The 141,058-nt window shown below is 46.1% G+C and overlaps 1 protein-coding gene and 1 pseudogene across 1 annotated transcript; one reads left to right on the top strand and one right to left on the bottom strand.

Moving 5' to 3' along the window:
* Positions 1 to 8,609: 8,609 nt before the first annotated feature.
* LOC134395448 (SH3 domain-binding glutamic acid-rich-like protein 3) lies at positions 8,610 to 13,660 on the top strand (annotated as a pseudogene).
* A 9,095-nt stretch (positions 13,661 to 22,755) lies between these two features.
* On the bottom strand, positions 22,756 to 128,699 carry CELSR3 (cadherin EGF LAG seven-pass G-type receptor 3). The gene is made up of 36 exons (XM_063121362.1): positions 125,651 to 128,699; positions 89,056 to 89,688; positions 81,896 to 82,118; positions 81,157 to 81,272; positions 76,252 to 76,340; positions 70,955 to 71,112; positions 68,499 to 68,662; positions 67,207 to 67,332; positions 65,244 to 65,413; positions 64,292 to 64,477; positions 63,847 to 63,957; positions 63,268 to 63,436; positions 61,148 to 61,289; positions 58,931 to 59,051; positions 57,953 to 58,136; positions 56,533 to 56,634; positions 55,389 to 55,403; positions 50,292 to 50,386; positions 48,047 to 48,256; positions 45,537 to 45,720; positions 43,510 to 43,659; positions 42,777 to 42,957; positions 42,397 to 42,564; positions 41,882 to 42,008; positions 40,290 to 40,496; positions 39,281 to 39,455; positions 38,020 to 38,132; positions 37,248 to 37,327; positions 36,595 to 36,721; positions 34,201 to 34,314; positions 33,761 to 33,897; positions 32,896 to 33,002; positions 31,465 to 31,638; positions 29,887 to 30,087; positions 26,547 to 27,669; positions 22,756 to 23,530 (listed from the first exon to the last, which is right to left on the bottom strand). The coding sequence occupies exons 1-36, from the start codon at positions 128,535 to 128,537 to the stop codon at positions 23,503 to 23,505; spliced, it is 9,297 nt and encodes a 3,098-aa protein (XP_062977432.1). The 5' UTR covers positions 128,538 to 128,699; the 3' UTR covers positions 22,756 to 23,502.
* Between the last annotated feature and the right edge of the window lie 12,359 nt (positions 128,700 to 141,058).

The following is a 141,058-nucleotide window of genomic DNA, read 5'->3' as shown; positions in this document are numbered from 1 at the left end:
CCACAGTGGTGGACCTTCCTCTATACCAGCGGTATTATCTGAGTAGGATATTGAAAAATGGTCTTGGGAGAATCATTAAACAAGTCTTGAAAATGAGCCTCCCATACAAGCGAAGGAATATTTGGTCCCATCAATAAATGACCATTGAAACTCAGTTTGTTGATAAGTTTCCAGAACCTCTGTGAATCTTTACTTTGAACAGCTGTTAGGAGCTCCTTCCATTGGGTCTTAGCATTTCCATTGGGTCTTTTTATGTCTTAATCACATCTTGTAGTTACATCATAAGTGTTTAAAATTTGTTTTAAATGTTAACTGTTTTTTATGTCTGTATGTTTTTAAATTTTGTATATTGATTTTTAATGTTTAGTCTTTTTGATCCAATCATTTTAATCTTTGTAAACTGTCCAGAGAGCTTCGACTGTGGTATATAAATGTAATTAAATAAATAAATAAATAAATAAATAAATAAATAAATAAATGACTGTAATAAGAAATTAGTCTAGGGCCTTGAACCTTACAAGTTATTCTTGCAAATAAATGCTTAAAGATTTGATTTAGCCAACTTGCATTCTCTATCATACCACCCAGAAGAAAAGGTGGAATTGGAAGGGTTTAAGGACCCTTCCTTAGAAAATAGAGGCTTCAGTATCTGTAGAACGTTAGGAAACCACAAAACCAAATCCTTGCACTCTGGGTTAAGGATAAAATTACTATGTAGCCCAAGGCATTTCTTATCATACAGAATCTCAAGCAATTGATGTTCCACTTGAGTTGAACATCTAATTCTTTTGGAAGGGTTATTCCTAATATTGTCCCCTTGTGATTTCAAGCATCTCATTGCCAACCAGGAAGGAGTGGAACATGCCTGGTGGCTCTTTGGAAATGGAAAATGGAATCGAACTAGATCCATTTGATAGGAACCCTGCTTGGCAGCTCCTGCTAGTGAATTAATTCCCACTGGAATCACTACTTGAGAGCTACCTTTCTAAGACTGGATGGATGGTATTAGACTATAAGTTTTAACTCCCTCCTCAGAATTGGTAATATTGATTTGCCCAGAGTCATCCTCCACTTGATCCAATATTGTTGCCCTCCCTTGTTCTACCCTACCTACCTCACTTCTTCTCTGATTGTGTGATAGAGTTCCTAACTCCCTTTGATTTATCTGCCTGAACCTGGTTAGGCAAAATGCAGAGGTTCCCCAAAGGGTTGTTGGGGAAAGGTGCTGGGAGAGAGTTTGTGGAGGAGGAACTGCACCAGTTGGGCCTTGAGCCCCATGTATTTGTTTCTGTCCCTGCCCACCAGGTACTTAAGGGTTAGGGTTGCCAGGATCTGTTGGGAAAGGTGCTGGGAGAGAATTTGTGGAGGAGGAGTTGCGCCAATTGTTACTTAAGGTAGAGTTGCCAGGAACTGTTGGGAAAGGTGCTGGGAGAGAAGGTCAATTAGATCTTCTGTATTGCCAACTGAACTTAATTTGCTTCTATCTGTGCTGTCTAGGCATACTTTTAATAGTGGTGAGGGATGTTCCATATTCTTGAAGTATCTAGCTACCACTATGCCCAACCCCAGTAGATCCTCCCTCTTATCATATATTCTATATATTCATATAGTCTACTAGCTGTTAAGGTGTCCTTAAATGTGCCTACTGCATTATGAAACCAATATTCCACTTTTGGAATATTAGCTGGGTTAAGTATACTGATTACAGGTTGCAATATATTGAGTGTCATCACACAGGGAACAAAATCACATTTCCCTACCATCGCTTCTCTGTCCCCACGCCTGTACCTCATTGCTTCCTCTTCTTCCCCAATGGGAAAGAGGAAGTAAACAAAGACCATGTATAGGTTGACCAACTATCGGGATTTCCCAGGATTTGTCATGGTTTTGTTCTATCTTGGATGCCAGGGGGGATTTTCTGTCATTTTCTATAATGTCCTGGAATGACATGCTTTCCCTTTAAGAACACCATTAATGTGGCAGGGTGAGGGATGACACACTTTCCAGAAGCACATCATTTCCCCCCCTCCCACTGCTCCAATCAGGGCCATAAAGAGGAAAGTATATCATTTCCGGACATTATAGAAAATGCCCTGATTGGAGGAGTTGCTGTGGGATGATACATTTCCCCCTCCTTCCCTCCTTTAAGGCCCTGATTGGAGTGGAGGAGGGGAAAGGACGCTTTCTGGGGCCTCCAGAAAGCATGCCAATCCTGCCCCCCATCATGGCAGGGAGAATGATGTGCTTCTGGAAGCCCCAGAAAGTGTGCTTTCCTGCCACTCCCACTGGGTGTCCTTTTTCCCAACTATGGTCACCCTACCATTCAGGGGCTGTTTCTTCTATTGCACCCCTTTTCCTACACACAGCAAGAGATTATGGCACATTCCGTTTTTGTTTTTTGTTTTTTAAAAGGTGGATTTTTAGGCCTATTTTGTGATGGAAAAACGAGTGGAAGAAGCAGGAGGCGCATGGGAGGAGGATGTTGTAGTCTAAAGGATGCGCACACATCCGTAAGTGGGCAGTAGCAAGCATGCAATAAAGCACTTGTCTGATGCACCTCATTGATTAGATGAGTTTTGCATTCATTCTGGGAAAGCATCTCCTCTGTTTTGGGTAACTGCAAAACACCAGAGTGTTGCGTATTAATTGTAAATCCCAATTGCCACTATAGTTTGAATCTACTGTGGCAGTGGGTTTTTTTTTAATTCCCTAATACTATTTTCTTTTAGGACATTGGACCATGGGTCCTGCACCATCATTTCCTTGTTACCCATTACACTGGGGGATTTGGAGAGATACTGAGCTTATGTGAGGGCCTTATGCCCTCTCAGAGTTCTGCCCTTCCCTTTGCACCTGGGGGCTTTTGTTACTCTTCTTGAGTTCCCCTCTAGTAATCTAAATAGGTTATAATAATTCATTTACTGATATGCTGTCTTTTTGACCTAGCTTAAATTCTTGATATTCTTACTCTTCTTTGCCTTAACTGGCTTGTTTTTCCTTTTATCTTTAGAGATAAAAGCAGTTTCCTTTTTAAGAGAGATTGTATTCTTAGTGAGCACATCTTGAGTATTTGTAGTTCCTATGCTAGATCAACCACTGATATTTCTGATTAATTTGACAACTCAATTAGTGTGGTTAGCTCAATTAGTGTGGTTAGCTCATGGGATTCATAAAGGAATGATTTTATCAGTTTCATGTCTTCTAGAATATCTTTAACTCACTGAAACAGTGAGTTAACTATCTTTCTGCTCTCCCTTCTCAGCTTTAGAAAAAGAGACTTCATTCTCTGGTTGGGTAGGGTGCTGTGCCAACTCCTTCACCTGTTTTAGCATAAAGTCATCCAGTATTTTTCCTCTCTCAGCAAGTTCCAGCCTACTGGGAGCAGATTAATTTTCTGTAAGGGCTATTTGCACAGCCAAATTAATAGCACCTTCCTGCAAATTGATTTCTTGTGTAATGCACCTATGATCAACAGATCAATCCAGGCTAGGGACAGAAGAAGATGGAAGTTTATGACGAGCTGCTCCTTTCTTAGAGGAGGAGAAGTTGGTAATTTCCTTTTGTCCCCTTTCTCTCTCAAGCAGCATTTTTCTGGGTGTAGATAAGATTCTTTGCTTTTTCTATCCATGTCTAGTGAGAACCATTATGCCCCCTCCCTTGGCATGTTGCCCCTGGTGACCACAGAGGTGCTGCCTCTGGCAATCTCGCCTTAAGCACTTAGTGGGCAGGGACAGAAACAAAAACAGGTTCAGGATCCACAGGTGCAGCTAGGCTGTAAGTTCCTTCCCCCCCTTCTGGGTTGGGGGTTGATGGGAGTTGTAACCCAGCAGATCCGGAGGGGACCAGGTTGGGGAAAGCTGCACTAGGAGGTCCTGCTGGATTGTAGCATATTGTACATCTTGAGAGTTTACAGATGTTACCCTCGTTGGAAAATGGCAACACTGGGTATATCAGCTAGTTTAAATTAAATCCTCTGTTAGACTTGGAGCTCAAATACCGAAAATCTCCATTCACAGCAGGAGTGGGGCAACATGTGACCTTCCAGATGTTTTGGCCTACAACTCCTATCAGCCATAGCCTGCATAACCAAAGGTGAGGCATGATGGAAGTTGTAGTGAAATCAACAAGTTGCCCACCTGGGATTTACAGTTTGTTTATTTTTCAACATTCTGGACCACCACGGCAGTCTTGTTTTTTGCTCTGTGACCTACCTGGGAACTAAGCTGCGGAAAAGCAGGATGCTTATGACATCAATTTGTAAATCCAGATGTTAATTAACAAAAGATTTGAATATAAATCACTACCATCTTAATTGAGTAATTTGCTATTGGCCCTGCTGTGGTTTAAGACAACTTCTCAACAGGGCTATTGCTACTGTTAGTTTAACTATGTTTTGGAATGGAGACATATATAATATACCTTCTAAACATTTTGGATGTCCCCCAAGCAGAAATAGAAAAGATTTTAAATTATTCCTTCTCCTCAGGGAACAAGGTGAACTGTACTTCTGTGTCAGGGCTGGGTGTATCTAACAGAATTCTCAGCTACCCTCATGAAACCACAATTACCGGAAGTCTTTGTGGAAGCCATGACAGTTAAAATGGCATCTTTATGCATGTACCATAGATGTATCCTTGTCTACATATACTGTTAATATACTGTTGTGGAAAACAACCTTCTCTTTGGGGAACAGCCGTGCTAACGGGGATTTCTCTAAGGAGCTGCCCTTACACACTGGTTACATATGCCTTCTTTCTCACACTGGGTGGTTACTCATTTATGCTGATGTAGTTGACAGTTAACAACTAACTTCAGTTATTTACTATCTCATTGCTTTCAGAATTGGAGTAATTACATTGCAACCACACAACAAGAATAGTAATGTACTTGTTGCAGTGCCATCTTCTTACCTTGCCAACAAGTTGCTCAGAGATGTATTTTACTCAACCCTTTTGTGAAAGTTGGCTGAGTGATTCCCTGAGGCACTTTGATTCCTAGCCATCTGGAGATTTGAACTTCAATTTCCCACATCCATACTCAGTGTGCAACCTTTCCTTTGGGGCCAACAGGATCTTATTCAGGCAGGCCTTTTCGCAGGTAAGCTGGTCTGTTGCAAAAGGGCTTTTTAATTGGCTGCTGTTTATTGCCCTTTCTGCTGCGTTTTAAATATATTTGCTTTTATGCTATATTTTAATTAAGATTTTGTTCATTTGGGTTTTATTGTTAGCTGCCTTGAGCATTTTTATTTTGGGGTTGGCAGGCTGCATAGCAATTAAATCCATCCATCATCATCCATCCTCACCTTCTCTAGCTTCTTCATTTTGAGTGATACCTCTGACCATAGTGAAGGATAACCCTGCTCCCTGCTTAGGTGAGGCTGGGCTCAGGAAGCTGTTTTCAGATGAACAGCTTCCAGTGCTACCAGCCCAAAGACATTGTACAGCTATTCCATCTTTTTATTCTTTAATGGATTTTGTTTCGTGAAAAGAAGACTTGGAAGAAATGGTGGGAAAACATGGGAGGGTTACAAGTTAGGGTGACCATATGAAAAGGAGAACAGGGTTCCTGCATCTTTAAGAGTTGCATAGAGAAGGGAATTTCAGCAGGTGTCATTTGTACATATGGGGAACCTGGTGGAATTTCCTCTTCATCACAACAGTTAAAGCTGCAGGAGCTATACTAGAGTGACCAGATTTAAAAGAGGGCAGGGCACCTGCAGCTTTAACTGGTGTGATGAAGAGGAAATTTCACCAGGTTCTCCATACATACAAATGACACCTGCTGAAATTCTCTTTTCAATACAACTGTTAAATATACAGGAGCCCTGTCCTCCATTTCATGTGGTCACCCTATTGCAAGTAGATGACGAGGACATCTGGACCCCCTAATTAAGTTCTGTGAATGAGGCCAGGAGATTGCAAGATAAAAGCCTCATCTGGAAGCACCCCTGTTTCTTGCTCTTAGTACCTGGGCTGCAGGGGTGTTTCCGGGTACAGAAAAGATTCGGGGGTCTACACCCATAGGACTAAATTTTTCATCTACTAATTTATATCTATATATACAAATGTGGAAATCATTGCGAGGATTTATTTAAATTTCATGGGAGGCACAGACAGCCAATGAATTTCTCATCCAAATCATCTTAAATAAAACAAGTGCTTCAGGTCATTTGCATCTTGAGCCTGATCTGCCCAAACCAGTGGGAAACGTTTTGTCTAATTGCTATGTAGGGGGCGATTTGGTGGGGGCGGTGGGGAGGGGGTTTGCTGTACGTGGGAAAGGGAGAGTTCACCCTTCCTTCCCCAGCAGCACTCACACCCCTTGGAAATTGCCCCCTGCATGCCAATTAGGTTGAGGGAGGGGGGGACGTTCACCAAAGGACACTCAGAGCTCCATGGAATAGATCCACAACCCAGGGAAATTGATTTTGGGCTGGGGCTGAGGCCTAGCAATGGCCCTGCGGGGCTGCTAGCCTAGGCAGAGAAATGCTTGAAATGGTCCCCTTGCACTTTCCCAAGAGGAATTCAGGGCTACCCTCTATACGGACATGTCATATACCTTCTAAACATTGTTTAGCGTTTATAAGGAGCTCTGCACTGTCTGTGCAGAAGAGGGAGGAATCAGCTGGCGTGGGGGCAAAACAAAATACAAGCCAAATATTTGAGAGGGGGATACTATTGGGGCAACTTAGCGGTGACCCTCAGATGACAGCTAATCTCCCCCTAGCTGCCCAGCCACTCACACCTCACTGCCCCTATTCTCTCTGTACCTGACTCTAGGCTGTAGCTCTTCCTTCTCCTGATGGCATTTAAGCCCCGCAGGGGAATGCGAGGAAGGGAAAGGTGAGGCAACCCGCCTCTCTTACCTGATGCACCACACAGGGCAGCTGAGTTGGCAACGTGGGCTGCTACTCCTGCTGCAGCAGCTGGACTGCTTTGAAGCTGTGGGCTCCGCTTTGCTCCTCTATTAATACCTGACTGAAGTCTCAGAGATGCCACTCCCTCCTCGCCTGCCTTGCCATTAACCTGCCCTTCTGCTTCTTGGCTCACTGGATCTTTCAAAAGAGAATAGCCAGAAGTCTGGCTGTTGGGCATCTTGGACCGGAGCCCTCGGCTGACTTAGCTAGTGGGCGGATTAGGAATGTACTAAATGAAGAAATAATTATTAATAATTGGTTTGGCTTAACCTTGAGATAATGAGCATAGCAGGACCAAGAGTGTCATCACACGAGGGGAAATCACATTTCCTTACTGCCACTTCTCCGCCCACGCTTTTGTGCCTCATTACTTCCTCTTCCTCAGGGGAGGAAAGAGAAAGTAAACAATGTGCCCGTGGCCCAATTATCACGCTGCTTCTCCTGCACCCAGCAGGAGATAGAGACAAGTTTCATTATAGTATAAAAAAAGGGGGAAAATTTTTTGGGTTTTATTTTTTGACAGAAAAAAGAGCAGAAGGAGTCGGAGACACGTGGGAGGGGGGCAGCGTCGTCAAAAGGACCCGCGAACGTCTGTGAGTGGCCAGTAACGGGTGTGCTATAAAACACTTGCCTGATGATGCTGAGAGACTCTCCACGCAACGTGGACCATCGATGTGGTGAGCAGCCCTCGTGTTAGAAGTCTGAAGAATCTTTTTTATTCTGAAGTGTTTTCTAATCTTCGCCACTCGACTGATCGCAAGCAGTGCCAACTCCAGGTTTTCAACAGCCCGTAGCCCTCCTCTTCTTTCAATGGCAGCGAGTCTATTTTCTCACTGCCATTGTCAGCAGCGGCTATTGCTCCTTATTCTTTCTTATCACTTATTTACTTGACAGGCAGAGAGAGCCAGTGAGCAAGTAGGCTGTGATGTCTTCTGCTCCTCCTTCTCACCAACACCATGGTCTGGACCAGAGAAAGAGGCAGGTGAACAAGCAGGTTGCCATGGTGAAGAAGAGGAGCAACTCTAGAGGGCTCTTGCCAGTGGGCCTCTGTGGCCCTGGGCAGGTGTCTGACCGTGCCTACCTTGGACACCAGCCCTGATCTCAATGGACAGAATTATGCCTTTTCTAAGTGTACAGTCTTCTTTCATTTTATAAAACATAGCCACAAAAATGACAGTGTGTCAGTAAAAGTTGAAGCCCTTAAATTAGCTTTGTTTTTGGGGTTAAAGGTGATATTTAAACAGGCTTCTGAATTTATACTCACTGCAGTTGAGGAAATGGGCTCTATATCTCTTGGAAACAAAATATTTTATTATCACTGGGTTATGATGGAACAAAGTCAGCACTGTTGCAACATCTTAAAGATATTGAAATGCAGTCTCAAATGGCTGAAATTACAAGTTGCGCATCAAATAAGCTATATGTGCTTATTTCTTTCCTTTCCCCTTCTTTCCTTAACCTTCTGAAATATCTGGTTGATTTACCCTCTGTTAAGATGAGAACAGCCTTTTCCTGGGCAAGGTTAAACGTACTCCCCTTGGCAGACTGTATGGGGCACCTCCAGGGTATCCCCAAGGAAGCCAGAGGTTGTCCTTGCAACCTTTTTACTTTAGAAGATGTCACTCATTTTATTTTAGAATGCAAAGTCTATTCAGACATTAGGGAAATTTATATCCTTCCTTTGCTAGTTCAGATGAAGGTAAGATCATCCCTTGAAAAGCTGTGTTTTTTTATTGAATGATTTTAATAAATATGTAACTTTTAGAACTGCTAAATTTCTTGTGCTGGCCTTGCTCTTGCGCACAAAGGCCAAGGGGATGAATGAATGAATCTAAGACATCGATGTGAAACTGTATAATGGCTGGTTGCTAAATACAATAAACTTGACTTGGACATGGACACTGTCTTCCCATACTGCTGTCAATACAAGGTTCACCCAAATAGGCAATCATGTTGATTAACAGTGCTCAATGACGTCTGAACAAGGGTTATGCAAAGTCAATATGTTTGTGTATTTTTTAATCTCGGTTTTGCATGGTCCCTTCCTGCTTTGTGAAATGAAGCTATCCAGGAAAGGACGGAACAGCTAGGCATAGGTGTAGAGGAAATTTACCAGAAGATATTGTATATCAAGGAGGCAGATGTGACATGCTATGACTGCTTCTTTCATGCCTGGACCTTCAGAACCAGGTCTCTCTAAGGGTTAAAGGCCTTTAAGCTTCTTGGCTTGATCTTCTGTTTTTCAAAGTTAGCTTTCAACTCAGGATGGTACGAATTTGGAATGCGGGAGGGTCTCTTAATTCATTAAGTTGGCTGTTGTCCACTCACTCTAGCTAATCTTTTGGGAGGGATAAAGAATGTCTAATCATCTTGATGCTGAGATTTTGACCATCACAACAGGTGTGATTAATTAAGGCGCTGTGGAGAACAGCATGCAGTGACAGGAGAACCCGAATAGAAAAGTCCCTCCAAAAGTGCCACTTGGTTGGAGCTTCAGCACAAACTGGGACCACGGAGGTGCTGTGCAATTGGTCAACCGGAGTCTCTCCGTTGTCGTCTTCCTGGGGCTCCCGACAACAGAACGGGGACGTAAGCTATCTTGCTCAGCTTTGCTTGATAACATCTTATATTTAGTTGTCATAGTTTGCCTGCTAGTTAATAAAATCTTTAAACTTCTACCCACCTGTGTGGTTATTTCTTCTGAAGCTGAACCTCTTTACCACTGGCAAAAGAGTAGGGCACAGTGGTGCGCGAGGCAGCTGCCGCTATCTCCCTAACGGTAGGGCCAGGGCAGACTTTAGGCTTTGTTCTTCCACTCCTCCTATCTGGCTACCCTGGAGCGGTTGTTGGATTCACATTAAGCTCTTTACCTGCTCATTTGAACATTGAAGGCTGAGGTTGCCACTTTAGCAAGGGAGATTCAACCCCTCAATTAAGCTATAAAAGAAGCTGTTACAGGGAGGAACTCAAGTGACCTTAACTCTTATCTTGACCCTGACTCTTTTGCTCTCTCCTTTGTCTTCCTATTTTCTTTGCTCCAATCTTTGCTTCGCTCTCTCCTTTGTCTTCTTATTTTCTTTGCTCCATTGTTTGCTTTAATCTTTAGAGTAGGAGGAAGAAAGTGATTATGCATGGGGTGGAGTGAAGGGTGGAATGGGAACATAAAAAGAGCCCTGCAGGATCAGAACAAAGTGTTTCTTCCATTCTGTTCCCACAGTAGCCACCCAGATGCCTACGGAAAGCGAACAAGCAAGACACAAGTGCAATGGCATTCTCCACACGTGTTCTCCAACATCTGGCGTTGAGAGGAACACTGCCTCTGATACTGCATGCAGCCTTCATGACTAGTAGCAATTGATCGCCATATCCTCCATGAATTTGTCTAACAACTTCCCTTTCTTCAAGCCATCCAAGTTGGTGGCCATCATGACATCTTCTTCCTTGCTTGTGGTATGTCTTGTGCAGCCAGGGGTTGCTCACTATATTTATCTCTTTCTGGCTATCAGTGGAAAACAAAATTCCGATCTCCCAACAGTACAATCCTATGCATGTTGACTGAGAAGTGAGCTCCATTAAATTCAATGGGACTTGCTCCCAGGAAAGTGTGTAGGATTGCTCTGTAAAGAGAGCACTAACTAATCCCTTGAAAATTCCAAAGCTGGGCAAAGCTGTTTTTTTAAAAATATTTTAAAAACAAAATATGTTTTGCCACCAATCATACTTTGCCCAGAGAACTTAAAATATATAATGAATAAATATATATTTAAAATATAATGAATACATAAATAAATTCATTTTTAAAATTCGTAATTGAGGCTGCAATTACATGCACACTTACCTGAGAGTAAGTCCCATCAAACTATAGCAATGAATGCTAAGCAGACATGCATAGGATTGCACTGCAGTCCTATATACACTTACTTGGGAGTAAGCTCCACTGAATAAAAATGGGGCCTGATAGAACCAGACCGCAAATTATGTAGAGTAGTCACGATGCTCCAGCTGTTCTCGTGATTCTTGTTTGGCTAGCAGCTGTTTCACATTTCAAGATATTTCATATGGATCCAGAACATTTTAACTTACCTTTGCCATGTGGCTTTCATTGATATCCTTGTATAAATGTGGCCAAAAAGTGTCCTTCTGCCTCTTCTGTGCCATACTTCCAACATGTGCTTAGGGATATCTTCTGATTTGGATCCTAGGGATGTGTTCTCACAATCCCCATTGTTGACTTCTATTCCAGGCTACTTTCCCCCAGGATAGCCACTGAATTCACAGGCAGGATCTACACTACTGCTTTAAAGCACTTTCTAACAGTTTTGACAACTGTTGGGGCCCAGGACACACACTCCATATACCGTTGTAAAAACTGTTATAAAACACTTTAAAGCTGTAGTGTAGATCATCACCAGAAACAAACTGTAGCTTCATCTTATTAGCTAACTCTACTGCTGTGGATTTATATATCAGCCATTACCATCATCCTATGTATCAGCACGAATGTTGCCAAATATGCTTTTCTTCAAGGTATACACTTATTTTAAGGGCCTGCTCCTAATATAGTACCATAGTACACAGCTAATTGTCCTTGCTTCAGAGCACTGTGCTGCCTTTGCTTTCAACGCCTTTAGCAATCTCTCACTCATAACACCCAGTTCCACATCCACCTACCAAGCCTTGATCACACAAGACTGCACACATATGTGCGTGGCCACACCCAATCACCAACCCACACACCAAGGGTTTCTAGGGGCTCTTGGTCAAGACACCCCCAATGCCCCCTCCCTCATTGAGTCTACCTCCAGAGTCTCTAACGTGCTTACAGACACCCCTCTTTTGGAGGGCAGGTCCCCCACCTTACCCTTGTACTCAGGTTCTTGAATAAGTTACTTTCCTTTTAGGCGGGATCTGTGCACTACTGCTTTATAATGGTTTATATCATCCAGCAACCGTTGGGGCCCAGGACATACTTCATATACTGTTTTCAAACCACTTCTATAGTGTTATATCCAGCTTGGTGTAGATCTGGCCGTAGTCTCACTGGCTTGCCTTCAGGCAAGTGAGTGTTCTGTGATCCACCATGCTCACCAGGGCAGCCATTTTGTGAAAGTGCCTATGACACTCTCAAAATTCCAAATGTGTCCACTGACCCCCAAAAGTTGGATAGCCTGGTCTACTTTCTTACCACTATGATCACCATCTGTTAATGCTCCACTTCCTTTTTCTTATTGCTACTACAACTTGCTTGCCAGTGAGCAAGTAGGTAGTGGCAACCACTGTTACTTCTTCTCACCACCACCACCATTACCTGGATCAAAGTAAAGAGGCAGGTGAACAAACAGGTTTCAATGGTGAAGAGGAGGAGCAACTCCTGGGGGGCTAATGTCAGTGAGCCCCTTCCTTGTGAGTGGGCCCTCAGCAGGTGGCCAGCCATGACTTCCTTTGACAATGGCCCTGAGGAAGAGCAACTCCAAGAGGCTCTTGATAGAGGGTCCCTGCACACACCCAAGTCCCATATCTACATTTTGACAGTGATGGCTCAAACAACATCAGCTTTGTCCAACTTTGGACTAATCAAGGGATCAGTCAGGGCTCTATTTACAGTGCAACCCTATCCTGGTCAGAATCCTATCCTGTATCCTGGGATACAGGATAGTATAGGGTCCTTTACAATCCTATACTAGTAAAAACGAAGACTGAGCCTTCAGGCTCTTCAAGATGATTTGTTATCATCCCAAGATACAGATTCATGAGATGAGAACTTGCTTATATTTCTCCCCTATCCTATCTCAAGGCAAGCTACAATACACCCATCCCTCAAAGCCATGTAAGATGGACCATTTGGTCTTTTGGCTTAAGGCTTGTTGAGATTAATGACTGAGAACCTGGTTCTCCCATTCCCAAAACCAATACTCGGTTGGTTGGATGGCCCATGCCCCTAAATTGTAGGGTGCCCATATGAAAAGGAGGACAGGGCTCCTGTATCTTTTACACTTGTATAGAAAAGGAAATTTCAGTAGGTGTTATTTGTACGCATGCAGCACCTGGTGAAATTCCCTCTTCATCACAAAAGTTAAAGCTGCAGGAGCTAAACTAGAGTGACCAGATATATAAGAGGGCAGGTCTGCTGCAGCTTTAACTGTTATGATGAAGAGGGAATTTCACCAGGTGCTGCACGCATACCAACGACACCTGCTAAAATTCCCCTTTCAATACCACTGTTAATGATACAGGAGCCCTGTCCTCCTTTCCATATGGTCACCCTTCCTAATCTTCTTTGAAGGGATGATGCGCACATTATCTTCTTTTAGGAGATACTCCTCCCCTGCATCCCTTTGGTGGTAGCAGAAGAGAGGGAGTGGCTGGTATAGGGCACCAGGGCCTGCTTCACAATACATTGTACCTCAGTGACCGGCTTGAGGGAGATCAAATCCCAGCAGAGTGAAGTGATCAGGATCTTGGATGGAAAACGCCTTGAATACAACCTAGTGGAAATCTCCCAGGATAATGACCTGCAAGAAGAAATGAGGGCTAGGTCCGGCAACCCCAAAGCCATCCCTCCCCAGATTTTCAACAGGGACTACGGTTGCAGGGACTACAAACTTTGTGGAAGCAGTGGAACAGAAACTGCTGCTGGAATTCCTGAAGTTAGCCTGTGCGTGCTTCTTCCTCAACTTCAACCACCCCACAAAAGCCCTGACTCCAGGACTTTGGATTCTGCATTCCAAATGGATCACCTCCTAACCTCCTCTTGAGTCCTCATCACCCTGCGCAAGCAAACCTCTCTCCAGCTGCCTCTGTATTTTGCTGCCTGCTTCACTCTCCGTGTGAGCTCAAGAGACTTTGCACATTCTTTGGAAGGCAGCTGGGCCTCGCTCCTCATGCCTCTGCGATAGAGAACTTTTCCCGACGTCCTTGACTGAAAAGCAGAGCTTTCCCCAATCTTTTTAACCCCTTTCTCGAGCTGAACCTGCCCTTGGGAAGAAAAGGCCAGCTGGCTGGCTCCTAGCTTATCACCAGTTGCCCTTCAGTGCGCCAGTGCCAGCTTCCGTGCTACTTTCACTCTGACCCGGGAAGCAAGTGCATCAGGCATCTGCTATGGTGATTTTTGTTGTAGCAATGCCATAGCATTGCACAAGGTTGCATGCTGAAATTCCCTTCTCTGGTGTGTGTGTGTGTGTATGTGTATCTTAAAACTATTTCAATGCTCTACAAGGGGCTACCTTTAAAGAGTGTTTGGAAACTTCAACTGGTTCAAAGAGATGCAGCCAGAACGTTGACTAGGTCTAGTTACAGGCAGCACACAACTCCCCTGTTAAAACAGCTCCACTAAATTCTGGTCTGTTTCTGGGCGCAATTAAAAGTGCTGGTTATGACCTATAAAGCCTTACACAGCTCAAGTCCAGGTTATCTGAGGATATCATCACACTAGGGAAAATCGTGTTTCCTTACTGTTGCTTCTCCACCCATGTTTCCCCCTCATTAGTTCCTCATTCTCAAGGGAAAGGAAGTACTAAACAACATGCATGTGGCCTATTCAGTGGCCCATTTTTTGATCGCATTGCTTCTCCTGCGCACAGCAGGAGATAGCAGCAAGTTCTGTCTCAAAAAAATAAGTTGTACTGGGGTGTTTTTCTGTCGCATGAAGAAGGCTAGAAGTGGCAGGAGACACAGAGGAGGCAGACAACTACATGAGAGGGAGCCACGAAAATTCGTGAGTGCCCGGTAACAAGTGTGCAATAAAACACTCATCTGATGGAGCTCCAAAAGACCGTATTCTCCCTTACAAGCCTGCCCGTGTTCTGAGATCTTCAGGGGAAATCCTTCTTTCAGTCCCACCACCATCAGAAGAATGCTGGTGGGAATTCAGGAGGGCCTTCTCAGTGTCTGCTCCAGGAACACCCTTCCCAGGGAAGCTATGTAATGCCTGTCTCTGAGGGCCTTATAATGTTGGCTGAATTAAGTGGGAGGGGCAAAGACTGGAGTGAGGGAAGAGCAAAAATGGCTGTTGAAAAAGGGTGGTTGAGTTGGGGGAGAGAAGGAGGAGGAGAAGAGAGGAATTAACAACGTCATGAGGAGAAGAAGGCGGCGACAGGCTGTAGTTCACTGAAGAGAGCACCTACGCAAGAGAGACAAGTGAATAGGGATACACCTCTGTTGCTGGTCCAGTAAACCTGACACTGGCACCTGAAAGAGAACTGTGGGTTGAAGAAAAGCATTGAATAGAGCTGATCCATAGTGCTGTTAATTGTTTTGTTCATGTTAGTATTTCTTTAATCTTAAAGTAAATTCTGTTAATTATATTCCATTGGTCTCTGGAGTGATTGCAATCTGCCTCTCCTCATCCTGGCTATAGAAACCTGAGACATTAAATTTGGCACCACAAACAAGCAGAGGAGTCTAAAGCAAAGAACAATCTGTTCAGAGGCATCATGAACCTAACTGATGACAGTGGGGGTGAGGATGCAGCCAGGGTGCGTATCCAGTCATCTGGGGTGCAAACCCTATTAACTCTACCATATTTGGGGGGCAACCTGGTTACCTAAGTTTTCTGGGGAAAATATGCAGTGGAATGGTATACTGTTTGGGGAATTTTAAGCTACTCTACAGTCTATGTTTCGATTGCATGAGTTGCCTGAAAGACAGAAAGTAGAAACACTGATTGGCCAACTGGAGGGAGTGGCAAAGAGAGAGGTGCTGGCTTTACCACCAAATCAGAAAGAGACAGTAGAACAATTCTTTAAGAACCTGGAGTGGATGTTTGCACCCTGTCTGAATTAAAGCGAAGGTTTCACTCAAGAGTCCAGGGGCCCACGGAAAGCCTGAGAGAATATGCCCTAGGGCTTCAGGAGGATTTAGCAGCAATTCAACAATTAGAGGCAAATAGGTGCCAAGACACAGATCAGCTTCTTAAAGAGATATTTGTGGAAGGCATATATGCTGCTGCTATGCATAAGCAATGAAATGTGCCTTTAGCAAATGGGGGAAACACCTTTCTTGGATTTTAAGGAAGATGCCATAAGGCTTCTGAGTAGGCAAGGACAAAATGGGTGTCTAGTGGAACAGATCAATCCAGGAATGATTGCATATGTGCTGTACAGTCAAGAGTGGGTGGCACAAATCCAGCACAAGTGGGAAGAGGGATGGAAACTAACATCTCAAAGGAGGAAGTAGTTAGACAGAAGGAGTCAAAAGAAATGTTGGAAGACATCAATGAGAGGATATGGGAAACAATGCAGAGGGAGCTGCAAAAGGTGAAAATGGACCTGAAGCAAGACTGGAGAGTGGAGTAACAGGCCATCATGTAGTATGAGGGACCATTGGCCGCAGGATAAATTTGATGTAGATGGCCGATTTGCCAAAGATGTGGGAAAGCTGGGCACATTGCCAGAAGATGTGAGGTAGAGAAAAAGGTTGCTGTGCCTTTAAACAGGGAGCCTTCGGAGTCAATGGCAGGATTCCGGAGGGCTCAGAAGTAGGTCCACATGAACCTGCAAACTGGTCTAGAGCTGTAGGAATTTTTCCTATACCACAGATTAAAATGAATGGAATTGAGATGTGTGCTTTATTGGATACAGGGTCACAAGACACTACCATGCAATATGAACATTTTGTTAAACACTAGTCTCAAGATTGTTTATTAAGCCCTGAATGTAAGATTCGAGTGGTTGCAGGAAATGGCTGGCAATCCTTTATGTGAGTTATATCGTGGCTGAAATTCAAATTGGGAAAGTTGCATCTCCTGGCCAGATTATATTGATTAGCGATGTGTGGAGCAAGAGTTTACCATCAGAGAACTTGGGGAAGGACTTATTGCAACATTGTCATGGGGAATTATTATATGCACTGAAGGAGCAAGAGAGGCATTCCCCTTTTCAAAGGAAAGCCTGGCAGAACACTATGCAAAATATTGAAAGTTAGCAGGCTTTTGCTAACCATAAAGGGGAGATTGGAAAAGGGAGGATAAAAGATAGGCATGTCTTCAGCTTGTTGCCTAATACAGAAACAATACCGATATGTAAAGCCAAGGTAGGATTACATGGGAAAGACTGTGATGCCTTGCTGGAACCCTGTTGGGTCCGGGATGGCGATCCTACCATGGTGGCTAAGAGCATTGTGGCTGTGAAACAAGGATTCTTGCATCAGCCATTCTGTGCTTTCCTTTTCGGAACTCGTTTTTTTCAAATGTGGACCAAGTGCATTTTTGTATTCCCCCCCCCCCCCCCGCTAAAACCAGTTTGCTAATGGGTATCTCTTCTGAGATGCTATTAAACGTTGTTTAGGAGATACCATTTTGCCCACTGAAAACAGCCAGACTTTAAATTTGCCTTTCACCATCATGAAGCATTCCAACTTTCTTTCCTATAATGTGGGTCATTGTACAAGAACCTTCAGCATATTTTACAGTATTGACAAAAGCAGAAAGAAATGAGGGTGAGGAAGAAAGGGGCAGATATACACACGAGGGAGCCACACTGTATTTTATATTTTATTTCCAAAACTGTCGCTTTCATGGTACAATTTTACACGGCTAGGGAGGAAGCCCATGGACCTTTCTGCCACATCATCCCTTCCCACCGCCAACAAACCAGAAGGGGGTGGAAGGGATGAAAAATATAATGAACCAACCAAAACAAACACTCTCCAGAGCCTAGGCCACCACATGTACAATCAAAGAACTGCTTTGCAAATTTAGCAAGTTAAATACAACTCCCAAGAACATTCTGAGCTTCAAGGCAGTGCTAAGAGCAACACAGCGAACACCAGGAAGGCATGAGAGACACCGACACTTCAGCCCACTGCTCGGTGCCTTTCTCCTTTTTTTGGCACACGTCCCCAGCTGAGTGTTGGGGAGTTCTGTGAATCTGTTCCTCATCCAAGAGGCAGGGCAAACCTGCCTGTGAGGAGCTGTGCCTCTGGGCGTGGCATCTACCTTCTTCCCCAAATGTACAAGTGTTATTAAAGGATAAGTGTTATTAAAGGACTTGTCCACGCTGACATCATTGACCAGGAAAATCTGCCCACACGTTTTGCTGTTGTTTTGAGGGACGGGAAATCAGCAGTATTCAGCAATCTGGGAAGGACAGTGCCAGTTTTAAATGGTAAGAAGTTCTAGCAACCTCCTTTTGTTAAATGTCCTGTCTGCAGCAATACTGATGCAGGAGTGTGTGTGTGCGCACAGGTGTGTGTGTTTGTGACAGGGCTTTCATTTGGTTGAACAAGAAAACAAGCCACTCACGCAATCAAGCCCTTCCAGGAAGAAGGAATAAATCAGTTTAAAAACAAACAACAGAAAATCCCAACCCCAACCAAGAAACGAGCTCTCTTATTTTGGTGAATAATAAATACCATAGACATCCATTGAATCACAAAGGTGGTAGAAAGTATAAACAGTATTCAATGAAAGGAAGAGACAGTCTTTCTAGAAATCAACGTGTAACAAATATTTTCAAAAATCTGGATCCTAGACTGAGGGGGGTGGGGAAATAGTGTAAACAAGCTCTTTGGAGCCCAATAGATCACATTCAGGGAATGATGAGCACACAAACAACTTTTGCATTCGCCACATTTGGAATGATCGGTACTTTCACAAGAAAATGATCTGTACTTCCATTATTATTTTTTGTATACATATATATTTTCTTTGCACATAATCATGCCTTTGCTTGCTTCTCACCCTCGTTACTTTCTAGCTTGCTTTACAGGTTGGATCCAGATTTAACATGGCTCGGCTGTGCTGACGGAAATGGCAGCTCTTCCAGACCCTGCTGCGTAGAATGAGCTGTGGTATGGGGGAAGGGGGGGGAGAGGAGGGGAGAACCCTCCAAAACCAGGTAGAGGGACCTTCTGCAAGTGGAACACTTCTTCTGGAAGGCGGATCCTGGGTCCAAGCCCTTAAGAACGTAAGAGCATAAGCAGAACCCTGCTGGATCAGATTGAGGGTCCATCTAGTCCAACACCCTCTTCCAACCAGCTGTCGACCAGGGACCCTTGTAAACAAATAACCCCTACTGACGATTTCTTCCAGGTTCCCGTCTTCTGCCCCTGTGAAGGATATCAGTACTGTGTCCTCCACCAGGCAGCAGAGGTGTTAGTTGGCCTGGCCACCTGTCCTGGGCTCGGCACATAATGGTTTCTTCCATTCCTATGAGAGAGGATGCAGGCCAAAGGCAGCTATGACCAATGGCTGTAGCAACCCCACCTTTGTTCAGGCCTCAAGTGTGAAAGGTCAGGAGGCTTAACAGGCCTCTTCCCTCCCAGAGCTACAGACTATGGAATGTACTGGAGAATAATTAAAATCTTTCCTCTTTCTTCCTTGCAATGAGACCAATTGAAAGGCTTCTGGTCCAAGCAGCAGAAGGGGTGTCTGCAAGGCAGCTGCCCCCAACGCTTTGACAATCAAATGAAAAAGTTTCCCAGTGTAAACATTAAGTCAGGCTTGTTTAACAATTAAGCTACAGTGTTCTGTGCTAATAAGGCAGTCAATGGAACATTGTTACCACTGAAAATGAACAAGACACATGGATCCATGCCTGAGCCTGGAGGCAGCACCACAAGACCACTCACTTCGGTGGCAAGTTCCTGGTCGAACATTCAGGCAGGCATGTGGTACAGTCCTCTGCAGGACTGTGCCACCATGGAATGCATGTGTGTGTGGGGTTGTTTGTTTGAAAGCAACCCTATCAAAAAAATCTCTGCTGTCTCCCAGACATGGAGATTTTAATGAGAGAGGCAGTACTTTCAAACAGACAATTCCTGGTGAGATAATGCACTGCCTTGGAAGGAGAGTACCGTGTCTCCTTGAGCTTTTCTACTCTAGGCTGTTAATTGGCTGTATCTACTTTTGGCTTTGTTGCAGATTCAGTTCCGTACACTATGCGAGGAACATTTCCTTTCCTGCTTTTCTGCTACATAACCTCTAGGTGGCACTATGGTATAGCAGAATAGTGCAAATACGCAAGAGGAAATAACACTTTCTTTCACCTCCCAATTAAATGCCACATCTTCCTGTTCTTAAAAAGGTCGCTGAAGTGCAGGTTAGACATAGAAGCTAAACAGGAGGGTCTCATAATTGTCTAAAGAACCCATAAACAATGCTGAATAAGGAAAGATGCGTGCATAATAAATACCTCACGTAGAAAAGCCCCTTAGGATGATTTGAACCCACTCTCTGAATGAAGGTAAGGGCAGGAGAAGATTTCAAGCGCAAATAGCAATGCTTTATTATCAAGTGCCATCCCCACAAAGAAACACTACCGGTGTAATGGAACAGAACCAGTGGTATCTTGTCATCCTGGACACCTTTACACTTCCAGCAGTAGAAATCAGAGGAGTTGATTCCACAATGATAAGATTACCATCAGTGGTATGCACCCCTGTGATGATCTGATTGCTAGAGATGGCAATCACACCTGTGGTTTCTGACTGTCAACACGGTGTTACTCCCTTGCTGGCTGTGATACAATTATCTCCCACATTCCACAGTAACTACTAGAGCAATTAACTTTGATTATGTGTTGATGTGTCTACACTCCTAAGAAGGGTTAAACATCACGTAATAATTTTAAAAACTAGTTATGCAACGAGGCCCAAAAAAACAATTTAGTTCATTTGAGAGTTGATTAGACTTAGCACTCCCTTGATGATGAATGAATACATGGGCATCCAAAGGTAGTGGTCTGGAAACAACAAACCAAGTGGAAAATGCAACTTTAAAATGGTAGGTTGTTTCTGGATTATTTTGTACATCTTGCACTTTGATTTCAGTTTTAATGAACCCAACTGTCAAGAGTGCAGTGACGGAAGTTATTCCTTCTATATCCTGAATTCAGGGAGATGACATTCAAGAGGCAGCTGGACAACCATCTGTCAGGTATGCTTTAGGGTGGATTCCTGCACTGGACTCGAAGGCCTTGCAGGCCCCTTCCAACTCTGCTATTCTATGATTCTATGACATGAACAAGTTGGGAGGATTTTGGTTGCAAAACGAACTTTCTGCCTATGTTAAAATATTTAGTTGGTAAATATTTTGTAAATGGTAAATATTTAGTTTGTCTCAGGTAGGAGAGAAACTGTGTATAGTTTCACAGAAACAGTGAAACTGTACACAGAGGGCGTGTTTGTGTTGTGTTGCGTTCTTATATCTAGCCTGCATCACTGCAGCTACATGTTGCTCACAGGTTACTCTTGGCACATACTTGCTTGGCAATGGCCACCACAGTTATGAGCATCAGGGGAGTCAGAGGAAGCCCTGGGCTTGTGGGAGAGGTGGTGGCGGTGGATCAGATGCTTTTCCTGCAGGAGCATGGGATGCAGGCCCCTATTGGGGTAAGCACTAGGTGGACATAGACCGAGGTGGGCAACTTGTGAACTTGGACTGCATCTCACCTCAGCCCTAGCCAATAGTGAGGGATAGAATGGGAGTTGCAGTCCAACAACTTCTGAGTTGCTGAGGGGGCACATGTTGCCCAGCTCTGACATAGACACCTCCTGAATAATCAAGAGAGAGGACACATGTGGATTACATCAGCGGTACACCACAGCAATCATGTCAAGCAATACCATACTATGGGGAGTGTGGAAGCCACTTGAAGACCCATTAAAAATAATGTATGGTAAGTCCTAGGAATGAATCCTCCTTTCTTTGTTGAAGAGAAGGAGCATGCAGTGGTTTGGTAGGAGGAAGGCAGACAGAGGTTTTCCACTGAGTGGGCTTTCAAAAGAAAGTCCCATTCCAAAAAGCCAAGGAAGGAGCTTTCTGCATTCACTCTTTCAGCTTTAGTGAGGGGTACTGACCTCCTCTTCGCTGCTCTGGCAGGGCTCCTGAACCTTTCCAAGCTGTGTAAGATGCAAAAATGCAACATGTTAATGTTGCAAGGGATGAATTCCTGACCTGCTTTCTGCTGGCCATGCAGCTGTAAAAACACAAGAGCCCCAGGAAAAAAAGGGCAACCCTAGCATGAAAGATGTGAGAGCCAGTGGGGTGCAGTGGTTAGAGTGTATGACTGGGAAGACCCAGGTTCAAGACCCCTCTGGCCAATGAAAGTTCACTGGGTGATTGTGGGGCATTTGCAGACTCTCAGCCTAACCTCCCTCACAGGGTTGTTATGAGGATAAAGTGGAGAAGGGGAGGAGGATCGTGTATGCTGCCTTAGGCTTCTTGGAGGAAAGATGAGTTATAAATGTAACAGACAAACAAGCAAGCAAGCAAATAGTGTGTCTCATACATTGTATAAATCGTTACACTCTTACCCATCCCCAAAGCCAGGAATCAGCAGGGCTGAGGACAAAGCTCAGGGTACTTTGGAAGGAAGGAAATGGGCTTGAAGGGAAAAAAGGAGAAACCAAGATGCTCAAGTGGGCCAAAGGCAGCAACCAGCGCAAAGACCCAGCAAAGAAAGAGGGGTCTCAGTTGCTCATGTTAAAACTCTTCAAATTTCAGCCCAGCGTAGCATAACAGAGTCTGTCTGCCCAAAGTCAGAATAATATTTATGCAATGTATAGAAGAGTACAGAAATATGTGAGGCCCCCAAATTGAAACAGTAAAGATGTGTTGGCATGAAGAACCATCAGGGGTCTGGGCTAGATTCATGTGAGATTACTGGCAAAGCACACTGGGATCCATGGCTCAATTATGGGGCCATTGGCTCAGGAACAGGCTTGATATACAGAGTCAGACCAACCGTCTAGCTCGGTATTATCGACATGGCCTGGCAGCACCTCTCCAAGGCTTCAAGCAGGATCTTTTCATTAGCCCTGCCAGAGAAGCCAGGGATGGAAGCCGGGACCTCCTGCATGCTAAGCAGGGCCTCTGCTACTGAGCTACGGCCTGTCCCAAAGTCAAAGTAGCCCATACCCCCTCCCCGGTCAGTGGCGGCTTGAGTGAGTGGCGGGTTCTGCCCCTTCCCCAGCAAGATGGTTGCATGGATGTAAGACAGGCACACAACAGGACCTGCCCAAAGGGCAGCCTGAAAGAGGGCCTGCAAAGGACCTGCCGCCCCATTTTCCTGCCCCGAACCCTGTCGGGGAGAAGCCTGCATAGCGTCGTGCCACAGTTCAGACATATTCACTGCCAAGACCAACAAGATCACAGCAACGGGAACAGAAGAACCGTAAAAATAACCATAGAAATTTCTCTTCTCTCTGATTACAAAGATACAAAAAGGTATAAAAACCCTGCCCTGCCCCTCCCGCTGCAGCCACCCCACTCGTTCACGTTTGCGCAGAGCACAGACATGTTTTGGAAAGGAAGATTTCAATTGGTCTGTGTTTTTGTAACGTGTGGGGTTTGCTCGTGGTGTGGCTGCTCCCCCCTCCCTCCACCATTCGGGGTGCCCCTCTGAGCAGGGAGAGCGGTCAGTGCGGCCCAGAGGTACCCCAGGCACCTTCCTTCCACAGCCAGGTCTGTGTGCTTTGCCTGACTCTCACCCCACGGGTTCTCCACGCGGAGGATGGGGGGCAGGGGGAGGGTAGCTTCAGGCCTCCAATCAGCCTCAGTTCTTTTCTTGTAGGCAATCCTCTTCTGGAAGTGTCCGGCCCAGCAATCATCCCAGCTTCTTCCTTGGTCCTCGCAGCAGCTGGTCCCTTCAGGAATGCCCCTCGCTTCTTGTTACTCTTCTCGGGGGGGGGGGAAGAAAGGCATGATTAAGATGAAGCCAAGCCCCTCTCACACTATTCCCCCGCTCGTGCTCTCCGCTCCTCTGATGCCATGCTTCTCGCCTGCCCAAGGACCTCCACTTCCCTTACTCGGCTTCGTCCTTTTTCTTCTGCTGCCCCTTACGCCTGGAATGCTCTTCCAGAACACTTGAGAACTACCAATCACAGCTTTTAAAACTCAGCTAAAAACTTTTCTGTTCCCTATAGCTTTTAAATATTGAGTTTGTTCTGACTCTATACTGTTAGCCTCACCCTACCCGGTGCCTGTTTACACTTCCCTGTGCCTGTTTGCATTCTCTTCCCTCCTTATTGTTAACTGCAACTTTATTAGATTGTAAGCCTATGTGGCAGGGTCTTGCTATTTACTGTGTATAATCTGTACAGCACCATGTACATTGATGGTGCTATATAAATAAATAAATAATAATAATAATAATAATAATAATAATAATAATAATAATAATAATAATTAAGAAGCCTAAAAACAGAGACTCTGCACTCAGAATCAACTCTATGCAGTAGCTCAGGGGCAAGGAACCTCCTTCAGCTTGAGGGGCAGATTCCATTTCAGAGAAGCTCCGGGGGTGGGGGGTGGGGGACGGGATGGGACATTCCAGTGGTGGGAGGAGTCTGAAGGCAAAGGGAGCAGGGGCCAAAGACACTGAAGTCATCCGCATATTGTAGCCTGGCACTCTTATTGCCAGGACCTAAGCCTTGGGAGCAGCATTTCCACGAGGGATGTGCTTCGCTTCTCTTCGGTTCAGAGAAGCAGGAGCGAGGTGGCCTAATTCGCCTCCGGAAAAGGCGGAGGCGAAGAGAGTCAGGGGGGCTGCGGATCGAGGCGAAGAGGATCGCCTCAATCCGGAGCTTCGCCTGAAGGTAAGTGGGGGGGAGGGGGACTAATCTGGCACTGCCGCCGCCACCAGGTAAGGGAGCAGGGAGGAGGGACGCTTACCTTCCTCCGTCGCGGGCTTCCGGCTTCAACCGGGGCCTCAATTGAATCCCGCAACGGAGGATGCGTCGCCACCACCGCCGTCCATATAGTGATGGCGGCGAAGCCGGATCTCGCTCCGCAGAGCGGAGCGGGAGACAGGCGGAGCAGCGCGAAGAGGATCAGGCCCGATCCGGATTTTCCGGATCGGGCCACGAAGCGGATTGGGGGGTCCGTGCACACCCCTAATTTCCACCTTTCAAAATAGGGTGGGTGGGGACTGCACTTCCACTCAGTAAAACATGAATGGATCAGAATAGTCTCCCAGGGCAGTCTAGCTACAAAGGATGCAACACCCCCCCCCCCCGGGTTTGAATCTATCCTTGTGTCTCTTAAGAACTCAGTGTAAGGCAAGCATGCTGACTGAAGCTGCTTCCATCCCATGCTGCCAAGCTAAGTTATAGTCTTGGGCATAACTGTACTACAGACTTAAGGTGTTTCTAGACCAGGGGTGGGCAGCACACAACCCCTGGTCTTGTTCAGCACGCCCCTCCCCCCTGCGCACTCCCCACCTGCTGCAGCAAACAAACCTTGGTGATTTTTTCTGTAAAACAGTGAAATTGCCTGGAGGGTTGCTGCTACCATGCCACTGTATCCCAGCGGCGCAGCAGCAGGGGGCATGCTGGTTTCTTGAGGGGAGGAATTCACCCCTGGAAGGTGCCTGCCCCTTTTCTAGATTGTGCTGCTGTTTCCATCTATTTTTACTGAATGGATTTTTCCCGGTAAGAAAAAAGAGAAGAAAAAGTGGGGGAAACACAGGAAGGTTATGAGAGTGGGAGACGCTACCGCCTGGATCCTCCGTAAAAAACTTTGAATGAGGCAGGGAGATAATACCACAAAAGCCTCGTCTGGAGGCACCCTTAAATTAGTTTAAGTTCTATTCCTTCTTTGAGGAAACCTTAGGAATTGTAGTCAGGATGCATGAAGATGGAGAGACCAGGGAGGCTAACAGAATTCTTAGCATCTCATCAAACTACAATTGCCAGAATTCTTTGGAGGAAACCATGACAAAAATAGTCATATTACACTGACAAATGTTTGCAGTACAGTTCGTGCCAAGTTGCAATGGCTTCCTATTTTTGTTGGCCCTTTCGCAGCAACCGTTGAATGTATTTGGGTGATTTTTCAGGGACACTTCGTAGCGGTGGTGGCAGCAGCCCCTATTTATTTCTTTACTTCTTTTTTACTGCAGCCTCATTATGAGGTAACAGCAGAGCTACTTCCTCTTGATGGACACTGGCCATTTCCTCACTCCGGCCCCTAAGAATCTCCCTGAAACGATGGTACTTCATAATGCAGCATCTTCTAAGCTGGCTGCTGGGAGAGAAATGCTGGCTTCGCTTTTCCCTTCAGAAGACCCCTGAGAATCACATAGGTCAGATCTACACCAAGAGGCTATAGCACAATGAAAGCAATACCTACTTTATTGCGGTATTGAAGTGCCCATTGACACACACCACAGACCACTTTCATAGTGAAATATCCTGCTTGGTGTAGATCTGGCCATAGTCTCATTTCAGGGGCATTCAGGAGGGAAAATGGTGGCTGACATTTGTCAAGAGGAGCTCTACTACTGAAAGCAATGGTGGCAAAAACAAATAATGAAGGGGGGAAAGACCAGTGCTTCCATCAAGAAGACTTCCCCCAAACCATTTGCACAATTTCTCAGTCTCCACAATGTCCGTCCCCCCACCAATTTTTGAGTACTTGTATAAATAGGGCATTAGACCACACTGGGTGGTGATCGTTAACCCTGAGTACTGCCACCATCCCAAATACAGAACCAAGTATGAGCTATGAGAAAACTGCAACCCGCCCCCCGAAGTGTCCCTCCAACCATGAATTAAAACTCTCCAGTTCAGCTTGTTTCTCTTCATCAAAGCTGTTCACATTTCTACAGATGTCCACCCCTTACCTGATAGATCACAGCCTGAATTGGACCAAGAAAAGAGAAAATGCTCTCTCAGAAGAGGAGCCACTTACTCTGAGTCTGGCGACAGCTCGGAAATACTGTGGGACGTAGCGGAGCGAGGTGGCGATGGGCATGGCACGGAGGGCGTGGAGGACGTCTGCGCCACAGAAGGCGTGGGTGTGGTCTGTGGGCCTGAGGGAGTACTGGATGATTGCACAGAGGACAAGACAGAGGAGTTAAAGGAGGCTAGGATGGAAGAAAGGATGTCTAATTGCTCTGTGGAGGGGTGACGGCTGGGGATCGCTTCTAGATTTTCTCTAGAAGGGAGCCTTCTGGAGAGGAGTTCAAGGTTTTCTCTAGAAGGCTGTTGTCTAGAAAGAGGCTCCAGATTTTCCCGAGGAGCCTGCCTGCTAGGCACTAGGTCCAGAGGCTCTCTGGAAGTAGATCTTCTGGCTAAAAAGTCCAGCTGCTCTCTGGATGTTTGTCGAGCTGATGGGAGGGGGTCCCTCGAAGGCTGCCGTCTAGAAAGGAGATCCAGCTGCTCTCGAGAAGTGTCTCGACTTGGCAACGGGTCCATTCGATCTCGAGAGGCTGGCCTAGCGGGCATAGTATTGAGCCATTCCCGAGAGAACTCCCTTACTGGCCCACCGCAGTCTAGTGGTTCCCGTGACCCAAATCTGCAGGGGAAAATATCTAGATGGTCTCTAGAGCCCTGTCTCCTGGGCAGAGTGTTCCCATGATCTCTTTGATCATATCCAGTAGCTGTTTCCCCTAAGTCCTCTCTAGACCCATGCCTGCTGGGTATGCTTGCAAGGTGCTCTCTAGACCCATGGCGACTGAGGATGGTGTCCAGGTGCTCCCTCGAGCCTGGCCTGTTCAGGATGGTGTCCAGGTGCTCCCGAGACCCGTGCCTGCTGGACACAGCTTCGAGGCAGTCGCCAGAGTTGTTCCGACTCAGCTGCTCCCTGGACATCTGTCTTCTCATCAGCATGTCAAGCTGCTCCCGAGAAGAGTAACGGCTGGCTGGCTGGGAGAGGCTGCCTGCCCCGGAATAGATCCTGCCATAAGAAGCCGCAGGAACGGCCCTGTGACCCAGGGTGGAGGTTTTGTACCAGGAAAGGTCATTGGTCATTCTGCCCACGGACGCCAGGCCTTGCAGGGCGGGAGGGTACTGGAGGCGATTCTTCAGGATGCCTGCACGACAGGAACAGAGGAGAAGGAAGAGAGAAGAATGAGGCACTCTCCGGTTGGAATAATTTCTGGGTGTCTCCTGTGGGAAACACCCATCCTTGCCAAACTCATGGTTCCATCCCATTACTGTGATGGTGTCAATCCTAATATTTGCAGGCGAGAGGCTTTCTGTCCCACTCTGGGTCAACTTCATACTCATAATCCTAGATTTATCCATCTCTAACCACACCTCGACCACCTCTTCTGTCTAGGGTTCATCATGCTCTCTCTGCTCAGGCTGGTCCGATCCTGGGCCATCAGTCCACTTCTCCGCTCCCCATTCAAGTCCCTCCTCGAGATCTCCTTCTTTAGCAATGCTCTTCTCAAAACAACGCAGCCTTCCCTCAAGTGCTCCCTCAGCCTCACCTCCCTTTTCCTCTTGCAAAGCCCAGACCTCAGATCCAGCCCTACCATCAGACAATGTGAAGCAACGGGCTCAGGCAGCAAACACTGGGGGATGGTAGCAGTGGCAGCCCCCCAGCTATTCCTCTGGAGTCCTCTGGCTGTTCCCTTTCGTTGGAGGACAAACCTGCATGTGTCACGCGGCCTGTCTTGCACCCCCTAAACTAGACCACTGCCTTCAGTTGTTGTTGGGAGTGCAACTCCCATCATTCCTCACCATTGACTATGATGGTTAAGGCTGGTGGGAATTGCTGTCCAACAACTTCTGGAGGGCCACACGTCCCCCACACCTGCAGTGGAGGAGGCCATCACATGGTCAGAGTTCATGTAAAATTCAGCTCCCCGTCCAGTCGGTTTCTGTATAGGGAGCGTTTATGGAGGTCAGCCTGGCCAGAGTCCCCCCTCCCCATTTCTGTCTTGTTCATCTACTGAGGCTGTGAGCTCTCTCCTCAGGGACTGACGTCTATGTTTGTAGATGTTGTAGTCCCCCTCCTACTGTATCAATCAATCTTAGTAGCAGCTCCCAAAAACACACAAGTTGCCCGCGGGCAGTGGAGCAGCATAGTAATTTTTGACCCTGGACTTAATGGTCTTCTGGGCGGGTCTCTTCTCCCTGCACCCCACCGCCCACCGCTCCTGCACCACTGCCATTCTAGGCTTTACAACTGCTTCTACCATCCTGATGCTAGAACAAAACAACAACAACAACATCTTGTTTGTCAACTCTGATTATAAAACCAAGACAGAAATAATCTGACTAGCTTTGCATTTTAAAAGCAATTAGTTTTTCCATGACTATGGGAATTGAAACTGAGTTTTCTTCCCCTGCCCCAATTCTAAACATATTCACAAAATGTTATAGGCAACATTTTGTTGTAGAGAAGGGTGATGTACTTTAAAAGTAAATGTAATAAATTGAGCATCTGTAAGCATGTCCCAGCTAGTGCCCCCATGACTATAAAATCTTTAAAAGTTGTTGTTGATGAGGATGATGGAGGAGAAAGAGGAGAAATAGAAGGAAGAGAGGGAGAAGAAAGGATGCTACAATGGCCACCCTCAGCCCATAGCCTCCATCACCTGCCATCCTCTGGGTGTCCTGAGACAAAATGTGGATCTGTCTGGCCTACTACTATGGGGTACTCCAAGTGGCGGCAGCTATGCACAGTCACAGGCAGTGTGTCAGGATGCAGCCTTGCCCAGATATGGAACCTGGGGTCTTCCCTGGGATGAGAAGATGGTTCCCGACGTTCTAAGGTGGCTTCGAATGTCCACATAAGGGTCTGGCTCCAGATTTAAGCTGGATCAACTGCACTGTCAGGAGTGGGCGTCCTCACCCCTTCCTTCCCACGGCACCCTTCCAGCCTCCTGAAAATGCTACACAGAAAGTCAGGAAAACCTGCTGAATGGGGTGAACTGTGGAGTGGGATCCCCAAAAATCAAGCAATGGAAAGCAGACCCTGGATCCGAGCCAAAATGTTGTTTTTAAAATCCTCTGGAAAGGCTGTGCTTTAGAAACAGAGATTCATTTTTGCCTAATCATCTATCTACCACATTTGTACCCAGTCATTTCTCCACAGGAGCTCAGGTGGGGTACAAGTACCCCCACCCCTCCAGGGCATCCTTGTAACAAGCCCATAAGGTAGATTGCGCTGAGAGAGGGTGACTGATCCAAGCTTACCCAGGGAGCTTCGTGGCTGAGTAGAGATTTGATTGGTTACTCGATCCAATCCCAATGCTCTTGCCACCGCACCATGCTGGCACTGCTGTGATTCTCCTTACCTTTCCTCTGTCGCTGGGTCTGGGTGAGGGAGTTCTCGTCCCCACTGGTCAAGGCCAAGTCTGGCTGGTTATTGTTGGCCGCATCCTTATTAACATCAAATCCAAGTTTCCGCTCTGAGCCCCATTTCTGGAGGGAGCAGGGGTGAACTTCGCATTCACCCAGTGCTGGCCAATAGGACATCAGGTCATTGCCATCTACATCTGGGGAAGGACATTGCAGAATTCCAGGTATAGATTACAGGGTGAACAAGGGACACCCCATCAAATAATGCAAGGGGACAGTTGATCAGATTATCATCTTCTTCAGTGGATGGCGTAAAACTACTGGCCCTGTGGCACAGTGCTGAGCTCCATGGGAAGCCAACAGGAAGTGCACCATTGCCTGAACTGCATCTGCACTAAAGGTGACATATCGACCACCAGTTGACACCACCCCATTGGCACGTCTACAACAACCTCAAAGCACCATCATGAGTTGGAAGAGGAAATGCGGTTGCACAGAAGGTTAAACCAGCCATTAATTAATTAGCTTCATTTGCATCCACAATTGCATTTCTTCTTGGAAGCAAAAGGGAAGCTTCCTGACCTCAAAAGGATCCACCCATGAGTATATCCTATTTCAGCCTTTCTCAATCTGATCTCAATCCAGATGTGTTGGACTATAACTCCCATAATTCCAGGCCTACATGGCCATGCTTCATTCTTCACACTGCACATTGTTAAACTATGGGATTCGCTACTGCAATATGTAGTGATGGCCACCAGTTTGGATGGCTTTAAAAGGGGGTTGGATAAATTCCTGGAGGAGGCTATCCATAGCTACTAGTCCTGATGGCTATGTACTACCTCCAGTATCAAAGGCAGTAAGCCTATGTATACTAACTGCTGGGGAGCATGGGTGGGACGGTGCTGTTGCTTGTGGGTTTCCATCGACAGCTGGTTGGCCACCACGTGAATAGAATGCTAGACTAGATGGATCCTTGGTCTGATCCAGCAGGGCTCTTCTTATGGTGGCACCAAATTAGGGGAGAGTGCCACATTATATGTATATCTGTTCTTAGCTTTGCAAACTATTTGGTGGGGCGGGCGGGGTGGGGGGGGGTAAGCCATCTTATTCTTAAGATATTTGCTTCATGTTTTGCAGTGTGTCCTGAAGTGTGATCTAGTGCATAGTGCAGCCTTTGCTTCAGGCTATGCTGCCAAGTCTGGCCCACTGTAGCCACCCTCCAGGCAGTGGCACAGCTAGGTAATTTTAGACCTTAGACTTAATGGTCTTACGGGGGAGCTCCCTTCAGATGGCCATGTGTATTACAACAGTTGAGAAGCGCACGACTAACATTTCTGTCAACCCCTGACCACCACAGCCATTCCATTCTTTACAACTGCTTCTACATCCCCGATACGTCAGAACAACAACAGCAGCAAAACTATTTGGCAATCACGATTTTAACAAAATATACAGAGCATGAGCGGTTTTGCGTTATAACCTCGCTTGAATCGTAGCACCTTCACGAAGTCCAGCCCTAGCTGCACCACTGCCCCTTGGGTTTGAGAAGTTCTCGGCCCAGCGGTACTTGCCTTTGGGTGTGGTGTTGGAAGGATTGGTGAGGAGTCTCTCACTGTGCGCTGCCCTTTTGAACTGGCGCTGGAATCTGCCCCGGAGGTGCACATTCTCCTCGCTCTCTGATGAGGGAATGGAGAGGCTGCGCTCTTCATCGAGGGAGAGGTCACTGTCCGAGTCAGAGTCTTGATCTGAGCAAGATATGGCACGTTTGAAAGAGGGAATGGTGGAAAAGAGAGAGGGCCACTCCTCCGTTGAAGGACTTAATGGCTAATTGATTTCAAATATATAAATTTCCCTCCCACAAACAACCTGAATGGTTAAAGAGACTGGGAAACGGAAAGAATGGACTGGTCCAGTAAAGAATATTGTTTCAGTTGTTCCAAATTTCTAAAACATAAAACCTTAAAATATTTCCTAGTTACTTGTTCAGTTAAATTTTATTGTTTATATTACTAGGTTGTCCCAATATAACACAGAGAGAAAAATATGCAATGTATTACAAAAGTTAAAGTTGACAAATTAAAGATAGATCAGAGACCATGACTAATAATCTAGATCTAACCAACTTAACTGATATAGCACTGAGTAACATATAGTAATGTTGCATGTTTTTCCTGGAAAACCCATCGCACTATCTTATACTATTGGCTTTGCAATTGAGTTCGCTTACACTAGTGCTATGTGAGTTGCATAAGTGGAACAGCAATGTTGGATTCTCCCCATTGATTTCCACTTCATATTAAAGTGTCTGCTTACCAAAGAAGGATAAAACATACGATAATAATAATAATAATAATAATAATAATAATAATAATAATAATGAAACTTCTCTGGTGCAACCTTTTACGTCTGCCATATTAAATCCAACAAAGACCTTAGCTAATGTCATTAGGAAAGTAGTAACTCTTCTCAAAATCTTTATGCCTTTATTGAAAAGGAAAGAAGTCTAACCTTTGACCAACTAACCAATTTGCAAGTCAACGGGATATTTTTCTCTATTACCTTCCATCAAAGAACAAAGAACAACTGATCCTCAATGGCGAAAGTGTAAATGGTAAGGTATTTTAGCATCAACTGACAGCTGTCAAGGAATAGTTTTTCAGATTGAACTTCTCTATTTTAAATAATCCTCGGGCCTGGGATTCATATATAACATTTTTCACCAATCTCATTCACCAAAGTCCTGCTGATTCCAGATATATTATGTAAGAAAGGAAGCCTCTGTTGGATGAGACTAGCTATTGCTTCCCTCTCTAGTAAAGTCTGAGTATGCTCACAGAGTCTTACAGCAGGACCAGTAAGCACTCAGTATACAGAAACATGGAGCAAGATACCAAACAGCATCAGGAAGCTGTTCTGTTAAGGTGGCCTCCTCTCCTTTGGATCCAGGAGCATCACACTGTCTTTCATACCCCACAGATTGCTCCGCTAGAAGGCTGCCTCACCTGGCCCAGCGTCACGATGGAACATGGCTACGTCAAGGTCGGTGGGACCAGCATGATTGAGCAAGTTGTGTTCCAGAGCTGAGCCTTGATGTGCCATCATGTTCTCCCTGAAACTCACAACAGAGGAAATACTCAGAACATGCATCCCTTGCATCAAGTGAGAGTCTGCAGATCAGCGGTGAAGAATGAGCTGCCAGAGCATCAGTAAATTCCGTAAATTAAAAAGCAAAAATGCTCTGCAAGTCCGTGTGGCTTGGGAAGAGTCGTTCTGCTGCGGAATCCACAGGTCAGATTCATAGAAATCCGAAGTTATTTTGATTCCATTGTGGATTTCTCTGACATCCCTAGCAGAGGCCCAAGAGGTCTGCTTGGACCTCCAAAAGGGTGCCTTCTCCACAGCTGTTATGTCAGTGTCTATGTTAGATTGATGGGCACATCTGGAATTTTGAGAGACGGGTGCATTCACAAAGTAGCTGTGGGGGTTTGTCATAGACCCCCCCTTTACCCAGAAGGAAACTGGTGAGGCTAAAAGAAAATTAAACTGCCCAGGAACTTGAATTCAAGGTGGGGGTGGGGTGGGGGCTGAGCTCCAAAACATAAAACTGCTCTTTTGAACCCAAATAAAGGTAATGCTGGAGAGCAACGCTTTGCTTTGCGGCAAGCTGGCTACCCAGTTAAAGGGAGGGGGGAAATCTTCAGAAATAAAATAAAGAGTGGGAGGGGCAGGGAGACTGGCAGGTGCCAAGAGAGGGGTCCATGGGATGCCCATGGTCACCACAACAGAGCCCCCTCCCCCAATGGCCTGTCCTCAGGCCTGCTCAGGAGGAGGAGGAGAAGGTGGTGGCCCATTGCTCCTGCTTCTTACCTGAGGTAGCCCCGCTGGCTGGAATGGGTGCGGGCTGAGCGCACGCTGCTGACAGAGGAGATGGTGGAGGCGCCCAGGGTGATACGGATGAGACCGCTCTCCTCAAAGAGGGCTGTGTTGTTGTAGGCATTGGGGCCCTGGGGTGGAAGAGTAAAACATACACATGGGGCCTGAGTAAAAGCACACAGGGCCTTGTTTGGGATCCTGCCATGTATGGAGAGGACTATTCCCTTAAGAAGTACCTAGGGCTGGAGGAAGAAGGCCTCTTCAAGAATACACAGAACACTGCTACACCAAGGTGACAAGGAGGCAGGACTCCCTTATGTTGTGAGCAGAGTGCTACACCTCCTGGGAAGAGGGCAGTGTTACGGCTGAAGCCTGGAGCAGGCTACCCTCTCTTCACCTTCCTGCCAAGGAGCAAGATAACGTATCTCTCTCACCTGACCACTTCTGGTGGCTTCCTCGCCCTGACCCTTCTTACCAAGGCAGGCCAGTTTCCAGGCTTCCTGTACCTCTTTGTTCAGCACACAGAACAGAACCAGCACCGCCAAGCCCTGTGGAAAAGAGGAAGAGAGACTGTGAATCTTGAACACAGGAAGCATCCTCATTCTGAGTCAGACTGTGGGTCTACTTAGCTCAGTACTGTTGACCCAGACTGGCAGCAACTCTCCGGGGTTTCAAGCAAAAGTCTTTCAGCTGGAAATGACAGGGACTGAAAGTGCTCTTCCACTGAGATATAGGCATAATGAAAATCTGAGCAGCCAAGCAATTTACGTGTCTCTGGAAATGCACTAGGAAAGTTGGATGCCTATAATCCTGTCTTATTCATCATCATCTTCATCATCATCATCATCATCTTTATTTCTATAGCATCCCATAGCCACAGCTCTCTGGGAGGTTTACAACAATTGATAAAAATACAAAATACTGCATAATAAAAATATTCTAAAATTTTAATGTAGAAAAATTAAAACAACGTAAACAACTAAAACAAATATACAATGCTTTTTTCTTAATATAGGATGTAATGATCCAGATTCTTCCTCCTTGTTACAGAACACACACAAAACGTGCACTTCATTAAAAAAAAAATAGTGCCAAGTTTTCTTGTTCAGTCTTTATAATCACAACGGTCAGAACGAACACTTCCACAAAGGGGAGCAATTGATCTATGTATGAGCTCAAGGCTAAGGCACAGCTTCGGGATGGCAACACGCCAATATGTATCATCAGCACTCTCAAGGCTAGTTAAAGGAAGCCCCATGAGTAAAGAGACCTAACAAGACTAGCAAGTTAGCAGCACTGAAACACATATCCAACCACCACCAGAGAGTTCGAAATGTTTGCAAACCTATATCAAGCAAATTTGCTTTTCAATAATGTTTTGAAAGAGTCTTCACAAGTGATTTCTATGCCGGTGGAAAGTGTAATTCCTGTTTTCTTCCCCACCCATTATACTTCATTTCTTGCCTCTCCATTTTTAATTTTTTTGTTCCTTAAATGCTCCCTGTAAAACTTCTAATGCATTGAAATAGATCTGACAATCTCGCTTCTGACTGATAGGCTTCCATCATGCACCGCTTGGTATGCCATTTCACCACATGCTTGGCGTCTGTGTGTATTGATGATTATGCAGACTTGAAAGGTTTACAGCAAGATACTCCTTGTGGGCTTCTGCAAATATGCAGAACTGGCTTGCACATCCGTAACACAAAGTAGTGGGACAATTGTACCAGGCAGGCATGCAAGGCTGTGTCTGAGGGACCATGTGGGAGTGTCTGTAGAGACAGTAGCTTGGATCCAAAAATGCTGCGCCTAGTTCTGTATCTGTGAAGACAGCATGGATTTAGGTTTCCCAAAGAGCAGCAGGGTGTTGCTAGGCCTGGGCCCGGGGAGGTGGGGAGCTTTGGCTCTGGTTCAAATGGTTCAAGATCTATTCCACAGAGCCCTGAGTGTCCACTGAGGCCAATAGAATGGGCTCCTCACCACACACAGTTAAATTCATATGCGCGCGGGGGGGGGGGGGAGGGGAGAGTTTCGAAGGATATTGCAGTTGGGGAGGAAAGGGTTAACTTTCTTCTTCCTATATTCTGCAACACACACACCTCCCCCCATCCCTGCACGGCTATTAAATTTAGCAAAAAACAAACAATAAAAGCACCCTTTTCCATAGGTTGGAGATGATCTGGTACAAGGTGCAAATGAACTGAAGCATTTGTTTTATTTGAGATGGTTTTGATGAGAAATTAATTGGCTGTCCTTGCCTCCTGTGAAATTTAAATAAATCCTCATAATGATTTCTGCATTTGCATATATATATATATATATATATATATATATACACACACACACACACACACACACACACACACACACACACACACACAAATTTTAGTCAGATGGGCATAGGCCCCGAATCTTTTCAGTGCCTAGTAATGCCCCTGCAGTTCAGGTATGAAGAGCAAGAACCAGGGGTGCTTCCACATGAAGCTTTTATTGTGCAATCGTCCTGCCTCATTCACAGAATTTAACAGGGGTCTGGACATCATTGTCATCCACTTGTAACCCTCCTGTGTTTACACAGTGGCCAACCAGCCATCTGCCAGGGACCCACAAAGCAGGACATGGTGCTATTGTTAACCGACCCTATACAGATTTTATGAAGATTTTGCAGATTGATGCAGACCCTACTGGCCTGGGTCTCAAGAACCTAGCAACACCCCTGAGCAGCACCCAAGATTGGCTAGTTCTGCAGAACAGCTCCCAACAGAAGCCTCTCTGCCTGCTCCATTGTATTCTGCCTGACCCATCTTTATCCTAGTGCAGAGAGTTACCTGAAGACTGCAGAGGATAGTGTAGAGGTAGTGGAAAGCCAGGACACTGTTGTTGACAGCCAAGAGGCCAAAGAGCCAAGCAGTGCTAATAACTAGAAGCAGAACGAAGGAGCTTCGCAGTGTCAAGCTGGAGTGAGACAGAGACAGAGAGAAAAAGCCACCCAGAGGGACAGACATAGAGGTTAGATCCTGTGGTTAAGCTACAGCTCAAGAGACACGAACGCAAGTGGAGGAAGAAGAGCAGCATGATCCCATTCTCCACAATGCAGCCAGGTCCCATCAATGAGACTCTTTACTGAGGATGTGTTTAAAAAAAGGCCTTTGTTAACTCCTCACTCAAGCAGTACAAATCAGTACTGGCTGCATGGCGACAAAACTCACTGTTCCTGCCTCGAGCAACATTAAGTTGCGGAGGAAGCAGACAAACTAGCTGGCAGTAGAAAGGCCAAATGGGGGTGGGGTGGGGGGACATCCCAGGTCTAATTGAGAGAAAACACAGTGGGATTTTAAAAATGTATTTTTGTTCTTGTGATGGAAGTGGAAAGACACATATGGAGGGGGCAAACAGAGGCTCAGAAACTTGCAAAAAGAAAAAGCTTAGCTACAGAGCAAGTTTCGGCCGGAGCAGGGGATCATAAATAGTCAGTACTCACAGAACGGATTTCTTCTTGGCTTCTTTCTGGCCTGGTGAGCACAGCATCTTTGCCACCAGCAGAAACATCACCCCATTCATCTGGAAGCAGATTGGCTGGTTAGGAATGTTCCAAGTTTTGCCATGGACCAAGCACTGCTCCCTTGGCAGCTCTGCGTTTCCCACTCTGTTCCCCCCGGAGGAAGGGCTCCATCTCTGATGCAAGTTGCACAAAAGCCTTCCTCTCTGCACTTCTAACTCCTGCTCAGACGCACGGTAAGAGAGCAAGAAGGAGAGAAGTGTGGCAACAAGGAGGTTGCAAAGATCAAAGGCTCACAAATCCATGGAAGAATATGTTGCAATGTGGTTCACAAACTCCCAGGGAGATGAGAGAAGAGAGACATGAAAAAAGCTTCTGCTATTGGGCAGTATAAAAATGCAATAAATAAATAAAAAGGAGAATGAGGGCCGAAAGGGCGGGGAGGGTGGGGCGGTGGTAGGAGAAAGAGAGCAAAGACATCAGCATCTTAAACCAGCCTTCGCCAACATCAGCCTCCCGATGTTTTGAACCTCAATTCCCAGCAGCTCCAGACAGCATTTCCACAAATCAGGAATGTTGGGAGTTGTAGTCCAAAACATCCAGAAGGTACCAGGTTGGGGAAGGCTGATCTAAACTTCCATGACAGGAAATGGAAGCAGAGAAAAGCAGAAGAGGGACCAGATATGCTGAGCAAGGAAAAGGAAAGGCGATAGTATCCTACCAAAGAGAGGGAATACACAAAAGAAGCACTTACCACAATGACAACAGCAATGGGCCCTGCAAAGCTCCAGATCAGCTTATCGTAGATGGAAATCCAACAGAAATCTGGGTTCCCATAGCCCTCTGGATCCAAGCCAACAGACAACCCTGACCAAAAGGAAGGGGGAAGTTGCACAGCATATTTTCCACATCTCCGGACAAGATGCTTTCCCCATTCCCCTGGGTCAATGTAAATCTGCTTCCTGCTTTGTACCTCCTTTGTACCTTTGATCTCCTTGCTTCTAATGTGAGGATTGCTTCTAATGTGCTTCTAATGTGAGGATATGAGCCAAAACTCCAGGCTGAATTCTTCCATCATCCTTCTCTTGAGATGGCATTTATTATTATTATTATTATTATTATTATTATTATTATTATTTTATTTATTTATTTATTTATTTATTTATTTATATAGCACCATCAGTGTACATGGTGCTGTACAGAGTAAAACAGTAAATAGCAAGACTCTGCCGCATAGGCTTACAATCTAATAATTTATACTCACGGAGGTCTACCATGGCACAGTTTCAGAACCCCTGTTCTATGGGAATGGTCCTGACGACCCCACAAAAGAGACCCAAACCCTCGGATACCCAAAGACGGAGGATTCTAACGTTCAGAAGAACGACTGTGTCAGTTGGATGCATCAAAAAACAACAAAGGGCAAAATCCATTATAAGTCCTACTTAGAGTAGACCCATTAATATACCGGTTATGGGGCGGTATATAAATGTAACAAATAAATATTAAAATGAATGGTATTTAGGTTAGTCATGACTAACTTAAATCCCATTCATTTTAATGGCTCTACTTTAAGTAGGACTTCTGTTGGATCTTATCCAATGAGTTCTGTGAGATCTTAAAGACCAGCCTTCCCCAACCTGGTGCTGTCTAGATTTTTTGGACTACAATCCCCAGGCATTTCTGTCCATTGACCATGTTTGCTGGGGCTGCTTGGAGTTGACGTCCAAAACTTGAGGAGGTTGTCCAGTTGGGGAAGGCTGTTAAAGACTAACAATTTACAGAAGGTGATTTGGAGGGCAGATGCCTCTATAGCAGCCTTCCCCAATCAGATGATCTCCAAGCCATGCTGGCTGGGGAGGAGGGGCGCTGAAGACAGAGACATCAGGAGGGTTGGGAAAGGCTGCTCTCTAGCCCTGGTTCTTATCTAAGCAGACTCTGCGGGCCAATCGGCAGAACACATCTCCTTCCGCTGGGAGGGGAAATCCTGTCTTTCCAAACACATTGGCACTGACCTGTGATGATGGCAGGGACCCCCCAGCCAATGGCGTAGTAGAACCTCATAGCTCCATAGTTGACGTTGCGGGCTTCTGTCTGCATACGGTAGATGTGGAGGCCTTGCACAAAGAGCCAAGCAAACGTAGAGAGGAAGAAGTAGTGCAGCAAGATGGCGATCACCGTGCAGAGGAACTGAAAAGAGCACGGTCGTCATTGCCATCACAAAAGAGCTCCTCTAAAACAGCCAGTTCTAATTTTAAAACATTTCCCATATGATCTCCACCGGCGCTGGGAGCTCCTACACTAAAATCTGCATAACCGCAGCAGTGCCACAGAGTGTGGTGTGTGGCAAGGAACCTGGCAAGTCCGTGGGGGGATTTCAAGGCACAGGAATGCTTCACTTAGAGCCAAACTACACGTCACTCTGATCATATACGCGTGTAGCTGAAAGTGAGCTTTTCCTTTACTCTAGATCCAGTCCTCGATTCGGACTGCAATTACCACACACCAGGAGGGGAGGATTTCCCGCACCATCCTAAAGTCCCTCCTCCCAGAGTCAGGGGTGGGGAGAAAAAAGGCTCCATTTATCCCAATAGAGTTTTTCTTTTTTCTTTTAAACTGGGGGTGGGTGGGGGAACACGTATGTGCGTTAATCCTCCCCTCCCAGTGTCTTGTGGTCCTGATTCGAATTGGGCCACACGTGCTTACACTACAGTAACAACAACAACAACAAAAAGAGTTAACCTTCAGCAACATACTATGAGATTAGCATACGTGTCGCAATATAGGCCCCAGACCTGGTTTCCCTTGTTTTACAACCCTATTCCCCCCTTCTTCACACTCTAGTATTTCACTGGCTAGGGCTGATGGGAGATGCAACATCTGGAGGGCCCATGTTCCTCACCCTTACTTTAGCAGGTGCTTTCCTCCTGGGCCCCTGGCTTCCCACTGGGGGAGTTGCCTTTCTGGCCTCCAATCATGCTGCCCCCAGGACTTGATCCTTGCTGCTGCTGCTGCTGCTCTCACCTGGTTTTCAGTGCGGTTGATACCCAAGAGGAAGAGCAGCTCGGAGAAGAAGAGGGTGACGGAGACATTGCAGTGGATGCCCCGGGTGTTGGACTTGAGACCTTTTAGGCATATCAGGAAGGAGAAGGTCAGCAGCAAACACAGAAGGGAGAGGGACACTAAGGAATAGGTCACAATGGCCAAGGTCTCCAGGTCACCTTCCAGCTGCTGCAGGGAGAAAGCAAAAGGAAAAGCAGAAGTCAGACAGAAAACAAGCAGCAGGTGTATTGTACTCATACTTGCAGGACACTACTGCACGCTTATGCCAAAAACCAAAGAACAAAAAAACCAACCTTCAAGGCAGCAGACACAGTCACAAAAGCATCAAAATAAAAGAATCCAGCAACAATACCAGACATACAAGTCAATATATATTTGTTGGCTTAAACAATTTATAACCCTGCCTTTCTGCTTAACTACAGGCCTCCAAGGTGGCTGCTGAGAAGTGAAAGATGAAGACTTAGCAGATAACAGGATCTTTTTAAAAGGGCAGCGGTGACTTATGGGGGCTCCGTGGGGTCAATGGTGGCACTCCCAAGACCTTTGATCAGCCTTTCCCTCCAGAAATGTTGGACTACAACTCCCATCACTCCATTGGCCCTGCTGGCTGGGGAAGATGGGAGCTGGAGGGCACCAGGTTGGGGAAGCCTACCTTAGATGTTGCAAACGGAATAAAATGGTATGCTGCGGCATTGCTACGGGTCACCCTAGATGTGAGTGAAGCAGCCAGGTATTTGCACTGTTCATATATAAAGAATGGCCCATATAGAGACAGAACAGAATAAGCAAGAATTTGAGCAGCAAAAAAAGCAACACACACACACACACGCACACACACACACACCATACCACAACAACTGAAATTTCAAAAGAGCAAAACCAGAGAATTACTTCAAATCACAGGCCTGACAAAACAAAACAGTTTTCAGTGTGCATGTTAAGAATCTCTTCCTCCGGCACAACATTGCGAGGGAGAAGCAGCACGGAGTTCTTCTCACGGTCTTGTAAGGGTCCTGCTTGCTCAGCATCAATGATCGGGTGATGAGCTGAACCATCTGCATGGCTTTAATTTGCCATCTGTCTGTGTCCTGTTCATCACGGCCCATGCTTCTGCTAATTGCCACGGCCAAACTCAATGTGGCGGGGCTGCCAAGGTGGTTATTCACCGTCAGCTCCAATCCCATACGAAGTGGGGAGGGGGTAGAGGGCGGGAGTTTCTAATTTTGGCCACAAAAGGTGTGCGTAAGTGAGGGGAGCTGAACCCTGCTCCGGCCCCACTGTGCTACATCACAGCAAGGGCTTTTCTCCCAGCCCAGTTCCAAGACAAGATGTGAATGGGCTGGGATGAAATGTTCCTGATGTACAAAGCCTGGTAAAGGCAGGTCATTGAATGGGGGAGCAGGATTCAACTCCTTTTAGCTTTTGTTGCAGAGATTAGTCCTCCCCCCTCCCCTGATGGGGCACCTGAGTAAACAAACATGGCTGCCTCTGTCATGCCCAGTTTGTCCTCCAGCGATACCACGGCCACTGTTTTGCTCAAGAGTTAGCGTTACCTCTCGGTGGGAGCTGTCCATCAGGACTCCAAAAGTGCCAAACTGGGAGCAGTGGCAGCGGACATGTGTAGCGTTTCGGTACACAAGGTCACAATCCCGTGCTGTCCAGAAGCCAGCAGGCTCAATCCTGCAGTCACAAAGAAATCCAAAAAAAAAGAGGCCTCAAAGGAAAGGGTTTTCAGGGCAACATTTCCTTTTAGAGGCAGACATGAAGGAACTCATAGAGGAGCTATGAAAGAGGCTACTGGGGCTAGGCAATCCGTTGCCTTCCAGATGTTGTGGACGGTTCCCTGGGCCCTCATGACTCTATCAGTTATTCTTTCAAGAGCCTCAAGGTACATGGAAATGGTGGACAGCTTATGGCCCACTAGATGTTTTGGGCTACAACTCCCATCAGCCCTAGCCAGCATAGCCAATGGTGAGGGATCATGTGAACTGCAGGCCCAAACCTCTGGAGGGCCACAGGTTGCCCACTCCTGCCCTGGGATGAGGGTGTAGGCAGCAAAGCAACTTACTGGCTGGAGTGATTCCACTGGACACAAAGGGGCTTGCTGCGGTTGGCGGTCTCGAGCAGGCGGAATTCCAGCACCAGCGGCGTCTCCAAAGTGCTCTGGAGAAAAGTGTGGTTGCTGAACACAGATACGCTCATGATGGGAGAATTCATAACGGGGTTTTTGGGCAGCCTGTAAAGAACAAAGAAGCCGTTTCACTTGGCGCCACCGGGCAACACCACTGAGCTTGGATCGTTATGAAGGGGCAGGACATTGCTGCCACCTCCAACTGAACTGCTTCTTATCCATTCTAAATAGCAGGCATCCTCGGGGGGCTCAACTGGACTGGCCATGCGTGGCAGACCAGCAAAGAGCCCAGTGGAGGGATGAGCAATGGGCAGTACCTGAGGTTGCGCCGATCCACCTGGTAGCGGGCAGGCAGAAGCCCTCCAATGGTGCGGTAGATGATGAGGATGAGGATAGTGACAGCGGGCTCTGGTTCCGGCAGGGAGTGCTTTGGAGGGGAGCTTTCCACAGTGTCATTGGTTTCACTGTTGACCGGGGTAAGTGTTGCTGTGGTTGGAGCTGGAGTCAAGACAGCAAAACAGGAAGGAACCAATTGCATGGTTGCCTTGAGCCATTTTGAGGCCGGACAAAGTGGAGAGAGAGGTCCCATGGGTCTTATGTTTTGATCTCAACTGTTCCAATCCTTCTGAAGCAGAAAGATGTTCCTTTTCCTCAAAGTCTAAGAGGACAGCTGTCTTCTTATGAAATGGATGCTACCTTGAAGAGAAAGGGGTGCCTCCCAACCAAGGATCAAAAGTTCTCCCAGGTCCTTCTCCCAGGGGAAGCACAGGGCTCCTTCTCCCACAGAAGCTTCCTACTAATAAACATCTAACAACCATTGAAGGAAATTAAACAACCACACTCCGAGGCTCCAAAGAGAAAGAATCAGAAGCGCTCAGTTGGGATTTCTGTCCATCTCAGCCCTGCCCTTTCTTCATGGCACTGCCCACAGAACAATCAATGGGTAGAGCTACCCATGGGACCTGAACCAAGCGTGCTGGGAAATGACATCTAGTTCCTCTGGATTGGGCCTGGTGGGCCTGATGGAGTTCAGAAGAGGCAGTCACTTACCTTCGACTTTATGGGGTGCAAGAATGGAGAGGGGGAGCACTATGTGGGTATGTGGGTCCCACATGGCCTGGCCACGGAAGAGGGTACTGTGATAGCGAGGATAGCGCCTCCTGAGGTGGGTGTGGTTCTCCATGCGGTCAATGCTGAGCACTATGGGGGGGAAGGTGAAAGGAACAAGAATGAGACTGAGTTCTCAGAGTTGGCCTTTCAGTGTGAATACAGAGAAACAAGCACTATCCCCAGGCCCGCTTCTGGCTGAAAAACATATACGAGTAAAAGCTCAGAAGAGCCAGGAGCCACAGGCCCAAATGTGCCAATTTATGTTCAGCTGTGAAGCATGTTTCATGCTCTAAGAGCTTCCCACTTTGTGCCCTGACAACATAGGGAATGGAGTTGTAGTAATACAGCCAAATTCCACAGCTGGGCAATATCTTTATTAGGAACAGCCAAAACTCCGCAAAATCAGCAAACTTTTCATGAGGCTAGGCGGTACAAAAAACAAAACAAAAAAAAGCAAGAGATGGGGAAGAAAGTGAAAAGTCCAAACATTTGGCCAGATCTTATGGCCATGAGATCTGCAGTTTAGATAGACCCACTTAACTCAATGAAGAGTTCTGGAAAACATGAAAGCTTGCACATTTTTTTGGAGTTTGGTTGATCCAAATAAAGGTATTGCCCAGCTGCAGATTTTGGATTTCCCCCCGCCCTGTCTTCTAGACTAGTATGGCTACTTTAATTTTTAAAATAGCAATATGTGCATCTAATTGTAAGAGAAGACATGCATTCTGTGGTCCACTTCAAGAGGTTTCCTGTTCAACTGCAGTAAATGTACTTGTGTCACTTCTGCATGTGTTAGGCATGAGGGTGTGAATCTCTGCAACTCCAGAAGTGGTCCTTCGTTTGTAGATATTGGCCCAAAAAACGGAGGAGGAACAAAGTGAAGATCACATGGTTCAAGAAACTGGTCTCCAGCAGCTGTCCTTTACACAGAATGACATGCTTTTAAGAATATATAGGCCAGCCCTCTTCAAGCTGGTGCCCTCCAGATGTGTTGGACTGCAACTCCCATCATTCCCAGCCAGCATGCCCAATGGGAGTTGCAGTCCAACACCTCTGGAGGGCACCCAGATAGGAGAAGGCTGATATAGTGCTATCCCATTGTACAGATGTTCTCCATGATGGATTCTTCTGCACTGGAGCTTCTGGGACCAACATTTTGGCATTCTAGCACTAAGCTGTAAGTGTGGGGGAAAGTCCTTAAAATGCGAGCAATGCACTGTGGGAGACACCTGCACCAGCATCCCCTGGTGGGTCATCCAGACTGGGCCCCCAGCTCTAGTCACATGTGATCGTGGCCCAATTGCTGTTGGCACGGTCACAGACTGTAAGGTGGCAGCCCTGTTCTTGGTCACTCAGTCAGAGCTTCCACAACGTGGGGTCCTTGCACCTAACGCAGGAAAGGTGGCCATCACTATGCCCTTACCTAGAAGCCATCAGTCATCCTGAACCTCTCTCTGCCCTCCAAAGCAGTGCTGGACAGAGAGTGAGCCATGGCATCTACACTAACTTCCAGAAATGCTTCTCTTGTCCAGTCCCACTAACACTGTAAGACAGTCTGGGGAGTCTTCACCAACTGGATGAATGACAACTCCCACCATTTTTGACCATCAATCATGATTTGAAATCCAAATCACCTGGAAGGCATCAGGTTAAGGAAGACTAGAATGGAGTAGAGTAAGAGAATGTCTCTTAGGCTTTCATAAAAACATAAAGCAAGGGGAGGAGACCCTTCAAGAGAATGGAGAAGCCCGTTGTTTCCTTTAGCCCCAAACCCAACAAACCCTTAGCTGCTTAGCAAGCCCATGACTGTCTGTCTGCCAGCCAGAAGTTCACCCACCTAAACTGAATCCAACCTTGGGCTGTAAGAGAACCTTCACCAGATCAATGAGACCTTTGGGGTGGTCCATGGGCTCCCATTTTGAAGCAACCAGTCAATGCTTTCCAGCCCTAGCAATGCTCCAACTTACCAATATTGGGGGTCACCACACCAACAGGGTTGAGGTAGGTGAGTTTCATGTTGCTGGCCAGGGTGCCTGTGTATTTTCTCAGCTGCTCCATCAGGCCTGCGCTGCTGTGGTCATTCTGCAGCAACGTGTCCCAGTGCTCCTGGTTCTCTAATGCGAGCACTGAACTGCCAGCCCGCAAGAGATTCTGTAGTGATTAGAGGTGGAACTTTAGAGGATTCAAAGCTATATAGGGAAATAAGACGCATGGGGAGTGTCTGTCTTGTTTGCAAGCAGAACTGCATTCCTAGAAGCCTTCCAGAAGCATTCCCTGTTTGCCTTGTTTCCTTGCAAAATCACTGCACATTTTGCCACTGCCATGGTGGTGGGGTGTAACTCCTGGTGTATTCTGGAGCGGGGTGTGTGGGGTGTAAAATGTCTTTCTTAATCCCCCCTTGGAAGTTGCCCACCCGGCCCTAAAGGTTTGGTGTAAATGGAAGGAAACTATATCTCCAAAAACATCACTAATTTTGTCCTCGTGCATTTACTCCTTTTGTTTGTTTGTTTGAAAAAAAGCCATGCATTTACTGCCATGCATCACCTTATACTGGATAGATATATAGATCTTTTAGAAAGCGAGAACCTAGTCACATAGGAAAGGCTGAATCAGAAGATACAGGATAATAAAGTCCCATTTCACCTGTACCTTCATACCAGGCATTTCTTGATGTCTAGACAGCTCTCTCAAAAAGCTACTAGAGAGATAATTTGTTCTAAGGCTTTGTAAGTTATGGAAACAATAAGTGCAAGAGGCTTTATTTCAGAATTATATGTGTTTGTAAGATGCAGTATAGACTCTTCTCTATGCAAAATTGGTAGTGATGGTAAGTTCTTGGCAAAGACATGGGAGAGGTGTTGGGTAAAGAGATGACCTGGTATTTGGAGACCATCGACTCCTGTTAAGAGACATTTCTAATAAAACTGTTAGCGAGTGCTATACCAATTAAGCCTATATGTAAACACTGCAGTGGGAAATGCTAGAAAAGTTGTGATGAACATGAAAATTATGTTCATCTGTGCCAGACTTGTAAATATATAAAACAGTACTGGAAAATATATTTGGGAATGGGGGAGGGAAGATAAAATGAAACAGGTCAAAGGAAATATTGTGCTCCTTGACTCAACACTTATGCAAAGTGCTGCTACTAACCTTTAGAGAGACTACCTGAAGGATCGCCTCTGTTGGCATATACCTAAGGTCACTTGCAGAGGCCTTTGCTAAATGAGGTCTGGAGAGTGATTACCAGAGGGCCTTCTTATTAGTGGTGCTCCAATCATTGAAAACCCTTCCTAGACAGGCTCACGTGGTGCCCATACTGCAGTCTTTTCATGTGGAAACTGTTTTTTTTATTTCCCAACTGTTTCAAGCTTAAAATTGTTTAGTGCTTTTCTTTTCTTTTTTCTTTTCTTTTCTAGATATCTTGAACAAAAGTTATTTGCTGCTGTTAATTTCACTCTGTTTTTATGCTATGACTGATTTTATTCTGCTTTAGATGGTGTTTTTACTTCTTCATATGGTTTTATAACTTTTTATTGTAAATCACTCAGAGATCTTTGGTTATTGGGCAGTATACAAATATTGTAAGTAAGTAAACAAATGAATGCATTTAAATAGGTGTTGGAAAGAAGTCAGCTGTTGCTGTTATCTACAGCAACTGAATCAAGAGCTAGAAGTACAATTGTCCAGCAACACAGCCTTCCCAAACCTGGTGTTCTCTAGAAACAGTGGACTTTGACTCCCATCAGTCTCGGGGCATGTCTAGACCATGCTTTATCCCGAGGATTGCCCCAGGATCATCCCTGTGCATCCACATGACCCACAGGGGATCCTGGGGGCAGGGAGGAAAGATCCCTCCATTTCCCCAGGATGGCTTTTAGCCTGGTGTCTCCCACGGTCTTGGGATCAAGTTGCCCACCCCTGATCTATACATACACACACACAGTTTGTTTTATTCAGCAATTCTTGGACTCATGGGTCTCTGATTTCATACACTTGTGAGAGAAGGAAGAGCAGTCCCTAAATGATTCCCCAACCTAGTGGCCCAACTGGTTGTTCTGTGATACGTTGTTTTTAAACATTTCACCAGGAAAAGTAATTTAGAGAGAGAGAGACCTGGTTAGCATGTAATGACCAACCATGGTTGGTCGAGTTTGTGGAGGAGTGAAATGTTCCATTATGCTTCTACGGATCGCCTTTCAGTGGCACCTTTTAGTTTCCTAGAGTTCCAACAACACATAAAAATCCACACAATGTGACGCTCGTCCACTTCCTAAAGTGGCCCCCAATCTGGTGCCCTCCAGATTTGTTGGACTACAACTCCCATCATTCCCAGCCAGCATGGGCAATAGAGTTGCAGTCCAACACATCTGGAAGGTTGGGGAAGGCTGTTCTCAAGAGAAGAAAGCAACCCCAGCTACTTAAATTCCTCTCCACCCAATTCTGCCATCTGCTCAGTAATGAAAAAGGCCCTCACCTCATTGAAGTGGGCATCCTGGGTGGCTGTCAGGCCGAAGCCGTGCTGTCTGCTCTCAAACGCCATCAGGTGGGATAGCAGCCGATACGTGATGTGGACATCATTGCCAAAGTAGCGCTCCATCTGATCTGTCACTGCCCGTAGCTGATGGGCCAACTTCTTGGCTTCTATGGTGTTCAGTTCTGTCTCATTCTTTTCCAGACCTTCCAGCTACCAACACAGAAAATAAGGAGGGGGAATCATGCAGTATCTCCCAGAACTGATGTGTAGTTCCTACCTCCTGTTTTAAAGAAGCACAAATCAAATAGCTAGTCTTATGTCATGGATGAAGTAGCTAGGGTTGGGGACTACTAGAACCCTGGACATTGGTATACATCATTGGCAAAAAATAACTAGCCCTTCAGAGTAAATGATTACTTAGAAGGAAAATCACTGTGGCAGTGGCCAAGATCTAGCAACTAACTATCTTAATCAGGAACAGACATCCCAGGTATTTGCTTCCCCATGAGAAAAAGAACATCTGGTTAACAGATGGCTCTGCTATTTAATCCTCTGCAAAATATAAAAACTGTAGGGTAAAACAGTGATTTCTTTTTGATACCTATTTATCGTCACTACTACTACTACTACCACCACCACCTCCTCCTTATTCTTTCTTTTCCCTGCTGGGGTGTTTGAAAGAGCCATATGGATCTAAGATGGAACTACCAGTGCTAGGTTATTTACTCTCCCCAATGTATATGCAAAGATATTTTAACAGGATGACAAATGATATGAGAATTGTTGATGCAAGGGAAAGCATCACACCCTCAGGGGTTGTGTACAAATAATTATTTCTATGTGGGAGTAGATTCTCCCTGACTGCTAAGGTGGCACTAGCCCTGATCCACTGTAACTGTCTGGTGAATTATTCAAAAGAAAGGTGAGGAGGGAGGAGCTCCCCACCAAAAGGCTGGGAAAAAGAGACTGTTCTTGATGCTTTCTGAATTTCAAATTAGCTGCCTTTTCTCATCCCATGCAACTCAACTGAATGGTGGATTGGATTGGACTGGACTAGTTTGTTTATGGCCTAGTCAATTTCAGGGAAGTTTTGAGCTTTGAATGCCCTCACCTTAGTTAGAAATAATCAGACAGACACTGGCATATTTTATGCTGCAGGCACATAAACCACTGTTTGCACCATCACAGCTAGTGTGGGTCAACCAGGGCTGGCTCTACTTTCTGGTCCACAAAACTCAAGCTGTTCCATAAAATTGCTGTTCCACTAAATACCAGTATGTTGTTGCTTAAAGCTCTTATTACTAGTACCTAAACTAGGAGAGGCATTTCAATCTTTCAGAATGGGGGGAAAAAACACAAGTGCCAGGAAACTACCCAAAACCTGGTCGTCAAGGGAAATGGGGTGAGGCTGGACTGAGACTCCAGGCAGACTACATTTGGCTGGCCTGCTGGCCTTAACCTGTGCAGGTGCAGGAGAGTGTCAGAGGTATTCTTGGCTTCACTCTCCATCCATGTGGGGCAACAGAGATGCCTGACCAGTGGCTGGCATGAACAGAGCATTCACGCATTGCATAGAGATTCCATGGCAGATGCTCAAGGGTTTCTTGGCTGACAAATTAATGTTGGAAATATTCCATAAATGTTAAAAAATGGAAAAGCAACTGCTTTAGCGCAAATGCAGAAGTAAGACCTAACAAAAGAACGTGAGATATGCTGGGTGCTCTTATCACTTACTGTGTAGACTGCACCTCACATGTGAACACACTCACATATATTACACACACACAATACTACTGCTATTTTATTATTTTACTCTGTACAGCACCATGTACACTGATGGTGCTATATAAATAAATAAATAAATAAATAAATAAATAACAATAATACACCATGATCGACACAGCTGCCAGTGGAGTCTGTCGTCCCCAGTTCTGGAGGGGCCGTAAATCCATTCTGAGTTTCAGCCAGAACCAGCCTGAACTCTAAGGGAGTTATCCAAGGTGCTGCACAGTCACCCCAAATAGATTCAGCTCCTTTACAGTTCTGGTGGGTTCTGACTGAAACCCAGAATAGATTCACAATCCCACCAAAATTGGAGCCGCTGACCTCCACTGACAGTTGCCTGCATTTTTGGGGGATTCTCCTTGGGGTCATGGCTATGGAGACTGCCCTGATGAGTGCCTTCCACTGCCCCCAAAAGCCCACCTAGTCATGCCATGAGAGAAAAACACACAGAGTGGTTTACCAATGCTGAGAGCTCCTTGAAAGATGGTGAGGTGCAATTGAAGAGATCTGGTTCCAGCCAGCCTCTTTCTTCATCACAGTGCCGAACAGCCACACCTGAGGAAGAAGGAAGAATGTCTAAGCCAAAAGCTGAGAGCTGAGTTGGTCCTATCCCTGTCACTATCACCACCACCACCGCCCAGGAAAAGATTGCCAAGACAACAGCACCATGCCAAGTCAGACTGACGGAAGGAAGCACTGACAATGCCACTAACACTGAAGACCAACAGCAGCGAGGGAACAGATCCAGAGGAGGCTGTACACACTCTTCATTTCATTGTCAGCTACAAGCCATTTGCTACACTAACCGCCCTGATTTCATGTTCGCTAATTTGAGTTTTGTGTGGGTTCCCCCAAGTGCCGGGATTAATTATTTTCAACCTGGGAGAGTCGTCGAGAACGGAATTTATTAGTCACAGATTCTCTGTAATGTGCTGGATGTGTGTCACATGGTATAACAGTTTGTTACTCCATGACTAGATGGATACAAGTTTTTACAGGAGAAGACCGAATACCATGTTATGCTGCAAACCCACATCACCAGTGCTCAAATCTGTGAACTCTTTCAGATTTGTAAACTTTTCTGGAATGCCATACCCATCTCTCAAGCCCACGGGGATGGATAAATGCACAGCTGCTACAAAACAGAATCCGTGTGGGATTTAATTTGTATTGGTTAATCTTGCTCTTTATCATGACCTTTTCTTTTCTGGTTCATGCGCTCCTGAGAATGACCTGCCTCTCACTGTAAAATCAAATGGGAGTAGGAGTGGTGGTCTTGAATCCTGATAATAAAATATAAAAGACTACAGGAATTTTAAAAATATATAGTATTCAGAGGGAGTAGAAGCGTGATCAGAATATTTCATGAAAATAGGGTTGGATCAAGAGACCTTTAATCAGTAGGGCTAATTTCTTGTATGGGACTTCAGAACAACTAATATTCCCTGGATTGGGGCTCATTGTACATTTTGTTCCCCAGTCAATTTGGTTTGCAGAATTTGTAATCTTACACTTTTGGGGAGCAGTGATGCATCCAAGGGGAACAAAAACGAGGGACGCTAGGAGGGGATGTACGAACCAAGCAACAAAGAGGGGGGTATGGAAGACGTGTCCCCTAACCAGAGGGAATTCCAAGCTACATCTCTTAGATTCTGAGTGATAATCAGACTAGATGTTACATGCAATATCTACTTTCAGAAGACAAACACAGATTTGCCAGGAGAGGATTGAAAGAGCCACGGGGGAGGGGCAGCAATTTGGAGCAGAAAAGGGCAAGGAAAAGACATTTCCTTCCTTCCCTCCACTGCTTCTGCACTCTGCATCACCCCCTTCAGCAGTGGCTTTTCAGACAAAAAAGGAAAGGTCTGTTTGGGGTGAATGACACACGGTTGCATGTAATGACCAGTTTAGTCTTGATAACGTCTGCATGTTTTCAAGGGGAGGCATGTGTGTGTGTGTGTGTGTGTGTGTGTATGTGTGTGTGTGTTTGGTGAACATAAGGACTACAGACTTACATGTATTAAATCCAAGAAATCTGAGAGTCCCAAATTGTGTTTAAACCAGACGGCACTACACCTGAGCGTAACAGCCATGCAGCTTTCTAGTCACCAGGATCACCAAAGCCAGCAGGCCCACACTAGTGATATCTATACAATACAGAAGCAATATAGATATCTAGTGGGAGCATTAAGGCATCCTTAATGCTATCATCGGTATCACAGACAGCACCATCACCATCAGCAGCATGACCCACACCATCTGCCATCCTCACCGTGGCCCTAGAAGTGTGTTCAGCAATGACCTGAATGGGAAAGACATCGTAGGGTAATAACAGCTGTGATCCCTTATAATTCCAAGAATGACAGCTCAATCTGTCATGTTTTTTTCTTCTTCATTTTTTCTGCTTTACAAATGGGGAAATGTTACATTCTGCCAGGGCCAGGTTTACACAATTGAGTGCTGGAGCCAAGAGAACTCTTTAGAAATGAGTGGCTTCTGTTCTCAGTTGAATCCTTTGATAGTCAACAGACTGTCCACAAGCCAAGTCCCACCCACTGAGAACCTCCCAGAGGTCTCTGGAGCATCCACAGGGGCAGAGGACACATTTTGCACGCTCATCATCCTAAGCGCCATCTTTGGCATCTTTTGGTGAAGGATCTCAGGTAGAAAATTTAGGAAAGTTCCCTCTCCTCTTCCTAAGACTTCAGAGTAGCTGGTAACAACAGTAGTGAGCTAAATAAACCCATGCTGCCTAGTTCAGGGGAAAGTAAAAGGTAGATCGAGATCGAGTGACATTTCTCTGGGTGACGTGCAGCAGATCACAAAGGATTTCTGGTTCTCAACTTTTTAACAATAGCAGCAACAAAATGACACATACACACTGCCCCACCACCCTATGCTCTAAACGATCATGCTCACATGAAGAAAAGTTGAAATGAAGAAACCCAGGTGTGCATTTTTTGGGGGGGGAGTATGGAGAGCTGCATTCAAAACAAATTCCTGGCCTCAGAATGCTTTAATTCTTAGCGGTGGGTGTTTTTTTTTTTTTTTTGTACCAGGCTCTGGTTGTAGTAAAAAAACAAATTAGATCCTGCAAGTCTGACGTCTGCATAGCCTTGGCCTAAATTAATGTAAGATTGTTCTTTATTGCTGTTTCATCTGTTTTAAGACATGGCTCTGATATAAACGTATTCTGGAATTTAACCCCCTGGGACAAATGAATTCTGACTAGCATGCTTTTCCCTTGAGGACCCTAAAGCTGCTACCTGGCCTCAACAGGACACCTGAAGAAAAGGAGGTACAACCAAGGTTGGAAAATCAGAGAACTCCACAGTGTGTACTCCAGGTTTCCACAATGCCTAGCCATAAAGAATGGTCCTGGTAATAGCAGCAATACTGAGCTTTTCTACACGAAGCTGTTAATCTGCTGTATCTACCTTTGGTTTCATCGCAGAATTGAGATCTGCGTACTACACGAGGAGCGTTTCCTTTCCTGTCTTTCTCCTATATAACCCCTAGGAGGCAGCGTGGTATAGCAGCGTGCTTTCTTTCACTTTTACAATTAAATGCCACATTTTCCCTGCTCTAAAGAAGCTCACAAAAAATGTTGGTTAGACACAGAAACTATACTGGAGGCTCATGTCATCATCTGCAGAGCCCGTAAATAACCATAAGTAGGGACTGATAAGTGTCTCATATAGAAAACCCCATGGTCAACCAGTGCTCCTCAATCTGGTGCTGTTCAAATGTGTTGGACTCAAACTCCCATCATCATAAGCCAACATGGCTGTTGCCAGGTTGGGGAAGGCTGCTCTGTACTATTCTTCAGGTTAGCTACTTGTGAGGATGATGATACTATTTCCCATAAGGCGCAGCCCATGACAAGATGCTTACTCATCACATCTGGTCTAAAGTTTAGATTTTCAGGGTGAGTGGAGACATACAGAATTTCAGCCATGAGCCAATGTGGAAGTGCCCTCACCACATTTTAAACAGATGTGCAGCTGTCTTCCCTGGAACATGATCAGGAGAAACCTGATCCGGATCTCAGCAGGATACAGATTTGCACAGCACTGATTGGCTGGCTGTTGTGTCAGTCACAAAGTGTTAAAAAATAGCAGGGGGGATTTGCGGGAGAAATGTAAAGTGTTGCTGAAAAAGAGTTTGAGCAGGGATTCATACAAGGGGCTTGAGATGAAAAATAAAATGAAAAACGCAACCAAAAAGAATGCAAGCACCCTGCCTGAAACATAGGGTAGGGTAGGCGGAAGGGTTGAATCAAAGAGAGGGGGGACAGAGTTTACCCCACAGAAGAAGAAAAATTGACTTGTTCTTGCTTGGAAGATATCCAGCCTAAACCCAGTGGAAGCTGGTGACTCTGGATTTGATGGGGCTGTGACTTCATTCTGGGTTTCAGTCAAAATCAGAACTCCAACGGAGCTATCCAAGGTGTTAAACCCGTTGGTGTGGGGTTTTTTGGAAGGGGGTAGGGTTCAGCACCTTGGACAGCTCCTTTAAAGCTCTGGCTGGTTCTTATTGAAACCAAGAGTGAAACAGCCCCACTGAAACTGGAGCCACCCGCCTCCACTGCTTAAAACCCTCCTTGTACAATTCAATTGCCTTCTTCTCTTTTCTTCCTTTCTAGAAAGAGGCCCTCAGGGTTGCTTCACACATTACTTTGTTAGGTATACACCTAAACCATTCAAGCATTTGCCTAAGAATGCAAAGTGTGAATGCCACGATTGAGCGTTTGCAAACAAGGAGTATATTTCGATGCATCATCCAGTGAGCCAGGACTGATGGCAGCTCCTGGCTGAGTGTACTCCTGGCAGATGATGTGAAATGGCCAAAGACCATCATTCAAGTGTAGGCAACCTTGGGCCGTGCCCTATTGCGCCTGCGGGAGAGACTGCTTGCACATCAGGGATTTAAGCACCTAATAAAGCAAGCCAAAACGAGTCAGGGATTATGGGAGTTGTCATCCAAAACATTTGGACAGTCCTAGATTGCCTACCCCTGCAATAATCCCATTCTCTCTGCTAATCAGCTGAAAGCAAGAGACCCAGTGCAACAGGAAAGAGTTAGCTGTTTTTTCAACTTCTAAAAAGATGTGTTCCAACATCATTTTTTGACCAAGGCCCATGACAGGGAGGGATAAACCAAGGATCATCTTGCAACAATGCACAACATGACACCTGTTGATCAGAGTTCCAGCACTCTCCCAGCATAACCGGTTACCCAAAATCCACAAAAGAGCGTCAAGGCAGTAAGCATAAGCGTAAGCAGGTTGTATGTGACGACTGGGGATGAGGGTGGGGTGAGTAAGGTGATTTTCTGCAGGTTAGTGTTAGGTGAAAAGGGAAAGAAGTTGAGGGTCAGACAGGATTACAAGGAATTCAGAGCCAGGCAAGGCATTTGTAAGAGAGCTGGCAGCCCTCACAGCGTCTGGGGAAAGTGTGGCAGTGGCTCAGGCAGTAAGCAGGAAATGGAAAAGCCACACAGAGCAGCCCGTATAAAGCAGGAGGGGTGGGGAGGAAGGAAGAGCAACGGGCCTTACCTGCACCCCGTAAACCTGCACAGGAGGAAGAGAAAGATGCAGAGAAAAGGGAAAACATTAAAAGCTTTCAAACGGTGTAGCTGTCGTGTGTGTTCCCTGGGATGGGGTTCTCTCTAGCCAGGGAACTTTGGAGGACGGTCCCACTTTGGGGGTAATGATCCATAGCTTTAGGAATGGATAAAGCATGGATTAAACATAATAATTAAGTGTAACTGTCTCCACTACTAAACATTCTTAGGTAGGAGGGGTATGGAAGAAGCCTATCCACTTTCTCCACACTATGTATAATTTTGTACGCCTCTATTGTGTTTCTCCTTACTTGATCTGTTTTCCTAAGCTAAAAAGCCCCAAATGTTGTCACCTTTCTTCACTGGGGAGTTAGCTCAGCCTCTGGACCATTTTGTTTACCCTTTTCTTCTCTTTTTCTAGCTCGACAATATCCTTCTGGAGGTGTGGTGACTAGAACCATACACCGCATTCCAAGTGTGGCCGCACCAGGTTTGTATAAAGGTGACATGATACTAGCAGTTTTATTTTCATCTCCTTTCCTGATTCTGCCAGATCCCAGTCTTCCTGGGAGCTGTAGTGTTCCAGAAGTCATGCTACCCACAAGGTGCCGCCATCTTCCAGGGCCCACATGAAGGCTGCTGCACCTACCACAGCAGCTGGCCTTCTTGTTGTGATCACCCATGAGGGAAATTTCAGCAGGAAAGGGAAGCAGGTGGCTGCGGAGGGAGGGAAGGCTGATCTGGGACTGAGCTAATTACAAGTTGAGTCTGATCTCTGGAGAAGTGTAGACTTGGCTCATAATTAACAACACACAAATTTCCAACTGGGGAAGTTCCTCCAAAACTCTCTAGCTCTGAACACTGGTTGCCTCATTCATACAATTCTTGCACCACTGTTCACTTCCCAAACTAACAAACATCTTGGATTCTACTTCATGAGCCCCTTATCACCACAAATAATACTCAGCAATCAGCTAAGGTAGTGGACAGAAAGACAAAAACAGAAAGAGAAAGAAAAGACAGACGTGGGATGCTTTTGCAGGAGAGGCAACTTGCAACTTTCTGAGTCTGCTGAGTGCTTTTCTGAGTCTGCTGGCGGACCCATTCCCCCTGTCCATGAAGTGGGAAACACTTACCCAGTGAACCTTTGGGACAAGGCACCACAGCTGGCAAGCCAAACTTGGTCTGAGGCCACCATACTCCAGCTCTTAGCGATTTAGGACATGCGTCATAGAGCACTGCGAAGCCAAACACAGAAGCCAAGTCACCTGGAGTCTTAGGGAGGGTCCTTTGTCCACAGAACGCCTCTCCAGAAAGCTGGGACAGGGAGACTGACAATAACCCCTCAAAACTGATTGGCCTAACATTGAAAGAGAACCTGCATAAAATCATCTTTCAATGATATTTAATGACATACGACTTAAAATAATAATAATAATAACAACAACAACAACCCAGACCATTAAACTACAGAGGCAGCACATTTCACGGACGTATGGTGGCTTTGTGAGACAATCCAAACTTATTGGGGAAAGTTCGAGAAGGTGACTTAGCGGTCCGACATTTGAATCATTGGCAGGTCCCTCCAGATGTTTTGGCCTACAATTCCCATCATCCCTCACCACTGACTATGATGACTAGAGTTATATTCAGCCCTGGTATAACTAAATGGTGTGATGTGGAATGTGCGCAAATTTGTCTCCCGCAGCCTGAATTTGTAGCCATTGAATGGAAAGATTAGGCAGGTTTATTGAGTAGGCAGGCTTCTCCAATCCTTGCCGCATGTTGCCCTTACTGTGGTTAACTTTAGTGGCTATGTGGTCTGCTTAAGAACGGGCAGTCCTCTGTTTGAAGGGCTGTCCAGCCCGAGTCTGGTTTAAAGGTAAAGAAGGGATTGCAGCACATGGCTTGAAGTTGCCCATCCACAGTTACTACCTGGGCCGCAGACTGAGCAGGCACAGAGGTCCCCTGACCACTACCTTTCCCATGTTGGCAAAATGTCCTGGATTTCTATTCCTGTTATTGCAATTATTTCTAAATGTGCATCTCTCCCTATAAATGAGCACATGCAAATTTTATGCAGATCTGTGTTCCTCTTTTTCAGGGATGCATTTCCTCTCTTGTGGTGATGCGTATGAGGCTGCCTTAAATACTGCCTTCTGAATCTACTTTTTAAAAACAGAGACTAACAAGGAGATCACCATTAGGCCTTTTAGGCTGACATTTTGCACTGCCGTCTTCCTGGCAGTTCTACCACTGACGTTGTTCTCATGAAGAAGAACTAGTTCAATCTACCCTGTTTCACTCTCCCATCTTCCAAGTGCCAAAGTCACTGGGCTAACGAGAAGAGAGGAGTCATATAACACTCCTCCCTATTAGACTTGGACTTCCACCCACTGTGTCATCATTTCAGAAGCTCAATTTCTTCTCCTGGAGAGAGCCCAGCTCTGAAGAATGGCCAGCTGCTGTTGGGTGAACACCCCCGTTTGAGAAAGAGAGAGGCGGCCCCTCCAGAACCGTGCACATTTTCTTCCGACACCCTCAGCTTATACTCACCCTGGCAACCACTGGGAGTCACCTCTGCAAAAGGGCTGTCACAACTGTTGCACTGTCGGCCAATCACGCCTGGCCGGCACTGGCACTGGCCTGTTTCCTGGTAGCAGGAACGTGAGGAGGAGCCAATGGGGTAGCAGTCGCAGGGAAGGCAGGCATCACTCCCTTTCGGGTGGTAATGGAATTCCTGCCGGAAGAAGGGAGAGGGGCAGGGGAGGTGGTTAGAGAGCTGGGTCACAGGAAGAGGAGTGGCGGGAGTGAAGGGCTGACAAGACTGCAGGCAAGGGGAAAGGGCTAAAACAAGGAGCCTAGTGAAACAGCAGGAGAAAGGGGGTAGGCCTGATGGGACAAAGAGAGGGGGCACTGTTAGGACAGCAGAAAGCAGAGGCAGCCCATCCCTCCAGTCAGAACAGGAAGATAAAAACAGCAACACAAGGAGTTTCTTCCTCCATTATGGACAGGTGTGCCCCTTCTGGGCTCCTACAGTGCTTTCAGCCTTCTTCTGCTGTGGGTCCTCCCCATCCATCACCCCTTTGACGCACCAGAACGAAGAGCAGTTTCCCTACTGGTCCCTTGGACTGTTTCAAACACTTTTCGAAGCCTGTAGTGTTGGATTGGGGCCAAGGAGTGGCGAGGGCTGACATAGGCAGGCTGGGAGAGACTGCGAGAGAGGGAAATGGATAACTCTTGGGGGTGGGGAGGTTGACTTGCATGGGTCCCTCCCCATAGCGTAAAAAAAGAAAAGAAAGAAAAGAAAAGCCAACTCATGAGGAAGCTCCAAATGTATGAAAGTGGACATCAAGGTGAGATGTATGTTTCCACAGTCAACTATGAGCGCAATGGGATTGCAGAGCCAGGAATGGGGGATGAAAGGCAATATTGCAGATGATGGGCAAGGTGATTCCAGTATTGTCTCGGAGCCTAAAGCAAGCAGTATTCCAACACGCCTCTGCAAATCCACTGGCACAGCTGTCCCCTCACCTTACAATGGCATTGCCCGTTGGTTTTATTACAGTCTGGGTCAAATCCCTTGGCCGCATCGCAGTTGCAGGGCCCACATGTTGGATTCCCCCACCAGCCCTTAGGACACTGTTGATCCATCCTGCAGGGAAAGAAGTCAGGAGGTTGGAAACCCCACGTTCTGCATCCAGGGCAACACCTTATTGCAGGCTTGATAGCAAGAGGAAATACAACAGCATGGTATGTGCCTGGTTTTGCTATTGCACTTGGTTTAAGTATGGGTCTTTGGTTCTGATTCTTTATTAAATTGCTCGAGGACAGTGTTCTATAGAAAGAAGCTAATACATTTTTGTAATGCTTTTTTTTGGGGGGGGGGATTTTCAGCAGTGATGCAAAGTGCTCCTCCCCCCATGGTTAATTTTCTGGGGATTGTTCTGAAAGGGGTTTGCCCATTCAAAGGGAGGGCAATACTGATCCAGGAAGTATTGGTTTCGCTCCAAGTGGGCTTTGTGATGTCGTGAGGAAGCCAAATCCAATTGGCTACACAGTGTCACAACATCAGGATGCTCACTAGGTGATTTCCAATGGGTTGGGAGGACTATTCCTGAGGAAGATGACCCAGTTTTTAAAAAAATGGTGCAGAAGCAACAGCAGATGGGAAATAATAGCAGCAAGCAAGGATTTGGGGGAAAATATTTCAGCCCTACATGAAAGTACTACTATTGCACTCACACACCTAAACAAAATAGGCAAACATTTGGCACAGCAACTTAATAACGGGAACCATGCATTGCTTGCTCCATGTCTCCGGGCCAGAAGAATTTGGGAAGATGGTCTAATCAGTGACGTAAAGTGGCATGTAAGAACCCCAAAGGACGGCTCTCTACAGCTCAGTATTTCTCAGTCCGCTGAGTGGTCACAGCAATAATCGGTCTCTGACTATGCACAGCATGGAATAGAATAACGCCCTGATGTCCATTGTTTGCCATTATTATTTAGATTTCCATTAACATTCCCATTTAGCTCCTCCATAGACCCAATCATTCTCATGATACTAAACCATCACCCATGAGAGACAAGTCTTCCAAGAGCAATCGGCCACCCACGGCTATGCCAGTCCAGCAAGAAGGAGCTGAACAGGAATATGATAAAAGCAAGCGCCTGGCTCTTGCATCCTTTGTGACCTGTCAACATGTGATTTGGATCCTGTCAGTTTTATGCCCTCCCTCGTTAGTCCATCTTCTCACCACCATGGTCACCAGCTGCTCTGGCTCATAGAATCATTGAATAGCAGAGTTGGAAGGGGCCTACAAGGCCATCGAGTCCAACCCCCTGCTCCTCCTCCTCTTTCTCAGCATTGCTGCCATCGGCTTGTTTGACAGGCAGAAAGCCAGGGAGCAAGTAGGCCAGAGTATCTCTAGGGGGGGATCTGCACGTCGCTCCCAGAGCGCTTCTATGCGATCCTAGTGCACCCTGAAAACGATAGTCTGACTTCCCTGTAAAAGAAACGAGGAAGAGCTGTCCATGCTGCCGCCGCCGCCGCCGCCGCCAAGGAGACCTCTCCGCCGGCGAGGAGAGCTCGGCAAAAGAAGGAGGGGTGGAGAGCTTCTTCCGCTCTTCACCCTGCCTTCTTTTGCTGAGCTCTCCTCGCCGACGGAGAGCTCTCCTCGTCGTTAGCGGCAGCGGCGGCGGCGGCATGGACAGCTCTTCGTTTCTTTTACAGGGAAGCCAGACTATCATTTTCGGGGTGCACTGGGATCGCATAGAAGCGCTCTGGGAGCGACGTGCGGATCCCCCCCCTGCTCCTCCTCACCACCACCACTGTTGTCTGGGGCAAAGCGAGAGGCAGGGGAGCAAACAGGCTGCCATGGTGAAAAGGAGGAGCAAGTCCAGGGGGCTCTTGTCAGTGGGACCCTGTTGGGATGTGGGCCTTTAGCAGGTGCCCCACCATGCTTACCCTTGACACCAGTCCTGCCCATCTGAAACTGATATGCTAAACTTACCTCCTTGTGAATTTCCCATTTCGAAACTAAGCTGTAAATCTGCCCTTAGACAAGGGACCAGATGACACACAAAGGGCAAAAAATAGCCAGATTTCACCCTCTGACTTCTCAGTGGACTTCAAAAGTCATGGCTGAAGATCCTGAGAGTAGAGGAATCCAATTAATTAGTGGAATTAGCATTTCTTAGTCAGGCCCACAGGATGCTGAGAAGTGCAGGAACTATCCTGGGTCTCACCTGTGCTCACAATACTGCCCAAAGTGATTTTCTCCACACTCACAGACGTAGCCATGGGGAGCACCTGGCTTTCGCCGACACACTGATTTGTTCTTGCAGGGGTTCAGATGACAGGCATCAACACAGCTCCCACCATAGTACCCTGGAACAATAGACAGACAAGCAGCTTTCAAAAGCAAAACACAATGTGGAGGTTCAGGGCCCCCCTATAAGAAAATGCTTGGGAAGTGGGGTTCATTTTCTAACTGAGCCTGGGGTTTATTAAGCTGGATGACAATGCATAGTCAAGCCCCTCTGAATTCTCTTCTCCCTCTCCTCCCCCACCCCCTGCAACAAAGAAAGCCAAGGGCGATGATCAGTATCCATTGTGCAAAATAGGAGGGTTGCGCTTATCTGCTTGATTTGCAAATCTTGGGCCAAAATGTTTGGCTTATTTGGAACTCCATCAGTCAGGGGGAAATCACATTTGCTTACTGCTGCTTCTGCACCCCCGCTTTTTCTGCTTGATACGTCCGCTTTCTCTCAGGGAGAGGAAAGAGGAAGTAAAAAAAGTGCAAGTGGCCCATTCTTTATTGCGCTGCGTCTCCTGCACACAGGAGGAGATAGTGGCAACTTCCATCTTTAAAAATAATACGGACCTACCAGGGGCTTTTTTTGTCAAGTGAAGAAGGCTAGAAGGAGCGGGAGGCACACGGGAGGCAGATGCCGTCATGAGGGGACCCACGAAAATCCGTGAATGCCCAGTAATGAGCATGCAATAAAATGCTCATCTGATGATGCCCTTGATCACTGAATCAGGAATCTATTATTATTTCATAATGATTGGGGTGGCTTGTGGAAATCTTGGGTAAGTGGAGACATTGGAAGATGAGAAGAGGAGGGGACAAGATTGCACCATTGAAACTAGCACTAGATGACACATCCCAGCGCTAGATTTTCTGTCATTCCTGGCAGATTTACAAACTCCAAATCGCAAAACCATGCCCAAATTAAAAATAAAAATACAAAATGTTGGTGCTTGCAAACGAAGTTCTAATTTTCTCTGCTGTTTTTCAAAGAGATTTTTTGGGCTTACCTTGTGCAGAGGCAACCTTTTCTGCTTTGCTGTAGGAATGAACTGACTCAATTTGGCATGAACTCTGCAAGCAGATACCCTTACAAACCAGCAATAAAAGAAAAAGCAATATACCCACAAAGAAAAGAAGAAGAAGAAGAAGAAGAAGAAGAAGAAGAAGAAGAAGAAGAAGAAGAAGAAGAAGGAAGAAGAAAAAGAAGAAAAAGAAGAAGAAGAAGGAAGAAGAAGAAGAAGAAGAAGAAGAAGAAGAAGAAGAAGAAGAAGAAGAAGAAGAAGAAGTAGTAGTAGTAGAAGAAGAAGTATCATAGAATCATAGAATAGCAGAGTTGGAAGGGGCCTACAAGGCCATCGAGTCCAACCCCCTGCTCAATGCAGGAATCCACCCTAAAGCATCCCTGACAGATGGTTGTCCAGCTGCCTCTTGAAGGCCTCTAGTGTGGGAGAGCCCACAACCTCCCTAGGTAGCTGATTCCATTGTCGCACTGCTCTAACAGTCAGGAAGTTTTTCCTGATGTCCAGCCGGAATCTGGCTTCCTTTAACTTGAGACCATTATTCCGTGTCCTGCACTCTGGGAGGATCAAGAAGAGATCCTGGCCCTCCTCTGTGTGACAACCTTTTAAGTATTTGAAGAGTGCTATCATGTCTCCCCTCAATCTTCTCTTCTCCAGGCTAAACATGCCCAGTTCTTTCAGTCTCTCTTCATAGGGCTTTGTTTCCAGACCCTTGATCATCCTGGTTGCCCTCCTCTGAACACGCTCCCGCTTGTCTGCGTCCTTCTTGAATTGTGGAGCCCAGAACTGGACGCAATACTCTAGATGAGGCCTAACCAGGGCCAAATAGAGAGGAACCAGTACCTCACGTGATTTGGAAGCTATAGAAGAAGAAGCAGCAGCAGCAGCAGCAGCAGCAGCAAGGCAAAGGGGAAATGATGGGAAGATGAACAACAGGGGGTGGGGAAATGGAAAGAGAAAAGGGGACACCAAACAAAGGTTAAAGATGAAGAGCAGAAAAGGTACAGGAACTGTGCTGTTCTCCATCTCCTACCTGGCTGGCATACACAAGTGTAGCTTTGCCACTTGTCCTGACAGACACTGTTGGCAGGACAAGGGTTGGAGTCGCAAGGGTTGGGCACAGGACATCCTGCCTCCACGTGCAAAGTGCTGCTGGGTTTGGGCAATGCAGTCCCAGTGTCTGTGTCACCCAGGTGGATGCCCTGAAAGCCAAGTCAGAAGGGCATCATAAAACCAGCTTTTCCACCCAAAGGTTCAGACCTGAATGGAGAGAACTTGGGTGCTGGCTTAACAGTCCAGTCCAGCTTTACAAGAATGTCCTTAACACCACCTTTTATGCTAGAGTGACCATATGAAAAGGAGGACAGGGCTCCTGTATCTGTAACAGTGTCATAGAAAGGGGTTTTTCAGCAGGTGTCATTGGTATGCATGCAGCACCTGGTGAAATACCCTCTGCATCACAACAGTTAAAGATACAGGAGCCATGCCCTCTTTTGTATCTGGTCACTCTAGTTTAGCTCTTTTATTCCCAATTTCTGAATGCTCCCTGCCCCTGAATCAAAACATAGATAAGCAAAGAAAACATGGGATATGGAAGCTTCCTGAAACTCACCTGGATGCAGCCCTCCAAACCATGACGGACTTTACCGGACTCTAGGATGCCCCCGACGTGAAGATGCTTCACCTTCAGGCCATGTATCTCATTGCCAACAACTACAGTGTCCTGAGAAAACAAACCCAACTAGTAGTACTATCATTGCTTAGATCCCTTCCCTGGGCCTACAGATTCACCCTTCACTTCCCTGCCAGCCCTACTCTCTGAAAGTCAGGACCTGTAACAGATGCTATTAGCCAGGAAGAGGCCATTAGTATTAATCCTCTCTCTCTCTCTCTCTCTCTCGATAACGACAATTAGGTCTCAAGGCAAGGGTGCTGTTAAAACACCGGGACAGGGGGGAGAATAGGACATGCAGAAAAGGACTCCAGCCCTTGTGTGAATCATTTCTCCCAGTGTGAATAACGTCTCCTCGCGCTCTCCCCACATACTCAGGGCTCACCTGGTAGGATCCAAAATCCAGAGTGAGGGTGATGATGAAGCGAGTCTCTCGGCCACTGCGGGCGTCCCGTAGCTGAAGCCGGAGGTCATGCCATGCCCCATCATTCAGCTGCATTTGATCCAGGAGGAGCTTGGTGGTGCGTCCAGATCCCCGGTTCACCACAAAGGAGAGCAGGCCGGAGTCCAGCTGAAGGTATGGTAAAAGTCAGGACAGAGCAATTGCTACCCAGCAACCAAGGCTGCAACAGCTTGGGCTTGCCTTGCTTCTTGCTCCTCATTCCGAACAGATGCTCTGCACATCCGGAAGGGTGTTGAGCTCAGGCCAGCCTAAATGCCTTCAAGGTTGGGGTGAGGCTACCCCAAATTCAGCCCAAGTAGAACATTGACAAGGCAAACAGTGTCATAAAACTTACATTACAGTGCTCTGTTACTTCAGAGCAGGGCCCCCGAACTGCAGGGCCCAGGGACAAATCCAGCCCTCCTGGGGTCTCATCAAACCCTCTGGGGTTTCCTGGATGGCTGCACCCACTTCCCTTTGCCCCATTTTCTTCCCCCTTCCTCCCCCGGTCATTTGAGGGAGGGTTCCCAGCTTCTATGCAGTCCCCCCTCCCACCCCTATTCTAGAGAGTTGAGTTACTGCCAGTAAGAGCTTTAAGCAAAAATATGCTTGCATTTTTGTTATTTTGGCCTTGCCCCTTTGATCTTTAGCCACACCCACCACTGAAGTGAGCCACCTTGAGACCTTCTCCAAAATGGAATTTGGCCCTCAAGCTGATAAGAGATCCTGAGCCCCTGCCTCAGAAGAACCCTTGCTGGACCAGCTACTCCTAATCCCACACTCCCCTTTAATCGCCTTTAAATGGACATGAATACCTCTCAGAAGAACTTTTGTTACACACTTTGGAGGCAGCCCAAAGCAAGAGATGTTAGTCTTGTGGGTGCCACAACAGTACCTGGCAGAGAATCGTGGTGTACTGGCCAGCATGTGCCTGAAGTAACACTCCGTTTTCTTGGCGCGTCCGGAATGCCAGGCCCATAAACCAGGGAGTGGAGATCTTCACCTCATTCTTGAAATCCCAGAAAAGGATGCTGTTGCCACGGAAATGGTGAGGATGATGCATGGCTGGGGGGGGGGAAAGGAGTATAAAAGATGAGTTCAGAAAAGGGCGAAGAAGCTCCTGCTGATGGAAGCCCAAGGACCCCTCTCAGTTCTGTTGATAGAATCTCTCCACCATCACCTCAGAGACTTCCACGCTATTAGGGAAAGTCTCCTGGATCGGGCCTGGGAAAAAGCGTGCAAGGTTTCACCTTGCTGAAAACTCTGCGGAGCCTGCAGTAGTTGCTCACGAGTAGGGATGCTCGAGGTTCTTGTCAGTCTGTATTTCTAAGCGAACACGCTAGATTTGTACTTCTCTGCCTACTGGGCAGACTGGAATGTGGCTACCCTTTGGATTTCTGACCTCTTCGTGTTTTGCAATGCAGTTCTTAGCTCAGACAATGTACCGAAATGCATGTAAAAATGTGCATGATGGGATAAAATATGTTAAGAAATGTGTGCTTTGAGAGAGAGAAAAAGAAATCTAGAAATGTATATTTTGTTAAAAAAAACTTCAAAAAGAAGTATTTCAATATGGATTTTTGTGTGTATCTTTTTTAATTACAAATTAATGTGGAAATGGGATGGAATGGACTTATAAATGAACACATGTGAAACTCAGCTGAAACAGATCTGGCCATCCCTGACCAAGCAACTTGACGAAATGGCGGGTGTGGGAGAGCTAGGTCAAACCTTTTAGAATTGCAACCATAGTGGATTCTACTAACTGGGAAACATTTGAGTGCTGGAGTTGTTGTTTTTTGTACTTGTGCATTTGAGAGAAAAACACATGCCTGTTTGTGCCAGTTCAAATGAGCACATGAATGTGTTTGATTGATCTTCTCTCTTCAAAAAGCTCAAAAATAATGTCTGCTTCTTCCCTGGGCAACACTTACACACCTTGTAAAGGGAAAAGTCATAATTTCCAGGTGCGCAGGCCCCTCTATAAGACAGATAAAGATGCAATCTAATGCATGTTTAGACAGAATAAAGTCCTACAACTTCCCATGCTGGCTGGGGAACACTGGGAGTTGTAGGGCTTTTTTTCTGTCTAAACATGCACTGGATTGCACCATTAGTGTGTGTTTTGGTGTTTTTTTTTTAACTTGAGCACCTGTACTTAAAGACAGGGGCAACCAAAGCCCAATTTTCAACCTTCTTTGGGAGCTGAACTCCTGTCCGATCCAAAGCTTCCATTGAGGGGTCCAGATATGGGTCCAGATATAGGAGGAATTCAGTCTGGAATCTAGAGTCACTCTGTGAGCCTAAGCAGCTAAAGCTTTCATATCCTCAATACTCATCATCCTTACTACAGAAACATCAAGAAACTTTCAAGATAGGAAAGAAAGGCCAGCCCTGGTCATAAAGTTCAAAACCCAAAGCATCCCCAATCATATATGGCTAAAAGCTACTTTTTCATACTTTCTTCTGAGCCCAGTTCCAAGAACACCACCAGCCTGCCCTTCCCCCCGAAAGTCTTTGCCTTACCTTCTTGGGGCATCTACTTCACCTTCTAACCAAACTTTTCCAAAGTCAACATGATGCATTTCACTTAGGCCATATCTTTTGGTTTACACTCCCTTGACAGTCCAGACTAGACTTTTCCAACCTGGAGGCCCTCTGAATGCATTGGGCTGTAACTCCCATAATTCCCAGCCAGCATTGGCCATTGGCCCAGCTGACTGGGAAAAGGAATTATGGGAGTTACAGTCCAAAGCATCACAAGGGCCACCAGGTTTGGGGAAACTGGTCCAGATTATCCGTCCTATAGGCTCCTTTATCCTTTCAACCCCCCCCCCCCCACTCAATAATACACTTACTGTGCATGCAGTCCTTGCCTCCAAAGCCCACTGGGCACTCACAGGTGAAGGAAGACCAGCCGATGGTGCAGGTGCCGCTGTTCTTGCAAGGGTTTGAATCGCAGAAGGAGTGCTTTGCAGGGCAACCTGAAGACATGGAAGATGGACGGCACAGGCCAAGACAAAGGACCAAATTGTTAAATTGAAATGGCTTCTACTTTGGTCTCCACTCCCAACTTTCATAAATGATGAAGACAGGCTACCCTTCAGATTAACAAGAGACAGGAGTGTCTCTGTTCTCAAATGCTGTCTTTCTTCCCAATAGGTTTGATCTGGACTTAGTCATGTTTAGAGCACTTTGCATGAAATCAGTGTGACTTCAGTTAGTCATGACTAGCATATATCCCCTTGTTTTCAATGGGCCTATTCAAAGTCTGGAAGTTGCAGTAGTTATCAAGAATGGTCCCCAAAGGCTCATTCATCCAGACACCTGAGCCCCAGGCTGGCAATACATTTCTGGCTTGGCACAACAAGTATGCTGGTACCAAGAAATTCACAACAGAGAAGACATTTTGGGGGGTAGTGACCCAGAGGGTACAGCTAGGATACAGATCCTTTCACCATTAGGATGGTGATTTGGGTCTGGCTTGTATCTTGCCTGGGCAGTGGAAAACCATAGGTGCTCTTATTAATGAAATCACAGGTATGGCCAAATGGGCAGGCACTTGTGCTAGATAAGACAAAGGGCACTGGGACATATAGGCTTGAACCTCCCTTAGTCCATGAGTCTTGATGGATTCCACAAAGGAGAGGACCAATGGGCCCTGCTGCGGCCTATGGTACAATTACGATAATGGCATGAGAAACTTATACAAGCCTCATCTCAGGGCCATTGAACCTCTGGCCTGAGGGCCACATTTGGCCTATCTGGGTTTCCCCAGATAGCCCCACCTCCTTCCCATGGCACCCCCCTTCCCCCAACCACCAATCACTTGATGGTTTCCCCCCATTCTAAGAAAATTGAAATGTTTCTCCTAAGGCTTAGTTACTGGCAGTAAGAGTTTTGGAGCTTTTGGCCCCACCCTCTCTTGCCCACCACTGGAATGCAGCCACTGAGAGCTTCTCTGAAATGGAATTCAGCCCTCTGGTGGGAAGAGGTTTGACACCCCTGCTGTAAGAGGTTTCTAAGTCACCCGAACCATCAAGCCACCCAGTAGCCAAGCTCTTGGCAAATATTGCAATGCAAGGGAAGGGGAGAGAATCCAGGAGAGGAATGAGCGTGCGAGAGCCAGGGGTCAAGCCGCCGACATTACCTGTGGAGGTCCCATTGTTTGCAATGTAGGAAGCCAGGTCAATGCGTTTACTGTCAATGTACAGATCTCTCATGCACCCCACAAACTCCCTGTGCTCCACTGGAAAATTCTCAGGCAGATTGGGGACCCCTCCAAGGAGCAAAGGCCCAGTGAGGTCCAGCGATCTGGAGGAAGAAAAGGGCCATGAGCGGCACTTGCTGCAGTTGCTCCGCACAGGCGTTTCAGCCCAGCAAACTCTACACGGGGGGCAGATTCCTGCAATGTTACTTTTTAAGTTCGGAATGGGAGTATCATGGGAAAGGGGGCAAGGCTTTGGCTTAAGCTCAGGGAAATGCAGAAGCCCCCACCATGCTCAGGCATTTTGACGTGAATGCAGCCAGATACGTCAGGCAATCCCCTTCAGCCAAGCATGCGGGATTTGGGGACCAGCCAGTGGCAGCCGCAGGACCATGGAGGGACGCAGCATCTTCCATGCATGACCACTGTTAAGTCTCTTAACGAAGCTACTAAGGGCACAATCCTATGCATGAACCGCCCAGAGAGCTTCGGCTATTGGGAGGTATGAAAATGTAATAAATAAAATAAAATAAAATAAAATAAAATAAAATAACATAAATGTTTAGACAGGCAAAGGTCCTGTCTGTATGACTTTTGTCTTTCTAAACATGCATAGGATTGTGTCGTAGGTCTCTTCCATTTTTTTTTGTCTTAAATGGATGCTGTTAGATGTTTAGGTAACAGAGTCCTCTTTGATCTTGCTATTTTAACTGTGACAAACTGTGTGTAATAAGGGCCTCCCTTGCAGGACTGTTGTAAAGTAGCCTTTCCCAACTTGGTGCCTTCCAGATGTGTTGGACTGAATCTCCCATAATTCCCAGCCAGCATGCAGTCCAACACATCTGGAGGGAGCCAGGTTGGGAAAGGCTGTTGTAAAGTATTACTGAGATTACATCTGTTTAGTGCCTTCAGCATTCAAACAAATGCTTTATATATATATATATATTGTTACTATTGCCCGTATTACGCCCTCAGTTTTGGGTACTTGCAATCACTAAGTCAAATTCGAACCTGCCCCCTTCATACACATGAACTGAAAATTACTGGAAACCCTCAGAAGGGAAATTCCGTGGAAACCTTCCTGAGTTTGCATATTACAAGGTTCTTAAAGGGTGCTAAGGGTCAACTAATCTTTGTTAAATAATCTTGGACATTCTGGGGAAGACCCATGGAGAAGGGAGTTTTGGATGTCTGTTTAATGAAACACTCCTGTAGGAAACGTTACATTGGGCATGTCTACACCTTAAGGACGTAGAGTGAGGGAGGGGGGAGGATCATGGACTAACCTGCTTCCGAGATCCTCCCCCAGCGTCTTCAGAGCCACGCGACGTCCCAAAAGGAAAGAGGGATGTTGCAGCCACCATTTTTTTTTATTACAGGAGAGATGGAGTGCAATTGTGCTGCACTGAAAAGTGAGTTTAAAACAAAACCAAACCTGAACCCGCTCCCCACCCCTCACCCCTGATGGGCACGGACTACCCCCACACAGCTTCATACCATTTTAAGAGCCCCGCTACTCGTGGGGAGGAAAGGATGACCCAGGAGCAGCGGCCACATGGCCTGTGCTCCTCAGGATGGTCCCAGGACTGTGGAAAAACCAGGTTTTCTGCAGTCCCAGATATCCTGGGGAAAGTCCCTGGTTGTCCCGAAATCCCCTGTGCATCATTTGGTTGCAAGAGACGATCCAGGGATGACCCCGGGAAAAAGGGCTGGTGTAGACATGCCCACGGTCTCCATTCTAGTCCACTGAACAGCAAGCATTAGCATCTAAGTGCCAATTCAACTCATGGTAATACCATAATTACTGGGAAATGCTGTCCACACACACATACACATGCGCACACAGAGTTGGACCAGTTGGTGACATCATACACAATCCTTAGTACGGAAAATCTTTAGGACAGACTTTCCCAACATAGTATCCTCCAGATTTGTTGAACTACAACTCCATGGCATGGCTGGGGATGATGGAACTTGTAGTAAAACACACCTGGAGTGCATTAGGTTGGGGAAGGCTGCCTTAGAATGAAGTTAGACCAGTAGAGAGGCTTGGATAGATTGCTTTCATAAACACACATCTAATCTTAAACCACACATTGCCATTTTGGTAGCTGTGCCCATCTTGTCATCATCTCCCGTTCTCTGAAACAATTTTTAATTATTATTCCCAGCTCTCCCTTCGGAGAGTTCAAAGTGGCTTGCATATGTATTTCTATATTAGGGCATCATCTTCCAAATCTACATTCTCCTTGACTAGTAAGAGAACTCCTTTGGTACAGGGAGTTCTTCTTTCTTGCTATTCTAATTTGCTTCTCCTTCTACTGCTAGGCTGCATGTCAGCCTGCACTGCTCCCTCCAGTGTAGCTCTCACCACCCTCTGCAGCCTCAAAAAGACTCACTTTTTGGAACTGGACTGCACCCCCTCTGCTGCACAGGAGTAGTTCCCAATCTCGCTGCCAAACTGCAGCGCCACCGATGCATCGCACTTGTCCACGGTGAGGATGGCCACTTTGTCTTTGGAGGGGCCCTGCACTGAACCCAGGGAGCTGATCCTGGGCTGAAATGAGAAAAGCAAGGACTGAGCAAACGTCACCTTAGCATAAACGTCATATTGCCTCATTCCCCGTTAACTAAGGGCCAAGCTACACACTTGGGAAAAGGACAGAGGACACCTCCCCAGATGCTGTACCAATTTGGAATGCCAATGGGGGAGAAAGGTGTGGAATTGATTGTCTGTAATGTAAGAAACAAAACAAAAACCCTGCACGCAGGAAAACAGAGCATGAAGGACATACTAGCTTTCTCTGACATACTAATTTTCCCCAAGCAGGGAGCTTTTGAAATGTGTTTCAATCTCTCACTGCCCCTACTAAAACATTACTTAGAATCATGGATGTAAGAAGCACAGTTTTGGGGCAGAAAGGCAGGGTTCAAATAAAATAGATAAATTAAAATATTCTGCATAGCACTTGAAAACGGTAGAAAACAACTGAGAAACTTATAGACATATTTACTTCATGGTGGTGGCAATTCTCATGATGTAAAAATTCCTGCAAAGGTTTGCAAAGTGTACACAGCTACATATAAATGCTAACAAGGCCAGAGGGATTTTGTGAATGCCCGAAATTTGCTATATTTCCCCCCACTTCTCAGGCATATGCAAGTGAATGTTGGCAATCATAGTCAGGTCACCAGTTTTATTGCTGTATTTTCAGATCTTTACTTTCTTCCACCCTTTTTTTAAGGAATTGTCAACATTTAGGTGTGAATGCCAAACCTCACTATATTGGGGACATTCACTGTAACATATGCATAGTGCCTGTCACTTTTAGTTGGACTCTTCTCCAAGAGCAGGAAGTATATCCTTGACACTGTGATGACAGTTTCCAACTGGACAAGGATAGGGAGAGGGGCTGGGAATTGGATTAGGAAGAACCAAAGCCGTAGGTGGCAGCTGCACCAGTCAACTAGCTGCAGAATGACTCATAACAAAGGACATGGGGCTGCCACCAAAAATGGTGGCCTTGAGTTGAGTTCCCCTCTGTCCTCCCATCTTGTGCTCTGTCATTTTTTAATATGTTTTTATTAAAGATTTTCATATATTCAACATACCATAAACATTATAACTTAGTGTAATATAATAATATAATATACCTCCCCTCCCCACAAATAATAATAATAATAATAATAATAATAATAATAATAATAATAATAATATAAAAGAATTAATAGAGTGAAGCTTATTCCCCTTATTACTTTTTAAATGTTTTGATATTATTATCAATTTACTATAGATTTATTCTGTATCGCAAATTCCATACCGCTTATACAGTCCATATCTCCTTAGCTATGTTTGACATATATGTCAGCAACTCAGAATCAATTGTGTGTAAAATGAATTTCCACTATATAACACTAAACACTAGTGGCTCATCTTTGCCTTGTAGTACTCGTAACTTATGTGTTATCCCCCCCCCCAAAAAAACCCTACAGTAGGCCATATTGTACCATGCCTCTTTGTCAAGACGATCCAAATTTTTCAACTGTTGTACTATTGTTTGTCTCACAGCCACTATTAAGAAAGTTACTAATTGTTTGGCTACAATAGGTTCATTTTTATTTTAATACAAGGATAATAAAAATAATTCTGGAATAAAGTGAATATATTCCTTTGTTATCTGTAATAGTTCCGGATGTACCATATGCCCAAACTGTTGAACCCGCAGGCATTCCCACCAGAGGTGATAATATGTGCCTCTGGTGAAACACCCCTTCCAGCAGATAGACTTCTCATTTGAGGTGATGTGAGCCATTTGCACTGGGGCTCTATACCATCAGTGCAGCGTCTTCAGAGATGTTTCCTTAATAGTTGCTGAGACTGATTTGTAGGGTTTTTGTACCCAAAGCTGATTCCATTGGCTATCTGGCATATTAAAGCCAAAGTCAATCTCCCATACCATTTTCAGTCCCTGGAAAGAGCTTGTTTGTACCTCAACTAAAATACTGTACAAATATGATACGCTTCCCTTCCCTGTGAACCCTTTTGAGAGAGTTAATGGCCTAGTAGCATGTAATTTGGTAACTGGATCCCGCAATATGTGCATTAATTGTATTTCTTGTATCAAATTTAAGTTCCATTGTTGTACCTTAGTTTTCAGTTGATCTATCGTATAAGGAATGTTTTGTACATAAAAATCTCTTAACGATACAGGCTATAATCTCCCCATTGTGCTATTTTTCTTCTCAGCCCTTCATCTAGTAATCTGGAATATGTTTATAATGGAGTAATTGGAGAACACACTGGTGCTATTTTGGTTTGCCACGTTTTCCAAATAGTAAAAGTTGTTAGCGTATGTGGTTTTTAATTTGGCGGATATCTCCTAACTTTATTATTCTATAAGGTACAGCCCACATGGGGCCCATCCCCAACATCTCCTCCTCCAATCCGATCCAATTCTTTCCCCCTCTCATTATTATGAATCCCAGTTGTCTTAATTGAAATGCTTCATAATATATTGATAAGGAAGGGAGTCCCCAGCCTCCACCAGCTATATATATATATGTGTGTGTGTGTGTGTGTGTGTGTGTGTGTGTATGTGTGTTGCATTGCTAACCGAGGTGTTTTGCCCTGAAAAATAAATGTATTTATTTGTTTTTGCCTGTTTCTTAACATTTGAGGCTGGATGAGGATGGGGAGGATTTGGAATAGGTACAAGAACCTCGGAATCACTTTCATCTGAATTGCTGCTATTCTTCCTAAAATTTATAATTTTAGTTTTGACCATGATCACATATTTTGTTTCATCTCCTTAATTAATGGTTTATAATTTAAGTTAAATATTTTGGCCATATTACGTGGTACTTGTATTCCTAAATATTTAAATGAAGTATGACACACTGAGACCTGGAGGGTCCTATACACATTTAATTGCTGCTGCCGGGGGTGTGTGTGGGTTGGGCATGTTGAAAAACCTAATAACTGATTTCTCAACGTTTACCCGTACGCCCACGACTTGTGCAAAAGATATCAGTTCTTGTTTCAATATTAATGCTGATCATTCTGATTCAGATAGCATTGCTGTCATATCATCTGCATACATATTCAACAAGTGTTCTTCGCTCCCTCCCCGGTAGTCAGTAATAAGAGTGTTAGTACGTAAGACATTAGCTAATGGTTCCAGGGAGAGGGCGAAGAGCAAAGGAGATAGTGGACAGCCTTGTTTTGTTCCTCTTTCAGTTGGGATTGGTAACGAATCCATCTGGTTTATTCTAACCGTGTATAAGACTTGAAATTGCTGCAGTAAATTGATGTCCCAATTGATATGCGTGAAGAACTTCTAACACCTGATTTGATTACCCTTAATTCTACCACATTACTAATTCCATACTTGAGTCTTTACTTATAAATTGTCTATTCTTTAATTCACAATATGAATAGTACTAAATATATCTTAACAGTTTTAATAATATTGATAATATGAAAATTCTCATAAATCTTAATTAGTTGACATCAGTTCTTCTTTCCTTTAACTGTATTAGGTCTGGTAATACTCAAGTTTTGTTGATTCAGTGGAGCAGAACTAACACAATTGTTTGTTTTTCTTTTTTGTGAGTGTGCAGAGCTTCTCCATGTATCTCCCATTAGTGCAACTTCTAACAACTCTTCTTCTTGCAGTTCCTCCTCTGACCATGAAATGTTAAGTCCCAGCAATGTTAAGATGTGAGCCATTTCTTTTCTATTAGTTGCTTTTTGATGGTTACCATCTATTTCAGTGTGAAGAGAAAATGGAAATCCCCATCTGAATCTTTGTCCAGCTGTTTCAGAAGGTCTGTGGCTGGTTTAAACCTCTTGTGCCTTCTCAAAGTTTCCACACTGAGGTCTTGAAGAAATAAAATGGCATTCTTTCGTGGGTAACTGGTTCTTTTTCTCTCAAAGCTTTGGAAACTGTATCTCTGGTGGAAGAGTTAAGAAACGCTATTATAATATCCCTTGGAAGAGCTGATTCTCTGGGTTTTGGTCCCAGGCTTCTGTAAGCTCTTTCAATGTCTGCCTGCGATATGTTAACTTCTGGAATTATTTCTCTCCACCAGGAATTGCTTTAAATCACTCTGACCCACTGTTTCTTTCATGTTTCTAATCCTCATTTTCCTTCTTTTCTCTCTATTTTCTTGTTCTTCAAGGCGCAACTGTGTATCTCTTTGGCTATTAATAATTACCTTTAAGGCATTGGAGTTACGGATCCCAAGATCTAAGGCTTCTCCAACGGTCTCCACATTGCCAACTCTTGCAGCCAGACTTGTAAATTTATCCTCTATGGATTAGAAGCTCTCGTCCCATTTCTTTAATAAATCTAAGTGGAGATTGGAGATTTTAACAATCACCTCCTCCATTAATTCTTCCATGAGTGCTGCTGTGTCTCCCAGAATGGGTCGCCACCTTAATTCTAGACAACGATGAGACGCAACCAGATGTCCGAGTCTCTATTGGCTTGAAATAGTGAATTGTGGCACTCTCTGTACTTCCAGAAGTTATTCTAAACATTTCCCACCATTTCTTCTGACAGGCAGTCTAATTTGCTCTGCTGTCATAATGATTTAAACTCCGGAGAGGAGGAGAGCTGCATAGGTTAGCATCTGAACTCAGCATGTTCCTCCTTGTGTTCCGTCATAACCATGCGCAATTCCCCATCCAACAAATGGGAGCCAACAACATGGAATTGAAGCATGGAAATGGACATCAATCTGACATGGGGTATGTTGAATGAGACATTATGGGGCAAGAGAGGGGAGCTTGACATGAGGCTGCAGTTTTTACTGATAACTCTGTGCTATTTGTATGGTATATATTTAATTTCTGCGTTATTGAATATATTTACTTATTTCATTTATATCTCTCCTTTCTTCTGTGGAACCCAGAGTTTACCATCCAACCACTGGCCTGACCCAGACCTGCTTAGCTTCAGAAAGGTGGCTGCATGAAGCGCCTTCAGATCTAACTGAACTGCCATATCCCCTGACTACAGCAGCCAGCGAAGTTGGGGCTGGGGTGGAAGTGGGACAGGCCTGCACTCTTGCCAGTACTCTTGAAAAATTCAGGCAGAGGAAGACAGCTAGTATTTGCAGCTTGCTAGATCCAAACACAGCCAGGGTAACAGAATAACCACAATGGCCAAAAGCAAAAGATGTTGACACCTACCTTGTTGTAATAGTAAAGCTGCACCGTATGCCATTCCCCATCGCTCACACCTCCTGACACATATGGACTGACGACTGTGCTCGACTCACCTGCAAGGCAGAGGAGCATCCACACTGTCAGGAAGGGTGTGTGTGACTTTGGGCCAAACAAGTCAACATGTTCAGTGTGTCGTGTGAATACAAATAAATAAATAGGGGCCAATCAGGATTGGGGATAATGATGATACACCGGGGTGGATGTGGCAGGATGTGTGTGTTTAAACCCTTCTCACTGTGCTGTGGGCTTTGTCACCCTTCCTGGGCACCATAGTCATGATCAGATCCTCACATGTGTTATTTTTGAAGAAAAAGAAAACTGGACATGTGAATGTAGTCATTTAACGTATCATCTAGTTGGGTCCTTTGACAAACCCAAGGGAATTTGTCTTCTCTGCTCCTGTGGGGTAGGACCATCACTCTTCCCAACATACCAAGGGAAGAGCGCCTCACTTGAAAATAGAGAATGGCCCACACCTCATCACATGTAAAAACACACACCTGCAGAAGTCAGCATGATATTATGTGTGCTGTATACACACACAAACATGCAGATAAAAAAAACAGAGGCACCTTTGATACATACTGCGGTACTCATTCAGTGTTTGCGGCAATTCTTTCTAAGAAATGGATGAGGCACTAAAAAGTTATGAGCGAATGAATATACACTTCATAGTCATGTATTGCTATTTATGTGAGTCATTCCAAATACAATGGCAAAGATGCCTGCCTTGATAGTAATCTTTGCACAGCCTATCAAAACAGCAGTTCTCCATATTGAACAGCTTGTACAGAAAAACACACACATGCCGCACCCATAGAACGTTTGGCATGAGTAACAACCTTGAGTAGTCTCTTTTGGAGATGATTTATTTGGGGAATAAGATAATTGTTGTCTTTTACAAAGACTTTTTTTTTGCACTATTTGGTATATGTTGATTGCTTTTAATTTTGTTTTCTGCCTTTAAACTTTTTTTTAAGGCAAAGAAGACAATCATTTCCCAAAAGTATGTCCCCCACCCCATTCATTGTGCATTTATATGATTTGTTAAGTAGGTGGACTGTTTATTTTATTATCTTTAAGTTGGCTATGTTAGCCACCTTATCGGGCCATGGCCTGAAAGATGAATACATCTTTATTTTATTTTATATTTTAAATGCATACACATATATGCATTCATAAGCAAAGTAATAGAAGTCCACTTTTAAGAAGATAAGATGAGCCCTGCTGGATCAGACCAGGGTCCATTTAGTCCAGTACTCTGTTCACAAAGTGGCCAACCAGCTGTCGACCAGCGACCCATGAGCAGGACATGGGTGCAACAGCACCCTCCCACCCATATTCCTCAGCAACTACTGTAGACAGGCTTACTGCATCTGATATTGGAGGTAACACTTTTCACACACACCATCTTCTCAAGCTTAATGGCTTTAATAAAAGTATTGATTGGGAACTTTTTCTGTGGCTAAGCAAGCGAGAAAACCGATGCTTTGGGTTACTATTTGGGGGCTGCAGTTAACATGACTGGTTATCAGCTCAGATTCATTTAGAACCCTGGAAGCAAAAGCCATTTCCTTCAGTACAGTCGCTATATTTGACACATTTTATATCTGAACATTGCCTTTGAAACCAAATCGCCCATAAAAGGCTTTATGCTTTATTCTGAGCCAGATGAATAAGGAATGTGGTTGGGTGTGTATGACTTGTTATTACACAAGACAGGATGGCTTGTAAACCACAGCTTAAAACAGAACATGGTTTCCACTGATGCAGCTCAATCATTCATCCTGACACTAAAAGCATGCTTAAATAGTCCTTTGAGAGTTAATCTAATTTGACTGTTTGTGACCTTATGCACAGACGCACATATGCACAGACACGTGAACACAAACATTGCAGCGCATACAGATATGTTCCCTCACATCTCCCGCTGTTTGATGTTTTTCAAGCCCATGCACGCACATACTCTATGGCGAGAGGTACAAATGGGTCCCTGAGATATGGTCTCGGAGTCAATCAGATTGCCCTATGCATAACACAGCCCAGAACTTCTCGCACACATTATCCTCTCCATTTGTATGGGTACAAATGCACCCAAAGTGCAGCACCAAAACCCAGGCCCCATCCTAACTGTAACTAATGTAGGAACATGCAGACACAGGCACCAGTTCACAAGGAGACACACGAACACCCATTCATGTTCAGACCCAAGTCTTTCTTCAAGCTGGATTATGGCCTAGACTGGGGGGCTGTCTTAACATCACTCTTGTCCCAAATCTGCACTGCGTCACTTTGGAGCAAACAGCTGAAGATCTGCAGCAGAAAAGTTGGGGACATACCCCGACTTTTCCTGTGAGGTCTGTCCTTGCTTGGGCACTGTGCCGACTGGGGGGGCATTTCCGGGTGGAAGACAACCTCTCATTGGTTGCGGGAAGCTGGGGGAGGGGGCAGGCCCGGTGAGCCTAATGGCTGCCTCCCTTCATGTAAATATCTTGCCAACACCCTGCAACAGCGATACTGTGGCGGTTTGGTGGTGGAGGGTGAAGACAGCTCCCAGGAGTCAGAGGCCAAATCCTGCCTTATGTCTAACATGTCTCCGCACAGCTCTGGATCAGATCTTCTGGGCCTGGAGCATGATTTGTGTTCAGCCACCCCCCCCCCCCATCCACCAATGGATGCAGTCACTGACCATGTGAATCCTGGGACCCATCAAAGCTCTCCCACCACCACCACCACACACACACTCCCCTTCCAGTAGGTTGTCTTGCATCCTGTAACTGCAGTCCTGCATGTCTGTCTCTGCTAACATTCCAATAAAACACCCCAAGAGAAAGGGAAAAAGAAAGAGAAAGAGAAAGAGAGAGAGACAGAGACAGAGACAGAGACAGAGACAGAGACAGAGACAGAGAGAGACAGAGATACATTCTTGGCTTTCTCCCATCCCTTTCTACAATGTATGGGAGATCTACAGTTTTTGGCTGGCTTTGTTGGCTAGCCCCACCCGCACCCCAATGTAGGTGAGACCCTAACCCTTGGGCAAGACACCCTCAATGAGGCCCTCTCTCTCAATGGGTCTATCTTCTCACCAGCAGAGTCACCTGCTGCTGCTGCTCCTCGTCTTCCTCACCATTGCTACCACCTACTTGCTTGCTAAGCAAGGGAAGAATACCAGCTTCAGTGCTGGTGCTTGAAGACACCCTGAGCAGCTTTGTACAGCAGCATCCAAGACCCTTCCCCAGATCCTTCCTGGGGGAAGGGCTGGAAGGGAGTGTACCAGATTGGGTGCCAGGGCTGGAAGTTGCTCCAACAATGGTGTCCAAACCTAATCCAACTGCAAGCATCTCCCAAGGGACTATCCAGGGTCTAGAAAGGACAACTGAGAGTCACTGCTTAAAGGTGACTGAAGCACTTTTAAGCAGTGGTGTCCAAGCTCTCTCATCTGCCTTACCTGCCCTGGAGTAAGAAAAGCCAGCAAGATATTTTGTTGTTGCTGTCGACCTTGCATGGGCAAAGCTCTCTGGGCATCTTGGCCATGCAGCAACAAAACAGCCCCCAGCCGACACCCCAGCTTTGGAGCTGGGAAAGTGGTAGGGATCATTGCACACTTGCTTGGACAATCTCCACCCACCTCTGCAACTTCGAAGTTGGGAGGAAGGCTGGCTGCTCACCATAGTCAAAATGATGAGGGAAAAACGCTATGTAGAACCAATAAAAAAGAGAGATAGACTCTAGCGTTCAAAAGTAGAAAAGTTTTTAATCTCTTTGTCCAATTTTTTTTTTTTTTTTTTAAAAAAAAGCTGTTTGAAAAAGGGGCTCGATGTTTCGGATCTATCAATCCTTCCTTAGGAGCTGATTAGACAAAATAACATGAAAAAACAAAAAGCCAAAATGGAGCAGTTCAAAGACTTCTTTACATTCTTATTGCCTGCAGAGACAACAGGTGATGAGAACGTAAAGAAGTCTTTGAACTGCTCCATTTTGACTCTCTGTTTTTTCATGTTATTTTGTCTAATCAGCTCCTGAGGAAGGATCGATAGATCAGAAACGTTGAGCCCCTTTTTCAAACAGTTTTTTTTAAAAAAAGATACATATTTTTAAACAGCAGAGACATTTGGGCAAAGAGATTAAAAACTTTTCTACTTTTCCACACTAGAGTCTATCTCTCTTTTTTATTTGCTCAGCATAGTTACCAAAGGTGAGTGTGGCAAGTGTTGTGGTAGAAAACTGTTCAGCACACAATAAAATATTGGGCCTCTCACACTTGCCACATTACCAATGCCCACATTTTTACTATGGTTGTAAAAATGTGGGCATTGTTTGTGATAAAGGAACATGCTGCTTGGCACAGAACATTGCAGGATCTCAAGAGCACCCGTTTTCTACACCAGAACACTTCTCAGATAATTCATCAGTAGCTGTTCAGTTTGAAATAGGCCCATATTCTACTGGTGATTTAAAATAATGGGTAATCTGGTGCAACAACACCTAAGAACGTAAGAACATAAGGAGTGCCCTGCTGGATCAGACTGAGGGTCCATCTAGTACAGCACGCTATTCACACAGCGGCCAACCAGCTGTCAACCGGGAACCCACATGTAGGATATGGTACAACAGCATTCTCCCACCCATGTTCCCTAGCAACTGGTGCACACAGGCTTACTGCCTTGAATACTGGAGGTAGCACATAACCATCAGGGCTAGTAGCCATTGATAGCCTTCTCCTCGAAGAATTTATCCAACCTCTTTTTAAAGCCATCCAAATTGGTGGCCATCACTACATCTTGTGGTAGTGCATTCCCTCCTCCCTATGTTACAGGTAGACCCTTTTGGGGACTTTCAGTGAGGATACTGTTTATCTACCACACCCACCTGTGGAGTACTTCAGCTGGACCTGCCCATCTACGATCTCTACAGCCAGGAAATCATGCTTCTCGTTGAGACGCCCATTGTAGATTAGGAGACCGCTGCGTTCTAAGGTGGCAAACCTAACACAAGCAACGGAGTGATAAAGTAGAGAAAGAATCAGCATTTCCACACACGCAGAGGAGACATAGTACCACATTTTAGCACAGCCAGGGATGGGGATAAATGACGCCTCCTCAGAGGCAATACTTCCCGGAACCTCACTTATCTCTGCAGTCACCTCAAGGGAGTGTGGCAGCTGCAGAAAGATTTCGCTTAAGAACCAATCATCAAGAGAAAGTAAGGTCCTATCTTTGCCCCCTCCCTTTCAGGGCTCTAACAGCTTCAATGCCAAGCCAACATTCAACAGGTGAAGCCTTTCACTGCAGGTCAACATTCAGTAGGTGAAGCCAATTGCTGAATCCCATATCAAGCAGGAGACCTTATTCAAGGAAAATCCTAATCATCTACTGTTCCTTCTAGCTAGATTAAATAATCTCACCCAAAGAGGAGATATTTGGGCAGGACCCATATCTCAGCCGCCTAACCATGTATGAGAAAAAAAACTGGAAAAGTGGGGCGAAAGCATTGTTGAGTGCAGAGGACCACCCACCCCAGAAAGGAGGAACACCATGTCATCAATGGTAGCGAAAAAGATGGCAGCTCAGTTGAAAGTGGCTACAAGGCTGCTACTCCAAGAACTTACGAGAGGGAGAGGGTGAGGTGGAACCTCTGGCGCAGACCTCGGAACATGATGAACGATTTGGGAGGGAAGAAGCGTGTGGAGACTTCACAGTATGGCTTTTCAAAGCCCCCGGGCGGGCACTGACACTGGAAGCCGCCATCTGCAGAGTTGGTGCAAGTGCCTCCGTTCCTACACACGCCAGGGACACAGTGTCCTGCCCGGCTATCCACCTCACAGTTATCACCTGTTGGGAAAGAACAGGAAAAAAGTGGGTGTCAGGGGAGCTCTGGGAGTAAAGGAGGCAAAGTATGGAAGACTGGGATTCCTGGAATTTAGGAAAATTTTGGCATGGCAGGGAACATCACAATACGCTCTTTTGGATCTTGTTTGTGGTGCTGCAGGCTTCAAAATCCTCCAATTCGATGACCTTCTTGCTGCTTATAATACCCTACAGCAGCTTGGTCCAACTCAATGCCCTCCAGATGTTTAGACCACAGTTCCCATGTGCCCCAGCCACCATAGCCAACGATTATGGATGATGGGAGCTGTAGGCCAAATCACCTGGAGGGACCCAGGTTGGAGAAGGCTGCCCGACAATGAACATCCTGCACCCTCATAACGATGCTGAAGTGTAGGAAACCATGCTGTGCAGATCAAAAACACTATCCGCTTCTGCACAAATATACAGCGGGGAGAACCATGAAAACCCAAGCCTGGCTTCCCCATCATATCCCAGCTTTGTCTCAAGGTGCTGGGTTTATCTCCCTGAAAGTGATCAGCCCCTCAGTGCCACCGAGGGCTATTGAGCTAGTTTAAAATTGTCTAGTTAGCAGCAGTGCCATCACAGCAGGACTTTGGGGCAGGCGTCTGGGGCCCTAGTCAGCCGACGGGGTGGGAGGGGCCCCAAATGCAGCAGAGCTGGCTTATCACATTTTGAAGTAACTGAAGTAATGCACACGACCATCTAAGAGTCCCTCCCCACATGAGACCATTAAGTCCAGAGTTTAAAATGGCACAACTGTTTCATTGCTAGGGAGCAGTCATGGTTGCCGACTGCGTGGACTGCCATCGCTGGGTCTTCCTTTAGCAATGGTGAGCCTCTCTCCCCATTACTGGTACCACAGGAATCCGTTGCCAAGCTGAGGCTCTTTCAGTGCAATTGAAATCTGTGGACTGGCCCCAAAAATGGCTTCTGGGAGCACCTAGCACTGTCTCCATTGCCGTTTGTCCAAACAGCCACTAGGTGTCGCTATCAACCATTCAGTGCTTTTTGCCATGGTCACCAATACAGGATATGTCAGGTGGGCTTCTATGTGTTCCTCCTCAGCTGAACAGGAATGCACTGTGGAGTGATAGAAAGGGGAGGATTCACTTTCCCAGTGATGTGTCAGTGACAGCGTACAGGAGATGGCAGCTCTGTGACATGTCAGGAGTGCGATTCTCTAAGGAATTCCTGTTTCTAGGATTTTTGCAGTGTTGGTGGCAACTTCTGGTAAAGGAAAGCTGTGGCCCCTGAAAGGTTAGGGGGGATGCAGCACCCCAACCCCAAGACGTTGCCCACCCCTGACATCCATGTTATGTTAAATACACAGTGTGAAGCTGACCCTCTCTTTCTTTCTGATGGAGATTGGGACCACAGCACATGAGGAGGGGGCGTTTAAAACTCCCCCCGCCCACTTGCTTTCTGAAATTTGCCCTCTCCTGCACATAGGCTTTAATCATTCAAAACCATGCCTTTGATAAAAGTAACTGAGATAGTTATTTTTGGCCAATTCTTCCTTTTCCAGAGAAGGAAGAGCTGAAAGGCAATGACAAGCGAAACTCCTCATTAGGAGAGATTCAGTTTTGAGAAGAGAACAGAAGGAGAGCCCTGCTGGATCAGACCAAAGGTCCAGCATTCTGTTCACACAGTAGCCAAACCGATGCCTGTAGGAAACCCACATGTAGGACACGAGTGCAAGAGCACCCTCCTCCTTGTGCTCCCCAGGGGGGATCTACACTACAGCTTTAAAACGCTTTAAAGCGCTTTATAACAGTTTTGACAACTGTTGGAGCCCAGGACACACTGCATATACAGTTTTCAAAACGTTTTCAAAGTGCTTTAAAGCGCTTTAAAAGCAATAGTGTAGATCCCCCCTCATATAAGTCGAGTGATGAGTGTGGTAGAGTGATAGTCCTGAAGAGACCTGCTCCACATCCCTTCAGACAGAAGGAGGTCCAGCCCAAGCAGCAACAGACCTCATGCTTTGAAGAGTCTGAGATTCCTTGACTCTCTTTCTTGGAACAGGAATCTGTCACCAGCCTGTTACCAGAACCTGTTTGACAAATTTCTGTGAACCACTGACCCAAATCCTATGGCCCAAGCAATACTGGAGGTGATAGATTTTGTCTTTCAACCTCTGCTGTGCTCGAACCTGTCTCCACTCTTATTCCTGCTAAGTGGCTTTTCTGAAGACCTCACATCACCTTTGGAACCTGCATTCTCACTCTATTAAGCTGTGCCGGAAATTGCCTCCCCTCTCCTAAGCTTCCCCCCTTCCATTTTAAGAAAGCCACTTCTGCTCCATCACAGCCTGCAGTGGAAATAGAGTTGCCAACTTTTTTTCTGGTGGAGCTGCTGTGCCTTTAGCACATGTATAACATGCAGAAATCCCACCAGTGAAACTTCTCCATGCAGAGAAAAGTTTCACAGGCTGGATTTCTGCATGCTATTAAAGGCGCAAGAATCCTGCCAGGAGAATAAAAAACTGGCAATAATTTGCCAGGGATGATTTTTCATGTCATGGTGCTTCGGGACTGGATTACTAATGGTTTTGCTGGCTGCTGCTCTTGTGCTTTGAATAGCAGCTATATTTGCAGATATTACCAGGTAATAATGCGTACATCCGTGTTGTCAAAAGAAGCATCTACTGATTTCTGCATATCAAGCTTGCTGCTAAAAGCACAAACAGACCATGCCATTAACCACCACCCCCGCCCCTCTGGTCAGTTGGCAACCTTATTCAGAGCTGAGAAAAGTGGAACCTGCCAACATTAAATGCACAGGAGCCTTCTCCTCTAGCACATCTGGCCACGGTGTTGACAGACTGCCTGCCTTCATCAGCTCTTTCCCTCCTTTACATCCCCTTTCTGCCACAGATCAAGGACGGTAAGTGCAGCTATCAAAGAGGGAGCTGCCTTCTCTTTAAATCTAGGAAGAGGCAATGGTGGTTCTGCGTAACTTTCCCCCAGGGGAAGCTGAAGCATTTCCCATTGTCTCTGAAATTAAAGCACTCTCCCTTTGATGGGATCAGTAACGATTCCCCCAGTCTCATACCATAATGGGGAAGGGTGGGAGGAGGAGAGTGAAGACAGAATCAGAAGCCCACGTTCAGTCTGTTCCAAGCAGAGAGACTGAAACCCCTTTCTTCACTATATATTCATGGGCTTTGCACATCCTCAGCACTGGCTGCTGCCGCCCTATAGCTCTTGCCAAGTTGTTTCGTTGCTGTACCATAGAATGACCACTTCCTCTTTCTTGAATCAAAGGCAAATGCCAAAACCAATGGAAGCTAGTGGCTGCAGCATGTCAGATAGCTCCTTTAAAGTTCAACTGAAACCCAGAGTGTGGATTCACCATCTCGCTTGATATCACAGCTACCAGCTTCCACTTGACAATACTTTCTCCGCATCACTCAGTGCCTTCTCCACTAGCTCCAAAGTGACTCACCCCTTTGATTCATCTCAGCTCTGTGCAGTGGTGCAGTTAGGTCATTTTTAGACTTTGGACTTCACGGTCTTACTGTGTGTGTATTCAGAATATGGTAAGCCAGCCACAATGCATTTGGGGTGCCCTTGTGCTAATTCTGCTCAATGGGGCCCTGACATCATCATCATCCATTTATTTCTTACCCACCTCTCCCTCTGGATCGAGGTGGGGAACAACATCAAATATAAAAATACTATAGAACATATAAAACCAATCCATTATTAAAATAACAGCCAGACATTTTAAAATTCAACTGGGTAGGCCTGCCCCAAAGTCCTGTCCCAATGGTTCCAAAAGGTGAAAGCTAGATCATCCCTACCCAGTGCCTGTTTACCCTACCCTGTGCCTGTTTGCATTCTCTTCCCCTCCTTATTGTTTTATTATGATTTTATTAGAATGTAAGCCTAAATGGAAGGGTCTTGCTATTTACTGTTTTACTCTGTACAGCACCATGTACACTGATGGTGCTATATAAATAAATTAATAATCATCATCATCATCATCATCATCATCATCATCATGGCTACTATGGAATCCTCAGGTTTAGAAGCATTATACCTCTGGGTACCAGTTGCTAGGGAAAAGGAGCAAGAGTGGGGGGCTGCCTTTAGGTCCTGCTCATGGGCTTCCCAGAAGCATCTAGTTGGACTGCTGTGAGGAGCAGGATTCTGGACTAGATGAACCCTTGGTTTGATCCAGCAGGACTCTCCTTGTGTCCTTATGCTAGAACACTGCTGGATGACCCGTCCAACACCAGTCCCAGTTACCTACATGGGAACCCCTAGGATTGACAATGCCAGATCACAACTTGGAGATGTTGCTTTAAGGGTGCTGAGATGGTTGGACAGGTGTGACTTCCCCAGTCCTGATCTCCCCCTGTTTCTGTTCCTCTCCCTCCTCTCTTATGCAGCATACACCACTCTAGTTTCACCACACTGCAGGAAATAGAAGAGAGTGAGTGGCATAACCAGAGAAGGAACAGGACAGGACAAGCCATAGGGGTGTATTGTCCCCACCACCACAGCATTTAAAGGTATTGGAAACACCTCTGGAAACCCTCAGAACTTCCCATCTTAATGCTAAAAAGTAGATGAGGAGAAGAGGTGGCCAAAAAGGGGTATTCCATGCTGGGCAGGATAGAGGCCAACCAGATATATTCAAAGGCAGACATGACTCCTGGATCTTCAAAGTTGCATTAAAAGGCAGTTTGTGTGTGTGTGTGTGTGTGTGTGTGTGTGTGTGTGTGTGTGTAAGTGTAAGTGTAAGCTAAGCTTGTCATGCAGGGCTGAGAAAAGCTGCACTTGTGGAAACTCCCATTTAAACCTGGCTAACAAAGGGACCCATGCCCTGTCTTTTGAATCCAACTGCTATATGTCCATATAAATAAGTAGTCAGGGGTGGGCAATTTGTGGCCCTCACCATGAGCTATGCTGGCTAGGGCTTATTGTAGTCCAGCGAAGTCTGGGGGGCCATAAATGGTTGACCTTTGAGCTAGACCAATAGACAGAGGGAATGTGGTGGGGAGGAACCTCTTCCCCCTTCCCTGTCAGCTTCTGTGGGGTAGTCCTAGCTTGTCAGAGAGATGCATCGCTCAAGAACACCTGATTTGCACGCAGAAGGTCCCAGGTTCAAACTATAGCTAAAAGGACCAGATAGATAGCAAGTGATGGCAAAGACCTCGGATGGAGACCGTTGAGACCTGCTCCTGGCCCAAGTAAATAACATAGGGCCTGGTGGACCAATGATCTGACCTGGTAGAAAGCAGTTTCTTGTGCAACCGATAGTTTGCGCGAGTCCCAAAAGCAGTGGAGCAGGAAACCCAGCTCTTTTCCTCCTCTAATTCCTCCCACTGGTTCTTTGCTCTGTTCTTCTGCTGCTGTCCACTTGCATAAGAACATGGGGAGATGTCAGGAAGTGACAAGGTAGCAAGCACATTAACCCTTCTCCGAATGTGAAGTCACGCTTCGAACACCCAGGGTTAATTACCACTCACTTCGCTTATCTCTTCGCCAACTAGGCACAGAGAGATGCCTCTTTCACTCCTGCTGTCGACCACACAGCCCCACAGTCCTCTTGGCAGCGGAGAGGCCTGGGAAGCCAGTTGCCCCTTCCTGATCCTTTTATAAACGGGCTCCTTTTGTTTGTCTTGATTGCTTGTCCTGCGAATAGGTGACCAGCCCTGTAGAACAGGGGTAGGAAAACCAGTCCTTTCCAGAAGTTTGGGACTACAACCAGCCAGCTGGGGAATGCTGGGATTTGTGGGACTTTTATGTGTGTGCGTCATGTGTCTGTGTCCGTGTGTCTGTGTGCATAAACTTGCATAAGATTGTGCTCTTAATCACTAAATCACAAATCATACATTGGAATGCTAATTAAATACATGGGCATTTAAAGATATGTGGACAGGTATATTTTACTTCTAAACTTCATGCATTGGCTTTAGAGAACAACAGCTGAACTGCAGTGTTTCCTGCAGCAACTGTCTCGTGTAACACTGTCCTGAGAATACTTCTCATCTTGGATGGCAGGCGGGTCCTGGAACGCAACCCATATTTTTAACTTGTTGCCCTTGAACTCTTGCTGTAATTCACAGCAATCTCCCCCACCCCCTTCTGTTGCCATACTAGACTCCCCCACTCAGTCCTGAGCAGACTGGCAAGAAGCAAAGCAGTCCCAGGTTTCCCTGGATTCAAAGATTTATAACTCATAGCCTGGCTGTCTCTACAGTTCTCTTAATCCCTTCCTTCACAACATATCCTGCTTATTCAGCTGTAAGTAGAAGACTTGTCAGGCGTTTGCAAGGGGCTCTGCCGGGAAAGCTTCTCCATGTTCCTGGCAATGTACCACGACTGCCGAACATGCCATGGACCTCCTGATCACCATCATATCCTACCCCGCCCCGTGTCAGTTGGCTCCCTACCTTACCTACTACCAGAGATATGCTTACATTACAATATGCCAGCCTTCTCCAACGTGGTGCCTTCCAAACTAAAACTCTCAGAATCCCCCAGCCAGAGTTGTAGTCCAACACATCTGGAGAGTACTGGGTTAGGGAAGGCTGATGTAGAGGATTGCACTGTTATTGTACTAATTGCTATAACTCCAGTCATTCTGGTTTTATATAATGTAGTAGCTATCTAAATTATGCAAGTGGCAGCAATTGGAGATGGCGCAGACTCTACCTCAAGATCCCCCAAAGTAGCGCCCTCTGGATGGGTTGGACTACAACTCCCAGAATCCCCAGCCAGCTGGCTGAGGATTCTGGGAGTCATAGCCCAACCCATCTAGAGGGCACCAAGTTGGGGAAGGCTGCTTTCCTTGGTCTTACGTGTGCATATAGAAGCATTTCAGACTGTAAATCCATTTCACTGGAAAAACCGCTAGATCTCCGACCACACCAAACCCCCTCGTTCACCGAAGATCGAGCCTTTACCTGTGAAGTGCTGGCGGCAGATGCAGGTGTATCCCCCCTCCTTGCGGGTACAGCCTCCGCCATTGCGGCAGGGGTTGGAGTAACAGAGGTTGATCTCCATTTCGCAGTAGTCGCCGGTGAAGCCCTGGGGGCAGCGGCAGCGCAAGCCCGTGATGGGATGGATGGGTCGGAAGAGGGTGGAGAGGGAGGAGATGAAGGGAGCTGAGCTGTCGAACTTGAGCACCGAGATGCACTTCATGTAGTTCTGGCAGGGCTCGCGAAGGCAGACGTTGTCGTCGAAGGGCAGCACCTCTAGCATGGAGACCGAGGTCAAGGTCATGCGCTTCATGTACAGCTGCTCCTGAAGCTCCTCCGAACTGAAGAAGTGGCCGCTACGGGGCGCCATGGCCGAGAAACTGACATTCAGCACCTGGCCACCGACATCTGTATCGTTCTGGATGTTGAAGATGAAGACGTCCTCCTTGGGCGTGGCCAGCACGGCGGCCACGCCCTCGAGGAAGTTGGCGAGAAGAGGCGAGAGGAAGCGCTCCTGCCACATGTTCTCCAGACGCACAGTGATGCTGTTCGCTAACATGTCCTCAGTGATGACAATGACACGCAGGACACACTGGGCGGTCACGCTGTGGATCCCATCTGCAGAAACGACAGGGGAGGAGTTAGAACGGGGGCTCTCAAATCCAGGGGTCGCTTTGGCATCGTCAAAAAGAGGACAAAATAGGGCACAGATTTGCAAAACGTTTGCATATGCTAATTTAAAGAATTAAATTTAGGGGTGTGTGTACTATCCCTTAAATAGAAATACATTCTACAATACATTGCGGGGAAGACTGTGACCAGGTCACTGTTGTACCTGCTCAGTTAGCTGTTGTTCAGGGACTCACTGTTGTTGCGCAACTTTAAGGTCCCTGTGGTCCCCCCCTTCTTATGGTTCTTATCTTTAAAGAAGCTTTGGACTGGACAACCCTCCAAACAGAGGCCACCAGCAAATAGAGAACTGTCCTCTGACCACCCTTCGAATAGGGTACTATCCTCAGTTAAGTAGGACACCTGACCACTCTATTCTCAAACTCAGTCGTAGCAAGCCTCCACAAATCAAGAAAACAAAAGCTGTTCTTCTCCCATGATACATCTAAGGGGACTAATTCAAACTTTGAGTTATTTTTGATACGGTGAACCAATCATGTCATGAAAACACTCACAATTTGATTAAGGCCTAAGCTTTTGTGGACTAGAGACCACTTCACCAGATGATGCCAAAATAAAATGGTGCATCTTGAGGTACTACAGCAGAGAAACAAAGCTATCTGGCAGGACATTGTAATCATGCAATGGTTTCGTGTGCCTCCAAGGCACAAGGCACCACCTTGTGCTCCCACTTATTTGGGGGGACCTTTTGAGGGTCATAAGTGAATGATGATTTGAAGACTGTGGGGGGGCATCTACACTACTGCTTTTAAAGTGCTTTAAAGCACTTTGAAAACGTTTTGAAAACTGTATATGCAGTGTGTCCTGGGCCCCAACAGTTGTCAAAACTGTTATTAAGCACTTTAAAGCAGTAGTGTAGATCCCCCCGCCCACCCAGTTCACCAGGAAAACAGATACGCTGCTGGTTGAATGTACCACAGCAAAGTGGGCTGAAATTAGTGATGCGAACTGACTTCTGGCCAAATAATCAGGGAGCAGTTGTAAAAAGGGAGGGATCAGGAATATGTGGGAACACTATTCAGGTAACTACAAATTCCCTGAATAGTAGAAGCCCATGGAGCAAAATACCTCTGCAAAAGCCACTTTTTATGTACAAAACCACAAAACAGAATACTGGGACTCAGCACTGCCAATTCACATGTCAATGAGCCCAGTCCATGCGACTGTTCACATTCACCAGGGGGGAATCCGCACGTCGTACCGAGATCGCTTCTAAGCGACCCCAGTGCGGCGTGAAAGCGATCGTGTAACTTGCCTTTGGAAGAGCCGACGAAGAGACGTCCTTCCCGCCGCCGCTGCCGCCACCCACAGACCTCCTCGCCGGCTGGGACGGAGAGCTCGGGGGAAGAAGGCGGGGTGGAGAGCTTCTTCCGCTCTCAACCCCACCTTCTTCAGCCGAGCTCTCCTCGCCGGTTGCTTTCACGATCGCTTTCACGCCGCACTGGGGTCGCTTAGAAGCGATCTCGGTACGACGTGCGGATTCCCCCCTGGTTGCGCTTGCATTTCCCTGGTCAACACCTATAGTAAAAGGCAGTGAGTTGCATCCAGTGTTAGTCCTCTTAAGAGGAGGCCCATTGAAACGAATGGGACTGAAGTTATTTATTTGCAACATTTGCATACCACTCCAGATCTAAACACATTCCAGAGCGGTGAACAACAAGAGATAAAATGAACATAAAATAAAAGGAATGAAACATGATATTAAAATTATTCTTTAAAAAACAGAGTGGCAATAAAACTGAGGCTGGTCAATGAAGGAAGGCAAGTTAGATTAACATTAGATACAGTCCAATGTAATAATACTAGAATCATACTATTATGGGTTTGTTTGCTTTTCATGTGGAGAAGTTCTGAAGTCAACTTTGCTCAACCTGAAGGGGGTCGTTCCCTTCAGACAGGTTGGATTGCAATGTCAATTCATCCCCATCCAGCATAGCTTTATAACCTCATTCACTGGTGGAAGGCTGAGACAAGTCTCACCAATTCCTGCCGCAATCTCTGGTCCCCAAACCCTCCAGAGCACATTTTCAAAGGGCAAAGGAGGCTGTCTGCAGGGGGAGTGGAGAACTGATGAAAACCATCACTCTCCCCTGTCCTCCACACCCCACACCAGTGGAGTATCCTGCGAGCAGAATTCCATTCATGGGAAATGATAGAATCCAATAAATGCATAGGACAGAGACAGAGAATCCAAGGGGTTGTCTATACACCCTCTATACCCCGTTGTTGCTGCACAGTGGCACTACATTGTTTAGGTGACGCAGCCACCAACTTGCAGCCCACATCAGGCTTTCCCCCCCCAGAACTGCGCTTTTTCGTGGTGTCATTTTACCACAACTTTTTCAATTGTTCCGTTCATTCCAGGCACCCAGCAAGCAGCGATGCACCCTTGAAGTCACAGCATGCTCCATTCAAAATGAGGCAAAGGTTTTAGGAACATTTACACTGCCCCTGCGCCTCCCTGCTAAATCCAACTTTCTCCCCGCCAAATGGGACTTAAAGTTAGAATAACACTCCATACAACTTCTGAGTTGTTCTCATCCATGTAGGCAGAGTGCATTGGAGCGGAAGATATAGCATGAGACGGGACATTGGGAAACGGAGAAGGAAATAATTCACAAGCCATTGCTATTAATTACTGCTTTCAGACTGCCTGAACCAAATTCCTGAGGTTGGGCATGGAGGAGAAAACTGGACCCATCCTGCTTGCTGTTCTGTGGCCCACAGGAAATTCTGCAAAAACCAAAATAAAACAGAAAAACACCCTATCCCCCTCAGAGAGATTTGCCTTGTAAGAGATCTTTCAGCTGTACGCTCTTCAGGGCAGGGATTCTCAGCAAGGGGTGGAGGAAATTTACAACACTGTAGAAATGTTTTACAATAACCATCAGGAGCCTTGCCATTCACCATCGAACGGAACGCTCCATCTTCTGACTTATTAACGTGTACGCTGTTTGTCACTTTGTCTTACACAGACCACGGCTCTCCTTCCCCTTTGCTTGCCTCGGGATTGCTTGCTAGCCGGCCTCCCCTCCAGGACGTGAGGCGCGCAGGCTGCACCGGAGTTGCAAATTAAAGCACATGTACAAGGATCACCATTTATTTCATACGATGATTCTCTTACCACAAGGCAAAGGAAGGCCAGACTTTAAAGGTATGTGCATGTGCAACGGCTCCCAAAATAACAACAGAGCTTTAGTTACTGGGTGGTATAGAAATGTAATAAATGAAACAGATGAAAATAAAACAACAAGCCTTTTCTGTACATTCATCTAATCATAACTCAATTGAAAAGCTGGGTATTGATTATATTTCAGAGCGATCAAAAAAGCAAATCATCCATCAGATGGCTTAGTTCAGCAACTCCAATCTAAGGGTGCAATCTGATGCATGTTTAGACAGGAAAAAAAGTCCCACAACTCCCAGCATTTGCCCAGCCAGTTATGCAGCACAGGGCCCTGCTGGGAGTTACAGTACTTTTTTCCTATCTAAGCATGCATCAGATTGGTCCTTAAATGTCTCTCCTGCACCACAGACAGCAGATCCCATCCTTCTCCACACCAGCTATTCCAGAATAACTTCAACACAATGCTCCCTGTTCTGTACCATCAATCATTTACGTGGATTAGAAGTTTCCAAATATTCCACTGGATCAATACAATATAATGAGTAGTTTTGACATGTATTGTACCATTTTTAGACTGCATTTAAAGAGGCCTTTTCCCTTTTAAAGCAGGAAATCTAACATTATAATAAGCACCTGATTGGCAAAATGCCATTTAAAAAAATCTTTGTTTGTTTGTTTAAAAAACAAAGCTGACACCGTCTTCTCTGCTTTCAACGCTTTCATACAGGCAGCAAAGGGTCAAAACGAGACTCTCTTTTCATGGCTTTAAAACACACCAAAATTGAGGTTTGGGGCAGGAAGGTGGTACTCCGCTTCCAGAACTTGTGGTATGAAGAGTCTGCTTCGTGGTGCTTCATAGTAGGGCGGACTTTAGGCACCCTCTCTAGGAATCCTTGACTTTTGAAAGGGGCCATGGCTCCGTGGTAGAGCACATGCTTTGCACGCCAAGGATCCCGGTTCAAATTGTGGCATAGGGTGGTCATGTGGCCTACTTTACAGAGGACAGTCCTCCTTTTGAAGGCATCCACTGTTTGAAGGGATGCCAAGTCTAAGTCCAGTTTAAAGATAAAGAACTATAAGAAGAGACAGCAGAAGCCTAGAGGTTGTCAATCTACCTGTTGACTAAGCAACCACACCAGTCACCTGGTCACAGTCATCCCCACTGGTGAGATGTATTGTACTTCTGTTTCAATGCTAGTAATTATTTCTAAATTTGCATCTATGCATATAAATTAGCATTCACAAATTTTGTGAAAACCTGTGTCCTCCTTTGCCCTCTTTCCACCCTCTTTTCTTCTTCTTTTAGTGATGTGGAAGTGGCCACCCTGCAAAGCCACTGCCATTTAGTGCAGAACCTTTAGATGCAGAACCTTTTTCAGCCCAAGGACCAAATTCCATTTGGGAGAAGTTCTCAGGGGCTGCATTCCAGTGGTCGGAGGGGCCAAAGGCAAAAGGGGGAAGGCCAAAAACAAGAACTCCCAGCATATTATATCGTAAAGCCCTTACTGCCACTAACTAAACGTTAAGAGAGGCATTGCAACTCTTTAGAATGGGAGGGGGGAAATAAACCGGATCAATAGATGCTTGAGGGAAAGGGGGTGGGGTCAGAAGAAAGGGGCATGTCCTTTTGGGTAACCCCATAACGCTGGATTTGGCCTGCGGAGCTGAGGTCCTGTACCCCTGGTATAGATGGACCTAGTGCTGGGCCAAATCCTGCTCCCTATTTTCAGGAACTCACTCTCTCCCTGTGAAAGAGGCATTGTTTTTTCTGCCTCTTTTGCAGGGAGCAAGGGTGGGGTGGGGTGGAAATTCAGAGAATTTTCTCCTTGAGTTTCCACATATCCTTTTTAAGAGTAGCTGGTTGCTGAGGGGACTTCTTCCTGATTTTTAGTTTTTCAGAACACAAACACACACCATCCCTCGGCATTTGGAGGAGCCCTGCAGTTCTTAGTGAATGCTTATTGGAGATTATGTGACCTCTCCCTCTCCAGTAAGCACTCAGGAAGAACTCCTGGGCTCCTGAAAATGCAGGGGGTGTTTTGGAAAAAGAGAAAAGAAAGAAAGAAACCTGAACAACTGGCTACATTTAAAAAGCTATGTGGAAACCCTGTCCTTTTCTAAGAAGAAAATTCTCCGAAATTCTCACCTCTCCCAGCCTCTTTCATCCAAATTTTCATTGCCCCCCCCCATGAAATGCTGAAAATGGAATGCTCAAAATGTTCAACCCAGCATTAGCTGGACCATAGGTCTGATTTGATCTGAAGTAGCTTCTAGTTTCTTCCTCTTGGGGTACTACATGAAGGGCTGCATTATGAGGTTCAGCGAGAACATAGCTCTCCCCCTCCCCCAGTTCCGTCTCTCCCAGCCTTCTCCTCCATGTTGCTAACACTCCCCAAGAGCAGAAGTGGTGTGGGGGGAAAAACCAGCCCCAGGATGACATGTCTGTGATGGAACGGTCCCCTCCTGGAAAAGAATTTCTGAAGAATAAGAAGTCAAGTCATTACACTCCAGCCCATATGTCTTCGCTCTCTTTGTGCTTTTATTTATACACATTTCATATTTTTCTCCCTGAAGCTGAAAAATGGAAAGATGCAGCAGTGGCTATTTATAATCAGAGCGTGCGCTCCTCTCTGCACTAGCAAAGCCCCTCCGGATATTCAGCCGGCACAGCCACGACATTGGCAGAATTCTGCGCCTTCAGCAATCCTATACAGTAATAGTGACCTCGATTCTCCATGTGCTGCTCCTTAGGTAGTCCAAATGGTACTCCCCATGCAGGAGCAGGAGGTTTCACCAGGGTTAGGAAAACTCCAATGTTTGCAAAAGCACAAAAATTCATTAGGGTTGGATCCAGGATCTCCCTTTCGTAAAAGCAAGGGAAATTCCACAAGATGAAGGGCTCCAATTGCGGAAGGTCCCTCCGCCTGATTTTGGGGGATTCCCCCTCCCCACATTTACCGTAGCTGACTCCATTCAACAGGGTCCAGATCTACACCTTGTGTCAAATCATAATGGATGTGGAATAAAAGCAGGAAACAACACAATGGCCTTGTTCAGACAACACACTAAGCTACGGTGGTTAAGCATTTTGAGCTAAACATTATGGCTTAGAGTGTTGTGTGAGCCATGATTTAACATGCCGGGTGAACCATTTCTAACCAGGGTGGTTACAGAACCACAGTTTAAACACATTAACCACTTGCTGCAAAAGGGTTAGTGGCCTAACCATGGCTTAGCGTGTTGTCTGAACAGGCCCTATGAAAGTGGTATATGGATTGTGGTTTGTGCACCAAGTGTACTTCAATACCTCTATAAAGCAGTAGCGTAGATCTCCTGACTCTCTCTGTGTAGCATTTTCAGTGAGCTGGATGGGCTGATGTGGGAAGGAAGGAGCAGGGAAGTCCTCTCTTTCAGTGCTGTTGCATTTGAATCCAAACCATTGGAGAAAAAAGGAAGGGGAACCCAAAACTGCCCAATGGGGACTGAGCATGCTCAGTAATCACAGAATGCTGACTGATTGTTCGGGAAGAAATGGAGAAGCAGGAGACAGAGTGAATGGAATGGAATGGCTGGAAGTATGCAGCACTCCATACTGCAACAGTTTGTTGCAGTTTTTAAAATTTATTCATTTAATAGATTTATATACTGCAATCCATATATAAAATTATCTGTGCAAGAGTTATAATGGTTCCTACCATTGCTAAAAGGTGACAAGCTGTGTTAATTTATCTCAGAGGGCTTTCCAAGCGGGCACTGGAAGGAGGGGCTTCTAGAATTCTGCACTCCAAGACAGCAGGTGAGACCTCTGACCTCTGTGGTGCCCCAATCTGAAGGTTTGTGTGGTCAACTCTGCAGTCACAGCTGCGCAGCTCCTCCTTCGAACAGCAACTCCCCCTGCTATGAGGCAAGCTGCTATCTACACTCAGGGAAAAGTCTCCAAAAGCATCCAGTGTGCAGCCTACTGCTGGGGTGGGTAGAAATAGGGAGATGCTCCACTTTGTACATGCAGACACTTGCATGTGCATAGTGAAGTTTGCCAAATTTATTTCATTTTAGGCACTTCTATCCCACCCTTCAAGCATGTTCAAGCAGGGCTTTCTCAGTAGTGACCCCACACCTATGGAACTCCCCTTTCGCAGGAAGGTATTTATGGCCGTATCACTGCTGGCTTAATCACACACACACACACACACACACACACACACACACACACACACCCCAAAAAAACCCAACCCTGAAGACATTTATTCCAGTCTGCTACTACTGCTGTGTGTGTGTGTGTGCGTTTAGCAGTAATTTCAATGTTGTTGTTGGTGTGTGTTTTAAAATATTCTAAGCTGTTTTGTGAGGGCAGTAAGCCCTGAAAGAAAAGACGAAAAAAAACTTTTAAATAAATAAATGTTTCTTGGGCAGCTGGCAAAGTTTCAAAATAAAATGCATCTTTATAATATTGTATCAATGATATGACAGGTAAATGACATGAATGGTAACCTGACAAGAAAGATGTAATTTGAGTACTTATAGTGTGTGTGCGTGTGCTGATGGTAGGGAATATATAATTTGTAGTATTCTGCTCCTCTTCCTTCTAGGATGTATTGTAGTGTAGTCAGTGTGGTGCAGTGGCTAAAGTATCATAGCCAGAGTAGTGTAGTGGCTAAAGTGTTGGACTGGGAGTTGGGAGATCCGAGTTCTAGTCGTCATTCAGCCATGAAAGCCCACTGGGTGACTTTGGGCCAATCACAGACTCTCAGCCCAGCCTACCTCACAAGGTTGTTGTTGCGAGGATAAAATGGAGAGGAGGATTATGTGCCGCCATAAGGAGGAAAAAAGGTGGGATATAAATGTAATAATAATAATAATAATGTAAGACTTTGGGAGAAAGGAAGTTTGTTTGGGTTAACAGAACAGTGGAAGATAATTGCCATACAGTGGCTTTCCCCAACCTGGTGCCCTCTAAATGTTTTAGAATGCAACTCCCATCACTCATGATTCATGACCATTGGTTATGCTTGCTAGGGCCAATGGGAGTTATTGACCAAAACATCTGGATGGTGCCAAGTTACGGAGCCTTGCAATACAATGGATGGAGGATAGTGCTTAGAACCATGAAAACGCAGCTGTCCCAACCCTTCCCAATAGGACTTCACCCAGCCCTACACTGACAGCTTCCTTCACATGTTATTTATTTACAATATTTATATACCACTCCCCATCCAAGGATTTTGGAGGCAGCTGACAGAATCAGCTCCTCTGCTGCAGTCGGCTGCAGTCCCCTCCCCCTGCAAAAGCACAAGATTTAAAGAAACTCAACAATGAAAAGGAATGCAAGCATCAAAATGCCAAACTGAACAATGACTAACAAAAGAATTGTGATTTCTTATGAATACATTATGAAACGAATGAGTTTCTTTATAACAAGAACAACAGCAACATGTCGCACCCCCCACAAAAAAATAGTGTAATTTAAAAACATTTTTGTAGCTAACTCCTAGTAACTAGAGCAACAGTGATGACACAGGTCATTCATACAGTGTCCATGTGTCCTGCCATACAGAGGACAGTCTTCTATGGGAAGAACTGTAAGAGAGCAGTGCTCTGTTTGAAGGGCAGTCCAGTCCAAGTCTGGCTGAAGGATAGAGAACCAGAATGATGGGGAGCAGGGGCCTTGAAGTTGTCCACCAACAGCACCTGGACAGCAGAATAAGCAGCAGGAACATAGGTCACCTGGCCACTGTGGGAGATGCATCTAGACTAGGGTGACCATATGAAAAGAAGGACAGGGCTCCTGTATCTTTAACAGTTGTATTGAAAAGGGAATTTCAGCAGGTGTCATTTGTATATAGGGGGAACCTCTTCATCACAGCAGTAAAAGCTGCAGGAGCTATACTAGAGTGACCAAATTTAAAAGACAGCAGGGCACCTGCAGCTTTAACTGTTGTGATGAAGAGGGAATTTCACCAGGTTCCCCATATATGCAAATGACACCTGCTGAAATTTCCTTTTCAATACAACTGTTAAAGATACAGGAGCCCTGTCCTCCTTTTCATATGGTCACCTAGGGTGACCATATGAAAAGGAGGACAGGGCTCCTGTATCTTTAACAGTAATGTAGAAAAGGGAATTTCAGCAGGTGTCAATTGAAGAGGATGAAATTCCTTCTTCATCACAACAGTTAAAGCTGCAGAAGCCCTGCCCTCTTTTGTATCTGGTCACTCTACTATAGTTAGTGTAGCTTTAACTGTTGTGATGAAAACGGAATTTCACTCTCTTCAATTGACACCTGCTGAAATTCCCTTTACTACATTACTGTTAAAGATACAGGAGCCCTGTCCTCCTTTTCATATGGTCACCCTAGGTCACCCTAACCTAGACACACACACATTTTATGCAAATCTGTGCTCTTGTCCCTCCGCCGCCCCCCAGATGTGTGTGTGTGATGCTTTTCCTCTTTCTTAGGGATGCATAAAGGGCCCACCTCAAGCCAGTCCCTTTGGGTGGGTGAGGAACAAAGGCATCGGTGCCTTTTGCATTCCCATCTAGTGCACAACACCCTCTTTTTTCCTTTTTTTTTTTTTAGCAACCAAAAGGTTCTCCACACCCACCATTAGCTGGGCCCCACAGAACTGGAAAATGCCCAAGGACAATATTCAAGGGTTTAACGAGACAAGCGGTTCTTAAAATGAAATTAACCCATCTAAGGACTTCCTGCCAATATGTTTTTATGTTTCCGCACTCCCACAGCATATGAAGAACAGATGCTTTAGGAGAATCACAATGCCAACAACCGCCAGAATTTGTCATTCCATTAGCAAACAGGCAGAGTGGAGTCCAATAAGCTCTAAGATATGTAATGCCGCCATCTGAATGAGTCCGAGGTAAATATCAGGCTAGAACATGGTCCGCTCCACCACATTACAGAGCAGTGATAGAAGTCATAGAAACAGAAACATCTGGTAACCAGGACTGTCTAAGAAAATTATAGCTGTTCTCATCTTTGAATTTTATGGGTTCCCCTCATGGCCACACCCTCTCCCCCTGGCCACACACCCTTCTGCTAGCCACACCCATTTCCCCTCTTCCTGAGTTCTAAAAGCTTGAAATGTCTCTTCCAAGGCTTAGTTACTGGCAGCAAGAGCTTTAAGCTACAATACACTGGCATTTTTCACCCCACTTCTTTTGCCTTCAGCCTGACCCACCATTTGGAATGTGGCTCCCAAGAGCTTGGCCAAAATGGAGAAGCCTCAGCCAGCATGGGCAATGGTCAGGAATGCTGGAAGTTTTTGTCCAAAACACTGGGAGGGGACAAGGTTGGGGAAGGGTAATGTATAACAATACACTCAATATGTAGAACTAGGGAGACATCCATAGATTTACACTTTCTCCACACGGGGCTTATTTTGTGCAAGCAAGATTGGTTGCTCACGGAAGTTTGTGGGCCCTTTAAATGAGGTTGTCAATCTCCAGGCCCATCCAGCAATTCATGACCTTTATCCTGCTTTCGAAAAGATTGGAGGTAATGTGATAAGAGACATTAATCCGATCTACAGGCTGTGTGAAATGAAGGCGTTGCACTATAATCACAGCACCATGTAGTGGGGGTAAAACAAAACATATAGAAACATCTAGAACTTGCCAAGAAAGGATTTTCCTTGATTCAGATCAGATGGCCGCCCTGTAAAGGTGCCGATCTTCTCCCACAAAGAATCCGGAAGCAGAAAGCCCTGGTAAGGCTGCAGGATTTCAGCCTCATGTGATGAACCCCACAAGTGCTTCTGGGGGAAAATGTTATGGGGTTTGAAAAACAGGGTCAGTTGCCCTCCTCCCCTTTTTTAACAGCACCCAAGCATAGATTCTACTCTGACAGCCAGTGTAATGTAGTGGTTAGAGTGTTGGACTGGGACTGGAGAGACGAAGGTTCAAGGCCTCACTCCTCCATGAAGCTCACTGTGTGACTCTGGGCCTGCTGCAGACTTCTCAGCCTAACCTTACCTCAAAGGGTTGTTGAGAGAATAAAATTGAGATTATGATCATGTATGCCACGTTGGACTTATTAGAAGAAAAAGTGGGATATAAATGTAAATAATAATAATAATAATAATAATAATAATAATAATAATAATAATATCTATAGAACAGCATTCTCCAACCTGGTTCCCTCCAGATATTTTGGACTACAACTCCTATCATCTCTAACCATTTGCCATGCTGATGGGAGTTGTAGACTAAAGCAGCAGTTGGGGCACCAGTTTGGGGAAGACTGCTATAGCATATCGCTGTGAGTCATAAGCTTGCAGGCAGGGTCCTATTAATTGCAGTAACGAGCATGGCCATTTTAAGCACTTACAAAATAATTAATGGGATGATAAATGACAGAAGAGGTGGCAGAAAGTGGGGCTCACAGGGGTCTGGGAGACGGTGCTTCTTCAGCAAGAATCTACCAATGCAGCTGTGTTAGCATCCATCTCCTCGTGCTCCAGGGGTGAAGCCTGGCAATAAAAAGTGGCTCAAAGTTAAGCCCTGGGCTCTGTCACCTAAGCTGGCTTTCTCAATAGACTTGTGACAGGAAAAGCCCGGGGGTCAGGAGCTGTTAACATGGTGCCCAGGGAGGCATTGTATTTCCAGGGCCGGCACAGCAGGGCGGATCTCTTCAGCTCCCCTCTCTATGGATGAGACGCCAGCCCCTGCAGAATGGCAGATAATTGCATTGGCGCTGACATAACCTAGACTTCAAGGCAGAGCAATCAACAAATGGGCACTGTCTGTTGGGGAGACGCGCGCATGCGCAGGGTGAGCGTTTCGCTTGTCGCACTGGGCAGCTGCATGCCGATCTGGCGGAGGTCGCCAGAGAGGTTAATCTGGGGAGATTTGAGGTAATCACCCCACACAACGATGCCAGGGATTGCAAAAGGTGCACAACATGGGACACCAAAGCCATCGGCATTTCACAGAGATGTGCAGGTTGTGAACTAATCATGTCTACAGAGAAGGAGGCATTGTGGTTCCAGGGACACCACAGCTGGACTATCTTTTCCGCTCCCCTCTCTATGTAGGAGTGGCCAGCTGCTGCTGCTGCTGCTGCTGCTGCTGCTGCTGCTTCTTCTTCTTCTTCTTCTTCTTCTTCTTCTTCTTCTTCTTCTTCTTATTATTATTATTATTATTATTATTATTATTATATTTATTTGTATCCCACCTTTTGCACAATACTGGGCCTCAAGGCTGTTCTCATCTTTGAATTTTATGGGTTCCCCTCATATTACACGCATTATCTCAACAATATTTGTAGGTAGGTCAGAATTCGTTTGAGAATGTATTTATTCAGACTGTAGACCAGCCTTCCCCAAGCTGGTGCCCCCATTCTGAGACGGGCTGGACTACAAGTCCCACCATCCCCAGCCACCATGCTGGTTGGGGATGGTGGGAATTGTACTCCAGCCCACCCAGGGGCAGCAAATTGATGGGAAATGCCAATGTCCAGACTGAGGACGATGAAAAGGTCATAAGAAAAAAACATCAAGTAAATTGGTATTGGTATCATTATGCAGATAAGAGTGTGGTTGGTGGGTTCAAGGACCACCTTAATAGGATTGGAGCCATGGACTGCCTGGCTCACAGTTCGGTATAGCCAATATATTTCACTAACTTGCCCTCCTCTCCCCCTACCCCGCTGCAAAAGCTGCTAGCATATTTCTCATATTTGGTCACCACACCATTCTAGCAATCAAAGACATTAGGGCTGGAAGGGTATGGAGATGTGAACCTAGGCCAACCTCCTTCCCTAAGCAGGATCTTTTGCACCGCTTCACCTTATGGCAACAGCCATGGGATTGTAAAACATGCATTAAAAGGTGTCTGTAGTGTACCCAGCCCAAACTGAGAGCTCATGCAATTGAGCTGCCCTGCATGCTACTTGAAGAACTAGAGATTCCACCTTATCAGTTGTGTGACAGCAGAAACACAACACGTGAAGAGCTCCCATTACTGCATTGCATGCCAGGAAAAGTTTCACCCACTGGATTTTCGCCTAGTTTTCGGGCTGTTAAAGGCATAAAAGTCTTGGGGGACAGGGGGGACAGGACGGACTGCTACCTTTCTGAGGGACTCAAAGTAATACCTTCCCAGACACAGCACAGAAACAGAGGAACATAAGAACATAAGAAGAGCCCTGCTGGATCAGACCAAGGGTCCATTTGGTCCAGCACTCTGTTCACACAGTGGCCAACCAGCCATCAGCCAGGGATGAACAAGCAGGACATGGTGCAACAGCACTCTCCCACCCGTGTTCCCCAGCAACTGGTGCACACAGGCTTACTGCCTCGAATACTGGAGACAGCACACAACCATCAGGGCTAGTAGCCATTGACAGCCTTCACCTCCAGGAATTTATCCAACCCTAGGGTGACCATATGAAAAGGACGACAGGCTCCTGTATCTTTAACAGTTGCATAGAAAATGGAATTTCAGCAGGTGTCATTTGTATATACGAGAACCAGGTGAAATTTCCTCTTCATCACAACAGTTAAAGCTGCAGGAGCTATACTGCAGCTATACTGTGACCAGATTTAAAAGAGGGCAGGGCACCTGCAGTTTTAACTGTTGTGATGAAGAGGAAATTTCACCAGGTTCTCCATATATACAAATGACACCTGCTGAAATTCCCTTTTCAATACAACTGTTAAAGATACAGGAGCCCTGTCCTCCTTTTCATAGGGTCACCCTATCCAACCCCCTTTTAAAGCCATCCAAATTGGTGGCCATCACTACATCTTGTGGTAGTGAGTTTCATACTTTAACTAAGCGCTGTGTGAAGAAGTACTTCCTTTTATCTGACCTAGATCTCCCACCAATCAGCTTCATGGGATGACCCCGGGTTCTAGTATTTTGAGAGAGGGAGAAAAATGTCTCCCTATCCACATTCTTCATACCATGCATAATTTCGTGTCTCCCCTTAGCCTCCTTTTTAACAAGCTAAACAATCCTGGTTGATGTAACTTTCCCTCATAGAGAAGATGCTCCAGCCCCTTAATCATTTTAGTTGCCCTTTTCTGCCCTTTTTCCAGCTCTATAATATCCTTTTTTAGTGTGGTGACCAGAACTGTACACAGTATTCTAAGTGTGGTCGCACCATAGATTTGTGTAAGGGCAGTATGATACTGGCCATTTTATTCTCAATTCCTTTTCTTATAATGCCTAACATGGCATTACAGCGGCCGCACACTGGTTTCATCGAGCTGTCTGCCACAATCCCAAGCTCTCTTTCTTGCTCAGTCACCACCAGCTCAGATCCCATTAGGTTATACTTGAAGTTGGGTTTTTTTTTTTTGCCTCTACATGCATCACCTTACACTTGTTTACACTGAACCGCATCTGCCATTTGGATGCCCACTCTCCCAGCCCACACCAAATGCCAGGCTAGACAGCCCTTGGTCTAATTCTGCAAGGCGTTTATGTTCTTAAGCAAGACTGCATGTTTAGGCTCACTGAAGTTGTGTGCCTTTCCTGTTAAGCCATCATGAAGATGCTCTCTTACTTTGCTTATTTAAAATAAGTTCATGGACTACGGGGATTCTAGTTTCTCAAAATGAATCGTCTGACCTTCCCCAGCCTGGGCCCTCAAGATGTTTTCGACTTCACCATGGCCAAAGATCAGGAATCTTGGGAGCTGTAGTCCAAAACTTCTAGAGGGCACTAGTTTGGGGAAGGAGGCAACAGACCACACGAGAAACTGCCATTGCCCCAACTCTGCTATACATGAACAGCCAATAGGCAAGACCTCACATGCTACCAGCTATAGCCCCAGCAGAATTACCATGATATTCTGCTTCTAGTCTGAACCAGAAGCCCTTAAGGATATCCTGTCAGCAAGGCATCCTTTAAAAAGATTTGACAAATGCTTATAAGCTCACTTCACTTTTAGTCTCACTGGCATGAGAATTTAAATCAATCCAACTGTTTAAAACCAGATCTTCCCAAAGCCCTTCTACAAAGCCTGGGCTTGATGGCTTAGGGTTTCGGAAGCCATTGGCTGGAACGAGCTCTGGCCTGGTCCCAACAAGCTGCCTCGGACAGGTCTCCTAGCGCCATGGAACTGATTCTAATATTGGAGGGAAGTATCACAAGCTCTTTATCAGTGACTAGATTCTATGCTGTGCAGGCTTATAAAAATTGGAAAGGGAAATGAAGATAGTAAACAGATCACTTCACTTCTTGCGATTGGAAAGCACTCTTTGGGTGTGAGCATGTATGCGTGTGTGTATGTACATGCGCACACATGCTCATGCAAGAAAATTCAAGCACTTTAGGGCTGGTGCCTCCATTTCATATTTTAGTGGAGTCGGGGTGCTTAATCCTTTCTCTCTCTGTTATTTCTCCTCTTATAGGGTGGCCAGGTGTTCTCCTCTACAGAGGACCATCTTCTATTTGAAGGTGTCTTCTATTTGAAGGCCTGTCCAGTCTAACGATAAAGGACCAGACGAACGGTCGCCCATCAACAATTAGTACCTGGACAGCAGACTGAACAGGCAGCCACACAGGACAACCTGGTCCCAATCTTCCACACTACAGTCAGATGTACTACATTTCTATTTAAATCTGAATAATTATTTCTAAATTTGCATCTATGCATATAAATTAGCACATGCAAATTCCATGTAAATTGAGTGTCCTCTCTTTTTTGGGGGGGGGGCAATTCCACAGTGGCTAGCTCCAAAACCACTATAGCTTTCCCAATAGCTCTCCCATGGCGTGGTTTTTAATTTGCGTTTGCATGCTCTTTATGTGTTTTGGGAAGGGAGGGGCTTGCTTCCTGGGGGCCACTCATAAGAAGAGCCAAATAAGCAAGGCTGCTCCTGGCCATGTCTCCAAAAACATCCCAGTCGCTCCGTGCTTAGAAGGTCTAATTGGAAGCTATCTCGCAAGGAAAGTAATGTGGTTGTAAATAATAATAGTATTCATCCCACGGCTGACCCTGGTCTTGCTACACAGCATACTCCCCGTGTATGGTTCAGGTCTGATTGTCTCCTTCTCTCTTTGCAAGTGCTGCAGCCAGACACAAGCACTTTGATTTTTTTCATTCACGTTTGAAGCTTAAAACTCAGGAGGATTTAATGACTGAAATATCTCTGGCTAATCTTTGGTGTGTGTGTATGTGTGTGAGTTCTTTCAAAGGTGTTATTTTCTTGGACAACTCTAAAAAATTCCAGAGGAAGCCTCAGGTGCTGGGCACCAAGGACCCTGGGACTCTGGAGATAAGGCTGCAACAGAGCAAAGAGGGTGGGGAGGGTGGGAAGGGGAGGCAGAAGGGAGAGAGAAATGAGGGAGCCAATAGGGGCACCACAACAAGAAGGCAGGAGCTAATCCGCTGGATGGCAGACTGAGGGATGCGGGTGAGGAGCACAGAAGTGCTTTGCTCTTTGCATTTCGCCCCCATTAAATCTCATGCGGAACCAAGGCAGGGAATCCTTGCCTGCACCCGGAGGCCTTTGAGAAAGACAAGTAGTTCCGTTTCAGGGACAAGACTGGAGGGCTTGGCGGTGTCTGTATGAAGAAATGGAGTCAATCCCAACTCTCCATAACATGGGAAAGGCTTGGAGAGGGCACTATTCTTGCAGGTTGCTTTATTTTTCAGTGCGTGATTTGTGCCAGGATCAGTAGTCGCGAATTTTGAAGTGCAGGGCACTCGTTGTAATAATTCGCATAGCCACGCCTCCAAGGAGAATTCAAAACTGCAGGCAGCTGTGTTGATCCATGTTTGTGTGTATGTGTGTGTGTGTTATGTACACACCCACACCCACCTCACTAGGATCAGCTGACAGTCATAGAATAGTGAGCTGGCTAAGGACAGCTGTAGTGGTTAGCATGTTGGATTTTGGCTGGAGGGACCTGCGTTTGCATGAGAAAGGGAAAGAGAGGGGCACGAGAACTCCCCAAACAACGTAAGACCACCTGCTCAAGGTTTCCCCGGAGTTTCTTTTCCCAGCATCAGGGAGAAACAGTTTATCTCAAAGTCAACAAACCAGTCCTAGAGGTCTTCACCTCCACCAGAAGGAGGTCTTTTATAAAGCTAGGGGGACTTAATTGCCCATTCAAGACCAGGCAAAACCATAATACTTTGCATTTCAACAAGGATAGCGGGGGGGGGGGGATCCTTTTTTCTCCCAGCTACTGTGAAGACTGCAGCTGTGCTCAGGGGAATGGGGAAGGCTGAATGGGTGGCTGACGGCATGGTCATTCCTGCTAATCAAAACACCCAGCGCGTTGACCCTGGAAGCCCCTGGCTTCTTTACACCTGCGACTTTCCACATGCAAATCAAGTACTCTACCCCTGAGCTGCAGCCCCTCCACTTCTGCACCTTGGACAGCGCCTTCACAGTTCTGTCTGGTTCTCATTGAAACCCGGAGTGGATCCGCTGCCTCACTGACATCAGAGCCACCAGCCTCCACTGCCCTTAGAAGAGGCATTTCTACCTTTTAAAATGAGGAAAAACTGCACAAAAGAGGAGAAATTGATGGGAATTGAAGTCCAAAACAACTGGAAGTCTGGGGAAGGCTGAATTTGATCCAGACATTTGGGAAGCATAACGGTCCTGTGATGGCCAGAATAATGGTCACCGCATGACCTGGAGAACCTGCTTTGAATGTCTGCAAACCCCTCCTGCCCTATTCCATTGTGGGACATGCAGACATTGATTTCACCATCTAGACAGATTCCCCCTCCTCCCCTGTTCTTCCACCTCCCAAACTGGCTTTTTATAACACCTTGCCTGATGGGAAACACCTTGAGAAGAGATACTTTTTCTGTTCTTCTGGTCGGCTGAATCAAGTATTTCACTAATATGGGGATTGGAACTCTATTCACATGCCGCTCTGCCTCCCAGTAGCTCAGAGTAGCTTCCCTGGGGCATCCAAGCAGTCTCCCAACCATTGACTGAAGCGGATGAGACCTGCTTAACTTTTCCTGTGTAACAGCATCTTACGCCTTCAAAATAATTCTATGGGCAGTTCCTGCATCTTGCCACGCGGGAGACGCATGACAACAACGTCCCCTTCTGGTTATTACACCAGAAGAAGGACAAAAAGCAGATGTAAATCTCCTTTCCCTGCTCTGATGCCCCTTTCTTTTTCTTGGTTCTTAAAGAACAAAAAGGTCATGCTCCCCACCTGGCCTCACTCTGCATCTCAATTGCTGCCCCTCCACACTCACCTCTGACCCCGTCTATGGCCTTTCTGTAATATCAATGTCCCAAGGGCCTGGCTGTCCCTTCTTCCCACCTCTTCCCGCAGTCACTGTTCCTGATATTTGCCCTGGACTTGGAGAGGACGGCTGCAGTGCCTACCCACTGCTTATCGACACCAAACATTGATTTGCCCCAGCAGGTCATAGGCATTGCAGTGAGACAGGGATCACATCTGTAGCAGCTGCTGCAGAGAGATGGCTTCTGTTGTGTGTTTAAATAGCAGAGGGACGCCTCTGAAGGGTGGGGCCAGGGCTCAGTGAAACAGCATAAGCGTCGCATGTAGAAGCTCCCATTTTCAGACCCTGGCATTGCCAATTGAAGGACTTTAGTCCCAGAGGCAGGAAGCGTTTATTTACCCCAGTGAATGCAAAAGCTTAGTGAATATTTTTGTTTATATATGACATAGGTCACTCAGAAAAGTGAGTCTTACAAAATTCCAGTGATAGTGGTGGGGGCTGCGTGATGACGTCATCAATATGGCTGCCACGCTATTATGTAGTTGCTGCATTTAAATATGCATAACCTCTCACCTGTTTATGCTACAGAGATGAATTTTTTTCTAAAATGTTTCAAATTTAATGACAAATACTTTTTGTAATTACACATTTTTGTTAACTCCATTATTTTTTGAGATAATTTTATTTGAACGTATAAAATCAGTGTTCACATTGGTTATGTGTGACATTTAACCATAATTTACTCAAAAACTATACGACTTTCGAAAGAATGCTCAAGAACAAAAAAAGTTGCATTTTTTAAATGAGGATTAAGAAAATATTCACTAAGCTTTTGCACTCTTTGGGTAAATAAATCCTGGTCTGGCTCTGGGGCTACTTGGAGAGCCAGGGTGAGGGGAATTGGGTCAAGTGTTTGGACAGCTGCTGCTAGGCCGAGCGGACATTATGCTACATAGATTATTTGTTTGATAAGTGACTCATAGGAACACAGAAGGTACCTTATACTCAATCAGACCACTGGTCCATCTAGTCCAGTATTGCTGACACTGACTGGCAGCAGATTTCCAAGGTTTCAGGCAGGAGCTTTTCCAGCCCTGTCTGGAGATGCCAGAGATCAATGCTGGACTCTTCTACATGCAAAGCAGTGGCCCTAACCACTGAGTTATGGCTCCTTATATTGATGTCCCTGATAGGGTGCAAAATGCCTTCCTTCTATAGAGAAATTCAATAAATGGTGAGGAGGAGGAGGAGGAGGATGGTGACGATGGGGATTCATAGTTGGCTACAGAATCGGACTCAAAGAGTACTTATCAATGGAACCTTCTCAAATTGGGGAGAGGCAACGAGTGGGGTACCGCAGGGCTCAGCCCTGGGCCCAGTGCTCTTCAACATTTTTATTAACGATTTGGACAAGGAGATGCAAGGAACGCTGATCAAATTTGCAGATGACACAAAATTGGATGGGATAGCTAATACCCTGGAAGACAGAAACAAACTTCAAAGTGATCTTGATAGGCTAGAGCACTGGGCTGAAAACAACAGAATGAAATTTAATAGGGATAAATGCCAAGTTCTACACCTAGGAAATAGAAACCAAATGCACAGTTACAAGATGGGGATACTTGGCTCAGCAATATTACAAGCAAGAAGGATTTTGGAATTGTTGTAGAATATGAGCTAACAATCTGATGTGGCTGCAAAAAAAGAGCAAATGCTATTTTGGGCTGCATTAATAGAAGTATAGCTTCCAAGTCGTGTGAGGTACTGGTTCCTCTCTATTCGGCCCTGGTTAGGCCTCATCTTGAGTATTGTGTCCAGTTCTGGGCACCACACTTCAAGAAGGAGGTGGACAAGCTGGAGGGGGTTCAGAAGAGGGCAACGAGGTTGATCAGGGGTCTGGAAACAAAGCCCTATGAGGAGAGATTGAAAGAACTGGGCATGTTTTGCCTGGAGAATAGAAGGCTGAGGGGAGACATGATAGCACTCTTCAAATATTTGAAAGGCTGTCACACAGAGGAGGGCCAGGATCTCTTCTTGATCATCTCAGAGTGCAGGACACGGAATAATGGGCTCAAGTTACAGGAAGCCAGATTCCAGCTGGACATCAGGAAAAACTTCTTGATTGTTAAAGCAGTATGACAATGGAACCAGTTACCTGGGGAGGTCGTGGGCTCTCCCACACTAGAGGCATTCAAGAGGCAGCTGGACAACCATCTGTCAGGTATGCTTTAGGGTCGATTCCTGCATTGAGCAGGGAGTTGGACTCAATGGCCTTATAGCCCCCTTCCAATTCTACTATTCTATGATTCTATGTATTAAACATAATGCAAAGTGAGCTGCAGAGCAGAGACTGCCTAACTAGGAGGCAAGGTGAAATGACCATCTCAGACAGTGATGTCTGGATACAACAAATGGCAGCAGAGTGAGAAAAAGAAAGGTCTGATCCATGGGGCATAGTCCTACACACCCATTTTATTAGGAGTGTGTAAGACTGTGCCCTATTTTATCAGGCCCGAGGCCACATTTTGTCTGCCTGGGGTCCCAATCTGGCCCTCCAGGGTTCCCCAGATGGCTACGCCCCTTCCCCTAGCCCCACTCCTTCCCCTGAACCACCTACTATTTGGTAAATTCCTGGCTTTGGAGCAGTTTCCCCCCTCATTCTAAATAGTTGAAATGGCTCTCCAGTCAAGGAAGCTCGTAGTCTTGGCTTTATATTTGATTCCTCGCTCTCCTTTATTCCTCATATTGAGGCAGTAGCTAAATCCTGTCGTTTTTCCTGTATAATATTGCCAGGATTCGATCATTTTTGTCTGTCTCTTCTGCCAAGACTCTTGTTCATGCATTGGTTATTTCTCGGTTGGACTACTGCAACCTTCTTCTCACTGGCCTTCCTTCTTCTCACATCAGTCCGTTGGTTTCTGTTCACCACTCTGCTGCTAAGATCATCTTCTTGGCTCACCGCTCTGACCATGTAACTCCACTTCTGAAATCTCTACATTGGCTTCCATTTCACTTCAGAATCCAATATAAACTTCTCCTGTTGACCTACAAAGCTTTTCACTGTCTAGCTCCTTCCTATCTCTCCTCTCTCATCTCACACTATTGCCCCGCTCGTGCTCTTCGCTCCTCTGATGCCATGTTTCTCGCCTGCCCAAGGGTCTCTACTTCCCTTGCTCGGCTTCGTCCATTTTCTTCTGCTGCCCCTTATGCCTGGAACGCTCTTCCAGAACATTTGAGAACTACAAGTTCAACCGCAGCTTTTAAAGCTCAGCTAAAAACTTTTCTTTTTCCTAAAGCTTTTAAAACTTGATGCTGTTTGGGCTTTATACTGTTATACTGTTAGTTTTACCCTACCCTGTGCCTGTTTACCCTGCCCAGTGCCTGTTTGCATTCTCTTCCCCTCCTTATTGCTTTACTATGATTTTATTAGAATGTAAGCCTATGCGGCAGGGTCTTGCTATTTACTGTTTTACTCTGTACAGCTCCATGTACATTGATGGTGCTATATAAATAAAATAATAATAATAATAATAATAATAATAATAATAATAATAATAATAATAATAATAAGGCTTTGTTACTAGAAGTTAGAGTTTTAAGCTAAGCATAAGCTGAGTTTTGTTGGCCTCACTCTTTTGGCTCTTGGCCCCCACCTACCACTAGCATGCTCGCCCCCCCCCGACATAGGTTCTCTGAAATTGAAAGAGGTTTGATACTGCTGCTCATATGACTGAAATGAACAAGAGCTGCGCACAAGCACAAAAGGTAATGCCCAATATACGTGGTCATTTACCACTTTGTAACTTATCATATGATGCATTTAAGAAAGTTCAGAAACTATGGTTGCTTCCACGCTAGAGCCTCTTAGCGCTGTTGAGAAATGGGTCTTCTGCAATCAGCCAGAAGCACAATTAAAATGGTGCGGGAAGGAACAGCAGAGCGAGGGAAACAGGCAAAAAAAGAAAAGAAAAAAGAAGTCACCGGACTCCATCTTCAGCTGGATTGTTGGCCCTCTCCCACCCCACCCCACACCCAAGGACAACTGACAGCAACAGCCCTCTGGAATGAAATCCTCACAAGTTGACACATTTCAATATTGTTCTAGCATGATTGTATTTCGAATTTATTTGTAAGCTGCCTTGGAAGGATTTTTGTATTTTTAAAGGAGGAATATAAAAAATGATAATAAAACATGTATAAACAAAAGTTTACCCAGAATAAATTTCTGTTCAGAAAAAGTCCCCCTTCGCCCGGCTACTGGCCCTTAAATTAGTTGTTTCCTCCTTTTCCATTCCTTTAATTGGTTATTTCTTGGTGTGTCCCAGCTGCAACTAGTCCTTTTATTAGTTGATTACTACTTACAACTTGAGCAATCTCATCATTTACAAAAGAGTGACGAACCTGCCCACATGCAGGCCTTGGCCTTCTTGAATGCACCCCCACATGTCTTCTGGTGGCTTCCATGGATTCCAGAGCTGCAGTAAGAAAAAAAACTGGTCTTTTGCCTCTCTAGCTGCTATGCGCTATGGTTTCTTTCTCAAGTATCTTATTGTGGTAATAAACAATAATACAGAAACAATGGGATTGCTCTGCTGTTTTAACCTGGTTTTTAACCAACTGCCTTTTTTAACCTGTTCTTATCTGATTTTATTGTGATACTTCTTTGTTGCTGTAGATTAGGGTATATATAGTGGACTTCATTTTTGCTAGCCACCTTGGGCATTTTTTAATAGAAAGGCAGGAATAAAAGTAACAAAATAAAAATAAAAATAGGAAACAAGTAATTACACGGCCAATTGTGACTGGAAGCTACCAGAAAGTCATTAACTAAAGAGCCAACGGGGAGAAGTCTTGACTGCATACCAGTCAACATTGGTAGGTTAGCCCTATAGTGGGCTTGAAGTCTGCAAAATCACAACAAACGGTTAAAAAGATGGAAGAAACAACAGGAAAAATGATGGATTGCAGAGGTTTGGTAATGGCCTTTTCTGGATTTTCCATAACAACAGAGTTCATAAGTGATGTCTACCTAGGAGAAAATGGCTGGTGTGGAAAGCAAACCCATATTACCATGTCTGTAATATATCCTGCAAAGTGGGGAAGACGATTTTATTGACCACACATTCGCATCTGAGGAAAAATCTGTGGGATGAAGGGAGTGGTAAATTCTCCTTACCAATTTATTGACCACACAAACAGTGGTAAACTAATGAATGGCCGTCTCGTAAGTATTCACCCAAAGTCATCAAGAGATGCTACGCCCAAGCAGGTGGTCTGCTTGTGTCACATGCACAGGCTCACAACGATACCGTGAGCGTCGCTTTTGGTGCCTGCGTTGTGTGATGAACGGTGCTTGCAGCTCAGACCTGGCTGTATCTCAGGCCTTTTGCCCAGACTCACAATCTGTTCTACATTAAAGGGAAGCAGATGGTTAAGAGAATGACCCTTCCCCCATCCCACCTTTCAATCCACACACAAAGAGAGCCCAAAGCCGGCTGGAAGCATCAAACCCCCCAGGAGTCATTTTAATCAGAGAGTCTCAGCCATTCTCAATAAACGCAGGCCCTGGCAGGCCCTGGCAACCGAGGGAGAGCCAGAGGATGGTGAATATTCATGACCCTCTCCAACGGGAGTCTCCTCAACATGTAGCTGTTCAGGAGCAAGGGGAGCCCTGGAACAGCAAGTGGTTGCACTGACATGTCATGGCAGTTTTCGTCAGCCATCGATATCTACCTCCAGAGTGGTTCGTGGTTACAGAGAGTAAAGAAGCCAAGCAGAGTTGCATTAAAATGTACAAGTCTGGGCCTATTATCAGCTCTATTATTTCTAGGCAAAGTTAGGCTCCTTCACGCATCATGGTCTGAGAAAGTGTTGATTTTACTGCCCAGCATAATGATACATAGCTTAAAATAAAAACTCAATTATTTCCATAGTGTGGGGGACATCCAGACCATTTAGAAAATTGAATAGATGTAGCCAGGCTAGGGCCTTCCCCTCCTGGCAACAAGAGGGAGAGGGTCACTGGGCAGGTGCCCTTCTTAGTGCAAAGGAGAAGATGGCAGAGAGGCTTCCTGGGCGACCTTCTCCTGTTGCACTTGGAGCCCCCCACCCCCGGCCCACATTAGAAACAGGTCACATTCTGCTAACTGCTTTTGATCTGTCATCACCAATTTCCAAGTGATGTCGTTCGGCAAAACTCATCCGGAAGATGTGTACCATTTTCTGAAATGGGAGCTGCCCCTCCCAGCATAGCAAAAAATTGTCCTGGGAAAGTCATTTGCTATGTCAGGAGGGGAGCAAGGCCTCAGGCTGCTTTTACCCTCACGGTGCAACTTCCTGAGTCAGTGTCTGGAGGGGTGCGGTGGCACTGCCAGGCCCAAAGCAGGGCTTCTGACTGCCGCATTTCCACATTGCTGCGAAATGAGAGGACACATTTGAATATACATAGGCAAGTAATATCTCTGCAGCACCAGTTCAATCATGCACATGATTACATGTGAGAGTTGCATGATGAAGAAAAGCAACTGGAAACTGTTGACAAATCTAATCTTGTCGCAACATTTGCACTAAGCAGTTCACTTCCGCGCTGTTTGCATGCAACGGTAACTTGTAGGGGAGCCAGGTCTTGGCTGGCTGATATTTTTATCTCTCAGCACACTGAATGCTGGGAAATGATCCCTCTTTGTGAATTGGTTTACCCAGGACCATTGGACTACACAAAAGAACACTCTGGTCCTGACAAAAGGATGCTATAGCCATGAATTTCTGTCCAAGTGGATGGAACTAATTGGTCCCTAATGTGGGACCATCCATATTGGCTTTCTCGTATGGAAACACTCCAGGGGGCACTTAACTGTGTGCGGTTGTAAGACTGCAATGTTTTAGCCCTACTTCAGAATAATTTTAGCAGGATGGGGGATACCTCCCCTCTACACACACACACTGATCGCCATCACTAAATGCTATTATTATATTATTATTATTATTATATTAATAATAATAATAATAATAATAATAATAATAATAATAATAATAATAATAATAATAATATAGCTTCCCAACAGGAATCACAAACAGAGACCAATGAACAACCATTTTCAGGTCAGAGCATAATGAAAAGAGGCAATGGTTAAAGTCTAGATGTTTTCATGGAGTGTTTTGTGGCCAAAAATTGCAATCCTAAACACATTGAACTCATTGGATTTTACTTTCAATTAAACATGCTTCTTATTGCTCAACACCCCATGGAAGAAAGAAGAACAGCAAAACAAAAGTGAATTGTTTCAGAAGCAAACACCTCTTTGTTTATTTTTCTTTCTTTCTCCAAGGCATCTTCAGCTCTTTAAAGTTCTTGGTGATCATGTGGGGGAATTAAGTGATTCTGCAAATCAGGTCAAATTTGGCTTTCACGATGCATTATTACTAATTTAATTAAAGTGCCTCTTGCCTTGAAAACTTTAAATAGAGATTAAAACATACAATCCAAGGACACTACAAAACTGTTAATTAACAGCTAACCTAAATAAATGCAGCTTGCGTGACACCCTGAACATGACCAGCCTGGAGCTCTGGCAGACCTACAAGGGAGTCAGTCCCAAAGATGGGACCCCTCCAGAGAAACATCTGGCACCAAGCAGAGGGTGAATTCAGTCCTAGGGTAACTTTCAGGGGAGAAATATGCAAGGAGTTTTTAAAGTTGAAGGCGTGACAGCAAATGCGTTCCCATGAATCTAGATGTCTACGATCTCCCAATAATACCGGAACCCGGGGTCATCCCATGAAGTTGATTGGTGGGAGACTCAGGACAGATAAAAGGCTTCACAACATGCATATCAGAGACACTGTAGACATTTTCACAATGAAGTGAAAAAGCAGATCAAAAAGGCCGGACTAATACTCAGACCAGGAATAAGCTACTACAGGGCAAAGTGACAGAGCACAACTAGTTGTCACTTACAGCTCCCATTAACGTATAATTAATGATCTACAGCAGAGATGGGCAACCTACAGCCCTAGAGCTGCATGCAGCCCTTGGCCATAGGTATGCGCAGCACATTTCATTAGGGTGTGCACCCGGGGTTTTTGGTTTCTTTTAAAAGTGAACATTTATTGAATACTCAATCATAAAGGACATTAATAAATGAATGAATAAACATAAACACTGTAGACACTGATGCCCTACTCAGCGGTCAGCTTGCCTGGCCACCGGAGGGCTGTTGCAGGTGGGGGGAGAGGGAATGAGGAGATGCTCCTCAAGCTCCAGCCCTGGTGGGGCCTTTCGTGACACTGGCTGGAGAAGGGGCTTACGAGGCGATATGAGCTTTCGGGAGTCCTCCTCCTGGCCTCTTTGAAGCATGGATCCCAGCAGAGAGGCTCCCGCTGTGTCTGGATCCCCTTCTGGATCCCCACTCAATGGCCCCCTCAATTCAGCGCTTATTGTTTGGGACATTAGGGTGTGCCAAGGGCACCCATATGCCCTTGGTTTAATTTCATGCAGTCCTCAGCCAAATTTCAAATGTCCTGTATATGAAATCAGTTCAGACCTCTGGCAAGAGCGATCTGTCCCTTCCTAAGCAGCCTGCTGGGTGGGAAGGCTAAAGGGGAAGAAAAAGGGGTGGGGGAAGAGAAAGGGGCGAAAGAAGTGAGCCGCCTAGTTTTGCTCTCTGCCACTGCCCACAGCTGGCTTTGGCTCCACCCACCACCAATGTACTGCCCCCAACAGATTACCCACAAGGTAATGTTGCCCTTGAGAGAAAAGAGATGCATGCCTGTCTTTTAGCTACAGCCCATCCCGGACAATGACCTTTCCCGCTCATAAGCCTTGGACGGTAGGCCTGTCCTAACTTATAGACAAGCCCCAGACCTGAAACAGATGCTCATCAGCAACAACAGACCACATAACAGAGACACAAGCACAGGAACCAGACCCTGCAACAAGCCCATACGCCAATTCTGCCCCCACATCTACTCAGCCTACTGCAGGACCCAATAATGTCTGCCCTTACGACAGCGGTTCTCAACCTGTGGGTCGGGACCCCTTTGGGGGTCGAACGACCCTTTCACAGGGGTCGCCTAAGACCATTGGAAAACACATATTTCCGATGGTCTTAGGAAACTGTATTGACTGAACTATGTCATGCATCATCTTTTGTATTATTAAAGCTATTGTTATGTATTATTTTCATTAGCGAACCATCCCAGGACAATGGATTGTGTAGAGAAGAACAAAAATAATTTTATGGTTGGGGGTCACCACAACATGAGGAACTGTATTAAAGGGTCCCGGCATTAGGAAGGTTGAGAACCACTGCCTTACGACATGGGTTCCTTCCCTGCCTCATCGTCCAATGTGATATCAGCCATCATCTGCTAGCAATGCTCTCCTGTATTCTACATAGGACAAAGCAGACATTTTCTATGCAAAAAATAATTTAAAAAAAAATTTTTTTTACACAAATCTGATATCAGTATGGGCAACATTAACAAACCAGTCAGAAATGATTTCAGGCTAGATCTACACTACTGCTTTATAGTAATATTGAAGTGCACTGATAACTGTTGGGGCACAATCCACATTCTAGATACCACTTTCATAGTGTTATTTCCCCCCCCTTTTTTTATTCCACATGCATAATGATTTGACACAAGGTGTAGATCTGGCCTCAGCCTCCAAGGACACTCTGTTGCACACCTAGTGGTGGCTATTCTTGAGCAAAACAACTTCAAATGGAGAATTCAGCATGGAATTTCTGAGTTAACGCTTATCAAGAAGTTCGACTCTTCCACCTGTTGCTCGAATTGAAATTACGTTGCTGCTGTTTTTATCCCACTGCAGGTGTTAATTAACTTAGCAATGCCAGGATGATTGTCAGCACTACTTTGTGGGCGGTCACTGCAATTATTTGAGATACATCTAAGATTAATGTAATTAGCACTGTCGGTCCTTCTTATGCTTCATTTCCCTCTGACCGCACTGCTTACATTTTTTGAATTCTCGTTGTCTACACCCATGTCTATACCTACCTATCAACTCAGGGTGACATTCCATGCATCTGGTGCAGTGGACTGCAGTCCAGGACCGCTAACGCCATAATAAGTGTGTTAGTCTTTAACACGTGGCGAGATTCTGTTGTTTTCACTGTAACGGAATCACATGGCTACCCCTCTCGATGTTGTGAGGTCTGCTCCCCGGGCACAGCTAGGGCCACAGCTAGACCTAAGGTTTATCCTGGGATCATCCAGAGTTCGCCCCTGCCTGAGCACTGGATCTCCTGTGTGTCACCTAGATGAACAGGTTTGACCCCTGGATGATCCAGGGATAAACCTCAGGTCTAGTTATGGCCTTAGTCTGTGGGGTTCACAAGCAGCTTTTCCTGCTTGCTGGAGCTCACAGCTCCACAGCCAGGCAGATGTAAAGCCAATAGAGCTTCTTCAAACTTTACGTGGCAGTTGTGTTTGCCTGAGCTACACTAGTGGCTGCTGTGGGAAGCATGTACAAATGTGGAATAGAGGCAAACATCCCCAAATTCAGGTGAACAAACTGGGAAATCCCAACAGGGTTTTCCTAGGCCCCTGGCGCATTCACACTGTGTTTGGTGATGCATTTGCTTTCACACTTCCTGTGTTTACCTCTGCAGGTGTCAGTGTAGCATTGGGGCAGCTTCAACAAACATGACTGCTGTAGGAAGTAGCCTCCAGTCCAACCCAAATAATGCCACAAATTTTGTATCAGGAAGAGTCTGGATGAAGCGATTCCTCACCCTGAAAGGCAGGTTTTCGGTCCAATGCATAATTCTGTTTCGAAAGCCAGTTGCTACCTGGGATGCTAGGCTTTAAGACATGCAGATCAACAGGGCATCCAGCCCAGGTGAATATTGTCTGCCCTGACTTACAGGAGCTGCTCTCCAGATTCACAGGCAGAGGACTTTCCTATGCTGCCATAGCATTATTCGTTGGAAGATTCAAGTACTGAACTAGGACATTTTGTAAAGAAGATGAACGGAAAAAGGCGAACTGCTTGCAATACCTACTGCAATGCCTTAGACCGGCCTTCTCCAGTCTGGTGCCTTCCAGATGTTTTGGACTACAACTCCCAGCATTTCTACTCATTGACCAGGTTGATGGAGGCTGCTGGGACTTGAAGTCCAAAACATCTGGGGAGCACCAGGTTGGGGATGGCTGCCTTAGATCACAGAGGCTCCCATTTAGCTGCTTCCCAGGATTTCTAGTTCCTGCTAGGCAGATCAAGCCAAATCCAGCAGTCACTCTGATCTACAGTCCTGCCTGAGAGTTCACCTAGCCAGCACTAATTTAGCTGTTTAAGAAGCAAGAACTGTTCATCAAGCAAAGCCTTAAGCAACAAGACATGATCCAACTTCTTGTTTTGGTATATCAAAATATCCCAAGGCTAGGGTGACCATATGAAAAGGAGGACAGGGCTCCTCTATCTTTAACAGTTGCATAGAAAAGGGAATTTCAGCAGGTGTCATTTGTATATATGCAGGAGCTGTACTAGAGTGACCAGATTTAAAAGAGGGCAGGGCACCTGCAGCTTTGTTGTGATGATGAGGGAATTTCACCAGGTTCTCCATATATACAAATAACACCTGCTGAAATTCCCTTTTCAATACAACTGTTAAAGATACAGGAGCCCTGTCCTCCTTTTCATATGGTCACCCTACTCATGACATCTTAGTATGACCTAGCCATGCTGACATCATGATGCTGCGTGATCTCAGCCCCGCTCCACATCATTGGCTGGTGCTTTTAATGGGGCAGGCAGGTTGCACAGCGTGATGACAAGAGGACACTGGGTCAGCTGACCTAGGAAAGAGGGTGTGGGGGAACTCTATACTGATCTGCTGTTTTCCGTGGCAGACCCATGCTCCTGGGCAAACTAATTTTGCTCTTCGTCTGCATTTTGCCCTTGGTCTGGTACAAGTGTATCCCACTGGTTACCTGACTTTGTACCCCCAGAATTAATTTCCCAAGCAACCGACTTCTGTAGTGCTGCCTATCTCTAGGGAACCAGCTCCTGTCTCCACGCGAGTTGTTTTGATGTGAGACCTTTCACAGAGATAATGGAAGAATCAGGGAGGACTCTTGCCCTCCCACCTCAGAGAAACTCTGCTAGTTTGTGCAGATTCACTTCCCTTTGGGAAGAAAATTTTTGACCACAGTAATATACAATTTAAGTCAAACCTATTAATACAATGCAGAACCTTCTATCTATTCATCATTGGTTGATTCAGTTGAAACCTTTAGGCTAACAGTGGGTCACAGTCCTCATTCTTCTTCCTCACATGTCTAGAATTAAAGCCATGAAAGGCAGACTCTTCTGATCAATAACAGGCACTCGCAAGATAGAAATGGAATAAGTATACACCGTTACCATGTAATTTGGTAAACTAAGGCTGCAATCTAGCTTTTATTCCACTTTTTAATCTAATCTCACTATCATTTATGTAGGACTCCGACCAGCCAAAGGATGTTACACCATTAACAGATGGAAGATACATTCATGGAAGGATCCTTATCTATAATTTGATGCCCATCTAGGCCTAACTAAACTATATGGACATGTCTTTTGATATGGATCGTGACGCGCATCTTCTCTGGGACCACTGACTGTTGTGCAAGAGCAACTACATGTGTCCCGGGGACTGCCTTGACAGTGCTGCATTGGTGCCGGGTTCCCCCTAATACCACGGTTTCCCTCCTGCAGGGTTGCATTTGGTAATTCCCACACCAAGGAGGGAGTGTGGGGTTTCTGGCAGTAATCCAGGTACTGGAACTGCCCCCCAAACACTGCCCTCTTCCTGGCTTCTGGCAACCAATCGCCAGTTGCCAATCTCCCAGAATGCCTCCTTGGATTGACCACGGAGTGAGGTCAGACAGCAGAAGAGCCAGGTGATTTCATTCCCACTGAAAAAGTCGGGGAAAATCCCTGACTTTTTAACCATGCAGCTTTATGGAAAAGCCCCATGGTGGCTGTGAATCTCTGGCTGCATCCTCTAACGGATGCTGTGTCAATTTGCAGCCACCACAGGGCTTTGAGCATGTATAGCCAGCCCCCAGGGCAGAAGCTGAGCCAATAACTTGCCCAAAGCTGGATAATTCCTGAATCAGCCTTCTCCAATCCTGGCACCCTCCAGATGTTAGACTATACCTCCCATCATACCATGTTGGCTGGGGATAATGAGACTTGTGGTCCAACACATTTGAAGAGTACCTGGCTGGAGAAAGCTTGTTTAAGTCTGATGCTCCATCTACTGTTGAGTTTATAGGATGAGAAATCCCTGCATAGGAATGAATGCAGCTCATGTAGTGAGATCAATTTGGCTTGAAACTTAAAAACAACCCCCCCCCACAAAAAAAAACTTTGATTGCTGCTGATCTTTTGAAGTAAACGTGCGTTCTCTGTTACAGATCGAGGCTGCCATGTTAATTTCTGTGCATTATTGAACGATGTAATAAGACCGGGATTTCCATCCATTAAGATCCATTTCGTAAATTGCCCGCTCCCTCTCTCTAGGCATGACTAATTGTGCATTGATTTCAGCCACAAGCTCATGTACTTTGTTTTATACAGTATCAGGTTGGCACAGAAGATCCTCGACAAACAATAGATTTTTTCCTTAAAAAACAAAATAAAAAACAAAATAAAAAAACAAACAAATCCAGAGGTGGCAAGAAGCAGCTGTTCCTCTATAGAAGGGCCTAAACATCCTCAGCGGCCATCAACATCAACAAAAGGCAAGGTGATGCCCAACCTCTCTCTCTCTCTCTCTCTCTCTCTCTCTCTCTCTCTCTCTCTCTCTCTCTCTCTCTCTCCCCCTCTCCATACACACACTATACACCCACACACCACCCCTGAGCAAGGGCTCCTTTTGCCTAATTTGCTTTCCGGACTTCTCTTCGCCTCCGTGAGCTTCGCCTTTTCTCTCCTCATTTCCACACTGGAAATATGACAAGATTGTCATTTCAAGAGCCTTGTTGTTCTAAGGCAGTTTAATGCGAGACCTGAAAATGTGATTTCTTCCTGCCTTTGTGCGGGGTTAAGTGTGCCAGGGAGGCAGAGGCCTGCGTGAGCACACCCCAGCAGAAGCATGAAAAGGTCAGCGCAGCTCTCCAGTAATCAGCCCGAATGCCTATCCCCCCTCCCTCTCTCCCTCTCTATGTGTGCCTGAATACGATATCCGCCCTGCCCTGCAGTTACAATTAACCCCTGAAGAACCCCAATCTAGCAATGAGCCCCAGCCGGCTGCACCAAGCACATCCATGTGCCTCTCTCTTTTGAAGGAAACAAGGTCTGCCTTTTCTCAGCCCACTCCCTAAATTAGTCTTGAGGGGGGAGGAAGGGGGGTAGTTGATAGCTATGGGTGTGGGGAAAGTCATGAATAATGTACATCTCCCAAGACACAGCTGGGTTACTAAGCCTCTGTGCTACTGATACAACCTTCTCCTCTTTCCCCAGACCCCACAATCAGGGTTTCCTGCACCCATTCCCACAAGTCACACTCAGGTTCTTTGGCATGATTAGGGCTTCATTTTTAAGCCACCTCCTGCTAGAAACCGAGGGAGCCCAGGAGCTCAAGTCATCAGCATATTTATTCTTGGCCATATCATCGCTTTCCTTCAACGACCTTTGGCTCTGGGTGTAACCCGTTCTCTATGTCTGATTCCCATCCATCAGATTAAAATCACATCTCCTTACAGAGCAGGTGTGTTTTCTAGAGACACATTTATTTACACACACACACACACACACACACACACACACAGAGCTCGCTTGCTATAGTTCAAGCCGGCAGCGTGGACAATCTGCTTTATAATTGGAGGCTGGGAGTTCTTGCCCTGGTTCCTGCCAGAGCCACAAACACATTTTAGAAAAATGTACCTGAGAAATTGATAATCTGGTATTACAAGTGTAACATTAAATAGGAGTAGGATTAATACTCTGAGCCCATGTAAAACCCCATTTTCTAGGAGGGCAGGGAGGACAAAGAAGAGATTGTAGCCAAGGCAGAAACGCTGACAAGGCATGTTAATATGACTGATGAAATTAATTAAATGAAAAAGAGCAATTTTGATGAAATCGGAAGCTGAGGCCAAACCTTGGTCAGGAAACAGTAGGGGCTTGGGCAGAGCCTGCTCAGCTTCCAAAGTGTGGAATGCTTTCCTTCTTACAGTGAGAGGGACTGATATTTTCAGCACCTGGGTCAGGGGCAGTATCTAACTGCCGGCAAGAGCAATATCTGATCAGCCATCAGGGGGAAAAATCATCTTGTTTCTTGGGGAAAACTCTGAAGCATTACGTTATGTGCACCTCAGCCATGAAAGAGAGAGAGGGGAGGGCCCTTGGGAAATGTAACTGAGCCACAGGCTTAGAGATGCATTTAAAGGAAATGTCGAGCACGTGATTCTTAAAAGGAGAAGAGCCAGGGCTGAAAAGCATGCCTCGAAGTCATGTCCTCTGCCCCAGAAGCCTTTATTCCCAAAGCCAGATGTGTGGCTTCTATACTTTGGAAAGGGAAAGGCACTCTGCACAGGCTCAGAGACCTTCTCTGCATTGCCACTTCATGTTTCAAGGCAGACGTTTTGGAACACAACACCCAGCACTCTTGTCCATTGGCCATGCTGGCTGGGGCTGATAGGAGTTGAAGTTCAAAACATCTGAAGGGCAGCAAGTTTGGGAATTCTGCCCTAAACACTTCTTGAACTTAATTCAAATTAACTGGTAACCCTTCTGTATTCTCTTCATGTTTTGCTTGCAAAGACATTTGCAAAAGTAATTCAGTCTCACCATGGTTTACACATGGGAAAACTGAGACTTGGGAGATGAGAAGGAAGGTCTTGTGTGCATTTGGTCAAAGGCAACAAACAGTTGTTTCTTTCAATGTATTTGTAAGCCAATTTAACATATTCAGCAACCATCTTGACTACTGCAATGTGCTCTAAGTAGAGCTGCCTTTAAAAACTGTTTGGAAACTTCAAATCATTCAGAATGCTGCAATCAGGCTTCTTTTAGTATGATAGAGGGCTCATGTTACCTTGTTTTATACCAACTGAATTGCCCAATTCAAAGTGCTGTTTTTTTATCTATACATCCCTAATTGACTTCAGACCTAGAGTCATAGAGTCATAGAATAGTAGAGTTGGAAGGGGCCTATAAGGCCATCGAGTCCACCCCCTAAAAGACTACCTTCCTATGATCTTCCACAGGGGCCCTGCTGTCTGCCCCTCCAGATATTCATAACATGAGAGAGCCTTTTCTGTGGTGGCCCCATGCCTCTGGAACTTCCTCCCTCAGGTGATCCATGTGGCTCCTTAAACAAGGAGGAGAGTTAAAACTTTTCTTTGAAATCAGGCTTTTGAGCACTCCTAGAGACGATTGCTGCTGTGAGTTTTGTTTATTGCTATGGCCTGCTTCGTGATTTTTTAAGTACATCACTCTGATCTCCTTTGGGAGGAATAGCAGGATAGAAGTGTTTTTAAACCAATAAATAGTACATCCTTCCTTGCCACTCAGAACTTTCATGTATTGCAGGGAAGACCAGAACAACAGGCAGCCATGGTGAATCTATGGTAAGAAAGGAACCTGCCCCTTTTTGGCACATGTCCAGGGTGCTCCCAATCCAGACAAGGGTGTTTTTGGGGTACCAGATATGCAAAGTCAATGTGTCTGATACCCACAAGCCATGTGGAAACTGTGGCCACCTCCAAGCTATTCCTCACTATTCCAATTGGCTGTGGAATCTCCATGCTATTCCTGGAGAGGCTGGGGAATAATCAAAGCAACCCGGCAGCGCAATTCAAAATGACAACTGTGGCTCAAAAGGACCAAACAAGCAAACAACCACAGCAACAGCAACACAGCTGTACTCTGCTAGTTGGTACCTTCTTCTTCTTCTCAGGGCATCCCTCTTCTCCCTCCTTCCCCCCTTTACAGCTGTGGGGACAACTGCTATCCAGCCAAAGTTCTCCAGTTTCTGTGGCTTGTTATAACTGAACCCCTAGAATTTATGTTTACTGTCTCTGAGGCCCTCCAAAGGCCTTGCCGTAACACCGTCCATATTTGCTGGGCTGTTATGCCATTGTATGAAAAGAAAACTGAGAAAACATCCAGGCAGCCCCTCCATTCCCTTTTTGAATTCTCCATGCAACAAGCAGGTTTATCTTATCAATTTACATCCTTCCTTCCTTCCTTTGTGTGCACTTTATCTAATTTAGATTGTAAACTCTTCAGGGCAGGAACCTGGCTCCGTCTAATAAATTATGAAATGAGTCTGCCACGAGATAATAGTGAGCAATCAAATCTTGCCTTTTTGGTAGCCCACTGAGCTATTACGCCCTAAAGGAAGCTGGGAAAAAATAAATAAAAGATCCGCCAGCATAATTACTATCGAAGTCTCTCCCTGTTTTCTGTTTTCTTCTAGGCTTCCAATGGCATAATGGCCCAAAAGCTTAGAACTTGGCATCATTTAACATAAGCTAACAGGCTGGCCCAAATGTTATAGCACAAGGAAATGCAACATTGCCTCAATCACTGAAAGAGTTTTGACGGTCTTTACCTGTGACGGTCACCAGCATTGAGGCCACCAAGGGACGATTGTTGTCCAGCTTACGACTCAGGCGGAGCTCCCCGCTAGTCTGATTGACAATCAACAAGTGCAGCTCGTTTCCTCGTTCAAAGGTGTAGAAGAGTCGGTCGGACACATCTGGGTCATAGGCGGGTATCTTCCCTATGACCCCAGATGGGAAGGTGTTGGATTTGTTGGAGACGTAGTTGTTAAAGAGGATCTGGAAATTTTTAAGAATGGGGCTGTTATCGTTTTGATCAATGAGCTTGATATGGACTGTGGCCCTGCTAACAAGAGGGGCGGAGGTGGCCTGCACCACTATGACATACTCTGGCTTGGTCTCGTAGTCCAGGTCAATCAGGGCTGTGAGCTCACCTGAAAATATGTCCATCTGGAAAATTTCAGGGATGTTGCCTTCCACAATCTGATACATGATCTGGGCATTGGGCCCCTCATCTGGGTCAACAGCTGTGATCTGGGCCACCACAGAGCCCACAATGCTATTCTCCTTCACTAAGACCTCAAACTCCTCCGCTGGGAAGACAGGGGCATTGTCATTAACGTCCTGCACAGTGACTTGAATGTGGACAGGGGTTCTTTGGGGAGGAATCCCTCGGTCCACAGCATATGCAGTGAGCTCATAGACAGGGATGCTCTCGCGGTCCAGCCTGCGGACTGTGCGAATGATCCCAGATGTGGGTTCTATAGTAAAGTCCCCATCGCCATCCTCTCCATTCTGGAAGGTGTACTGCACCCGTCCGTTGGCATGGGCATCCCGGTCAGTGGCGGAGATTTGGAGCACACTGGTGTAAGGAGGGCTGTCCTCAGAGATGATGCCTTGGTAGTGGGCACTGACAAATTGAGGGGCGTTGTCATTGACATCATTGACCATGATTTCCACATAGGTTGTGTCTGCTTTCTGAGGGATCCCATTATCTTTAGCTGTAATTGCCAGCGTGTAGGTAACCTGGTCCTCGTAATCCAGCTCTGCCTGCAAGGTGATGGCCCCAGTGTCTGCATTAATCCGAAATTGAGGGATATTGTCCTCCAAGTAGTAGGTGATCCTGGCATTTTCCCCAACGTCATCATCAGTGGCACTGATGACTACCACGGTGCTGCCTACAGGACGGTCCTCATTAACACTGACAGGGTAATGGGCACTCTGGAACACTGGCCTATGGGTGTTGGCATCAGTGATGTTGATATGAACATGGCAATTATCATGCAAAGTCCGGTCAGAGGCTGTCACTGTTAGCACAAAGCGTCTCTCTTGTTTGTAATCCAGTGGCAAAGAGAGGGTGATCAGTCCCACTCCCCCCTGAGTGCTGATGGCAAAACGGTTCCGGGTGTTCCCCCCTGTTATTTGGTAGCTGATGGCACTATTTACATCCCTGTCGATTGCAGTGACACTGAGAACGCTAGTGCCCACGCCTGCATCTTCATTGAGACGAATGAAATATTCTTTCTGGGTGAATTCGGGCCGATTGTCATTGACATCCATCACAGTGATGGTGACACTAGCAGAAGCCGACAGAGATGGAGAGCCGTGGTCTCGGGCCTCCACCCCAAAGAAATAGTGCTCCACGTTTTCTCGATCCAAGGGGCCACTCACAGTAATCCAGCCTGTGGCGCTGTTCACCACAAAGGGGGTGTCGGACGAGAGCCCACTCAGTTTGTACTCCAGGCGAGAGTTCTCTCCGTAATCTGCATCGACGGCCTGGATGTGGATCACTGAGTGCCCAAAAGGGGCATTTTCTAACACAGAGATCTGGAAGGGGGTGCTGACAAAGATGGGAGCGTGATCATTGATGTCCACCACTTGGATGCTCACCATCCCTGTGTTGTTGGACAGAGGAGGCCGCCCTGCATCCTGGGCTCGGATCCTCAATGCATACTCTCTTTCCACTTCAAAATCCAAAGGAGCCACCACTTGTATATCACCGGTCACACTGTCAATGGAAAATTGGCCCCTGCTGTTCCCACTGATGATGTTATAATGAACTAAAGCATTGTTGTCTTTGTCCAAGTCAGTGGCAGTCACTTTCAAAATTTCCGAATGGGGCCTCATATCTTCTCTTACCTGGACTATATACCGCTTCTCACTGAACTGTGGGACGTTGTCATTCTCATCAAGGACGGTTATATAGACCCTCACGGTGGCCAATCGAGGACCAGGTTCCTTGCCTTGATCATTGGCCTCCACCACCAAGGAATATTTCTCCATTTTCTCCCTGTCCACTTGCCCACTGGTGGTGATCAACCCTGACCGGGGATCAATCTCGAAGACAGAGTGGGCTGCTTGTTCATTTACAAAACGATATCGGATGTTGGCATTGGGGGGAGAGTCCACATCAGTGGCCCTCAGCTGTAGGATTGGGTAGCCTTCTTCGACGTTTTCTCGGATGGTCTCTCTGTACTCGCTCTGCTCAAAGACCGGGCTGTGGTCATTTCTGTCTGCCACTGTTATAGCCACCATGGTGGTGGCAGAAAGCCGGGGAGCCCCGTGATCTGCAGCAGTCACGCGGAAGTAGTGCAGCTCCATGTTCTCCCTGTCCAAAACTTCTGTGGTGCTGATGAGGCCGTTTTGGGAATCTATGTTAAACAACTCCAAAGATCTGCTGTTCATCAGGGCATCCATGGAATAGAACAGGCGCCCGGCTTCACCTGAATCAGGGTCTTGAGCTGCCATTGTTATCACAGGGGTCCCTGGAGGCTGGTTTTCAGCTACTTGGACCTGGTAATTATACTGAGGGAAGAGGGGGTGGCGATTGACTGCCCTCCTGGTCCTCAGCAAGGGGAGACGTGCCCCCTCCCTCTTCCTCCTCCTCTTCCTCCTCCATTTCTGGACACAGGAGGAATGTGTTGGGTCCTTCTGCATAGTTGGATGAGTAGGTTTTAAGGGCAAGTAAGACAAGAATGCTGGAGTTGATGATCTCCTAAAATCCACGCCCAAACAAAGAGTTTGTAAACAGCCTTTGGTCGAGCCAAGCGGAGGAAGAGAACGGCAGGGCACGGGACCGGGCGGCTGTCGCTCGCTGCCTTCGACGTCTGCCTGGGCTTCCGGCGCCACGCTGGGAGCTGTCCCGGGCGCCGGTGGTGCTGAAACGGCTTCCGCCCCGTCTCTCCCAGCCCCGGACCTGGGGCAGCAGCGCTCCCGGCCTGTCGCCCAACACTCACCGGCGCAGCGGCAGGGAACGCCGGCGTGCTTCGCTTGGCCCGCGCAGAGGTGGAGGCAGGTCCAGAAGGCGAACCAGCCGCAGACAGGCGAGTGGGTGCCTGAGCGGCTAGAGGCGGCGAGGCGCATGGCGGGCAGGCGAGGCGGCGGCGTGCCCGGGCTCCCGGCTCCCCTCGTCGCGCTTGCACAGCTTGGGCCCTCGCAGATCGCTAGCACGCAGGCGGAGGTCCCGTTCCGTGCGCCGGGAAGCCGCTGGAAGCAGAGACGGGCTGGTCGGCTGCGGGCTGCGGGCGTGCCGAGATGGCGCGTGTGGGATGGGGTCGGACGGCTCTTCGCGTTAGACGCCCCCTTGTCCGGCCCTGTCGCCCCCTTCCCGGTCCTGGGCTGGGGAGGGCCGGAGGCGGTGTCCGGGGTCCGCTGCGAGTCCGACCCAAGCGCAGCCAGCCGCGCGATGCATTGCCAGGTCGTCCAGCAGCAACACGCCGGGCTCGGGCGATCCGGCAGAAGTGCGGAAGCGTTTATAATCCACAAGCAGGAGGAGCTGTTGCTGCCCCGCGCCCCGCGGGCGCCCGCTGGACACCGAGTCCTCGCCTGATCGCCTGGCGGGGCCACGGATCCGGCCGGAGAGGGACCGCGCGCCGCCGGCCCCTGCCCCGCCTGGGGGCGCGAGCCAGCGCCGCGGCAGCCGCCCCCTTGGGCAGCGGCGGAGCGGGAGGCTCCCCACAGCCCCGCGACCAGAGCCAAGCACGGCAGCGCAGCGCTCGGCCCCTCCGGCGCAGCCCGGCGGCCGCAGCCCCGCTCCCCTCTGCCCGCTGGCTCCCCCAGGCTGAGGGGAAACAAAGGAGGCAGCAGCAGCAGCGGCAGCAGCGGCACCAGCAGCCCCAGGCGGCGGCGTGGGCGAGGACGGCGGCGGCGCGGTCCCGGCGGCGGCTCAGCCATGGTCCCTCGGCCCCGTCCCCGTCCCCGCCCCCCTGCCCGGCTGCCCGGGCCCGGCGCTCCCCCGGCCCCGCCTCGCCTCTGCCTCTGCCCGCTTCGCCGCCTGCGCCGCCTCCACCATCTATCTATCTAGCGGCGGCGGCGGCTGCCTTCCCAGCGGGCCCGGCTGCTCCGTGGCAGCAGCAGCAGCAGCGGCGGCGGCGGCGGCGGCGGCAGCGCCTCCTCCCGCAGCCCCAACATGGCTCCCGGCTGCCCCGATGGTTCGCTCCGCCCTCCCGCCTACCCCCCTCCTGCCGCCCTGCCGTGGTAGCGCCCACCCGTCTGGCGTAGGAGGCTGAAGCCACCGCCTCCGCCATCTTCCTTGTGGGCAGGTGGGATGGCGAGAGAACGGGGTTGGGCGGGGGAGGCCGCGGCTGGGGGGTGGATGGGGAGGGAGGGCGAAGGGAGAGGCAGCTGGGGCCGGGAGTGTGTGTGAGTGAGGACGAGAAGGTCGCGGCTGAGTGGGAAGTGGGCGTTCCCGGGGGCGGGCACGGCTCAAGCGCTCCCAGGGCGCCGGGAGCTGTCCGACATGCTGATCCGGAACTCTGGGATCGGATCAGGGTCAGCCTCTCCCAACCTGGCGCCCTCCGGATTGCTACACTACAACTCCCATCATTCCTACAGTCAGCTTGGCTGCGAATATTGGGAGTTGTCCATCACATCTGGAGGGCGCCAGGTTGGGGAAGGCTGACTTAGGGCGTTTAGGAAATGGGTGGGTCTCGAAGGCTACAATCTGATACCCATTTTTCCTGGGGGTAAGCCCCATTGAAATCAGCGGGACCTCTGAGGAGAGATGCATGGGATTGCACTGCAAGGGAGAATTAGTGAGGAAAGGACCCTCTATTAAGGTGTTCAGGTGGGTGTGACCCTCAGTTAACTAGGTGCTGGTGTGGAGGGAAGATTAAGGATCCCCGTTTTTGGTCCTGTGGGCATCTATTCAAAGTTATCACAACACTTTCTGATTATTCCTTAGGCCAATTGAACCAGTTGATTGTACACACATCGTGATGGTAAAGAGGGCTTTACCCCTTTTAATGCATAGGGACTGGTGAATTGGGTATTTGAAACTATATTAGTGATTATGGGAGTGGTTATTTTTTCCTAAGACAGAGCACAAAGTTTTGGTGCTCTATAGGTGGCAGATGGTGCAGAACTGTTCTGAAACAATGAACATCAGCTATCTTTTCTGAGGAACTGATATTCCCACAAGAAACAGAACCTTTTAAAAGTAGCTCCAGAATAATAGCCATAGTATTAGTCTAGAAGAGAGATGGCTTACTAGAACCTAACTGATATGAAACCCAATCCTATGCATGCCTACTTAGAGATAAACCCCACAGAATTCAATGGTTTACTCCCAAGTAAGTGCACATCAGATTGCAGACAGACTTAGATCTCCATTAACTTCATGCATCTGTTGAAGTACTGATGCCATCTGTCAGCGGGGAACTTTGGGCCAGACGCCCAGGACCCACGCAGCAGAATGAGTGCCTAGCAGGCCTGGCTCACCACATTTTGAAGTCAGTGAGGTAATACACATTACCCTCTAAAGAGGATGGAAGACAACTGAATCCAGTGAAACAGTTCATTTCTAAAAGGGTCAGAACACTTTGAAGAAAGAGAAATCTGGCATCAAGTCAGAGGATACTGGGATATGATAAAGAAGCTGACATTAGACTATCTGCTAAAGAACAGACTGGACAGTGAGGGTGAAGGGTCAAGGGTGAAAGACGAGGGTGTCTAAGGGAAATTTGTGGACATGTATGATATGGAGTGAGCCCAAGACTATTTTTGGGTATGGAGGCAAATCAACTTCATTGTCTTATGCAGGCTCTTCTTGAAGCTCTGTTTCAAATACATTCCTGGGAACTAGGAGTCAACTTTAGCCTTGCTGTTTAAAGGAAGTGGGCCAAGGCTGTACCGGCACCTGGTGTTAAGAGAGGAACATGTACAAACAGAAGTCAGGGGCAGAAAGAACTAGATAGATCGCTCACTGGAGAAATAGATCCCCACATTAGTCATGACTAACGTGAGTCCTGTTGACTTCAATAGGTCTACTCTAAGTATGGTTCAAACAAGAGGCACTGTGATGCAGCAGGCAGAGTGTTGGACTAGGATGATTTTTGGTTTAAATCTCCATTAAGCCATCAAACTCAGAGGGTGGTCTAAAGATGGCCATTCCCTTTCAGCCTAAAACCTACCTCACAAGGTTTATTTATTTATTTTATTTAAGGATTTTTATGCCGCCATTCAGCCAAAAAAGGCTCTCATGGCGGCTTACAAAAGTATTTCTTGACAGTCCCTGCCCACAGGCTTACAATCTAAAAGAATTGTTGTTGCAAAAATGAAATTGGTGCATGCAAGAAAACCACAGGCACCACCCAAAGCTTAGTGAAGAATAAGCAGGATGAAAATATAATAAAAGACTGCCACATCAGATCTCACTATCCACTTTATTGGAGTAGGTTACTCAATGAAGACCTTGAATTGTATAGATCAACCTTCCCCAGTCCCATCCCCCTAAGACAACTTAACTGACGGGAAATGATGGGAGGTGAAGTCAAATAAATTTGGTTGGGAAAAGCTGGCATAGAATATTGGAATGATGCTTTTTGGCACCCTTTGCGTGCCATAGTCAGGACAGCTGCCTTCCAGTTTGACATACGCCATCACGTTGCTTGCCCTTCCCATTCTCTCTCTCCCCTCCCCGCCTTCCTTCCCTCGCTCCTAGCCTTGCTTTCTGCTCCACTAACATGCAAGGAAGATGCCAACCCCCACCCCCCTGGGGTTCCAGCCCCCTCCCCTTTGAATATGCCTTCCCTACAGCTGCGATGACTGTACCAATTTAGTCAGAAGCTCCCACTCTTCAGATCCACCATCCCAGCTCCCTAAATATATATATTTTTAATGCATGGGTGCAGGGAGTGAGCTCCTTCTCGAGAAAATAAATATTTAATTAAAACAGGGAACCAGGAAATTTTCTGCTGGAATGACATGCTCACACTGTTGATTGAAGGCAGAAAGCACAGCTTTTATTTCCATCTTTCTCTGTCCCACTTTTTTTCACCCTTTTGTTGTTTTACTATTGCCCTGCTGCTCACAAAACAAACAAAAACTACAGTCAAAGTAGACAAAGCCAGCCTTCTTCAACATTGTGTCACCAGGTGTGTTGGAATACAACTCCCAAAGTCCCCCAGCCTGCCATGCCTCCCCACTACCAACCTGGGATTTAAGATTGGCCAGGGAGGCCTTGCTTGTGGAGGCCTTAAAGAATGTGGCTCATGGGGCTACCACATGAGGCAGGGCTTTCTCAGTGGGGGTACCCTGACTCTGGAACTCCTCTCTAGTAGAGCTTCAGCTGTCTCCAGTGCTGTTGTCATTCAGGCACCAGTTGAATGTGTATTTAATTGTGCACACTTTTGCATTACAAGCAAGCATTTTATTTGTTTCCTGGTGTTGTAGTGAAGGTTTTTATTGTATTTTACTGTGTATTTATAATTTTAGAATTATGATTTTAACTATGTTCATGTGCTGAATTGCTTATTTAAATTATTTTTATTTATTTAAAAACATGTCTTGGCTGCCTTTCAAGGCAGAAGCCCTCTCAAGGTGGCTTACAGCAATAAAATACATAAAAACAGTTAAAATATTAAAAGCGGCAAAAACTTATACACAATAAAAGTCAACAGTAAAACCACCACCAGCAACAATGGCGGCAGCAGCAGCAGCACTTATATCTAGAGAAGACCTTCTTAAAAGGAAGGAGTATGAGAGACAGAGTATGGGAGACCTCTGATGGCAGCAAAGGTGTGGGGCCACTGCAGAGAAGGCCCTCTCAACATGTGATCACCCACATAACTGCTCCCCCAGGTGGGCAAATGATAACGGCCTCTCTTTCTAATCTTAAAGGATGGGTAGGCTGATATGGGTGAAGGCAGCCCTTCAAATAATTTAGTCCCAAAGCCTTAAATGGTGTTTAGATGTTTGCTCTCCCTCCCTGCTTACCAGCACTTCTCCAACTTATGCCTTTCTGCCCTCCCCAGGATCAGAGTTCCAACCTTGGAAAGGGAGCCATTTTGGCCAGAAGGGGGCTCTGAGATCAGGAAAAAAAAGTTTCATTTAAGACCTTGGAAGTTTTTTTTTTCTGATCAATCCTATGGACCCAAGGAGGCAGTAGGATTGCTTGCTTCATGTGTTAATTGGCTTGCCAAGTGCCAGGATTATTGTGTTACCAGCAGCAACTGTTATGGGAACAGCCATTGTTAATAACGTGGCTGTCAGTACTTTTTGCATTGAATTTCCTTCTGACTCCACTGTTTTCAGTTCTTTCCACCACCCACAATGTGCACCACCCACAATGTGCATATGTATATATGTGAAGGTTTCAGTGGCAGGAATGGGCTAGTAGTGTGACCATATGGAAAGGAGGACAGGGCTCCTGTAACTTTAACAGTGGTCTAGAAAAGGGAATTTCAGCAGGTATTTGTATGCATGCTGCACCTAGTGAAATTCCCTCTTCATCACAACAGTGAAAGCTGCAAGAGCCCTGCCCTCTTTTGTATCTGATCGAGAGGGCAGGACTTCTGCAGCTTTCACTGTTGTGATGAAGAGTGAATTTTGTAAACCGCCCAGAGAGCTTTGGCTATGGGGTGGTATATAAATGTAATAAATAAATAAATAAATAAATAAATAAATAAATAAATAAATTTTCACCAGGTGCTGCATGTATACAAATGACACCTGCTGAGACCCCCTTTTCTAGACAGCTGTTAAAGATACAGGAGCCCTGTTCTCTTTTCCATATTGTCAACATATGGGCTAGAGTCCACAAAAGCTTATTCCAGAAGACGGGTGCTAGTCTTGAAGGTAACACAGGACTCACACTTCATAGGTGATTTCAAACGTGAGTACTTGGATCTCAAAGACTATGAGAGTGAGGCTGGATTCCAGTGGCTGGTTTTGTGTTTTTGTTTTAAGCCAAACACAACTTGCTTATAGCTGACAATCATGTCTATGCTCTTAATTTGTTTTAAGAAGGAAAAGCAAAAAATAAATAAATAAATAAATAAACACACACACACAAACACACACACACACAAAACCAGATTTCCCCATGACCATACGGCACATTGAAATACTCTCTTCCCTTAAATTATCAATTGAAAATATAGTCATTGCAAGGATTAGATTCCAACTTGGAAAATCAGGAGCATGTGCTTAGGAGAAAGAGTGAATTGCCAAGTGTGGGGACCAGAGTTGCGTTGACATTAATGGACAGCACAGGTCACAGTGACAAACACATTAGCTTCCACCCATTCCCCCCCTTGCTCAGGAGAGGAGTTGATCTCACTTAATCACTAGTTCCAAATGCCTCCTGTGTGAGGAGGCTAATTTATGTATTACACTGAGCTCTGGGTTTGGTTACATCAGATAGTTCCTGGAAATGGGCTGTCAGACAAATTACAGGGTGAACATGCCACCTTCTTTAACTCTGGTTCCTCATATAGGATTTCACTGCTCTTTTGGAACTATCAGCTCATTGGCTGCACACTAGAAACACAAATACGACAAAAAGACATTGAGTGAAAAATCAATTGTACAAAAGAGGCTGCATTTCCTGGTTTGCCACTTAGTAAACCAAGATTAGGAGGTTTTTTATTTATGTAAAGAAGTACAGGGGAGCATTCAGATGTTCCAATGATGAATAATTCAAAGAATCATAGGATAGTAGAGTTGGAAGGGGCCTATAAGGCCATCGAGTCGTCCCCCCCCCCCGCTCAATGCAGGAATCCACCTTAAAGCATCCCTGACAGATGGCTGTCCAGCTGCCTCTTGAATGTTTCTAGTGTGGGAGAGCCCACAACTTCCCTAGGTAACTGATTCCATTGTCATACTGCTCTAACAGTCAGGAAGTTGTTCTACGTTTTGAGAGATCCATCCCACATTTTTAAAGGAGGGGATTCTGATTTATTTTTTAGAATATTGTTGGGTGCTTTAGGCTTTAGATGAGGGGTGTGGAACATGTGGACATCCAAAGCTGTTGGACTACAACACCTATCAGCCGTAGCTATGATAGCCAATAGTGAGGGATGATGGGAGTTGTAATCCAACAATATCTGGTGGGGGCACAGATAGCTGAAAGGTGTGGTTAGAAATATTTGCAAATTGTTTAATCATATATTGTAGGAACAAAGGAGAGCTTAGGCTGGCGTCTTAAAACAGGGTTGAGCAACATGTGGCCCTCCAGATATTGTAGGACTGCAATTCCCATCATTCCTCACTACTGGCTATGTTGGCTAGGCCTGATGGGAGTTGCAGTCCAACAACAATTGGAGAGCCACATATTCCCCACTCCTGGCTTAAAACCTTGATCTCATGGAGAAGATTGGCACACAGTAGAGAGGGCTATTAAATAATAATAATAATAATAATAATAATAATAATAATAATAATAATAATAACAACAACAACAGTTGAGGTGGTTGCAGAATTACTATATGGGGCAGGTAATTTCTTTATATGAGATCAGGATTCTGCACTCTGAAAGAACAAGAAGCCAGGGACGGTGCAAGTGCTACAGTAGTTTCCTTCTTTGCTCAGATAAATAATTGTCTGTTTTAGCTGAAGAATCTCCCCTATCTGAACAGTAAAAACATTTAAACCAACTTTTCTCCAACTCTGCCCTCCAGATGTGTTGGACTACAACAGCATGGCACATCTGGGGAGGGGAATCTGAAGTTGGGACAAGTCTAAATTTTTACCTGAAGGAACTGAGAGTCATATTACCAATCATATTATGCAACGTGCCAGGCATTTTTTAAATCTCTAAGTCTTCTATATAACCCAGATGTTCCAGAGAGGCTTAACATTTCAAAGTGTCCTCCACCCACCCACCCACACACAGACTTCCCTCTTGCCTCCTCAGCTGTGGCTGAACCGTCTGGTGAAATGTGAGTGTCTGCTGCATCATAGGGTTAATCTTCCATTGCCAGTTCCAATGATGGCTTCCAGTGGTACAGCCCTGGCCACCCCTGGCTATGGCATGTGGATGGCATGAGCCAGCGCTCAGCTGGCTAATGGGAGGCTGCTGCAATGATTTAATAGAAGCCGAGCTGGGAAGCGAATTCCAATCAGAGGCTCATTGTCCCCGTTATTATAGAGGAAAGGAAACCACCCTCTTCACTCACGCCAATGCTTCCTCTAAGCCGGCCCTCAGCCTGTTCATTGTCTACAAGGCTCTGTTTCTGGGGCTTACGGCTCGCTCTCATTGTGGCACACGCAGCAATGCAAACGTTTTCAACCTCCCACATTTTAATTCTGCCGGTACTCTATATTCTAGTCAGATGGCTAAGAGGAAGGGGGACAAATTGAACCAGGATTCACAAAATCAGACAAGTTTTTCTCTTCCTTTCAATACCTATCGGTGCCAAGGCCCTGTCTGTGGCAGGAGGGAGGGGGGGGGGAAATCTAATTATTTGCTGAAGTGAGATAATATTTAATAGGTCCCCAGCCTCTTTCATCTAAGTTGTAGCCATTACTTTACATTTAGATTTCCGTGTGTTTGAATAATGGACCGATCTTGCCAACTTGCAAAAATCCAATTATGTGGCACAGATAGAGATCGCACCGCCACGGCCCAGCCAATTAATGCGGGGGGAAAACTTCCGCACCTGTTTAAACAGCAGGTCATTCAGGGGAGCAGAGGGCCGCTGGAACGCCTCAGATGAGGCGAGCTGCTTCAATTCCTTCAGACAAGAGGAGGGAAAGCGAACCGGCAGCAACAGCTTCGCTATGAGAATGTGATTGGAAGAGGCTCTGGCGCAGTCTGAACCAGTCGAGATAAGCCCGGAGTTTAAAGGTAAATGTTAAAAGCCGTCCCTACCTCAGCCCTTATTGCATCATCGGCAGCCAATGAAAGACCTAGCCTAACTCCACTTTCTCCACACCGCAGAGCCTTGCGCCTTGTTTACGGCTAGCTGCCTGCTTGGCAAAGAGAAGGAATTATATGGTGGTGGACAAGGCACAGGCCTCGTTGGAAACAGAACGAGGGAGGCCTAGAGAGGGGTCGCCACAGGGCTGAGAAGGTGGGGAGAGTCGGCTAGGGAAGGAAAACCTTACACGGGGGTTTAGGACAGCATGGCCCATATACTGTACTATTGCTAGTGCATAGCTAATGGTGTGAGGCTGAGGGGGCGTTGAGAGTCAACAACAGCTGGACAATCATCTGTCAGGGATGCTTTAGGGTGGATTCCTGCATTGAGCAGGGGGTTGGACTAGATGGCCTTGTAGGCCCCTTCCAACTCTGCGATTCTATGATTCTATGAACTGGAGGGCCTCAAGTTCCCTACCCCTGTGGTACTGGGAAGAGGGGAGAGAGAACCCATGCAATGGATAGCGAACATGGACACAGTGGTGTAACTAGGTAATTTTAGACCCTGGACTAAGAGGTCATATGCGCTCTCTCTCTCTCACTACATTTATAAACCCAAGGCTTTGTTTAAACTGCAGACCTCATGACCACCATTGTTTCTTCTGTCACTCCCAGCTTTTTGTACCATCTAGCTTGATGAAGAGGTCTGGAGAACTCAAAAGCTTGCACATTTTTGTGGAATGTTGGTTGGCCCTGATCAACGTATTGCTCAACTGTGGATTTTGGTCACTCACTTCTACACTGTATTCCTTCCATCGCCAGCTGAAGACTTTTTTTATTTTCTCAGTACTTTAACACCTAATTTAACTTAAATTTAAACTTTGCTGTTTTAATTCAGTATTTTAATCTATATCAAGTTCTGCTGTGTGGTTTTATCCTGGTTGTGGTTTTTATATTGTATTTTGTATTTGTGATTTTAGACTGTTGGTTGTTTTATTATGCTTTTCATGGTTTTAATTTTTGTGAACCGCCCAGAGAGCTTCGGCTATTGGACGGTATAAAAATGTAATGAATAAATAAATAATAGTGCTGAGTGTCTTTTGTGAACTTCTGAAGCAACCTGTGTCTGTGTATATCAGGGCCGGCCCTACCATTAGGCAAAGTGAGGCAACTGCCTCAGATGGCAGATGCTAGGGAGGTGAGGGGGTTGGACTCGATGGCCTTATAGGCCCCTTCCAACTCTACTATTCTATGATTCTATGAGGTGTTGGAGGACAGAGGTGTGTGTGTGCTACACAGACTGCCCTATTACCCCTAAACTAACCTGTTGCCTTCAGGCATGATGGAGAAGCCAGTCCCATCACCAGTGTTTGAGTAAGACAGTGACAAGGAAGAGGACCTTTTCAGTGGTGGCCCCCCAGCTGTAATATTGTCATCTTTTTGGCACCAGTCACGACTGTCCTCTACTCCCAGGCATTTAATAGCATTTGATGGGGCATTTTTAACAGCTATCTACACAGTTCTATTGAAACTATTTTTAGCTGTCTAAATCATTTTAAATTTTGTATATTTATATTTTTATGCTGTATTTTATGCTCTATTTTGTTATATGATGAATTGTAAACTGCCCAGAGAGCTTCAGCTATTGGACAGTATAGAAACAAATTACAACAATGATTGGTTTTAATTTATTTATTTATTACATTTCTATCCTGCCTTTTTTCCTCCAAGGAAGCCAAGGCAGCGTACATAATCCTCCTCTTCCTCTCCTAACCTCACTATACCAGCCCTGTGAGGTAGGTTGGGCTGAGAGCTTGTGATTGGCCTAAAGTCACCCAGTGAGCTTCCATGGCCAAGTGGGGACTAGTCCAGTCCAACACTCTAGCCACTACACCATACTGGCTCTCATTCATGGAATGTGATGGGGACTATCTTGTCCTTTGTCTCAGGGTCAGTCCAGATGCGCCTGAAGAAAGTTTGTGTGAACTGTGATTCAGTAACAGTTGCTAAAGTAGAGCAGAACTTATCAAGTTACATTCATTTGGTCTCAGTGAGCAAGACAGACAAACAATTGCATTTTTAGGGTCTTTACTGATCCAGAAGCCTTTTGACACCAAGTGCCTATTGATTGGTTTTCCCAATGTGCCAAGGTGGCTAATCTATGCCACATACATGAACAAAAGAGCCCGGTAAAATGTGTTGTGCATGACCAGGACCTACCAACAGGACCCAGAAGTGAGGTTAATTAAGTCTCCTGGACAGGAACAGATGGCCAAAAACAATTTCTCAGCTACTCATCAATATTAAGATGCAACTTCTGTCCATGAGCTCAGCTGCCCTAGATTTGTTCAGCCCGATTTTGTACTGTACAGTCCTGAGCTGCGGCCACCACCAGCTATTCCAGCAATATATAAATACAAATGAGGTTTGACAAAATGCTGCCAGGCTATTTAACAACAAAAGAAGCCTGTACTTGGCATTCAGCATAACACGCCGCAGCAATATTGCTTTCCTGCTTGCATACTGACCTGGGATAGTGGGGGTGGAGGACAGTTTTGTTTGAGAACAATGTGGGCACAGAATCAGGGAGCAGATAAGAGGCACACAGGAGCATCCAGAACGCCTCCTGTCAGGCCAGTTTAGAACTGTCCAGAGTCTGCAGCTTATTCTGCAGCACACAACCCATTTCCAACTGTTACACATGTCCTTTGCCTCATTCCCTGCTTTGGCCTTCCCCAACCTGGTGGGGCCCTGCAGATGTGATGAGACCACATCATCCCCAGCCAGCATGGCTCACTGGCCATGAGGATGATGGGAGTTTGTAGTCCAATGCATCTGCAGGGCACCAGGCTGGGGAAGGCAGCTGCACATTGCACAGGCTGCTCTTCTCTCTGAAATTCTAGAAAGAGAAAACTCAGGTTGCTTTCCATGAAAAGGATGGGGTGCCAGAAGCAAGTCCTTCAGCTTGTTTCAAGGTAAAGTGTTTAGCCCAGAGCATGTGCTCCAGGATACCCATTCAACAGGGGAGGCCAAGGCCATCCCTCTTGATGCCAACTAGCTCAAGTGCAATGTAGATGTCAGCCATTAATAGATCATTGGAAAACTGAAGTCATGTGCCCAGTACAAAAATCCACACTCCACCTGTATTTGCACAGACTTATGGAAGACACACAGCCCAACTAGAAATCTGCTTCCATCCTGAGTTGTTCTCTCTCTCTCTCTCTCTCTCTCTCTCTCTCTCTCTGGTGTGTGTTCCGCAAGTCCTACTTCCTGCACTCATATTTGTTTTTCCTTAATGAAGAGTGTGGGAAGGGTTTCTACAAGTCATAAAGCTGGAGGAACAGATAAAGAAACCATACTATATGAGATGTTCTTGGAA

The sequence above is a fragment of the Elgaria multicarinata genome, chromosome 3 (assembly GCF_023053635.1).
Source record: "Elgaria multicarinata webbii isolate HBS135686 ecotype San Diego chromosome 3, rElgMul1.1.pri, whole genome shotgun sequence".
NCBI classification, from domain to species: Eukaryota; Metazoa; Chordata; class Lepidosauria; order Squamata; family Anguidae; genus Elgaria; species Elgaria multicarinata.
This window is presented reverse-complemented; position numbering and strand designations above follow the sequence as displayed.

Excerpts from the sequence above, each read along its gene's own strand:
- CELSR3 (XM_063121362.1), bottom strand. The coding sequence starts at position 128,537 with ATGCAGAAGGACCCAACACATTCCTCCTGTGTCCAGAAATGGAGGAGG. Across the intron at positions 64,478-65,243 it reads ACACCACGATTCTCTGCCAG|CTGGACTCCGGCCTGCTCTC; the intron begins GTACTGTTGTGG and ends CCATACCTTCAG. Across the intron at positions 38,133-39,280 it reads GGTCCCTGCCATCATCACAG|GGTTGTCTGTTGGCTTGGAT; the intron begins GTCAGTGCCAAT and ends CCTTTTGGTCAG.